This window comes from Populus nigra, chromosome 16 (genome assembly GCF_951802175.1).
Source record: "Populus nigra chromosome 16, ddPopNigr1.1, whole genome shotgun sequence".
Taxonomy (NCBI): domain Eukaryota; kingdom Viridiplantae; phylum Streptophyta; class Magnoliopsida; order Malpighiales; family Salicaceae; genus Populus; species Populus nigra.
In genome coordinates, this window is record NC_084867.1 from 5,097,186 (window position 1) to 5,241,364 (window position 144,179).

At 32.2% G+C, this 144,179-nt stretch overlaps 7 protein-coding genes across 27 annotated transcripts; 5 read left to right on the forward strand and 2 right to left on the reverse strand.

The window, feature by feature from the left end:
* Positions 1-8,612: 8,612 nt before the first annotated feature.
* On the forward strand, positions 8,613-26,417 carry LOC133675208 (DENN domain and WD repeat-containing protein SCD1-like). Of its 3 annotated transcripts, none has more exons than XM_062096510.1 (31): positions 8,613-9,034; positions 9,109-9,202; positions 9,730-9,931; positions 10,182-10,323; positions 10,450-10,550; positions 11,576-11,639; positions 11,857-11,970; positions 13,428-13,648; positions 14,496-14,550; positions 14,660-14,743; positions 14,912-15,107; positions 15,212-15,338; positions 15,451-15,502; positions 15,590-15,634; positions 16,331-16,406; positions 16,546-16,619; positions 16,699-16,749; positions 17,019-17,176; positions 17,450-17,497; positions 18,036-18,093; positions 18,192-18,275; positions 20,076-20,331; positions 20,450-20,646; positions 21,011-21,075; positions 21,189-21,312; positions 21,778-21,959; positions 22,058-22,129; positions 22,213-22,373; positions 22,555-22,596; positions 23,407-23,612; positions 26,048-26,417. In XM_062096510.1, the coding sequence occupies exons 1-31, from the start codon at positions 8,861-8,863 to the stop codon at positions 26,141-26,143; spliced, it is 3,621 nt and encodes a 1,206-aa protein (XP_061952494.1). In that variant the 5' UTR covers positions 8,613-8,860; the 3' UTR covers positions 26,144-26,417. The 3 variants fall into 3 exon arrangements, with proteins under 3 accessions (XP_061952494.1, XP_061952493.1, XP_061952495.1); XM_062096509.1 differs by having other exon boundaries at positions 8,615-9,034; positions 23,404-23,612; XM_062096511.1 differs by lacking the exons at positions 8,613-9,034; positions 9,109-9,202 and having other exon boundaries at positions 9,791-9,931; positions 10,165-10,323; positions 23,404-23,612.
* Positions 26,418-36,805: 10,388 nt separating this feature from the next.
* Positions 36,806-39,275, forward strand: LOC133675240 (uncharacterized). The gene is made up of 2 exons (XM_062096555.1): positions 36,806-36,887; positions 37,618-39,275. Exon 2 carries the CDS (start codon positions 37,651-37,653, stop codon positions 39,064-39,066), a length of 1,416 nt encoding a protein of 471 aa, XP_061952539.1. The 5' UTR covers positions 36,806-36,887; positions 37,618-37,650; the 3' UTR covers positions 39,067-39,275.
* Positions 39,276-50,493: 11,218 nt separating this feature from the next.
* Positions 50,494-52,294, forward strand: LOC133675648 (remorin 1.4-like). 9 transcript variants are annotated; one of them, XM_062097097.1, is made up of 6 exons: positions 50,494-50,645; positions 50,767-50,835; positions 51,062-51,243; positions 51,414-51,594; positions 51,711-51,792; positions 51,881-52,294. In XM_062097097.1, exons 3-6 carry the CDS (start codon positions 51,120-51,122, stop codon positions 52,070-52,072), a joined length of 579 nt encoding a protein of 192 aa, XP_061953081.1. In that variant the 5' UTR covers positions 50,494-50,645; positions 50,767-50,835; positions 51,062-51,119; the 3' UTR covers positions 52,073-52,294. The 9 variants fall into 9 exon arrangements, with proteins under 9 accessions (XP_061953081.1, XP_061953076.1, XP_061953077.1 ...); XM_062097092.1 differs by having other exon boundaries at positions 51,073-51,342; XM_062097093.1 differs by having other exon boundaries at positions 51,076-51,342.
* Positions 52,295-65,104: 12,810 nt separating this feature from the next.
* Positions 65,105-72,340, forward strand: LOC133675632 (uncharacterized). 5 transcript variants are annotated; one of them, XR_009835449.1, is made up of 7 exons: positions 65,105-65,223; positions 65,348-65,510; positions 65,593-65,686; positions 67,205-67,401; positions 70,376-70,494; positions 71,635-71,698; positions 72,083-72,340. XR_009835449.1 is itself a non-coding variant. In XM_062097064.1 (7 exons), coding segments are annotated over exons 1-6 (621 nt in total). In that variant the 5' UTR covers positions 65,105-65,163; the 3' UTR covers positions 71,653-71,698; positions 72,083-72,340. The 5 variants fall into 5 exon arrangements, 3 of the variants coding, with proteins under 3 accessions (XP_061953048.1, XP_061953047.1, XP_061953046.1); XR_009835448.1 differs by having other exon boundaries at positions 71,651-71,698; XM_062097064.1 differs by having other exon boundaries at positions 70,376-70,480; positions 71,651-71,698.
* A 5,325-nt stretch (positions 72,341-77,665) lies between these two features.
* LOC133675834 (uncharacterized) lies at positions 77,666-82,520 on the reverse strand. 6 transcript variants are annotated; one of them, XR_009835520.1, is made up of 5 exons: positions 82,129-82,519; positions 80,100-81,856; positions 79,846-79,957; positions 77,951-78,325; positions 77,666-77,862 (listed from the first exon to the last, which is right to left on the reverse strand). XR_009835520.1 is itself a non-coding variant. In XM_062097343.1 (4 exons), the coding sequence occupies exons 2-4, from the start codon at positions 81,707-81,709 to the stop codon at positions 78,104-78,106; spliced, it is 2,025 nt and encodes a 674-aa protein (XP_061953327.1). In that variant the 5' UTR covers positions 81,710-81,856; positions 82,129-82,518; the 3' UTR covers positions 77,906-78,103. The 6 variants fall into 6 exon arrangements, 3 of the variants coding, with proteins under 3 accessions (XP_061953327.1, XP_061953329.1, XP_061953328.1); XR_009835519.1 differs by having other exon boundaries at positions 79,765-79,957; positions 82,129-82,518; XR_009835521.1 differs by lacking the exon at positions 77,666-77,862 and adding an exon at positions 78,552-78,736 and having other exon boundaries at positions 78,191-78,325; positions 79,765-79,957; positions 82,129-82,520.
* Positions 82,521-115,715: 33,195 nt separating this feature from the next.
* On the forward strand, positions 115,716-118,016 carry LOC133675876 (leucoanthocyanidin reductase-like). The gene is made up of 5 exons (XM_062097407.1): positions 115,716-116,078; positions 116,222-116,362; positions 116,893-117,130; positions 117,218-117,421; positions 117,563-118,016. Exons 1-5 carry the CDS (start codon positions 115,878-115,880, stop codon positions 117,826-117,828), a joined length of 1,050 nt encoding a protein of 349 aa, XP_061953391.1. The 5' UTR covers positions 115,716-115,877; the 3' UTR covers positions 117,829-118,016.
* A 604-nt stretch (positions 118,017-118,620) lies between these two features.
* LOC133675874 (uncharacterized) lies at positions 118,621-126,615 on the reverse strand. 2 transcript variants are annotated; one of them, XM_062097405.1, is made up of 14 exons: positions 126,321-126,615; positions 125,309-125,399; positions 125,133-125,217; positions 124,900-124,984; positions 124,266-124,335; positions 123,658-123,727; positions 122,528-122,573; positions 122,146-122,392; positions 121,863-122,068; positions 121,656-121,730; positions 120,571-120,640; positions 120,292-120,411; positions 119,169-119,248; positions 118,621-119,075 (listed from the first exon to the last, which is right to left on the reverse strand). In XM_062097405.1, exons 1-14 carry the CDS (start codon positions 126,434-126,436, stop codon positions 118,997-118,999), a joined length of 1,440 nt encoding a protein of 479 aa, XP_061953389.1. In that variant the 5' UTR covers positions 126,437-126,615; the 3' UTR covers positions 118,621-118,996. The 2 variants fall into 2 exon arrangements, with proteins under 2 accessions (XP_061953389.1, XP_061953390.1); XM_062097406.1 differs by having other exon boundaries at positions 120,292-120,372; positions 126,321-126,612.
* Between the last annotated feature and the right edge of the window lie 17,564 nt (positions 126,616-144,179).

A 144,179-nucleotide genomic window follows, 5' to 3' on the forward strand; every position in this document is an offset into this window, starting at 1 on the left:
CAGAGAGAGAGAGAGAGAATCCAGCTGGCCTATATATAGGTGGTATGATTGTATTTTTCACTTTCTCTTCTATAAAATCTTCTCTTCCTTCCCTTCATTTCTACTTAACCCACACATTCAATAGTTATCGAAGTGTGTAGAAATGACAGGTTCCTCAAGTCATCAAATAAGAAATATTTGTGTTTTCGGTGGATCCAGTCCTAAGAAAGAAAATGAGTTTTTAGAATTAGCAAATCATCTTGGTCAGGTATTAGCTGAGAGAAAGATTCATTTAGTGTATGGTGGAGGCAGCTTTGGGTTAATCGGGGGGTGTGTCAATAGCTGTATTTTTAGGAGGCGGTCAAGTTTTGGGGGTCGTCCCCAAAGCGTTAGCAAAAGAGGACCTCCTTGGAAAAACAATTGGAGAGGAACTACAGGTCTCCACAATGTCTGATCGACTGAATACAATGTTTAAACACGCTGATGCTTTCATTGCCTTACTAAGTGGTCTGGGCACATTGGAAGATATCTTTCATATTTCCTCTTGGGCCCAACTTCACATTCACACCTATAGGTTTGTTAAATGTTAATGGTTTTTATGATAAATTGTTGTCTTTTCTTGATCAAGCTGTGGAACAGGAATTTCAAACATCTTCGGCACAACAAATCATAATCTCTGCTGCTACTGCTGAACAATTAATTGACCAACTACAATCTTTCATCCCTATCATTGATCCCTCCATAAGTCGCATATATTGGTCAACTAAGGAAAGCCGTAAAAAGCTTAGATTGGATTTGAGCCTTCGTTTGTGAAACCTTGTATATTTTGGTTTTATTAATAGCATATTATTTTGTTTTGTTATTTCTTATATTTTTTTAAGTGTGTTTCAAGTTTGTCAGTGTTCGTTGTTTCAGGTGATGTCTTCTATACTCTATCTTTCTACCTTAAGACATTGAGGACAATGTCTCGTTTTGGTTGGGGGGAAAGGGTAGTCAATACCTAAAAAAAAATTTAACCAACTGTGTTTTCTATCTGCAAAACCGTTGTTACTAAGATGGCAGAGTTAAGGAGTTCTTTTGTTAAAGTGACTCTTGAGATGTATCTTAGTAAACATTCTTAACAAGGTCTATCATAATACTTCTTGAAATATTCAGGTTTACAAACTCTCGCATTATTATCAATTGATTCTGCTTATATACTAATTTAACAAGTATTTTTAAACCTTCATTTTCACACACATACTTTAACATATGATTGTAGGTCGCACATTGAATTATTACATTATTTATGTTCTTTTGGTAAAGGTAACAATTAAGGGAACGGGATAGTATATAATTTGCAAAAAAAAAACAAAAACAAAAACAAAAATAATAATAATAAATACGTAGATAAGTTTGGTTTCATTGCCTCCCTAATCTAAGCAATTAAGCCCGAAGGGGTGTTTTAACACCTAATACCCTAAAGTCAACTGACTTGGGAGTTATTGGCCCAACGCTTATTACATGGGTTGAGGAGAAAAGCTTAAGGGAATCAAATATTGCACTATCTATGTATCAGTATCTGCAACCCGAGTTATTAAGCCCGAAGAGGTGTCCCAACACTTAATGCCCTAAGACCAACTAGTCTGGAAGTCATTAGCCGAAAGCTCGTTACATGGGTTAAAGATGAATTGTGTTTTAAGTTTTATGTATATAATAAAAAAAATAATAAATAATAATAAAAAAAGATAATAACCTCAACTCAAGAAAGTTAACCTTAAACATTAGAACAGAATATTGTTTTCTTCCGATAAAAGCCCCATCATCTATGTTTTCACACATTGAGCACATAAAAAAGAAAGTTTATTAATATTTTGTTTAAAAGGTATTGAGCATATATATATAAATTTAATGAGAGTTTGTTTACTTGGATAGATTAATGGAAGTTAAATGATGAATAACTTGCTTTGTGGAACTTGAAAATTGTTTTTCTATTTTAACATTTTAATCACTAAGGAGTAGTAATAAGCTGGTTGGGGGGGGTGATTAGTACTTAAAAGTGCATTTTTATCAAGGTTTTATATCATCATTTTGCACTTGAAGTATCAATAACTCCTTAACTAGAGCATGTTTTATAATAACAAGTCTAATAATATAAGATAGCTTTAATTTATGGTAAATGCTCATTTTAAATGCAGGCATATCTCACAATTTAAAGGATTGATTGATGTGATTAACTATTGAAAGTGAAAGGATAAAGAAAAGGCTAAGCTTAGAAAGGAGATACCGATTCAATTCAAATTGGAATACTGTTCAGTTATTGGGTCATATTTGGAGTTGTAGATATTGGATTTCAAATTGATTTATATGGATAGAAAGATAAGAAATAGGCCTACAATGTTCATGAATAGTGGAAGACCCAAATCTGCTGTTTTCAAATTCAAAGTTTGGCCACAATAGAGAAGTTAGAATCTGTCATGCAATCTAGCCCAAACATTGTTCAGAATTTTACCCATATCTAGAGTTCTAGAAGGCAAAATGACATGAAATTTGGTTAGTAGAAGAAAAAGACAATTTCCAACAACTTTCATGAAGAAGACCTGCTCAAATTCTAATGGTAACAATGACATTTCATCTAGACAAGAGCTTGAGGGCTATCCACTACGTCCACCAGCAGCACTACTCAGTATTTTAGCCATATCCCGAGCTCTAGTGATCCAAATGCTCTGACAATGTATGAGTGGAAAGATAAGATGATTGCCAACAACTTTCATGAGGGACACTTTGTCAAATTCTGATTGCAGCAATGTCATTTCATCCAGCCAAAATGCTTGAGTGTTGTTATCCACCAAGTCCACTAAATCAATAGTTGGCCACTACATCAATAATCAATTATCAAATGAATAGTTCTGAATTTTAGCTTATAAAAAGAGACATTTTCCATTCATTTAGGAAGCTTGGTTCTTCATATCAAGATCATGTTCTTGCTCTCTCTCTCTTTATATTTTTGTAATGCTTAAGTTTTGCTTTTATTAATCTCTTGTTTATGCTTTTCATTTCCTTTTCTATACTTGAACTTATATCATGTTTATGTTCTTATGTTGTTTATTTATGTTTTTCTTCTTCATAATGTCTAGCTAAGTTATTTATGTCAAGATGAAAATGTTTTACTAATGGTGTTAGAATATGTATAATATAAACTCAACATGGACTTTAATGTTTATATCCAAGAAAGTTTGCTATTAACATATCTTATCATTTTTATCTTATTAATTCTTAATACCTTTCTTGCTAAATGATTAATCTAGATTTGTGTTGTATAACACTTGGTACATCAAATACTTGCTCTTTCATAGTTTTCGCCCAACATCGTTGTTATGAGAGGAATTTGATTTGTTGTCAACATAAGTTAGCATCATGAATACCTGATAAAATTTATAAGTATGGTGTTACGTAAATAAGATGATTAATATGATCATGTTGATAATTTATAAAGAGTTTATACTTTACTTATCTCTAATACTGTTAGTGGATCCTCTAACCTTAACATTTGTTTTTATCATTGTTTAATCTTCACATTTATCTTACATCTCAAAGTCCTCTTTAACTCATCATCATCATCATCATCATTGTTGTTGTAGTAGTAGTAGTTGTTGTTGTTGTTGTTATTATTATTATTATTATTATTATTATTATTATTATTATTATAGTTCACCTCCCTGTAATTCGACCCCGGTCTTGCCGGGTTATTTATTACTTTGACACTTCTGCACTTGGGATAAGACATCTACTCTTTGATCGTGTCAGTTATTGTGTTATATATGCTTACTGTGATTATTTGTATTACTTGATCGAATTAGTGGAACACATAATTCACCTCTCTTAGATGTTGTTATTACCTTAATCTTAGAACAACAAATTCTATATGAAGAGATCATTTATGATTTTGGAAAGATTCACGTGATAGTTTTGTAAGGGATCCTTAAACTTGAGATCAATAAGTTATCTTATATAAGGAATGTTATGCTTTGATCCTACTATATGTTCTCCTAATCAAGGGTAACAAATAAACATATATTGGGTATAATATGAACCATATAAAGGTATTTGAATAATTAAGATAAAATTCATCACCTTAGATAAATTAGAAAAAAAATATTCCATTTGTTTTCAAATACTACGCAAGGTGAAATGAAATTTGAAAAGAATTTTAAATCTTATTCAAATAATCAATGACTATAGTGTTAAGAACAAACATGACTTGACAGAATAGATACATTTCATGCTATAATATCTAAATCAAAACATTGTTGATGAAGAAATAATAATTATATTAAGAAACTGGTTATTGAAAGGTTATGTTAAATCACTTATGAATTTTATAATATTTAGTGGATCATGACAGGTTGCTAGACACTCCTAAAAGGGTTTAGAAGATTTCTTACTAGTGATTCGTGTGGATTACCATTAAAGGTTAGATATTTGAACGGCTTGTGGTTTATAAGAACCTAACATTAAAGCAATTATTCAAAGCCAAAAAGAACATATGGTCTTTAGGTAATCTTTGTATAAACTTTAAACAACCTTAGATTTATGAGACTTCATTTGTTTTTTAATTTATCATTTTCGCTGCATGTATGTATTTTAGAAAACCCTACAAGAATTTATACTAAATTATTTGTTCATCCACTGTATAAAACATAAATTAAAGAAATAGAATTAATGTCACTAAATATCAAACATACAAATCAAGTCCATATACATAAATAAATTAATCAAGAAAAAAAATACTTATATTGAACAAATATTAAGAATATTTATTTATTTATTTTGATTGATAAAAATATTTTTCATCACAGCACGTATTGAAATTCATTATCCCTTGTCTTATTTTTGCAAAACCAAAATAAGATTTATCAAATAAAAAAATTAATTTTTAGGAATCATAAAACTTTTGCATTTTTTTCCATTAACAACAAAGAAATCCATGTCATAGTTATCAACTAGCTATTTTATCTGCGCTCCATCGCGGATTGGATAATTTTTCTAAAAAAATTGAACATATAAGTTTTTCCAACATGTTTTTCTTTTACATAAATTTAAGCATATATCAAAAGGCTTATACGTACATTTAATTAAATAAATCAAGAATCATCTGTGTCAATAAATGAAAAAAAAATTAATGATAACTAAAAATAAAAATCAAAAATCAAAAAATAGAAGTAGATCAAGATATTTAATCTTGAAACAAGAGTTATTTAACCAGTATGTTTAATGACTTTATTTATTATTTTTTTAATTTAATAAAATGATAATAGAAATAGAAACACATATGAAATCGATTAAATAAAATTAAAAGGAAAAAATATGAAGCAAGGTTGTATATATTAGAAAATATTATTCAAAAATAAATATTTATTATTATTAAAAAAACAAAGTTTATATATATAAATTTATAAATGAATTAGAATGATCTCTTTGAAAAATCAAAGCTAACGGTTATTTGATCTAGAAACTCATTTTCAATTCATTTTTGACCCACAACACCTATAAAAATAACCTAAACACCCTAATTAACTCGTATATGACTTCTAACAACCTAAAAATCTAAAATTAAGAAATTTTGGAGCTCAAGTCTATCATTTTAGGCAAAGTAAAGGGTAAAAAAATCTATGATAAACTCTTTTCATTAAATGGAACCTATTGACACCAAAATTAACCTATTTTGTGGTTAAAATCAATGTCAATTAAGACTTTCTTTCTCAATTAACGAAATCCAACAACTTTCTTTGTCATCTATCAAACTAAAGACTAAAAAATAAAGAAAATGAAGTTTTGGATAAAAATTAAATTTTTGAAAAATATTAGAACCAAAAGCCCATAATTTTAAAAGTAAAAGGACCAAAGTGAGCTTTTTGACCCATTCTCAAAACTGCCATCTATTTCTCCTATCTTTTTCACTTTGGTCCTCTTTCTTTTAATCTTGCTATTTCTTAATAAATTTGAAGTAGTTATCCTTCAATTTTATCACAAAAGGTTGAAAATCAACTAAAAAAGGTTTAAGGATTAAAATAAAAAAATAAAATAAATTTGAATAGTGAGTTTGAAGTGAGATGTTAGAGCATGAATAATGTTTTTGCTATAATGATTCTCCCCCCAACATTTAGAGTTTCTTATAATATGATTCCATCAAGATTAAGTGAGTGATTAGACTTAGTTTTACTTGGGTTTAGTTTGTTTTTGAAAAAGTAGGGAGACGGGATGAGCCAACAAATCAACTCAGATGTAGTCAAACTTTCTATATTTTTTTAGCTTTTTGTCCACGTATTGTTTCATTTAAAAAATAAAACTCAAAATGTCTTTGTTTTAGAATAGACTAATATATTGGCCCCGCGCTTTTGTAGTGGATCAATATCATTTTTTTAAATAAAAAACAAATATTAAGAGTATAAAAAATGTTTTAAGTCCCTCGAGTCTGACAATCATGCTAGACCCAAGTAAATTGAATCTGATGACAAAGCTAGATCTAAGAACCTGCCAGACCCAAACGATCCAAGATGATGATGATGATGATGATAATATTAATAATATAATTATTATTATTTTTAATTTTACGCTTCAAATCAAATCTATGATTTTTTTAATAGTAATAATTTTTTTTTCAAATTTATTAATAATTATATTAATAAGATTAATAATAATTAAAATAATAATATTTATAATAATATTAAACATGCCTGACCAAAGTTATTATAATTTTTAATTTTACCATTCAAATCAAATTTATAGGTCTAGTGGTCATGCTAGACCAAAGAGAATTGGGTCGCCAGACCCAACAAACTTGGGTTAGGTGGTCATGTTAAACTTGATAGCATTGGGTCTGACGGCTATACCTAATTAATTTTTTTATATATAAAAAAATTTAAATCATCCTTAAGGTATTCTAAAAAAAAATGCTAATTAATGTTTTTGATAATTGTTTTGATTTTTATAAAAACAATATTTAAATTATCCTTGAAGTATACTAAATAGAAATCCTAATTAATTTTTTTATTTGTTATAAAAAAATTATTTAAATTATCCTTGAAGTATCCTAATAAAAAATGCTAATTAAATTTTTTTTTGTTATAAAAAAATAATTTAAACTACGATTAAAGTATCCTAAATAGAAATGCTAATTATTTTTTTATATTTGTTTTTTATAAAAAAAACTTTTAAACTACCCTTGAAGTATTCTAAACATAAATGCTAATTAATTTTTTTTTATAAAACCTTTGAATAATCCTAAATAATGTTTTTTATGAATGTTTTCTGTTTTTTATATATAAAAAATTAAAATTATCCTTAAAGTATACTAAACAGAAATCTTAATTAAGTTTTTTCAAAAATTGTTTTTGTTTTTTATTAAAAAAACATTTCAACTATTCTTGAAGTATTTTAAGCAGAAATTTTAATTATTTTTTATAAAAAAAGTTTAAACTACCTTTAAAGTATCCCAAATAGAAATACTAAATTTTTTTATAATTATTTTTTATTTTTTCTAAAAAAACATTAAAACTATTATTGAAGTATCCTAAATATTTTGTTTATAATTTTTTATAGGCTCATGGGTCTAGCAAATATTGTTTTTAATTTTTTATAGGCTCTTGGATCTGACGGTCAAGTCAGGCCCGTGAGCCTTGGATCTAGCAGCCAGGCTAGAACCCAAGAGTGTTGGGTCTGGTGTGTTTGTTAAATACATGATACTTGAGTCTAACAATTCTTGCATGACCCAAGCAAACATCAGACAAATAAAGGATAATTGTGTATCATGAGAGAGAAAAGAAAAAAAATACAAACAATCAAAAAAACGTCTCGTGAAAAGATAAAATGAGAAGTTGAAAGTGAAACTAATATTACAATCCATATTGAAATATCTTTTGATCTATATTAATTTCCTCATACCAATTAGTTTCTTATAAAAAAACATTAAAACTATTATTAAAGTATCCTAAATAATTTTTTTATAATTTGTTTTTTATTTTTTATGAAAAAATATTTAAACTATCCTTAAAGTATTATCATAAACAAAAATGCTAATTAATTAATTTTTTATTGAAAAAACATTTAAACTACCTTTGAAGTATCTTAAATAATTTTTTTTATAAATTTTTTCTATTTTATATAAAAAAAACATTTAAACTACCATTAAAGTATCATAAATAATTTTTTTTATTTTTTATAAATTTTTTTTAAATTATCCTTAACTATTATAAACATAAATGCTAATTAATTTTTTTTTAAAATTGTTTAAGACTCTTAGATCTGGCGGCTAAGTGAGATCTAAAAGTCATGGGTTTAACGGCTATATCATTCTCAATTGACTTGGTTCTAACGTGTTTGTCAGATTTATGGTGCTTGAGTCTGACAACTCTTGTCTGTACTAAGCAAATAATAATTAAACATAGAATAATTATACATTTTAGATATTATGAAAGGAAAAAAAAAGAAATATGCAAACAACTAAAGTATTGTGGAAAGATAAAATGAGAAATTAAAAATAAAACTTTTATTATAATTCAAAATGAAATTTCTCTTAATTTATAATGGTTTTTGCATGAGCTATTTAGCTTTTGTTATAATAGATCCGGTTTGATCCACCAATTCAAGAGTTGACTCGACCCCCACTTGACCCGGGCACGGTGTGATAGCTATGAAAGATCCCGACCATGGAAAGAAAAACCGTCCTCAACTGGAGAAGGAAGATTTTCTAAAGAGAGAGAGATAGGGGTTATCTTATTCCAATACCAAAGATGATGTTAGAGTTTACAATCTGGTGAAGATTTTGGATTCCATGGTGGCGGTGGGGTTGGTGTTGTCTAAGGTTTAAGTTTGGTTGAAATAGAATAGAGAAGAAAAGAAAATGGGGGGGATCTTCGAGTATTTTGTAGTGTGTGGGTTGGGTCCGGAGATGAGAACTATGGATGGAAACAAAGGATATCATGGAATGCGAGTGTTGTATTTGCCTTCTCTACTCGATCAATATCCTCCAGATAATCACTCTCTTTATCCTCCGCCTCCTCCTCAACTCCCAACTGTATGTTTTTTTTTGTTTTGTTTTTTTTGTTATGTGGATCTGATTTTGATTTTTTAATTATTGGTGTTTGGCAGTGTGTGCTTCCTGCTGGTGTGGAGTTTTACCCGTCAGGACTTGATGCAAATGATTCCTCCACATTTCCTAAAAGTTACCCCATTGTTTTGACTGGTAACATTTTTTTTTCCTTTTATTCTGTCAGCTATTTGTTTATTTCACAATTAAAGTTTTCTGGAAATCAGATTTATTGTGAATGGGTGGAATTTTGCCAAGTTGTTCTTTTCCTTGAAACTTTGAAGCATGAAGAGCATGCAACATGATCCAACCTTATGTTTATGAATTTTGTCTTTCTTGATAAATCTCACTGGGTTTGTTTTGAAGATTTATAGTGTTTAAATTTTTTATGATTTCTATAGATGTAAGCACTAGGGTGGAATGCGCATCTACAGTGCCAGAAAGAAAACAATAAAACTCAACTCTAGTATATGAAATTATGTTTGACGAACAGCAGAAATCATTACTGCCATTCACTTTTAGTGTCTGTTCACTTCTCAATGGCTTCAGTTTTATTTCATGTATATGAATTTCTTACAGCTTGATTTATTTCCGTGTTGTCGTTTTTGTTTGTGTAATTCTATTTATTTTTTGTGAGACTTTTACAAAAATATTTTCCTTTTTAATGTAAAATCTTTATGCAGAGGGTGATGGATCCAAAATTTATGTTAGTTGCATTGCCTTTCGAGATCCAGTTAGTGAGGATATTGCTGAAGCTTACCGTATACCTCCAAATTCATTTGCTGACAAATGTATCTGCCTTGTTTCCCGCTCTCCTAGTTTTGGTGTTCTTAGAACTGCACTGGAGGAGTTATTTGCACTTTGCTTTTCCCCTGCTGGAAGTAGGTAAGTATCTTTTAGTTATGGAAGGTTCTCTGATATGGCTAGCAATAGGTGAGAATTGGGACTCGGTTACCAACTTTTTGGCTTTTCCTGGTATACATGCACACATGACTCAACCTTTACAATATCAAAATATGAATTAATAGTTATAAGATTTTATAGGATGGCTAAGCTTATCAGTTCATTAAAAAAATGGAATTCCATTGTATCCTTTTCATTTCATTTAATGTTCTCAGCTCTATAAAAATTTCAGCAAGCCATTATGGGATGTTATATCATACATGGTCTCCAATGTACCTTTGCCTACTCCTGGAAAGGATCGGGTCTTGTTTGCCATTGAGAATTGCCTGCTTTCTGTGGAGGCTCCACCCAAAGATGGACTCCCCCATGTTGAGGTATGACTTCCTATCCCTTCGGTTTTGGTAGCTGGATTCTGCCTTTGCTGATTGTGTGGTGTAGTGGAGGGTTAACAAAATTCACATTATTATACAGTAAATGACTTTTGAATTTGCTGAATGCAGATATCATTTCAGCCATTGGTACAGTGTTTGGATGTGGACAACTTGCTCAAACTTTTTACTGCCGTGTTACTTGAAAGGAGGATTTTACTTCGTTCCAACAAGTATCTCTCTGACCCTTATAGAAATAATAATTGTTTAAGAGAAGTAATGAAATTTAATAACCATTGATTTGATTCTCTTTACTATTCTCACTACACTGAAAATTTTCAGAAGTCATCTGGGGTATGTTTGCATGCTTAGTAAAACATGTGCATTGGTTTTATTGGTCAAGTTTCTGCATCATCATTTGTTTAACTTTAGGTTCCCATTATGTATTAATAACCTTTAAATCTGCTTCAACTTTGGTATGTTATGCATACAAGAATGATACAGTGAATTTCAGCTAGTGATGTTGGGTGCTTAATATCTGTTTAAATCCATATTAAATGGCAGAGATGCCTTGAGTTTGTGAAATAACCAACAAGCCTCCATGGGTGTGTATTATTAGAGGCCATGGTAAATAACCAATCCATATTGTTGGCTTGATAATTATTTCAAGGTGAGTGATATTGTTGGTTTGATTATTATTTCAGTTGAACCTATCTTGTATTCTTTGGCTTACCACTATCAGGACATGGTTTGAATTAGATTTTTTGGGAATGTTAGGGGAGTCAACATCCAATTATGCTATTAATAATTGATGTGGTCTCCATTTAGATGTGTTTATGCATTGCTCTAACCACTAGCTCCCATTATTTGATTGCCTTCTTTTCCAATTGTAAATCCCTGGGTTTGTATACAATCAAGGAAAAGTACATTAGCAATTTAATGGATCTGTTTTTGTAGTGTGCAAGTGGATTTAAATTATCATGATATGAGATTTCTAGTCAGCAGTCTTTCTGAAGATAGAAATTCTATAAAAATATTAAGAAGACTGGTTTTGAAATTAAATGGCTGCAAATCCTTTTCATATTTACCATGCTCTCTTACTCAAGGCCACAGACTGTTCTAAAATGTTGTCTGCATTCTTTACCAAAGCAGCTGTTTGTCTGCAAATTCTTGATTTATCTACTATTGAAGCATTAGTTCAAATAATACTTGCTAATATCTTTTGCGTTTTTAATTTTACTATATTCTTCTGAGGCAGGTATTCACTTTTAACCCTAGCATCAGAGGCCATATGCCATTTGATTTATCCCCTTAGGTGGCAGGTGAGTTTTAATTATTTGGAAGTTCACTCTTCTTTTACCAGACTAGAATATCACTTCTAGGTTTTCCTTCTAATGCTGGAACCTTTTTCATCTTCATAGATGAAAATTGCAGCTAAAATGTTTTTCATTCTCTGGATAGGCTGATGGTATATTCATGTCTTCATGTGATTCTCTTATCAGCTCACTTCTAATTATTTTTATGTTTGTTGTGCTGAAGCATGTCTACATTCCATTACTATTTTTCAGTGGAGTTGACTATATTGATGCTCCTACACCTTATATGATGGGTCTCCATTCTGCTGTTGATACATCTTACCTTGCAATGGATGGTGTAAGTTTTTTGCTTAAACTTATGGTTGTTTGGCTTAATAAATGATGTCTTTCTTGGTAGTATTTTATCATGCCTTTTTCTTTAATATTTGTGTTTATATATTATTTTTCTTTAGCATGGAATTTGGCAGCATTTTCTCTATCAGCTCTTTTGTGTCAGGGACAGCTCAACTGAGTAGAATAATTTGAAAATGCTATGATATGGTTTCTGGTTTTGCTTTATAGAATGCATAGCATGAACTGGTCCATGTGTTTTAAACTTCTTGGAAAGAACGATTAATATACACATTCTACTCAATAGAGAGCGCCGAGTTTTTGTTTGCTAGGTTACTCCCTTGACAGATGAACTGTTACGTGTTCTATAACCATTTATGTTTTTTTAGCCTCTATCCCATACCTTTACTTCTGCATGGCCAGCCTTGAGTTGGTCTATGTAGAGGGTTTGATATTTCTGTTTGCTGTTAGTAGATAGGAAAGAGGAGTGAGTGTCTAGTGAAGGAGCAAGGTGCGCACAATTCAAAACAATACTGGATCCATTCATCATATGATGTAACTTGAAATTGATTCCTGAAATGAATAGAACTGTGATTGCCATGTTGTGCAAACTGTGGAGGGATTCTCCTAGAAAATGGTGCAAATAGTGTAGGGTTATTTACAGCATACCTTGCATAAGTAGAAGCTCAAATGCAGAATGCGGGTATGATCCTACCTGCTAAAATACTTCATAAGTGAGTTTCATATTACTCTTGAATTTTTTGTTTGGTTGGCAACCTAAGATATAATGACATGTCTGGGCTGGGATCACTTTTACAGTTTAAGATTAAAGTTCATCACATTTTGGGTTAGTGATATAATTGTGAGAATTCTGTCATGTAATCTTATCTGATTCAGATGTATGCTGGGAACTTACACAACATGAGTCATTAAATTAAACGACTATAGGATCATGTAAAGCCCATAATTAGGTGTTTCCCTTGCATCTTCATCTTAGGGTATCTAGTACTTAGGATCTAGGCTCCCCCATTCTCCTATTTTTCTTTTTGATTTGTGTGCAGTTTCTCTCTTCAATTAAGGAGCTGTGCAAATATTGCCCAGTATAATTATCATTTTCATGTGTGGCACTGAGAGGCAGCTATGCACATTAATATACTTCTCATTACTATTAGATTGTAGCAGATTTCTGCATGGTCTTTTAGCCCTTAACAGAACTGAGTGGAGGTAGATCCCTTTGTTGACCCTAACTAGTTTTGGATTGAGGTTTATTTTAGCTTTGAGTATTGCTATGTGGTCTTCTATTGCTTATACAGAGTGATATTCAATCAAATTTGCATCTTCTTTCCTTTCCTGTTTTATTTCAGAATTTCATATTTATTGTCTGAAATACTTTCAGCTTTATTGTTAGGTCACTTTCTTGAGCTATGGTTTATGTTATTCTATCCCTTTTTCATTGTATTGCAGGTAGTGGTTGTGGACCTTGAGTATAACCGAATTTGTACCTCAGAGGAAATACCCCCTATTCCAGAGCCAGAATTAAGTACCTTGCGGGGTGAGATACTGAAGCTATTGTACCCCAATGTCATGGGAATAGATCAAATGAAAGCTGGTCTGGTTAGCTCATCTGAGCAATATTTTAAAGGCTGCAACAAGCCTTGGGGAGAAGATCATGACCTTCAACTTAGGTGATACTTGGATGCACCATGAAATCTTTATGAAGTACTCATTGCTTTCCTTGTTAAATTTACTGCATGTTTCCATAAACTGTTCATCAAAGCTCTTTTAACAATATTCTCTATATATAATTGATAGGTTTTGTAATTGCTCTGCATTTCTGTTATATTGGTATAGTCTTTATTATATTTAAGAGATGGATGCTCATTTATTTGCTTAACTGAGAATTGGAGAAGCATAAAGACATGCAATTATTTTGAACATGCAATAATGATGGCTATGCTTGTTGCCAGCAATTAAGTTCTTAGCTTGAATGCTTGTTTAGTTATTGCACTGCTAAGCATGCAATTACATATAATGTACAGCACTCCACCTGTCTCCTCTTTTTTTGTTATTTCCCCTTCTTGGTGGTAAAAGAGAATCCAACAGTGTATTGGTTATTCCTGGAATCCTGGAGCTTCTAATTTTCTGGTGTTGTTTGTTTAGGACAAAAACTCTCCAAAAGATGCTCTATAATTACTTGTAGTCATACATTTATCCCATATAATATTCCCATTTGATTATGATGTTATCAGATATAATGTGTTTCCTAGGTTTTCCGGTGTTACTAGTGAATCAGTTTATATGTTTTCTATAACAATGTAGTATGACTCTGTATTTGTCCAGCTATTTCTAATGGTTAATCTGGCGATTGCTGTTTGCTCTTTACAGGAACTTGATTTTAAATACCTGTTTTTTTATCATGTTGGTGCTTCCATTATACAAAAATTCAGGATGGATAGTCTTACTTGGAGAGCTTAATTATTTTCTGTTCGTATTTTTATTCTAATACTTGTTAGATTTGTGCATTCTATGCAGGTTAATATTCCTAAAGTTCTTTGCATCCATTTTAGGTGGATACCGGAATTTCATTGTACGACTCTCCTGTCTTTTTCCTTTTTCTTATTATTGCATTGAGTTAATTTGAAAAATTCTTACCATGACCTTCTTCAAATTAATTTTACGAAGATAACTATTTGCAGGAAAACACTGCAACTCATGCCTTCAACACTCAAGCATTTTTGAGGAAGCGCTCACGGTCAACCAACCAACCACCAGATGCCATGGTGAAGTTTTTTTCCCATCATCAATACCAACTTAGAAAAATCTGCATTGTTAAATTGTGAAAATTATTGAACTTGATATTTTGTGTTTAAATCTATTTTGATTTTTGCATTGATTTTTTTTATTGGTTGATTTGGTTCTCCTTGTATTTACTTTGTTGTTGCTTGCAGATAACACAGTTCTTAGACTCCCATGGTTTCTTGGATTATTTGGAGAGAGTTATTGATTCTGATGAAAACAATTATAATCTTCTTGACAAGTTACAAGACGCAATTGGAAGGGGTCAGAATCCCATTTCAGTTCTCCCCTCTTCATGGGTAGAGCCTGAAATTATAACCATATCAGATCCAGATGTTGGAATATTGGGTAAATTTGAGGTCTTAATGTATATTAATCTGTGAAATTGATACAAATACATCTCAAGTGATTTTATAACATTATAGTAACATTGATGTCCTCATTTCTTTCAGGATCAGGCGCTAAATTTACTTATGATAGGTTTCCCGCAAACATCAGGTCAGAAGAACATGAGGAGAAGAGGAAGCAAATTCTTGCAGCAGCAAGTGGGGCTTTTGATTACATAAAGCATGCTCCTAGGTGTGTATTTTCCTAAGTTTGTATGGGTGTTCCACATAACTTTATTCTAATTTTCATTATGTTCGTTAGATTTGTAATAGTGAATTCCTAATATCTCTAATTTCTGGACCAGTTCACCATCTGTGCAAGTGGGCAAGGACTCTCTTAGTCCCATGGAGAGGGCTGTAAGTTCTTTATATCATAAATGGTGCAGCAGTGGCTCTGTTTTTGAAGTTAGGTTATCCTGATCAGTGAATATTTATGTTTCACAGGCAGAAAGGGAGCGCATGGTTTTGGACATTAAAGTTAAGCTGCAGGTATAATTTTTTTTTCTTTTTTGAGTGCTAATGAACTTTCTGGGTAGTTCCAGTATTTAACACATAGGAATGTGTGTAGATTTTTTATATTTCAATTCATCATGTTATAATCTTAAAACGTAGTAACTCGTATTAACTGGATTTAACCTTTAAGCATTCTTTTCGTAGATTATTGGGAGTTGAAGGATTTTTTTCCCATTTAGAGTTTCACCGCAATCAATCAGAATACCAGACATAGCTCTAGGATGCAGCCTATCATCCTAGCTACTAGAATATGTGTTTATATTGTGGTCCAACTTCATCTGAGAAGGTTTCTTTTTTGTTGTCTTTATTTTCTCCCATATTCATGGGTTTGGAATGGGTATTGTTATTGCTGTTTTCTCTTGATGGAAAAAGAAAAGTCTTGCTTGTAACGGAACCTGTTATGCAATTAATTTAAATTTGTAGAGGTTAGGAGACATCATTTCACTTTTCAAAGATGCAACTTACATGCAATATAATATTATGAATAAACTATGCAAGAATAGGTAAAATTTAGGTGTTCAATCTTATTTCTATTTCTGTGCTTCTGTGATGTAGAAACAAAATGAAATTTGGTAGAATTTCAAGCTGATAACAATGCTGAAATTACTATGTCTGTCTTCTTTCCATAATCGTGTGCTTCTGGTTTGAAGTATTATTTTTACTTCTATACAGGGTTTGTGGCTGCGTCTTCTTAAACTAAGAGCCACTGATGATCCACTTTCATCTTTTGAATATGGCACTATCCTTGGTATGCTTCTACAAGAGGTTAAACCTTTCATTGACATTTTTTAGACAACATTTTATGCCTTTCAATTCTCAATTTTATTTACTTTATAGTTCAAAAGAGTTCTGCATATTGATTGGTGTTTTGTTTACTGGCTTTGCAGCACTGATTGAGTCTGATGCGGAGGGGATTGGTGGTAGTGGATTTGTTGAATGTATAAGGGAGCATATACACTCAGTACGTTGGAGAGAATAAATTTATTTTCTTTTCTGTGCTTATGATTAAGCTAACTTTTTTCTGGATTTTATTCTTGTAGGGTTGGCACTGTCAATTGACCGATGAGCAGTTTATTGCTGTGAAAGAACTGGTATGTAGAAGATGCATCAAGGCTTTCTTTTAGCATGAGAGAATTGCTATTGGTTGAAATTTCTAAAATGTATCTCTGAATTACATTACAAAATTAAATCATAGTGGATTTGATGATTAAGTTCTTTTTTGAATATCCATGATGATTTCCCACTTACATGTAAATTGTTGCTTCAGAATCTAAGCTTCTTTTACCCTCCCTGACTCTGCCTCTCCCTGTGCGACCTTTCATGCTACCTAATTCCCTATATTTTATCTGTGTAAATTCAGCTTAAAACAGCAATTAGTCGCGCAACCTCCAGGAATGATGTGTCAACCATTAGAGATGCCCTTGAAGTATCTGCTGAGATGTATAAAAGAGATGCTAATAATGTTTCTGACTATGTCCAGCGTCATCTTATTTCTCTGTCTATATGGGAGGAGCTACGGTATGCATTTAGTCATTTTCTGCTGGATGTCATTTATTGTCATTACTTCATTTTACAGTCTCTTGTAAAATGACTCCCTATTGCTTTAAACCAGGACTTGTTTTCATTCTATCTTTCCCATCATATTTTGATCTTATCTTATCTCAACTCCCTTTTCTTTTGTCTTTAGAGCAGCTCACGTAATCCTGTTGTGGTGTTGCTTTAATGAATTGTTAATTGTCAAAAAGAATATAGAAATGGAAATTTTAGATGGTCTGTTTGATTTTCTTGCAGGTTCTGGGAGGGGTACTTTGAGTATCTAATGGAGCATCCTTCAAGCAAGTATGGCTGCACATTCTCAACAAATTGTGATAATCTTAATTAATTTTCATTGTTTAACTATTTGCTAATATTTGTTACAATGATTAAAAAACAATTAAAAAAACGGCTCATCAATCCATTAAATTTGGTCTTTGTCAATAATCCAGCTTCAGCTAATGGTATAGTTAGTATTCTGTCTTTTATTAGTTATTGGTGACAATAATATGGAGAAGTTAGCTAACATAATGCTTAGAGTCATGTGGTGGTTCTTGTGATGAAAGAGCCATAATAAATTGCAAAGAGCATCCATAGATAAAGCCCTTTTGTGTTTAATTTCTGCCCTCTGCCCCTCCTGCACACTCATACATAGAGAAAAGGGGGAAAAACAAAGAGCATACAGATACTGAGTACTGGGAGGCACTTTCTTCAGTTCTTCTAGGATGCATGAAATTTAACCCTGTTTCTGTTCTTTCCTTGATGAAAGATTATAATAATCACTTTCTTTTAGAATGGACATGCCAAGCTTCTGAGGTGTTATGCTTTTTTATTTTTATTGCAGGTCAGCCAATTATTCAGCTTTAGTAACAACACAACTAATTCTTGTGGCATTACACATGGTGGTCTTCTTTGTCTGTATTTCTTTTGTTTCACGACTTTTATTCCCTCCTTCAGGCTTCACTTACTTGCTGTGATCATGTTTCATGTCATTGTGAAGGCTGGATTGGGACTTCTTGATACTGATGCTTGGCACATGATTGAAACAATAGCAGAGAAGAATAATATTGGATACAAGCAGTTTGTAAGTTAACTCCTGGTTGTATGCTGCTTGACTATGGTTTAATTAAGATCCATAGTTCACAATAGCACCCTGGCCCCTTTTTTGGCCAGTATATGCAGGTGTTTTTATCAGGACTTTCATTGTGATTGGACCTCTTCATACCTCAGTGTTCAGTGTTGTCTGTGATTTTAGCTTTCTTGACTTATAAATATCTAATCACAATGTACTATTTGATACAATAATGCCTTTGGTTCTGATTTACTTGAATGTTTTTGTAACTGAACAACAAATGGATGTGTGACATACCATGTCCTAAAGCAAATAGAATGGCTTCCAGAATGGAGTGGGTGTTGAATAAAACTATTTGGAACACAGGGATTCTGGAACAAAATGAATTTAGGTTTACTGCGAAGACAAAATATGTATCAAGCATATGTCATCCTGATACTTCTACTTATAGTTCTGAAAAAAGAGAAGTGGCGTAGGTGAACTATAGTGTCTGAAGTAGATGGAAATTATTGCCAATGCTTCCCAAATCTTTATATAGGATAAAATAGCCAAGTAAGGGATTTTCAATTTGCTATTCTTTTCCTATTCGTGTGTAGTAGAGTCGGATATCCAGCTATATTAGTAGCTGTACTTTTTCAAAATCTCTATTTGAGCTATCTTTATTTTTTCTATTTGAGCTCTTGTATATTTAAAAAACAATCAATTGAGTATACTACTTCACAAATACCCATCTAAAGAGTGTTTCAACTATTTCCACACCAGTTATCAGAAGTGTATTTTCTGGAAGTCATAAACTTGTTAGTAGGCCTTTCCTCTTCTTTTTGGAAAGTACCATCCCAAATAGTCATCAGAAACAAGCTAGCATTTACAGCTTCGGAGAGGAATTCTGTTAACTGTTTTGAAGTGGCTGCTTCCATGGCGTGCTTTCCCCAATATGTAATTGATAGAGGTTTGCGATAAAAGAGCCCCTGATGTTGGTTTTCTTGTATATGGAATGGTTCTTTGCTTTCCATATGGAAAAGAAACTTTTGTCTTTGTTCATTGCTTTAGTGCATTCATTAAACAATTTGATTTTTTTTTGTTCTTATTTTTATTAACAGATTATGTGGAAGTTTAGAAAAACTCACTTTTGACATAAAAAACAAAATTAAGCAACTTTACACATAAAGCAGTGTGAAGGTAGGAATCAGTAAAAGCATTTCACTAGATTTGGAGGACACTTCAATCATGGTTGTTTGGTATGTTCAACTTTTAATAGCATGATTATCCTGTCCACTTATGTCCTGGAAATACAAGAGCTCATATTCATTTATATCAGAAATGAGTAAAAGCTAAGCATTTCATGCATTTTGTTATAGAAATTTTACATAATTACCTATTTTGAACACTCAATCGTGGTCAGGTTTTATATTCTTGGCATCATAGATGTCACGGAGACCTATGTCTTCATATCTTGATATTCGGAGAATGTCATCTGACACTGTGCTGTGCTAAATGATAATTCTTATGTTCAATTGTCCATGTCCCATAATCACTATCCACTGGAGTTGCTCAATCCATCGGGCATAGGGACTTGCACTAAATGAGACAATCAACTTTATCTGCATTTAAGAAATCCTTTCTTTTCTTTCATTTCAATATTCATTGAGTCGTCAACATATTTCTCATGAAACCCGGAGTTTTGGTGATGATTTAAATTGGTTTGGTACATAGTTATTTTGTCAATATCTTGTTCCATTTTTTTATTGTCACTATTTCCTTGCATCTTTTATGATTTCATGCTACTGAAATTTGCTTTGTTTTTTGGTTCAGATAAAACTCAGAGGATTCTTGTCACACATCCAGCAAGTTCGTATCAGTTACTGGGGAATCTCTTCTGTAAAAGCCCAATCCATGCGATCTCCTGGATTATCTTCCCCACGCCCAAAAGATTCTATGGATGAGAATGAGCAGCCTGCAGAAGCTTCTGTTATTGGCAGGAGCTGGGTCCAAAGCATGTTTAGCAGAGATCCATCCAGAGCTAACTCTTTTGGTCGTGTTCGTAAAGGGGCTTCCGATGGCACTTCAGGTTTGTTTTTTCATAGCAATGGTCACCTGTATTACAATAATTTTGTCTACCATTATATCACCTTTTTTTCATTTTCTTCTGTGATTACAACACTGCTGTTTATTTCTGATTTGAGCAGTAAATGAAAATGGAACCCCTAGAAAACAAGATTCATCTGCTGCTGGGCAGAAGAAACTTCAAACCAATGTTCGCATACTTAGAGGCCATAGTGGTGCCGTTACTGCCTTACATTGTGTTACCAGAAGAGAGGTCTGGGATCTAGTTGGTGACCGTGAAGATGCTGGTTTCTTTATCAGTGGAAGCACAGACTGCATGGTAATTTAGCATAACAGATTAATTTCCTTTCCTGTATAATTCCTTTACACAATTCATGTCTGGAAGTTTAACTGCAGAGCCATGCTTTCTGAGCACTCTTTACTGCATGTGTTAAAGCTTCTGTTTCTTGGCTCTAAATTGAAGGAATCAAGACAGGAGCATTCAAACTTCTACCACTCTGAAACAACCATGCATTGTAACTGATTAGTTAAATTGCCAATCCTGTAATCCAGCTTGCTTGTTTTCCCTGTAGATCATAGCCTTTGTGACATCACATGCTAGGATTAATTGATGGATGCAACTGTGAAGTCTTAGCAGCATTATTGTATTATGTGACATTTATTTCTTTTGAATGATCATGCAGGTTAAAATCTGGGATCCTAGCATTCGTGGTTCCGAACTTCGTGCAACTCTGAAAGGGCATACCAGGTGTCTTGTTTTTATGTATTTGTGATGATTTATTCAAGTCAGTAGGTGCTGATGACCCTGCTTCTTCAGTGGTCATTCCTCCTATGATTGACCTTGACATTTGTGGGCTGCAGAACTGTTCGAGCTATAAGTTCTGATCGAGGAAAAGTGGTATCAGGATCTGATGATCAGTCTGTTATTGTATGGGATAAGCAAACATCCCAGCTTCTTGAAGAGCTGAAGGGCCATGATGCACAGGTTTGCCTATTAAGACCATCTATGCAAGTTTTTTATATTAGGAATAGGACTAGAAAGGTTTTGCAGAGTTGCATGCATTGTTAATCCAATATTTTTATGTCAGAAAGTTGCATCAGTCTAGCACTGAATTCCCTGTAAAAGGTTTTTTCAATTGTGTGTGTCATGCTTGGATTGAGATATCTGTGTTAGAAAAGATATATATATATATATATATATATATATATACATACATACACACATACTTGTGCTATGTTCTTTCTTAATTTAACAAAGATTTTCTGGAGATTTTGTCTAACACGATGCTTGCTCTTTCATGTTGCAAGTTTGCAACACAAACAAAAGTGCTTGTTTAAATTTTTCTTTTTTGCTAACGATATAACTAATTTAGATGTTACTGAGATTACAAACGAAACATATGTAAAAGATATTTGAATCGGAAAATAATTCGTTTATTTATTCTTGTAGGTAAGCTGTGTCCGTATGCTGTCTGGTGAACGTGTCCTGACTGCTGCACATGATGGAACTGTTAAGATGTGGGATGTCCGAACTGATACTTGTGTGGCAACGGTTGGCCGTTGCTCGAGTGCAGTCCTATGCATGGAGTATGATGATTCCACTGGAATTCTTGCTGCTGCTGGTAGAGATGCGTATGTACTCTGAAACTTCAAATGCTACAGTATATTTTTGAGTCTTTATTCTATAATTGACTACTAAAAAAAACCTGTTTTAACTTTTGCATTGCTAGGGTTGCGAATATATGGGACATCCGTGCTGGTAGGCAGATGCACAAGCTTTTAGGGCACACAAAATGGATTCGGTGAGCAGAGTGGAGTATTTTTCCTATCCATGATAACTATTAGTTATAGTTGTGAAGGAGCCACGTGTCTATCCATTATGCAGGTCAATCAGAATGGTTGGAGACACACTGGTTACTGGTAGTGATGATTGGACTGCAAGAGTGTGGTCTGTTTCACGAGGAACATGTGATGCTGTTCTAGCCTGCCATGCTGGTCCAATACTGTGTGTTGAGTATTCCATGTCAGACAGAGGAATAATAACAGGTAAATATCTGCTACTTTGTCTTTGTTGTGATTTGATTGCATAAGATCTTTTATCATTTATAGGAAGGTTTATATGATATCTTAAGTATCAGCATGAATGCTAATGATTCATACTAAAATATGTTTCAAGTGCCAACATGAACTGCTAAAATGTGTACTAAAATGCAATTTCTTTTTTCAGGTTCAACTGATGGTCTTCTCCGATTTTGGGAAAATGAGGAAGGTAAGAGCAGTATTTTTCTTGCCAAGTTGAACTTTTTATCTTTTTTTTTTTGGAGCTCTTCTATGTCTGGCTCTGGCAAGATGCAATTTTTCCAAACCTGAGCAGTCTCATCCAACTTGCATAGGTGGATAGTATATCACCTGTGCTGATATTATCTTGCTTCTGCGTTTTTATTTAGGAAGTAACACAGTGCTTATCCATGAAATCTTAGTATCTTCTCTCAGTTCATTAACTCTCTGAACACATGTATCCTAATGAATGTAATTGTGGTTACGAGTACTTTATTTACCAAGCCCTACTAGCTGATAAGTTAACTCTTCATTCATGTTTGTTGGTTCAATCAAGTTTTTCTTTTTTCAATTCTCTCTCTCTCATCCTCTCTTTTTTAATTTTTCAATCCCCTTCTATTTGTCATTGACAGGATTGTGAATGCAAGGATGACATCTATTTAACCCTTAATTTAAGAGGACTTCTCTCCATTGATATTTTTTCCCCATATACTACATGTATGTGAAAGCTTTTATTTACGAGTGGTCAACCAAAATAATTTGGTGCCAGTACAGTCTACCAATGGAAAAACCATAATGTATGCTAACCTTAGGTGTGTGATTTTTTATACGGGATTGCAACATAGTTTGTCTTTAGTCTTACCTTGGTAAATGGTGGAAGTCACACAACTGCAAAATGCATTTTGACCATCTTTCTTCCTGTAAAATTTAACAGTTATCATTTCAGCGTGGTGTAATGGCCTGCTTTCAGTGTCTTTTGTGATATGTCCTGATAGCATTTTTTACATAATGTATGCAGAAGGCATAAGATGCGTGAAGAATGTTACTATTCATACTGCTCCTATATTATCGATCAATGCTGGGGAACACTGGCTGGGAATTGGAGCAGCTGACAATTCTATGTCTCTCTTTCACCAGCCTCAAGAGAGACTTGGTGGCTTCTCTAGCACGGGATCAAAAATGTCTGGGTGGCAACTTTACAGAACACCTCAAAGGACAGTTGCTATGGTATGAATTGTATTAGTTCTATCAAACTGTCCCTTTGTTCCTAGTTACTACTGTTAATTCTGCTTGCATGCATATCATGTTCATTGAAACACACACTGGGCCTTGTGTTCTATAACAAGAATTTCTCTCTCATCCCATAAACCCTCTCAACCCCATTCAAATGGTAGCATTCCCAATTTCAAAACTAATATGTCCTCCTGAGGGCCTCCCCTCCTCTTTTAGGTAGTGTTTGGTTTTAGGTTGAAGGGGGTTAACATATAACCACCCCCTTAACCATGTTTGGGAGTGTTTGTTTCTTGGGTGGGGAGGAAAACTTTAAAGGGTTAACAATCCCCAAATAGGGGGGGGGGGGGGGTGTGGTGGTTGGTGCATAGTATTGAAAAATTCTATATTTATTTACCCTCTCATTCACACCCTATGATTGGGTCCCCCATTACACATTATTTTTCATTTATTTATTACATTCTAGTTTAATATTGATTAAAATACTATTGGTTTCCACCATTACAAATAATTTTTACACACCTAGCAGGCATTCTTGACACATTGTCCTTCAATCTCTTTCTTACACCCCCTTAACACTTGACTCAATAACATTTAATCTAACTTTGTACCCCAAACCAAACACAACCTTAGCCTTATGAACTCACCTAGAGCCACTAAAAACATGTTTAGATGTTGGGCAAGTTTAAATAGTTTGCATCTTGTCCGAGTTAAAAAGAAAATGTCAAATGCTAAATAAGTAACTGTTTAATGTAGAGTATTAAATGTTTAGTTCAAGGTGATTCAGTGCATTGAATGCATTTTGACTCCAAACTCCCAGTAATTTGGATTGGGGATTAGTGTTTTTGCATGGGTTGATTAAGTGTTAAAGTTGAAGTCAAGGGTGTACAAATAATGATTGAATGGTAAATGTATGGTGTGTAGAAATTATGTGTAATTGTGGGGCTCAAGAATTTTTAAAATTAATATTGAAACTAATTATAATAAAAAATCATAATAAATGTATAATGGTGGAACCTAATTGTTGGGTATGAGGAAAATAGAGGGAAGTAAAGTATGATTATGAAAAAAAGAACAAAAATATTTTTTTTGCACAAGCTCCAAAATCTTCTGCACTAGCTTAACACTTGACCCCCTTTTTAGGGTGAACTGTTATCTTCCTCTTTTACCTTCACCTTAAAAAGTATACTGAACATGGTTAAAGGGGGTCAAATGTTAACTCCATAACACATAACTGCACTTAACTGCAATCCACCCATAACCTTAGAGATTAATTGTTTTCCTTCGAAGGTTGAAAAATGGGAGGATGGTGTGCATGAATTTATCTCAGAATGATAAATTCAGTTATCGAAGTTTTCCATGTCTAAACTGACATGTTAACGTTTGCTTATTCATTGCCCTTTTTGTACGAGATCTCTCTCTGTCTGAACCGTTGTTTGTTTAGGTAAACTTGTGTACTGTTAATGCCCAGGTGGAATGGAACCCTTGATAATGTGGAGCCTACTTCTTATTCAGCCGTTGTTTCGTCCTTATCTAATAGTTCTAGATATTATCTTGCAAGGGAATTAAATGTTCTCTTCATTCTAAAGATTTTCATTCAACTTGCTCTATTGTCGAAGTTTCTATCAACTGATTGGCCATAATAAGATATTTTATACCTCCAAGCTATTCTTAGGCCGGCTTCTTAATCCAACAATTCCTTTGCCCGGTAGGTGTAATCTAGCAATCCTTTGGCTTTCCCTTGTGCCTGTTGATCTCATTTGGCCTTGTCTTATCTCATGTTGCCCGCCCTATTAATAAATGATCTCCCACAAACCCAGAAAGCAGATGTGCTGTTCTGGTAGTTTGTTGATTGATTCCAGCATTGTTTATGTGGTTAATTTTTCTCCAAAACCTTGACTTCTTAGCCAGCAGTGCTAGCAGTTGATTTTGCAGCTGGAGCTGGTGTGTAGCATCTTTTTTTGTGTATTAATAGGAATATTTGATGCAAGCTCAAATCCAGTTAAATTGCTCCTCCATCAGGGATTTACTTCCAGCCGGTTCTTAAACTAAATAAGCAAAAGGCAGCCTTCATTCAATGGAATCACCTACACAATAGCAATTGGTTGTGGCCTGCAGTCTGAGCATTTTAAGGCTACTCTACATCTTTGATATTTGCTTTATATGAACTTGTTTGCTTTTAGATTCTGCCTTCTCTGTGTTGGCTCTAATGCAAATCAATGAAGATGAAACGGACTTCCGAGTCAGATAAATCATAATGATAGACACGTTTCTTAAAAACTGATCCATGAAAAAACCGAATATTTGTTAGGATATATTTATAGGCATTTGTTTCTATTGTCCTTGGAAATAATAATTTTTTAGAGGAACATATGTACCATCATCTAACGTGTTTCACCTGATCTGTTTCTGGCGTTGTTTGTGACATACAGGTTAGATGTGTGGCTTCTGACCTTGAAAGGAAAAGGATATGCAGCGGTGGTCGTAATGGAGTTCTTAGGTTATGGGAAGCGACCATCAATATTTGATTTTGTATTATATCATTTGCTGAAGCTTGAACCTGTGAAGGTTGTGGCGAGAAGTACTTGCATGTTGAATTTTGCCTGGGACAAGTTGTTGCTGCCTTAATCTGTTGTATCAAAATGAACAATCACATAGGGTGCTTGTATCACATTATTCTTTCTACAGACATCAGCTTTTTACAAAATTATCAGTAGGGAAGTGGATTTATTTGTTGGTAAGAGGAAATTGATCAAGAGATGTTATGAAACCATAATATTACCGGGGATGATAAAGATAAAAGAGTACTATCATATCATATCATATCATATCATAGAAGGATGATAAGTTGTGCCATCATCAATTGCGTTGATACATTTGCTTATGTTTCAGCAGCTAAGAACGCATCGGTTCAATGTTTCAGATAGCTCATGGCAGTATATCTAGGTTAGAATCGCGTCACATGAACAGAAGAGTTGGTGGAAACTCTTATCATCCGTCATGGAACTTCGATTTTAGGTGTGGGGGTTCCAATATAAAATATTTCGGGATACATTAACATGTAATATAAACTTATGAAATAATAGGGTTTTCTTTTTAATTTGGGGGAAGATGCATATTTTCTATAAAACCAGCCTTAAATTCAAGGATATGTTTAAAATAAAACTTCAATTTAGGACCAAACTGAAAACTTTGTTAAACTTTACTAGTGCCATGGCTCCTTCGACTTGGTCCGCCCTTGTATAGAGAGGTATACCGTGCTTTAGTTATGAAGCTAGTCTATAGACCACGCTCTCCAACGAGTATATATTAAAAATACAATTTAGCTATATATAAAAAAAGTAACTATTAGCAATGTATTTTTTATAGCAGCAAGGAAATTTTTTTATTGTGAGCCAATTTTCTTTATAATGAGTCAACCATTGTGGAGGGCTATATATATATAAAAAAGCCACTAATGTTATAAAAAACAATGCTAAAGATTTCATTAAAAACAAAAAAGATTTTAGACAGAAAAAAAATATAGCTATCAAATAAAATAAAAAAATCTTGAACGATTGTACAAAAAGAGCTATTGCTAATATCATTAAAAAAAACTTTGATTTCATAAAAAGAAAAAAGAAATTTCAATGATGTCCAATAAAAAATATTTCAAGTTATTTTTTAGATAATCTATTTGAATGGACTGAAGTGTAAAATGTAGAGAGAGAAAAAAAACAAGTCGGGCTCGTGCGTGAGCTTGCACGTCTAGTCCATTCAGAAAAGGTTTGGCCTGCGAGTCTAGCATTTTATTTTTTTATATGAAAGGGTGGAAAATAATTTAAAAAAATACAAAAAATGTTTGTCTATATCAGCAGATGACATGTCGTTTGCTGGCCACAATCCAGTGTTCGAAGGGTCGTTGAGAAGTTGGGTCATGGGTATCTTATGTCTAAAAATTCAAATTTTAACTTATTTTTAATCTAAAACACCTAAAAAACACTATCATAAACCAAATAATAACCTCGAATAACCCAAAAACTAGTCAAGAAACTCAAAATCAACTCAATTTTAAAAATATTCTAGAGACTAGATCTACCATTCCAAGTAAGGAGAAGGACAAAGAACACCAAGCTAAAACTCTACTCCTCGAATGGAACCATTAACACTAAAATTGATATTTTTCATGGTTGTAATTGGTATTAACGAAGATTTTTTCTTTCTTCAACTGAAATTCAGAGACTCTCATTTTTTAAATCAGGGATTAAAAAAAAATTTAAAGCAAAATTAAATTAAAAAATAAAAAAATTAAATTTTAGAAATTAGAAAATAGAAGGATCAGACTAAACTTTTCATGCAAGTTTTTAAATTGCAAAATATTTTTCTTGATTTTTTTATTTTGATTCTTTATCTTTCAATCTTATCGTTTCTTAATAAATTAGAAGTAATTAATCATCCATTTAGCTGAAATATTCAGTTGAGAAGAAAAAAAATTAATAACTCGTTTCTTAATAAATTAGAAGCAATTAATCATCCATTTAGCTGAAATATTCAGTTGAGAAGAAAAAAAATTAATAACTAAAATGAAAAAAAAAACTACAATAATCTAGTCGAAGATTTAGAATAGCCTGTTTTTCTCCTATTTTTAGTATAACACTAGTACAGTGAAGCGAGGAACTTTTCAAAATTTATTTTTATTTAATTATGTAAAAATTAAAATGAATATTTGTAAGAAATACCAAGACTTAAATATTAAAGGAAAAAAATATTTTTTAGTCAAAATTTTCTTCTCTCATTCATGTAATTGTTTTTGACAATAATATATCTTTTTTATTAGCAACATGGTTTATATGGTTTATTGAATAAAAACTAATAAAAGTTAAAAAGTATTCATAAAAATTCCAATTACTCGAATTAAAAAGAAAAGGAATATATCTTTTTAATAAAACATTTTCATGTATTTCTTTTTTGTTTTGAAGAAAATGTGTATTTTCAATTAAAAACTTATTATGACTATGAAAGAAAATTTTAATAAAAAAATAGAACAAATCATGAATTGATCATTTTAACATGCATGTTTGAATAAATTTAAGAATAATAAATCTGAAGAAATTATAATAACAAAATAACAAAATAGATATTATATTCTTATTAAAAATTAATGAGATTTTTAAATTTTTTTTGCATATTAGTTAATATATGATTATTCGTAAAGTAATAGTTAATATTACCATAAAAAAATATATTGTTCTTAAAAATAATGATATAAATGGATAATTGTTTACATATTATTTTAATAAATTTATTTGAAGTTGATTTTACTCTAAAATTAAAAAAAAAAGTTAAAGGTTGTTTAACAAATAGGTGAGATGTGCTCGGGTCTAGATGGATAAACCTACGCCTATAGTTTTATTTCTTTTTAAATAGATAAGAATACATTGTCTATAGGTAAACCACAAATTATTTTCTACTTCAAATTATAGTCATTTTTAAAGGATGAAGAGTTGAGGCATGAGTTAGACCCAACAATCCAATTTTTAAACTTGTTTTCACTTGTAAACATTGATAAATATCGTAGAGATCTTATTAATAATACCCCATGTAGAGATCTTATTAATAATACCCCCCGGCCCAAAAAAAAAATCCACCAATAAAAAAAATTCAAACAACATCTATGAAACTCCTCTATGCAAGATGAATCTATTGATTTCAAGATTGTTTTTTTTTTTTTCATATTAGAAAATATATATGATAGATCTCTGTCTTTTTCTTTAAAATTTTCAATAACGTTCTTTCTTTTCTCTCAACACTTGGTGACTCAAACATTAGAAAATAAAGTTTAGAATCAAAATATAAAACCTTAAAACTTCAAGGACTAAATAATGCATAAATTGAGACTTTAGGGATCAAATTGAAGCTTTATGTGTCTTTGGAACAATCATCTTTTTATGTCATTGTTCTTTTAATTTTTTTTTAACTATAATCTAAAAATTTATTTTGAAAAAATAATCTTTGAATTAACTTTGGAATTGTTTTCGACATTTTTGCATATATATATAAGAGCATGCAAAGGAACAAGGTATTAACAAATAAAATCATGTTGATATAACTTGGGAGGTTAAAAAAGCAAAGAAATTAAGTTTGATGATAAAAATGAAGAACATAAACAGCATAGAACCCATGGTGTTTCAAGTCTGTTCAAGAACCTCAACTCTCTTAGGTCCTGTTTGTTTGCTGGAAAGTAGTTTTCTTTTGAAAAGTGAATTCCAGAAAAGTGAATTATTTTTTGATGTTTGGTATTGTAATGAAAAATAAGTTGAAAAATATTTTCCAGTGTTTGGTTATGTCAAGAAAAATGAGCTGAAAAATAACTTATTAATATTTTATTTTTCTCAAGTTTATTAAAACAATGAGGAACAAATCTTACAAATTAAAAAGTTGAATAAGAATGAAATTGAAAAAAATATAATTTCATAAATTATCTCAAATAAAATAAATAATAATCAAAATAATAAAGATCAAATCTAAAAAATAAAAAAATGAAAGATGAAGAAATTAAAATAATAATAATTAACATTTCATAAATTATTTCAAATAAAATAAGTAACAATCAAAAGAATGAGGACAAAATTTGATAGATAAAAAATTTCAATAAAAAAATAATACGGGAAAAGCAAATAACAATTATAAAAAATAAGGATCAAAGTTAATATAAAAGAGATAAAATTGAAAAATAAATATTCAAAACAAATATATATAGCAATCAAAAGTTTGAGGATCAAATTTGATATAATCAGCAAATAATATGACATTTCTAAATTTTTCATAACTTTGGAAAAGTATTTTCCGTCCAAATTTTTCAGGAAAACACTTTCATGAAAACCAAATTAAATTTTTCTTTAACTGAAAAATATTTTTCGTTGATCAATTTTTCTAATGACAAATAAATATAAAAAAATTTAAAAAATAATTTTTAAAAATCACTTTTCAATAAATAAACACAGGTATCTTTTATAACTATAGTAATTACTCACGTATCATATGGGTTATTCTAGTTTCAGTAAAACTAGAATATAAATAGAATTAAAAAATTACTGATGAAAGGATAAAGGAAAAATTACTCTGAAGTCTGAACCATTTAATATTAGAGGTTTTAACAGACAACACAAGCTTTATCCTCTCAGTCCAACACCGGTTCCAACGTCTTCAATTCTTCCTTGAAAAAGGATCTGTGAGGGTTGGGATGCTTGATCTCCATGTCCATCGTGCTGGGTGCTGTTGTGCTTGCTGCTGCTGAGATGCTGGTGGTTGTTGTGGCTACTGTCTCTTGCTTCGGTTCTACTTTTGGATTATTTCAATGTGGACGTGTCCAGATACTGGTGCTGCTGTTGGTCATTTTGGCCTGATTCATCGTAGTTAGTTTCATGGGTTTGATCATTCGATAAATCGTCTGAGTTTGTTTGAGGTTAGAGGTCACAAGATCCTTAATTTTCAGCTCGTTAACGTTGTGCGTTTTTATTTGAATATCCTTTTCTGGTTAATTAATTAATTTAATAAGTTGTTTTTAATGCTTTTTTATTAAAAAATATATTAAAAAATATATTTTTATTTTTTTATTTTTAATATTAACATATTAAAATATTAAAAAAATTTAAATTCTTTTATAGAAGTTTGGGCTGCAATTTTTTCCAGGGGCCTAACATGTCCTGTTCTGTATTTTTTTTAACCATGATTATTTATTAATAAATGATTAAACTATAACTAAAAAGAATCAGTGTTTTACTGTGAACTGTATTGTGCAGTCCATAGTAAAACACTGACTCCTTCCTTATGTTTTTTTTTAGGTTATCTAAGTTTTTTTAGCTGTTTTTTTATGCTTTTTGGGATTTTTTTTGCTTTTTTTTTTTATTTTTTTAATTAATTTTTTTTGTTTAGTTTAGTTTGTTAATGTTAAATTTTTTTCTATTTAGTTATTAGACTTTTATGACACATATCTCGAGTTTCACGGGTTAACCTGGTTTCACTGGTTAACCCAGTTAATTCCGGGTTGACCCGTCAATTTTTTTTTATTATTATTTTCATAAATAATTTTTTTTAATTTAGTTTGTTAATGTTAAATTTTTTTTTATTTAGTTATCAGACTTTCATGACACAAATACTGGGTTTAACAGATTAACATGGTTTGACGAGTTAACCTAGATTTTTTTCTTTTTAATTAATTTTTTTTGTTTTGTTCAGTTTGTTAATATTCATTTTTTTTTATTTAGTTACCAGACATTCATGACACAGATCCCGGGTTTAACGGGTTAACTTGGTTTGACGAGTTAACATGAATTTTATTTTATTTTTTGGTTTTTTTTCTTTTTAATTATTTTTTTTTCGTTTCGTTTAGTTTAGTTTGTTAATGTTAAATTTCTTTCTATTTAGTTTTTTTTCTTCTTAGAGGTTACACTGATTCCTTCCTTAGGCATGTTTTTTTTTTTTTTAGGTTATCTAAGTTTTTTTAGCTGTTTTTTTATGTTTTTTGGGATTTTTTTTGCCTTTTTTTTTATTTTTTTAATTAATTTTTTTTCATTTAGTTTAGTTTGTTAATGTTAAATTTCTTTCTATTTAGTTATTAGACTTTCATGACACATATCCCGAGTTTCACGGGTTAACCCAGTTAATTCCGGGTTGACCCGTCAATTTTTTTTTTATTATTATTTTCATAAATATTTTTGTTTAATTTAGTTTGTTAATGTTAAATTTTTTTTTATTTAGTTATCAGACTTTCATGACACAAATACTGGGTTTAACAGATTAACATGGTTTGATGAGTTAACCCGGATTTTTTTCTTTTTAATTTTTTTTGTTTAGTTCAGTTTGTTAATATTCACTTTTTTTTTATTTAGTTACCAGACATTCATGGCACAGATCCCGGGTTTAACGAGTTAACTTGGTTTGACGAGTTAACATGAATTTTATTTTATTTTTTGCTTTTTTTTCTTTTTAATTATTTTTTTTTTGTTTCGTTTAGTTTAGTTTGTTAATGTTAAATTTCTTTCTATTTAGTTTTTTTTCTTCTTAGAGGTTACACTGATTCCTTCCTTAGGCGTGTTTTGTTTTTATAGGTTATCTAATTTTTTTTAGCTGTTTTTTTTATGCTTTTTGGGATTTTTTTTTGCTTTTTTCTTTATTTTTTTAATTAATTTTTTTCATTTAGTTTAGTTTGTTAATGTTAAATTTCTTTCTATTTAGTTATTAGACTTTCATGACACATATCCCGAGTTTCACGGGTTAACCTGGTTTCACGGGTGAACCCAGTTAATTCCGGGTTGACCCGTCAATTTTTTATTATTATTATTTTCATAAATATTTTTGTTTAATTTAGTTTGTTAATGTTAAATTTTTTTTTATTTAGTTATCAGACTTTCATGACACAAATACTGGGTTTAACAGATTAACATGGTTTGATGAGTTAACCCGAATTTTTTTCTTTTTAATTAATTTTTTTTGTTTAGTTCAGTTTGTTAATATTCACTTTTTTTTTTTATTTAGTTACCAGACATTCATGACACAGATCCCGGGTTTAACGAGTTAACTTGGTTTGACAAGTTAACATGAATTTTATTTTATTTTTTGCTTTTTTTTTCTTTTTAATTATTTTTTTTCGTTTCGTTTCGTTTAGTTTGTTAATATTAAATTTCTTTCTATTTAGTTTTTTTTCTTCTTAGAGGTTACACTGATTCCTTCCTTAGGCATGTTTTTTTTTTTTTTAGGTTATCTAAGTTTTTTTATGCTTTTTGGGATTTTTTTATGCTTTTTTTTTATTTTTTTAATTAATTTTTTTCATTTAGTTTAGTTTGTTAATGTTAAATTTCTTTCTATTTAGTTATTAGACTTTCATGACACATATCCCGAGTTTCACGGGTTAACCTGGTTTCACGGGTGAACCCAGTTAATTCCGGGTTGACCCGTCAATTTTTTATTATTATTATTTTCATAAATATTTTTGTTTAATTTAGTTTGTTAATGTTAAATTTTTTTTTTATTTAGTTATCAGACTTTCATGACACAAATACTGGGTTTAACAGATTAACATGGTTTGATGAGTTAACCCGGATTTTTTTCTTTTTAATTAATTTTTTTTGTTTAGTTCAGTTTGTTAATATTCACTTTTTTTTTATTTAGTTACCAGACATTCATGACACAGATCTCGGGTTTAACGAGTTAACTTGGTTTGACAAGTTAACATGAATTTTATTTTATTTTTTGCTTTTTTTTTCTTTTTAATTATTTTTTTTCGTTTCGTTTCGTTTAGTTTGTTAATGTTAAATTTCTTTCTATTTAGTTTTTTTTCTTCTTAGAGGTTACACTGATTCCTTCCTTAGGCATGTTTTTTTTTTTAGGTTATCTAAGTTTTTTTATGCTTTTTGGGATTTTTTTATGCTTTTTTTTTATTTTTTTAATTAATTTTTTTCATTTAGTTTAGTTTGTTAATGTTAAATTTCTTTCTATTTAGTTATTAGACTTTCATGACACATATCCCGAGTTTCACGGGTTAACCTGGTTTCACGGGTGAACCCAGTTAATTTCGGGTTGACCCGTCAATTTTTTTTTATTATTATTTTCATAAATATTTTTGTTTAATTTAGTTTGTTAATGTTAAATTTTTTTTTATTTAGTTATCAGACTTTCATGACATAAATACTGGGTTTAACAGATTAACATGGTTTGACGAGTTAACCCAGATTTTTTTCTTTTTAATTAATTTTTTTTGTTTAGTTCAGTTTGTTAATATTCATTTTTTTTTTATTTAGTTACCAGACATTCATGACACAGATCCCGGGTTTAACGAGTTAACTTGGTTTGACGAGTTAACATGAATTTTATTTTATTTTTTGCTTTTTTTTTGCTTTTAATTATTTTTTTTCGTTTCGTTTAGTTTAGTTTGTTAATGTTAAATTTCTTTCTATTTAGTTTTTTTTCTTCTTAGAGGTTACACTGATTCCTTCCTTAGGCGTGTTTTTTTTTATAGGTTATCTAAGTTTTTTTATGCTTTTTGGGATTTTTTTTTGCTTTTTTCTTTATTTCTTAATTAATTTTTTTCGTTTAGTTTAGTTTTTTAATGTTAAATTTCTTTCTATTTAGTTATTAGACTTTCATGACACATATCCCGAGTTTCACGGGTTAACCTGGTTTCACGGGTGAACCCAGTTAATTCCGGGTTGACCCGTCAATTTTTTTTATTATTATTTTCATATATATTTTTGTTTAATTTAGTTTGTTAATGTTAATTTTTTTTATTTAGTTATCAGACTTTCATGACACAAATACTGGGTTTAACAGATTAACATGGTTTGACGAGTTAACCCGGAATTTTTTTCTTTTAAATTAATTTTTTTTGTTTAGTTCAGTTTGTTAATATTCACTTTTTTTTTTATTTAGTTACCAGACATTCATGACACAGATCCCGGGTTTAACGGGTTAACTTGGTTTGACGAGTTAACATGAATTTTATTTTATTTTTTGCTTTTTTTTTCTTTTTAATTATTTTTTTCTTTTCGTTTAGTTTAGTTTGTTAATGTTAAATTTCTTTCTATTTAGTTTTTTTTCTTCTTAGAGGTTTTTTTTCTTTTATTTTTTCTTTTTAATTAATTTTATTTAATTAATTTAGTTTATTAATATTAAATTTTTTTCTAAGTAGTTTTTGACTGATGCCTTTAGTTTTTTTTTTTTATGCCTTTGACTTTGAACTGCACAGTGCAGTCCACTGTGAAAAGGCTGATGCTTTTTTTTAATTAATTTTTTTTGTTTAATTTAAATTGTTAATGTTAAATTTTTTTATATTTAGTTATCAAACTTTCATTACACGGATTCTGGATTTGACAGGTTAACCTGGTTTGACGAGTTAGCCTAGTTAATTCTGGGTTAACCCATTAATTTGTTTTTTTCTTTTTAACTATCAAGCTTTCACGATGCAAATTCAAGGTATGACGGGTTAACCTCGTTTGAAGGGTTAACCCAATTAATTCATATTTTTTTTCTTTTTTTTCATTAGTTTTTTTCTTCCTGTTGGTTTTTTTTAACTAATTTATTAAATTATCACACTTTTATGACACAACCTTGCAGCTAGACCCATGTCCAATGTTATTGGGTCTGGTATTGCAATCCAGACACTTTTATACTAAGGGTTAACCCAAGTTTAATGTTATTATTAATATTATAAACATTACTCTTGGATCAGGCGTTGCAACCAAACCTGAGATTCTTGGGTATAACTTTGTAAAAAAACCTAATATTTTTAGATCTTAACTATTTTTAAAATGCAAAAAATAATTGACCCGCGGCATCTCGCGGGGCATGTAACTAGTAATAAACTATTAGGAATGGTTAGATTCTAATATAAATGGACCCAGAAGTAAACAACATCAAATTATGATGAAAAAGAAAGAAAAAAAGGTTGAGAAATCCCAGTCGCACACAATTTTAGAAAAATACTCTGAATTCTCAAAATCACAGTTGTGCTTAAATAATGCAAAAAGAAACCTGGATATAACAGGAAAAAATGATTACTAAATCAATTAGTTTTACATTAAATTTTGGGTCTAATTTACTGAAGTTAAATGGTTGCGAGACTTAATTTCAAGGAAAAGAGGACGTGCGGAATATTGTAATTGATTGGATCGAGAATTAATGCAAAACTGTGAGTTTGAACAAAATCTTCTTACATAAGATAGCTTCCCTTTGATGGTAAAACCAAACCAAGCAACCAGAGGCTGTCGGCGTGATGGACTGAGATTTCCCTATAGTTTTAGCTAAATTTGGAGAAGGACATGATAATGATTGGAGCTGGACAGGCTTCTTATCAGTCTTTTGTTTCTACCTCAACAATGTCATTCCTGGAACCATCTTCTGTTCAGTTCACACGTGTTTCCCTCAAAAAGACTCCAATATGTCTTCATAATTAATTTTAGTAAATTTCTCTTTTATGAAGCGGGAAAAAACAAGAAAGATTTACTATTTTGGTGTCCGGATGGCAGCATTGTCCAATGTTGTTGGTGCGAGATTCAATTGATAATGTAAGGATAAGTTGGGGATTTCCAGGTTTCTATCTTCTTATGTAATTAGACGACGACGACGACAGCTCCTCTTTCCGTTTTACGAGGAGGTTGTTAAACCCTCTCTCTCGTCTCCAATCGTAATGCAACCCCCAAAATCCAGCACTGAATTATCGTTAACCTCTTCTTTCCTATTTACCAATATTCTTTTTGCCAAGGCAAATACAGAGCAGAGAAACTTCGAGTACAAAAGGTGCTTGCCTTGTTTTCATTTCATCTTCTCTGTGCTGATGGAAATCACTGATGCTTTTAATTTTAATTAATTAGAGCCAAGAATGCATGCAATATCCCTGGTTTCAATAATTTGAAGGCCTGTATGTTCCTATGAAACATTAATAATTACGTGGAAGCCATCTTCATAATTAACAATAAGAAAATATGAGTTTTTGTTACTGTCTCAATTTGTTTATGGAGAAAATAATGAAATTCACAACATCAATTGCTTAAATATCTTCCTCTCCTTCTCCGTCTCCAGTCTAGGTGCCTTGAATTCATTTTTCAGATCTCTGCATCTATTGCATTTCTTTTATGCACCTAATGTTACAATCATGCATGTTCATGTCTTAAATCTTTAGCAGGTGCCGAGACAAGTTTGAGTCAGTATGCGAGAGGCTCTTCTATGTTTGTGAGCATGAAGTTTTTGCTGTTTTTTGAAGGTCTAGTTCTCTAAGCTATTATTTTGACTCGCTTCCTTCAAAAAATCACCAGTGCCCTCAAGAAGATCTTTGTTTTCATCATCCCCATGAAGTTAACTTTAAGAACTCGAGATCTTCATTGCTCATGATTTGTGATTCTTGTTATGCTTAGTGATTCATATTATCTTCAATATGCCATACTTTTATTGTGTATCTTTTGTTTTGATTATTTTGTCCTCTCTCTTGCTGTTTCGATTGAAAAAGTCCCTCTCCTCTCTTCTGCTGCAGGGCTGGGGAATTTCCCTTTTCGTTTCAGCAGCAATGATTGAAAAAACTAATGATGTGATCAGAGAGAGGAGTTGTATGTCAACGATCCCAGATAATGGTTCTATCTTTATGATTCATGAAAATGATTCTCTGATCCCAGAGAATACCGAGCCTGAAGGTGGCCGTATAAGAAGGTACTCCACTGGGGATATAACTATCCCCTACACTAGAGTAAATATTCTTTCACGATATCTCGCATCGTCAACTGGTTCCTGCCATGATTATTGCAAATATGGAACAAAGCATGATTCAGAAATGAAGACAAGGAATCCCATATTAAAGAGCATCAAAGAAAAGCAAGGCATGAATATGAAGAAGACTGTAATTTTAGCAGAAAGACAGGGAGGATTTCCATCTCCTGGCTCACAAAGACACAACTCCAGCGTTCCTCTTGTCACTGGGCGAAAAGTTTCATCATCAACCAAGAAAGAAATTGTACTTTCAAAACGGCTTTTATTACCTCTCAAGGTAAGATCAGGTGCTGGTGAGAAGAAGTTGGTGGCACCACCAGCTCTTTCTTCATCAGTCAAGAAAGTCTTGATGCGACCAATTGTTTCTGTGTTTTCCGAACATTATGTTAAAGGAGTTTCTCAACTGAAGGGTCAAAATGAAGTTGTAAAGGCTGAATACAAGCAACCTGGCTGTCAGGATGTTTCAAAGAAGAGTTTGCCTATCAGTGAATTAGATACTGATGAGAACAAAGCTATGAAACTTTCTCATATTGGAACTCTCACAGCTGGATTGTCTGCACCTCCTGCTAAGAAGATCATGAGGCGCACTAAGAAAGGAATTCATTCCACTCATCTGCCTCCATCCTCTGAGAAGAAGTGCGTTAGACATATTAAAGATGGAACAGCTCGCACTAGTCGAACGCCCATATCTTCTTTGGCATCATCCAAGTCTTCCCATAGCAGTGCCTGCAATGAATGCTATGTAACTGATCTTAAGAACACTGCTGCGAACAAACTACCATCTAAGACTAGGCCTAGGAAGGATGCAGTAGTTTACACTACAGGTAAAGATTCCGCAGCCAGAAAGGTAAATTTTAGGCCAGGAATGGTGGTTGAACTTCAGCCTGAAAATAGAACTTCAAGGAGACTCATATTTAGGCGAAGATCCCTTGGCGAAGGCCAAATTGGTGAAACTGGTACCAGCAAGGACAACCTCAAGAGCAAAGTAGTTTGTGAAAATGAAGCTAATAGCGCAAAAATGGAATCGGAGAAAGTTGTTTTAGAACACAAAGATATGCAAGAAAAGAAAAATGTGCAGAGTTTGTTAAATAACATGATCGAGGAGACTGCAGTTAAGCTTGTCGAGAGCAGGAAGAGTAAGGTGAAAGCTCTGATTGGTGCTTTCGAAACTGTGATCTCTCTTCAGGATTCCAAAACTTCGTCAACAGTTGGTGCTTAAGTTTCCAATATCTGTTTATATATTTGAACATATAACTGTGTTTGTATATAATAATCTTATTCATGAAGAACACGATAGAGATAAAAATAATGGAGGTGACATGAGAGTGAGTGAACTCACAAACTTGTGTGAAGCAGAGAAAGGCAAAATTATCCATTGAGTTGAGCGAACGCTGATGCAATGCATTAATTCTCTTGTTAATGTTTTCATTGCTTTGTGAATGGGGCAGTTTTTATTTTTATTAATATTTATTGTTAAACAGAGTTGGCATAAGAGCATTAAAATTGTGGGGTACTGTTTTTTCTTCAGAAAAAAAGAGTTCTATCTAATATGCTTCTGAATCCATGACTTGCTTGGAATGAAGAACCCAATACATAGCTGACTGTTAGCATAACTACGTTACTTAGAAAATAGAAAATGTTTCCAGAAATTCCATGGTCCGGCAGCCATTAAAATAGAAAAACCTAAAACATGCACATACTTCTTCCATTACCTTGATTGTAATAGTAGAATTACCATTTTACTTCTTTTTTTTTTTTAAAAAAATATAAGTTATGTATTAGGGGTAATTGCATCTTTTTATACTATTTGTTTGTCATTTTTTATTTGAATGGAACATCTTAGTCATTAATTTTTTAATTTTTTCATAGTTTAACTACTTAGTTACTCTTAAAAGTAAAAAATTATTAATCTTGAGTGTAAGAGCTTTTTATATTTATTTTAAGAACAATTAAATAACTTGAATGCCCATGAAAGAGAGTGTTTTTTTTTGTGCTTATACTTAGGGGAATTTTTGTATTTCTCACAAGGTTTTTTTTTTGTTGTTTTGTTATTATCATGTTGGTTTAGGGGTAATTTTGTAACTTAATAAATATAAATATTATTTAAAAAAATAGCACATGTCAGCACTTGGGCGATCCCCTCGCCCTTTAGGTAGCACATACAGTGCCATCCGAGACCAAACCTCTCCTCTCATGTTGGCGTTAAAATTGTTTCAGTGTCCTCTGTGGCCAATGGTTATCAGGTTTGGCATAAATAACCTTTTCCCTTTTATTTTTTCTCTCCTCCTTGATTTATACTCTTGCCCTTTCAAAAATTTAAAGCTGCCATTTAACTTGTTATTATTTTAGATTTGGTCTCTATTTTTTTTTTATTATTTATTTTATTTGGAATAATTTATAAAATTAGAATTCTTATTCAATCTCATCCCCCTATAATTTTTTCATCTCTTAAATTTCATTCTTATTCTTTTTTGATTGCTATTTGTTTTATTCAAGATAGTTTTTTAAATTGATTTTTTTACAATTGCATCCTCCTGAAGTTTTTTTTCCTATTAAATTTGATCCATATTATTTTGATTGCTATTTTTTCCTTTGGCAATTTATTTTAATTTTTTTATTTCATCCTTGAACATTAAATTGGTTGAAAATTGAGTTTCTTCATTTAGTTTGTTTTTAAAGTTTCCGATTTTAGCATTTACTCAATTGAAGATTAGACTTCATTATTTTTATTTAATTACATTCTATGGAATTTCTTACTAATTTTAAAAATGACTTGGGTTATCTTGGTTCTATTTATTTGTTGTTATTTGTTGAATTTACTTTGAAGTTTTTTTTTAATATATATATATATATATATATATATATATATATATTAATTTTATCATTCAACTTTATATTGAATGATATTTTTTTTTCCAGTTCCATCATTAAAGATTGGAGCCTTTTGATATTAAGCTTCTTGATTTTCTTCAGTTTATTTTCTATTTATTTATCCCGGTTTCATTGCTTAGACTATAAGTTTAACAAGTTAAATTGAGTAAGTTCCAACCCAGGATGTAGCGCAGACCCACAAATTTAGTTAACTATAAACTAAAAGAGGAGGGGGTTTCACTGTACCCCTCTTCACACAATACTATTAATTGTAATAGTGCTTAACTTTTTTTTTCTTTGATTTTTGTTCAATCAAGTTTTTTTTTAATTTTATCTTTTAATATTATATTTATTTATTTATTGAGTTATCACACTCTCCTGGTACAGATTGTGGGTTGATAGGTTAACCTAGTTTGACAAGTTAACCTGTTTGATTCAATTTTTTTTTCTGAATTAACTTTTTTTTGCTAATTTCATCCTTTAATACTGGATTGATTGAGAATTAGACTTCATGATTTGTTCTATTTACTTTTTATCATGTTATTTCGGCTTCATGATCTGAGAATAATGTTTAACGGGTTAACCTAAGTTGACCCGGGTTGTTTTTTGTGTCCTTTTTCTAATTGATTTTTTTTCCAATCTTATCATTCAATACTTAGTTAGTTGAGAATTGAGCTTCATAATTTGTCTTTATTTTCTTTCTATAGGGATATCTTGATCTCATGATCAAAGTCACGAGTTTTGGTATTTTAACCTTGGTTAAATTGGGTTATTTTTTTTTTCATTTTCTTTCTAAAAAGTTATCTCGGTCTCATGACCAGGTTCATGGGTCCTTCAACATTGGATTTGTTTTTATTGGGTTGTTCTCATCTTATGACCTGGGTCGCAGGTTTGGCGAGTTAATCCAATTGACTCAGTTTTTTTCTTCTCCAATTTCATCATTTAATATTGTGTTTTATTAGGAATTATGCTTCATAATTTGTTTTGGTTTTTTTATTAGGTTATCCCAGTTTTATTACTCGGAAATAGTGCTTAACAGGTTAACTTGGGTTGATTTATCTTATTTTTTTATGTCATTTTTTTAATTAAAGTTTTTTAAAAATTTATCGTTAACATTGGGTCTAAAAAGGGCAGTTGAGAATTGACTTTTATAATTTATTTGATTTACTCTTTATGGTGGTTATATTAGTCTTATAACGAAAGTCGAATATTTGGCAGGTTAATCCGGGTTTATTCATGTCATTTTTTTTTAAAATGACTCAGGTTGTTTTCTATGTTCTTTTTTTTTAATTCATCTATTTTTTAATCTCATTCTTTAACATTGAGTTGACTGAAATTGGAATTTGTAATTGTTTTCTATTTGTTTTCCAGGAGGCTATCTTAGTCTTATGACTCAGGTCGCGAGTTTGAAAGATTAACTCGGGTCACCTTTTTAGGTCATTTTTAATTGATTTTTTTTTCAATTTTATCCTTCAACATTGGATTAATTAAGAATTAGACTTCATAATTTATTTTAATTTTCTTTATATAGGGTTATTATAGTCTCATAACCTAAGTCGTAGATTTGACATATTAACCTAAGTTGACCGAAGTCAATCCAATATGTTGTTATTATAATATATATATAAAAATGTCATCTTGAATTTATTTTTAGTCAAACTATGTTTTTGTAGGTTGTATGGGTTGATTTTGGACTTACAAAGTCAACCGGGTTATAATGAGTCAACCCTCACACAATTTAAAAAACCTTTTCCACTAGAAACAAAATATTAGCAATATCTGAATATTTTTTTTATATTCAAGAAAAATTTAACCTGACTCGTAACATAACATGTATGAATTATCTAGTTCTTTGTTCTAAAACTTGAAGGGAGAGCATTGTTACAAAAGAAATAAATTGTGTAATGATTAAAAGACATTCACCGAGAAGAACATTCTAGCCCTAATTACAACTTTGTACATAGATGTTACACAATGTTTGTTTTTCTTTGCTTTGAAAGTAAATATTTTAAGTTGATTTGGAATCCCTCGAGCCATGATAAGTGATGGTGGAACACATTTCTGCAACAAGCCATTTGAGTCTTTAATGAAGAAATATAGAATCACACATAAAGTTGCTACCCCTTATCATCCTCAGACAAGTGGACAAGTAGACCTTGCTAATAGGGAGATCAAACAGATCTTCGAGAAAACAGTGAACCCTAATAGGAAAGACTGGTCTTTAAGACTTAATGATGCACTTTTGGCTTATCGAACTGCCTATAAAACATCATTAGGTATGTCACCTTATAGACTAGTCTATGGAAAACCTTGTCACTTGCCTGTGGAACTTGAACATAAAGCTTATTGGGCTATTAAAGCTTTCAATTCAAACCTTGATGATGCTAGTCAGCTGCGTAAGTTACAAATAAATGAGCTTGAGAAAATAAGAAATGATGCATATGAGAATTCAAGAATTCATAAAGCAAGAATCAAAGAGTTTTATGACAAGACAATACTGAGAAAAACATTCAATGTTGGTCAAAAAGTCTTGCTTTATAATTCTCGACTCCATTTATTTCCTAGAAACCTAAGATCAAGATAGAACGGTCCTTTTATTGTGAAACATGTGTATCCATATGAGGCCTGTGATATCGAGAATCCAAAGAATAATAATGTTTTTAAGGTAAAGGGACATCGTTTGAAACTTTACTTTGACAATTTTTCAGTTGAAAATGACTCTATTGAATTGTGTGCTTCTGTATATAAAGATTGATTCTTTTTCTCACATTGTTTTTGTGTTTCTTTTGATGTGACCTTTCTTTTGCTAGTTTCTCTCACCCCCGATCAAATGGCAGATAACAGTACTCCGTGACTCTTAAGTCGGTTCTTTCAGTTTCCCATGATAACTGATATCTGTGTATATATTTGTGCAATTCTTTGCTCTTTCTCCCTTCTTTGCATCTCTTTTCCACTTCTCATCTAAACAAAATGGATAACACTCTTGAAAAATTAAAAAAGTATTTTCCCGCTTTGCCTCAAAATGCAATTATAAAAATTTACCGTGCTAGGTATCAAAGATTGAAATTGTTAATGAACCATGGAATTCCTGAAGATATTCGTTAGCTAATTGAAGCAAAGGTCTGATTATCAGGTGAGTACTCCAATTCTTTCATTTCATACATGCCTGGAACAGGTAAAAGCACTTTTGCAAAGAAACGTCGTGCAAAACGACTGAAAGTCTGTCACAGATGTCCTAGATGGACTTGTGATGCAAAATGTCGTTCTTTAGGAATGATATCTGTAAACCGTGAAGATAAAATACAATTCATTAAGGATGACCTGAGTAAAGGGTCTTTAAATAATCTTCTATTGACTCTTGAGACGCACCCTAGTGGAGATGTGCATTGTGCAATTCATGATTTATGGCCACAATTCCATAAAGAACATGCTCGACATAGTCTTGGAAATCTGACTAAAAAAGACCATGTTTGCCAGTTTTTAAGAAAACTGGATGGGAAGCCTATCCCCGACCTATAAAGGGCGTTTAAGCCGTTCTTGGACGTAAAACCAAGGGAAGATGTGAGCCACAATCACAACTACTTGTACATACACATGTTTTTTTAAAATAAAAAATAAAGAGAGAGAGAGAGAGAGAGAGAAAAAGAGAGAGAGAAAAAGAGAGAGAGAGACTTCAGCTGGCCTACATATAGATGGTATGATTGCATTTTTAATTTCTCATCTATAAAATCTTCTTTTCCTTCCCTTCATTTCTACTCAACCCACATATTCAACGGATATCGAAGTGTGTAGAAATGCCAGGTTCCTCAAGTCATCAAATAAGAAATATTTATGTTTTCGGTGGATCCAGTCCTGGGAAAGAAAATGAGTTTTTAGAATCAGCAAATCATCTTGGTCAGATATTAGCTGAGAGAAAGATTCATTTAGTGTATGGAGGAGGCACCCTTGGGTTTAATAGGGAGTGTGTTAATAGCTGTATTTTTAGGAGGCAGTCAAGTTTTGGGGGTCTTCCCCAAAGCTTTAGCAAAATAGGACCTCATTGGAAAAACAATTGGAGAGGAACTACAGCAATGTCTGATCGACTAAATACAATGTTTAAACACGTTGATGCCTTTATTGCCTTACCAGGTGGTCTGGGCACATTGAAAGAGATCTTTCATATTTCCTCTTGGGCCTAACTGCACATTCACTAAAAACATATATGTTTGTTAAATGTTAATGGTTTTTATGATAAATTGTTATCTTTTCTTGATCAAGCTGTGGAAACATAAATTTCTAACATCTTCAGCACGACAAATCATAATCTCTATTGCTACTGCTGAACAATTGATTGACCAATTACAATCTTTCATCCCTATAATTGATCCCTTCATAAGTCGCATAAATTGGTCAACTAAGGAAAGCCATAAAACACTTAGATTAAATTTGAGCCTTCGTTTGTAAAACTTTGTGTCTTTTAGTTTTATTAATAGCTTATTATTTTGTTTTGTTATTTCTTATATTTGTTTAAATGTGTTTCAGGTTTGTCAATGTTCGTTGTTTCAGGTGATGTCTTCTATACTCTATCTTTCTACCTTAGAACATTGAGGATAATGTCTCATTTTGGTTGGGGGGGAAAGGGTAGTAGTTGATACTTAAAAAAAATTTAACTAACTGGGTTTTCTATTTGCAAAACTGTTGTTACTAAGATGGCAGAGTCAAGGAGTTCTTTTGATAAAGTGACTCTTGAGACACATCTTAGTAAACATTCATAACAAGGTCTATCAGAATACTTCTTGAAATATTCAGGTTTACAAAATCTCGCATTATTATCAATTTATTTTGCTTATATACTAATTTAACAAGTATTCTTAAACCTTTATTTTCACACACACATTTTAACATATGATTGTGGATCGCACATTGGATTATTATATTATTTATGTTTTTTTGTTAAAGGCAACAACTAAAGGAATGGGATAGTATCTAATTTGCAAAAAAAAAAAAACAAACAAAAAAACAAAAAATAAAATAAAAATGTAGATAAGTTTGGTTTCGTAGCCTTTCTAATTTAAACAATTAAGCCTGAAATGGGTGTTTTAACACCTAATACCCTAAAGTCAACTGACTTGGGAGCTATTGGCCCAACGTTTGTTACATGGGTTAAGGAGACAAGATTAAAGGAATTAAACATTGCACTATCTACATATCAGTATCTGCAACCCGAGTTAATAAGCTCGAAGGGGTGTCTCAACACATAATGCCCTAAGACCAACTGGTCTGGGAGTCATTAGCCTAAAGCTGGTTACATGAGTTAAAGATGTATTGTGTTTTAAGTATGTATATATATATATATATATATATATATATATATATATATATATATATATATATAAAGAAAAGAAAAGAAAAAGATAATAATCCCAACCCGAGAAAGTTAACCTTAAACATTAAAACATAATATTGTTTTCTTCCAATAAAAGCCCTATTATCTATGTTTTCATACATTTGAGCACATAAAAAAAGATTTATTAATATTTTGTTTAAGAGGTATTGAGCAGATATAAATAAATTTAATGAGAGTTTGTTTACTTGGATAGATTAATGAAAGTTGAATGATGAATGCCTTGCTTTGTAGAACTTGCAAATTGTTTTTTTATTTTAACGCCTTGATTACTAGGGACTAGTAATAAGCTGGTTGGGGGGTGTGATTAGTACTTAAAAGTGCATTTTTATCAAGGTTTTATATCATCATTTTGCACTTGAAGTATCAATAACTCCTTAACTAGAGCATGTTTTATAATAACAAGTCTGATACTATAAGATAGCTTTAATTTATGGTAAATGCTCATTTTAAATGCAGGCATATCTTACAATTCAAAGAATTGATTGATGTGATTAACTATTGAAAGTGAAAGGACAAAGAAAAGGCTAAGCTTTGAAAGGAGATACCGAGTCAATTCAAATTGGAACACTGTTCAGTTATTAGGTCATATCTAGAGCTGTACATCTTGGATTTTAGTTTGATTTATATAGATAGAAAGCTAAGAAATAATCCTACAATGTTCATGAATAGTGGAAGATCCAAATCTGTTGTTTTCAAATTCAAAGTTTGGCCACAAAAGAGAAGTCAGAATTTGTCCTGCAATCCAGCCCAAACATTGCTCAGAATTTTACCCATAACTGGAGTTCTAGAAGGCCAAATGACATGCAATTTGGTGGGTGGAAGGAAAAGACAATTTCTAACAACTTTCATGAAGAAGACCTGCTCAAATTCGGATGGTAGCAATGACATTTCATCCAGACAAGAGCTTGAGGGCTATCCACCACGTCCACCAGAAGCACTACTTAGTAGTTTAGCCATATCTCAAGCTCCAGTGATCCAAATGCTCTAAAATTTGATGGGTGGAAAGATAAGATGATTTCCAACAATGTTCATGGGGAACACTTTGCCAAATTCAGATTGCATCAATGTCATTTCATCCAGCCAAAATGCTTGAGTGCTGCTGTCCACCAAGTCCACTAAATCAATAGTTGGCCACTACATCAATAATCAATTACCAAATGAATAGTTTCGAATTTTAGCCTATAAAAGGAGGCATTTGCCATTCATTTAGGAATCTTGGTTCTTCATACCAAGATCTTGCTCTTGCTCTTGCTCTTGCTCTCTTTCTTTGTAATGTTCAAGTTTTATTCCATGTTATATTTTCCTTAATATCTTGTTTATGCTTTTCATTTCCTTTACTATACTTAGTTAACTTATATAATATTTATGTTCTTATATTGTTTATTTATGTTTTTCTTCTTCATAATGTCTAGCTAAGATAATTATGTCAAGGTGAAAAGGTTTCACTAATGGTGTTAGAATATGTATAATATAAACTTAACATGGACTTTAATGTTTATATCCAAGAAAGTTTGCTATTAACATGTCTTATCATTTTTATCTTATTAATTCTTACTACCTTGCTTGTTAAATGGTTAATTTAGATTTGTGTTGTATAACATTTGGTACATCAAATATTGATCCTTCATAGTCTTCGGTCAACATTGTTGTTATGAGAGGAATTTGATTTGTTGTCAACATAAGTTAGCATCATGAATACTTGATAAAATTTATAAGTGTGGTATTACGTAAATAAGATGATTAATATGATCATGTTGATAATTTATAAAGAGTTTATACTTTACTTATCTTTAATACTATTAGTGGCTCTAACCTTGACATTTGTTTTTATCATTGTTTAATCTTCACATTAATCTTACATCTCAAAGTCCTTTTTAACTCATCATCATCATTGTTGTTGTTGTTATTATTATTATTATTATTTATAATTTATATAATTCACCTCCCTGTGGTTCGACCCCGGTCTTGTCGGGTTATTTATTACTTTAACACTCCTGCACTTGGGATAAGACATTAACTCTTAGATCGTGTGATCAAGCTTCAATTATGAACCAAAATTTCTTAAACTAAATTTTTACCTATGATTCTCAATTATTGGTCCAATTTCAACCCTACATATGTATTTTTTTGTACTTTTGTTTTTTTTTTTTGCATATTTGTATTTGTTTTTGTATTTTTCATGATTATTTCTAACCACGTAAAAATTATCAAAACAAAAAATTATTAAAATCTACTAAATTTACCAAAAAGACAATGTTTTTGGCTTTTATATTTTTATTTGAAATATATAAAAAAGGAAGGTCAAAATTTGGTTTTGAGACGTATAACACATGATGCATTTTAAAGGTTGTCTTCCACTCATCTCTCGACTTGATTTTGATTTTATAATAGTTACTTTTAAGGTCAATCTTGGAAAACAAAAACTTGCTAGCTGATCCAACATGTCATCTAGTCGTGGTATCAGATACATGTATTTCATGGTGATCTGGTTAATGGCTCAGCTTATCAGATACATGTATTTCATGGTGATCTGGTTAATGGCTCAGCTTTCAACACACATCCACCATGAACCATTACTTTTCAAGACCAAAAGGATAGAGAGAACACACAGACTCATGTTATTTTGAATATATTTTTCCAATAACTCCATCACCTTTCTTTGCATCTCTTTAGCTTTCTTAGGGCTAGGCTTATATCTTAACTTGTTTGGTAGACTAAATATTGAAACCAAATCAACCTGGTGTTGTATATCTTTTATGGAACGCAAGCCTTGGAGCAACTCTTTCGACATCAAATCTGCAAATTCTATCAACACACCTTTACTTCTTTAAAAGTGTCATCAACATCATTTTCTTTTCCAACTGCACTGCTACACGACATTAGGGCATGCACTACTCACTCACCTTGTATTTCTTCTATATATTGTGATAAAGACAATAAACTATTTTCCTTTTTAAATTTTGGCTCAATCTTTTACAAATACTTATAGATAAATCCCTAATTTTAATCTCAATCTCAATTTCAGAAATTTTGATTTTGATTTTTTTTTTCAAAATTCTTTTTCAACATTTTATAATAAAGTTTGATATAGAATTTGATAAAAACATGCAGATATGATATATATATTAGTGAGAGAGGGTAGGAGAGGTAATAATTGACGTAGTTGATGTTATATTTTTTCATATTTGTTTTTAGCTTAGTTGTTTTTCACCATATTTATTTTATTGAGAAAATATCTTTCTTTAATGATTTTTAATTTTAATTTTAAATGTTCATTCTTACCTTTTGATTAATTATATTAAGATATTCTATTAACTTCAAGGATGAAATTGAAATTGACATTTTTTCCTTACTATTTCCCAGCAGACATGGACTAAAATGAAACGTAGAATAAATATGAAAAATTCGGGTTTCATTGAAATAAATCATAGATTTTAAGTGAAATTAAAAGAGCACATAAACTTGACAGGGTGAATTAAAATTACTGTAAAATAAAATAGATGTTATATCTTCAAGAATGTTACGGTTTGTTCAGTAATAGAAAACCGTTTTTCTTTTCCTTTTTTAGATTTTTTTTCCAATAAAAAATTAAAAATCATGTTCATTTCTTGAGAACAAAAATAAATCTTTTCACCGAAAGAATAAGAAATACATCACAATTGTAATTAGTGTTCATAAAAAAATCATAATAATAATTTTTTATTTGTAATAATGTAATTATAAAATATTTATTTTATTTTATTCAAATTAAGAATTATCATGAAAAAGTTATACTTATCAACTAAAAAAGGGGAAACTTTATATAATATTTATAATTAAAAATAAATTTATGACACTAACTAAATTTGAAAATTGTTAGAAAAAATAATTTTAATATTTTACATTGATAAAAATTTAATTTCTGCATATAAAATAAAAATATTATATTATTTATGTGTTTTTTTATTTTAGAAAACAATAAAAAAATTATAAAGAAACTCAGGTGAAAAAGTTTTAAAATGAGTCTTTCAAATTATATATATATATATATATATATATATATATATATATATATATATATATATATATATATATATATATTTGAAAATTTTAAAAAATAGTTTGAAGAATTTTAACGAGGATTTTTTATTTTTCTTTCTATAACATCAATTTTACAGAAAAAATGAAGTATTAAACGAGCCATTTCCTTTTTTGCTTCTTGCAAAGATGTATATTTAACAACTAGTTTAGAAAGTAAGATAGAAAGTAGCTAATTAGAAATAAACACAAGTGGCGGGATGAAAAGCGGAAACAGATCCTTAGCTTCCCGTAGAAGCAAAAATATGCTACAGCGGTAGCCTGCATGCAAAGCATAGTTCATATATCTTGCTTGCACCAATCTTCTGTTCATGATCTAAAAGTTAAATCTTTACAAATCTTGCAAGACTTCCTTTCCAGGCTGTTGCTTATATATCACATAATCATATCATCAAACACTACTGCCTCCTAGAAAAGGCAAACAATGCAAGTATTTTGGCGTGGTGGATGAATATTTTAACAAGGTAAAGGAGGTACCTTCAAACTTTCTCATATGAGTATGAGAAATAAAGTTAATTTGTATGATGGTTTCATAATTTTTCTTGGTTGAGATAATATTGACAATGATGACATTTTCCGGTCCAGAGCAGCAAGAATCTAGCAGTGTCACGGAGAGAGCAATACCGCCTTGGCGAACGGAATCCTTCAGAACAGGTACTCATGGTGTTCCTACAACTGTATGTTTACAAAAGTTCTAATTCTACTACATATGCTGTAGTCCTGTTTTCCTGTGCTATATTAACATTCTATGCTCTTCTAGCTACATGGATTATTTATATGATTCCGGAATTAAAAGACTGAATTTGATGTTAAGAATTCATTCATGAGAGAAAGGTAAATTTAAATGACTCATATTCTAACAAACAAGTGTAATTACTAGCTATTTTGTAGTAGATAACAAGGGGCAGAACTGGTTCCGGAGGCACTTCTCTAGGCCAATGAGTCAGGATTACGATTTCCAAGATGGTGAGTTTGCGACTGCTGTTGCTGCTGCTGCATTTGTCATTCACTCACATGAAGAAGCTGAAGCAGACTACAGAAGAAAGCTGAGAGGGGATTTTGGTAAGTCAAAGGAAAAAATCAAGACTACGAAACAAGATTCTTCAGCTGGTTCTGTTAGAGTAAAAAGACATTTCTCTAGTAGGGAAGTGATAGTTGCAGGTAATTAACGGTCAAAAGAAAATTCCAAACAAGAGTTTACTGCCAGACTGTAACAAAGGAATAATTTCCAGGTGAAACTTCAGCTAGAAAACCAACAGAAGAGGACAGAAGGCAACAAGAAAATGCTTTCCCTGCCAGAAAACCAAGTCGTTCCTCCTCTGTGAGACCAATGAACCGACAACCTTTAAGCCAAGTTGTGGAAACCAAAGCAGATTCTTGGGAGAAAGATCAGCTAAGAAAGATTAATAGAAGGTGACCCTTAGTTTATTTGAGCAGTTCCAAATCTACTTGAAAAAGTAGTTCAAACTCAACCATTTACTATTATTACTTCCTAGTCTGGGTTATAATAAGTTAAAACTAAATTTCAGGTATGAGAAAATGAAATCCAAGATTCTTGATTGGGAGAAGGCAAAAAAGATGCGAGCCAAACTCCATGGGGAAAAGAAGAAGGTTTCACTTTGATATTTGATATTTATCTAATCAACTTTGTGAATGCTAATGATTAAGCTAGCCATTATCCTGACATCTGGACCTGTAGAGCGAACTGGAGCTAAGAAGGGCAAGAAACATGCAACATTACCAAAACAAGATAGCGAGAATTGATTTGATTTCTGGAGGAGCAAGAGGACAGTTGGAGGAGAAAAGAAGAAATGAAGAGCTTGAGGTTAAAGAGAAGGCAAAGCACATGCGTTCCAAGGGAAGGAGTCCTTCGAGGTGTTTCTGCTGCTGAATGTTGCAAAGAACTTCAAAGTTATTCTATGCATGTACAGTATTTTATAAACTTGACACGTGTGTAACCATTTATTACAGCTACCAATGAATTATTTGTGTAAATGACTCTAATAACTGGTATGAGCGCTGTTGGGTTTCGCACTGGGAAGTCTTTCTGGCCTGCCAGCACAAAAACCTAAACTATTGATTCATATAATATATAAGCACCTCACTTTTCTTATTTCTATGGATGCGAGATTCATCACACCTCAGCGATCATCAAACACGTAATTTAATCAGCATCAGCCAGCGGGCTTTGGAATTTCCTTCACACCCACATATCCGGATGTCAGACTCTTAATGGTGTGAGAGATATTGAATAAAACTGTTCATGGTAGAAATTTTCCTCTTTTATGTATTATAGCTGCAGAGGATTCAGATTAATGAAAGAGATTGCAGGAAAGTATATTAAGAAGACAAGTTTTGGTGTGGGTTATGAAGAACATTTTCGTTAAGCTCAAGAGATCCGAAGAAAAAACAAGGCTGTAGTTCCGATTTTAGTCAAAACAATACAGAAAAAATAGTCTCCGCTATATAACCAACTTAAAGGAATTCAAGTTTTGCTTCTACTCGTCCGTTGCGGGGGGAGACTCAGCTTCTCAGAGGCTTACAAAAACAAACTGTACATAGTTGGGGTATCAAAAGCCGGGTTGTAGACAGGATGGTGCTTCAGGGAGGGCCCTTGGCCCCTATGAAGCTCCAGGAAATCTAAATCCTTGATCACTCCAAGCTGCAAATAGACCAGTTTATCTTTGTTTGGTCTAAAATTATATTCCATTTATTTTCCACGTGTGTTTGTAATGAACATTTAAAATTTTCTGTTACAAGAGGAATTGAGAGAACAAGGAAAAGCTGCTGCATAACAGAATAGGAATAAGAACAAATCTTTTATTATGTAACTTGTATGGATTTATCTTAAAGGTGAAAAACAAATTTGTTGCAATGGTAAAGTTTTTGGCCAGAGAAAAAAAGAAGAGAATTTTCCACTAATAAAAAGGGGTTAGGTATTTTAAGAAATGGCTAGACCGTTTCTAGAAACGGCTAGACTTTTTAGCTATTTTTTTGTTGTAGCTTTATTTTGTGTTTTAGTCTTTTCTTGGTTTTCTTTGATTTTTTTTTGTTATTCAAGGAAAATGGATGATTATTATATGAAAAAGAAGAATATAATATGTGTAAGCATGAAATAAATTTACATTATAATATTGTTTATATTAGAATGTTAAAAGTTGAAAATCTTAAATTTAATATTTGATAATGAAAGAGTAACTGTATTAATGAGTAAAACATACTTAAATTATTAAAAGAATATTGAGAAGTTTATTCTTGATCTTTAAAAAAGTGAATTTAATGTAAGATTTTGAGTGATGCAAGAGAGATCTGAATTTTTTTTCTTATCACATGTTATGTCCGAATAATATGCTTATGTGCAATATTAAGGTCAAATATTTTTATTTTTTTTGTTGTAGATTCTACCAAAATTTTGACATAATTTCTCTTATATTTAAACCCTACCAAGTTATCAACATCTTCAAACCTACCATAAATATCATTATAACACATGGTCCAACCATCCTAGACCTTAAATCACATCAACACCATCGAAGGATTCAAACATCCAATTAATTTCCACAAGTCACAAACAGTAAAGTAAAACTCCTAAACATATAAGTAATATAAAAGAAAGGAAATATATAACAGATAATAGAAAAGATACATATATGTTTCTAACAGTTATATGTTTACAAAAGATTAATTACAAACTAGTTGTTTACATAATTATGGTAAAGAAATTCTACTAGTAGATTTCACTCTATTTCACCTTATTGGTTCCATTTATAATAGAACAGCAAATCATTGACTTTCATTTCACAAATAAGCAACATAATCATTTGCTACTTTATAATATTAGTGACCAGTAAACAATGACCTTTTTTTTTATGCCCAGAAACCAACAAACATCAGCTTTCTCTTACCAAAAAAAAAAACATTAGCTTCTTCTTACCTGGAAAACAACAAACATTAGCTTTTTTTTTTCCAAGAAAACAACACATGTTAGCTTACATTCAATAATAAAAACACCATAATCATTGGCTTTCCTTCATTAATAGAAGCAACAAACATTAACTTTCATTCAATAATAAAAGCAACAAAATCATTGTCTTTCAATAAATGCTTTTTTAATATACTTTTACACCTTTACTTAGGTTTATCAAGTATAATAAATTGCAAGACTAAGATACAAAATAAAAATAAAAAAACTAAGGTGTAAAAAGACCTACCTAGTATCTGACCTCTACATGTGACACCTTATTGCTGTCCCACTAGTACAACCTCTCTTATTCCAATAAAGACAGACATCACCAACAAGTTGAATAACAAAAATATCATATCAATTCTCATCAAAATTTAGAATTTTTATCTCACCACGCAAGACAAATCTATAAAGTTTCACATATGTACACAATGTTTTATTTATCATAATTTCCATAATGTCGAATTCCAAGAAAAGGTTGGCAATTAATTACTTTCATCATTCAGTCTAAGCCCTTCAGAACATTGTTTAATGTTTCAATCATAAACGGATTTTTAGAACTCGATTTTAAGCGCGGTTTGTTTCATTAGAAAGAAAAGACATAAAGACACAACCTTTATAAGGGGGATGAACCCAAATCTACCATTTATGTATCAAAAAATGCTCATGACAGTAACATGTGGGACTGTTTAGTAGGTTTCAGGTTAGACCTTTCATTAATGTTTAACCGCTATTTAGAGTTTTATAGCTCCAAATTACGCAACACCAGTTGCATTTAAAAGCTAAAACCCATACCCATAACTCTCATGAAGATATGTATATCAAATTGTATTATTTGCAGAGTCAAATTATAGTTGGAAGTTTTGTGATAAATCTGTCATGTTTTTAACTTGTCACTTTACCAAACAACAAAATGTTTTAATATATCTCTTTATCATTCAAGACACCCATATCCTTCCAATATTCTTTCTAATACCACTAACATGAATCTTACATAAATAAAACTAATAAAATCTACCCTCTATAGAGAAAACTCTCTCAATTAAACCATTATTCAATGACTACACATAGTAAACAACATCATTCCACCATAACAACATCAAAACACACAACTAAGGTTCATAATCTCAATTTAATATACATTAACAATCTCAACATACCTCATATCACATCTTTATTCAATCTAAGCAACTTGGATGAAGTTCTTACCCTTGATGGATGATGAATCAAGAGACAAATACAAGGATAAACTAAATTGTCTTCATTTTCTCTTTTCTCCCTTTACTTCCTCTAAAACCCTCACTTACAACCTATACTCTCTCCAATCCTATCGTGGGGCGCGCTGTGACATCGTTGGCAACGACAAAGGCTTTTATCGTGCCTATTGATGAAGTGTTGTGTTGGAAAGGTTTTTAGATTTAATCATAAAATTATGATTAATGTTCAAGAGTCGCCACCTAATATTATGGTCATTAGGAGTCTATGGTCTGCGAGAGTCTAGGTAAGGGACAAGTTGTGCAAGGGGAAAACGCATCACCCCCAGTACACCCTACCTAAGGTAAGTTGTATTGTTGTTTGATTATTTTTCTAGGTCTGGTTTCTATTCATTGGTCTTTTCTAAGGTTCAAGACAGATCTCTCTTCATGAGAGAGTCACTACCTTATCGGATTAAATCCTAACCATTCTAAAATCAAAATTTTAGAATCACATTTATTTTATGTATTGTATCTTTACTACCTTAGGGTTTACTTTATCGTGTAATTTTATTCCCCATGGATATTAAAGTCTACATCTGGATCCTAAAAAAATATTGTAAAAGGATTTTTGATATTTTGACCAAACCCTAATGGATAATCATAAACTAGCTACAATATTCATTTTGTATTTTAAAACACGAGAAAGATGCAATTTTGTTTTTATGAAGATATGCTTAGAAAAATTTAAGGATTTGACCGTATGCATGAAAATAAAATATTTTTTTATTTTTAAAAAGAGAAATTAATTTAAAAGTTTTGAATTTTTTTTGAAATATTTCAAAGAAAACCAGATATTTTAATATCGGATTTATATTTTACAGTGTAAATATACAACCCGATATTATGCAAAAATTGGTAGAAAAACATATGACAAAATAACAAATTTTTCCAAAGGATTTTTGAATATATATATATATATATATATATATATAAATTGAATGTATATTAAATATTTACGTGGACTGGGCCATCCTAAATGATTGGGCCAGTCTTAACCCAAAAAAGGGTTAAGTTGGGCCTATTTATAGGGGTTGGAAGAGGGTGATCTTGTCTACATAGGGGAAAAATTTCAGCCTTGATTTAGTTGGAAAGGATCCCAACCGTTAGTTCAAAGTAGGCATGGTGAACTGTCAAATCTGACAGTTGAAGGCTGCCTGAGTTGGCCTTTTTAGATCGGCTCTGGGGCCACTATGTTGTCAATCAGTCTTAAAGAGCCATACCCAAAGAAAGAGGGATGTCAAGTGATCATTTTCGTACAAGTTTTGTCAAATTTGGTAAAGTTTAGAGGTATTAAATGTAGTTGCAAAGTAGGTAACCAGGACAGCTTTTCGGTGAAAAAACTTGAAGAAGATGAACAATAACATTAAAACGGCGTCGTTTTGATGTTTTTCTTTGTGGTCATACGATGTCTGTTTTATCTCATCTACACCCCTGATTGACATCAATCTTTACACTCTGTGCAATTTTGCCCCTGGACGAACTTCAACAGAACTTCCGTATTTGCACACCTTTTTCAATTTGGTCATTGGTCTCAGATTTATGTGATTTGACCTCTAATTGATCATTAAAATTTTAATTTCATCCCCGGTTTCAATCAATTGAGCCCCCATAGTTTGGCGCCTCTTACAAAATGGTCATTGGCTGTGAAAATATTCAATTTGACCCCTAATTGACCCCATTACTTTATTTTTCTTGTAATTTTACCCTTGATTTCCATCAATTAACTTGAGAAAAATCAAAATTGATCTCTTAAAATTTCAATCTTCTCAATTAAGCTCAAATTGGGCTCCTAAAGTTAATTTTTAACCAATTAAGCTCCTAATAAAATTTGATCCATTTAAAGTATAATTAAGTCTTTGCACTTAATTAAATCTTTGAATTGGACCCAAAATAATTCTTAAAAATAATGAAAATTCAATTTGGCACATGATTAAATCAAATGGACCTATTAAAAATTGAATTATGTCATTTGATTTAATTTTTATGTAAATTTGTCCAATAATCATTTAATCTGACATTGAATTTGCATTGTTTCTCTATTTTTGGGCATAATAGGGTACAATTAGGTCTTGAATTTCCTCTAAAATTGCAATTGTATTCCCTAACCTGCTTTCTCCACGTTGCCAACTTTTATTTTATTTTTTTATTTTGATTTTGAAAAAAATAAATTTTAGAGAATAACCTAGAATTGGGTTATGAAAAATCTCTTGAATTTGTTTGGTGTTTTTGATCTCCCAAATCCCTTAAATCTATATTTCTCTTAATGTTTACAAGAAATTTTCAAGGATTGCTCCTCTCATCAATGGTAAGCTGGATGTGGCTTCCAAAGGAAGCCAAGTCTCCTATTTATACCTCATAAATTTTTTATTTGCATATTTGGCCCTTATAGTTTATTTATTTGCACATTAGCCCCATATCTTTTTGTTATTTACACATTAACCCCAAATTTTCCCCTCTTTTTCACATTGACCCCAATATTTTCTTTATTTTTATGTTGGCCCACTAACTCTTCCTTTCTAGTAATTTAATGGTACACCATCTCTTTCCTCATTTTTTTTATCATTTTCTTTTAATTAAAGTCTTCTTTGAATTTAATCATTTATTTTCAGGTTAAATTATCTCCAGATCTACCATTGATTTACTTTCAATTTAAGCTGAGCTATTGTGAATTTTCATTGAATATATTCCAGTATCTTTTTCTCATAAAAACATTTTATTCCAATTTCCTAAAGATATCATCTTCCCCACATAATAAATTTTCTTCTATTCATTTAACTTTATTACAATTTCCTAAAGATATCATATTCCCCACACAATAAGTTTTCTTCTATTCATTTAACATATTAGGTTTCTTGCTATTTATGTATTTTCTATCCAAAAGTATACATTATACCCTCCTTATAAAAATTTCATCCTCGAAATTTACATTCATACCTATTTGTGAAAATAATTCTAGATACTTGTAACTTATTTCAGACTCTTTTTGTTAAGTTTCTTCTTCATTTAAGGAACTTCTACATGATATTTTCACTAAAGAAACCTTCTTATTTCTTAATTCCTTTACATTGATTATTTTTCACATTCTTACAACATGTATTTGGCCTAGGCAAGCCCATCAAAACATTAACAACAGTATAAGAATAACAGGAACAAAACAACAACCAAACTTAAAAAAAACTACCATAAGGACTCCAATGACTATTTTGAAAATCGAAACATGCTAACAAATATCTTAAACTAGTATTTATCAACTCAGAAACAAAATTAAACATCCAAACTAAACCTTGAACAAGATTTAAACACATATATGCATATTAAAACATGGTATGGTTAAACATAAAAAGCAAACACCTATTGCATTTAAACTAACAAAAGGCTTTAAAAGAATGCATAATGGACACTCAATACAGAAGATAACATTGAAAACAAAATGGAAAGGGAGGGGGTGTGCTCATTAAGCTACACCCCTTTGTCAAAGTTGAAAGCTTACCTTATCTAAAGATGTTGCCTCCTTGGTATCTTTCCTTGAGTTGTGATGGTGTGTGTGGCAATATAGTTGTGTCTGGGAATAGGTAGAGAGCTTGGTAACGAAGGGTAATCTTTATTTTTACCATTTTGTTTCTTTTCTCATCCTTTCTTCCCCCCTCTATGGTTTTTTACATGAGATTTTTAAAAGGCTATTGGGATCTTTTTAGAACCATGAACTGGACCATTCTCTTCTATTCATGTAGAAGAATTAATCCAAGCCATTCATTGAGGCTAAAGGTCAGACTTTTAAGTGTTTTAGAGCCGACAAAAGGGGGTACATTAGCATCCATATTTGGTTGAGGCATGTGTTTTAGCTTCTTATAGCAACGCCTTCAAGGCTACAAAAAAGCTTTTATTTTGTCTAGGTTGGAGTATAACAAGCAAGGTTTAAGAGGTACATTCATTTTCCTATTTGAGGAAGAGATGACGGTGATTTTGGGCTTGGCAGGTGGCAATGGAACCAACCTTCTCAAAGTTTTTAAGGAAAAAGAAGATCTGCAGTGGTCAGACAATAAGTCATCTAGCCCTCTTTTATTTATTTATTTATTTATTTATTATTATTATTATTATTATTATTATTATTTTAGATTGATCAAAACAATGTTGTTTTGAACCAAAACCACACATTTTGGTCAAAATGCACTATTTCATTTAAATAAAAACGACATTAGTTTGATAACCTTTGGCTAATTAGGGTTCTAGAATTGGGGTTTGACCAAAAGTCAAATCAGTCTCTGATGTCTTAACTTGTTTTAATTGCAACTATAATTACCTTATAATTATCAATTTTATGCAATTTCATCCTTGTCAAACTTAAATATCAACCCTGAAGCTCAATGTCTTTTCCATTTTGATCATTGGTTTTTTATTTATGCAAATTGATTCCCAATTGACCATTTAACTTTCAATGTTTTTTAATTTGGCCCCTGATATCATCAATTTCAATCATTGAAGCCTCGTGTGTTTTCCAAATTGGTCCTTCATTTTGAATCTCTTTAATTTGGTCATTAATTGACCCCTAAACTTTGATTTTTTATGATTTTATCCTTGATTTCACCCAATTGAGTTTGTAAAAATTAAATCTGATCCTCTAAAATTCATGTCATCTAAATTATGCCAAAGTTAAGGTTCCAAACTTATTTGTTTTACCAATTAAGTCTCTAATAAAATTAATTTGACTTATTAAAAGTCTAATTAAGTCCTTGCACTTAATTAAATATTTTAATTTAACCCCATTTAATTCTTGAACTTAATAAAATCTTTAACCAGGCTTATGATTAAATCAAATTGCGCTATTAAAGGTTTAATTAAGTCTTCATACTTAATTTTTATGTAGATTCATCTAATAATCATTTAATTTGACCTTTAATCTACATTGTCATTTAGTCTTAGGTATAGTAGGATACAACTGAGATTCTAATTTTTTCCAAAACTCCAGCTTGGTTCTTACATGCATTTGAAACCATTCTCAGTCTGCTCTTGCAATGTTACTATTCTTTTTTGTTTATTTTAATTTTTTTTCTTTTCATTTTAGAAGAAAATGGTAATTTTAAGGGAAAACTCAAAATTGGGTTATGATAATTACCCTCTCTTTACAATGCTTACAACAAAAAGTCTTGTTAGAGACTTTAATATTAAGCTTGTAAAGTAGAAAAGATGAGAGATTGTTGATTCACCAGATCAAGAAATGGTTGATCGTTCCAAAATTGTTAGAATTGATAGCTTGAAAGTGCACTCAGGAAGAAAATAGATAGGCCTATAAAGCGCACTATCTGATGGATGAGGGGCCTGAAAATGCACTCATAAGAAAATGGATAGAGCTAGAAAGTGTACTCAAAAGGAAAATAATAGGGTTAGAAAGCATATTATTTGATATGTGAGGGCTAGAAAGCGCATTCAAAAGGAAAGAGATAGGACCTGAAAAAGAATTATTTGAATGATGAGGGCTAGAAAGAAAACTCAAAAGGAAAAAGATCTCTTTCCTTTCGAGTGCCCTTTCTAGCCCTCATCATTCAAATAGCGTGCTTTCAGGCCCTATCTAATGGATGAAGGCTAGAAAGCACACTCGAAAAGAAAGAGATAAGGCCTCAAAATGCACTGTATTATGGATGAGGGTTAGAAAATGAACTCGAAAAGAAAAAGATAGGGTCTGAAAGCGTACTATCTGATGGATGAGGGCTTAAAAGCTCACTCAAAAGGAAAAATATAAGGCCTGAAAGCGCACTATCTAAATGATGAGGGCTTGAAAGCATACTTGAAAGGAAAGAGATAGGGCATGAAAGCGCGCGATCTGAATGATGAGGGATATAAAGCGCACTCAGAAGGAAGGAAATAGGGCATGAAAAAGCCCTATCTGATGGATAAGGGCTAAAAAACACACTTAAAAGGAAAGAGATAGGGTCTAAAAATGCATTATTTAATGGACGAGAGCTTGAAAGCGCACTCAAAAGGAAAAATATAAAGCCTGAAAGCATATTATCTAAATGATGAGGGCTAGAAAATGAAAGAGATAGAGTCTGAAAGTGCACTATCTAATAAATAAGAACTAAAAAACGCACTCAAAATGAAAGAGAGGGCATGAAATAACATTATTAGATGGATGAGGGCTAGAAAGTGCACTCAAAAGGAAAGAGATAGGACCTGAAAGCGCACTATCTGATGGATGAGGGCCTAAAAGTAGGGGTGAGCAAAAAAACCAAAAAATCGAGAAAACCAGAAAAAAAATAACGGAGAAAAAAAAATAACGGAGAAAATCGAACCGTAAAAAAACCCGATTAAACCGATTAAAATTTTGAAAAAACCGGCCAGTTCGGTTTCGGTTTTATAAGTAAAAAACCAAGAAAACCGAACCGAACCCAAACCGAAAAAAACCAAAAAACAAATCAAGCCAAACCGGAAAAAAACCGAGCCAAACTGGAAAAACCGAGCCAAAACTGAGAAAACCGAGCCAAACCGGTTTGAACCGGTTTTTTTCCTAAAAAACCAAACCGAATCGAAATCGGTCGGTATGAACTGGTTTCGGTTTGGTTACTTTTTTTGATAAAAACTGAACCGAACCGAAAATAATCACCCCTACCTAAAAGCTCACTCGAAAGGAAAAATATAGGGTCTGAAAGAGTTTTATCTATTGGATAGGAGCTATAAATCACACTCGAAAGGAAAATGATAGGGCTAGAAAGCACACATTAACTAGTAGGTGAGGGCTAGAAAGCACACTTAGAAAAAAAAAAAGAATAGGGTTAGAAAATGCATTATCTAGTACATGAGGGTTTGAAAGCGTACTTAGAAAAGAATAGTTCTAAAAGCACTATGTAAAAGAGATAAAAAAAAAAAAGTTTCCTGATGACAGTAATCTTTGACAATGCTTATAGATAAAATATATTGAATAATGATCTCTCTATATATTCGGAGGTGTAACATGAATCGTATCTTTGACCAGGCGAAGACATACTAAATGGGGAATAGGTAGGTGATTCCCTCCTTCATCTAATTCTGTTAAATTCTTGAGGTACTTTTATAAAGTATTGTTATCTGAATTTTGTTATTTGATTAATCATGAATTATAAAGAATATTAAGATTAGCTTTGTTTAATAGCATCCATGTTGGATAGTTGAGAATAAGTGATAAGATTGGCTTAGGCTAATGGCATCTATATTGGATAGCTACGAATAGATGTTAATAATTAGCTTTGGCTTATGATATCCATGTTGGATAGTCAGGAACAAATAATATTAGCTTTGACTAATGACATTCATGCTAGATAGTCATGAATAGATGTTAAAGAATAGTTTTGGCTAATGACATCCATGTCGGATGGTTGAGAAAAATATTCAAGATTAGTCTCGATTAATGGTATCTATGTTGGATAGTTGATAATAAATGACAAGATTAACTGCTTAATGGTGTTCATGTTGGATAGCCGGGGGTAAAGGATGTGATTAACTCTGGCTAATAGGATCCATACTTGGACAACTAAAAATGAGTGTTATGAATAGTCTCGGTTGAAAGCATTTATCTATATGATGACATAAAAATTATAATATGTTATTTTCGATCGGAAATTATGTTTAAGGAACTATATAAATTGATAATAGTTAGGGATGAATCATTTATGCACTGAAGAATTCTATATGTATAAGAATTTTTAGACTATAATATATGTCATCAGTTGTTTGTTGAATATAGCTTAAATAAAATAATATGAAATATTGTTGTATAAAGATGTGAAATAACATATTAAAGAGAGACTTAATAGAAAGTTATAAGAATAGACCTTGTGAAATCATGTGATTTTGTAATAATCTACGTAATAATAAGAATAGATCTATTTATAAAACTGTATAATGTCAATATTTAAATTTAAGATATGTAAATTATGGTGTCTTGTTGAATTTTATATTTTGCACATGGTGTTTAAGTACTTTTCTTTGCTATAATACTATTGTATCTTATCTGAATATAGTCTACATGAATGTTTAAAGATGATTATATATAATAAATATTAATTTTGTGGGCTGTTACAGAATGTAGTTTGAAGAATTAAAGATGGAATTGTTAAATTCAGCTTTGCTTTGCGAGCTGAAATGGGAAAAGCTAGCTAGATTCAGAAGGAAAGTTACAACTAATATTTATGTAATTCTCATAAACTTATTTATGCAATTGTAAAAAAAATTATTTTGTAGTTGATATTTCTTATTGCATAATTTATCTGATGATATCTTTTGAATTATTAAAATTAAAAATTGTTTTATTTTTATGAATTATTAACATTGTCAAAATTATATTAGTTATTGACTTGTCTATTTGATAATGTTATTTGCGTTGGTTTGATATTTATTTTATTTAAGTTTGATTTGAGTAAAATGTTAGAATTTTTATTGGAATGTTTTATAATTTGTTTCTCTCAACATTCCAATGAAAATATTAAATTTGATCGATTTCTTTTATCAAATATATATTTTTAAATTTCTTCAATAAATATTTAATAAAAACTTAATAAGAGATAAATCTACTTATATCTTCTTTATGATGTTTATGTTTCATGTCATTTCAAATAAATATAAGCAATATTGTAACAAAAAAATTAAAGATTTCTAAATAAAAAATAAAATAATTAAAATTATCTGTTCAATTAATTTCCATGAGCATTCTAAACAATATAATTAAATGAAATTATGTGGTTTAATATTTTATTCTAAATATATAAATTATTATAGATTATTAATTAAATTCAAATTTGATTAGGAATTGAATTGAATTTTACATGTGCCTTAGTTCCAGGCATGAAATAAATTATGACCAATATAAAATGTGTGACTTTAAAATGAGGTAAATTTATTTTATTTTGAGGCACAAACTTACTAACTTTAGATATCTTTTGATTTCAAACCAAAAATTAAAAAAAATAACAAAATTATAACTATTTTCATTGGTTTTTAAATTGTAAAATACACTTAAAATTTACTAATTTCAGGAAACTTTAACGGTAATAAAAATAAAACGAGTTGTTTTCTATTAGTTGTACATTTTTAAGAGAAGAGATCGCCACAAAAACAATAAAGAAAATAAAATTCATAATCTATTAAACATAATAGAAATATCTACATTTATATTTTTTTTCTTTTATTTATATTTATCTTTTTTAAAAAGCAACTTCGAGATCTAATTACTTTTATAACAATATTTCCAGGTGCCAAAGAAAAATGGTTTAAAAGTATCTTTTTCTATTTAGTGTTTGTTTAAGGTTGTGATTGTATTGATTTTTTTATGAAATTTTGATTTTTTTATTATAAATTAATTTTTTTATATTTTTAAATAGTTATAATATATTAATATTAAAAATAAATTTGAAAAGATAAAAATTAATATTTTAATATATTTTCAAATTAACAATACATTAAAATCACATTTCATAATATTATGATACCTGATTCCGGGCAATTACTAAGGATCTGTTTTGAAGTGTAGTTGCGGTTGTTTTTTAAAGTGTTTTTCACTTAAAAATATATCAAATTAATATTTTTAAAAAATTATTTTTAATATCAGCATATTAAAATAATCTAAAATTACTAAAAAAAAATATTAATTTAAAATAAAAATAAAATAAAAAGTTTTAAATGTTTTTAAAATTATTTTTAAAACACAAAATCTGATTTGCTTGACAGCACAAAACAATGCAGTAGAAAAAGCGGGAAATTAGAAGAGCAAGACCCTGAGCCCCCAACCGAAACGCAATGGACGATTCAGGAGCGATTCTATGTCAAATCTCTTCTCTAAAAGACATGCTCGATCAAGTATTTGTCTTCTCTTCTCTTCTCCGCAATTGTTTTATTACCCTAGCTAGGCCGACGGGTTCTTAATTCTTATGACTACAACAAGAATTTGGTGTTTTTTCTTAATAAAAAATTCAATGCTTAGGTAAATGAGGAAATCGAAGCTAACATTCAGATAACTCGAGAGATCGAGTCAGAGATCGTCAAATGCACTGGATTCGAGGCCGATTTGGCTGCCAGAGAATCGGACCTCACCAAGACGCTTTATTTCTCGCAATTTGAAATCAATGGATTACTCTCTGTTGCCTGTAATTCATTTTATTATTATTTTTCATTTGTTTTGCTTCAATTTTATTTTATCTTTTTTTATAATTTTCAAAAAATGCGCAGATGAGTCGAAGAAGTCTGTTAAATTCTTAGAGGAGGAGATTTGTGGTCTAAGAAAAAAGAAGATGGAGATGCTTGAAAGCATGGACGACAAGCGGTACTCACTCAAATCTTTATTTATTTATTTATTATATTTGGATTCAATCTAATTTTTTTTTGGTAGACCATCAGGTCTTCAATGTACACATCAATTAATTATGCCTTATTGTTGTTGTTTTATTTGAGAATTTATGAAATGGTAATTTGTTTTATCTTCTTCATGAACTTGGAGTTTCGTATTTTCGGATGTAGTTCCACTAAGGTTTTTTTTTTTAATGAGAATTGAGAAAGGTGTTTTTTATTAATCAGTGGCTAAGCGGAAACAACATCAAGGGGATGGTCTTAACCAAATCGAACCGAATGAGTGATAAAAATGTAGCAGTAAATATAAAAAATAACAAGGCATGGACAACAGAACCTGATAGATTAAACTTTCTTGCAAATGAATCACAACCAAGTGCTCAGCGTAATCAAGCCAAAAATATCATCCCAATCTAGAACCGAGTTATTGAAGATAGATTGTTTTCTGCTGACCAGATGGACTGAAGTATCCGAAAACATCACAGAAAACAAAACCTTTCGCTGCATTTATCCTTTAAAGGCCAATGTTCATATAGAGTAAATATTGAGCTAGGGGCTCCGAATTTCCCAAACTTTACTGCCGTGTAAAAGAAGATGTACTGTTGTTTCTTCAAAGCTGTTGCAAAGAGGGGAAAGCAGTTCCTTATGATGCTCCTGCGAAACAGCTGCTCTATGGTGCTTAGCTTGTTTATAGATGCCAGCCATTTAGGTGGGGCAATAGACATCCGAACACTAGTGAATGATGGAGCATTGTTAGAAAATAGAACATCATTTATTATTCTGCAGCATGAGTTCACCTTGCATCCTCCATGTATCGTGTATCTTTATATTATTCTGTCAGGTTCATGAGGACATAAAGAAATATTAGATAGTGAGGACAGTAGCTGATTTCTAAGATCTACATCCCTTGCACAAACTGTCCCCATCTTATATTCCAGAGCCAAGTTGTTCCGTAACAATATCTCATGTTTGAAACAGTTTCATTTCTATCCTCATATTTGTTAAAAAATTATGTGAATGAGTAACACAAAGGTTTATCATCTAACTAGCTATCTAGCTAGAATTTCATTGAAGACCCATCACCATCTGATACCACCCAAAACACCTGAGAAAACTCTTGATTGCAGGATTGGATCAGAATAGGATGGAATGATTGCTCTGGAAAGATTGAATTTCTCTAGGCCATAACAATTCACTTGCAGTAGTTCAGAATTTATTTTATCCTATATTTTTATGTCATGGAGTTTATATCTTGTTTAAAGTGCTTTCACTTTCTCCAAAAAGAATTTACCATATTAGTATGAAAAAATTCATGTTTTGGTTATTTGGATATATTGCCACCTTTTGTTTTTCAAATTTGTAGAATCATAACTTGGAATAAAGTTTCTCATGACTTTTGCCTACTTTTGCAAGATATGATTGCTGCTCTTTTGGTAGTTATTATTTATCCTCATTTAATATTTAACATTACTAAATGTTAATTGATTCTGCACAGAGAACAGTTTGTCATGCAATGCCTAGAATTTCAAAGGGACATCGACAAAGGTGAAAACGAAGTGGTGAATTTGTTGTCAGAAAAGGAGTTTCTTGAAAATGAAATCCATCTCTTGGATGAGAAAAATAATGCTTTAAAGAATTTGATGTTGGCTTTCATAGATGAAATTGTTCAAGATCTTCTTGATTGCAACTCCGGTACATTTTCAACTTGCCCGTGCCTTTTGCTTCTTCTAGTTGAAATCATTGTTTCATTAAAATCTTGTTTTTGTTGTGCTTAAGCTGCTTATCTTCTTTCCTTGCATCAATGGTTACTCAACATCTGTTTCGATTTATAGTTTACGCTACTTTATCAATAGATTACTTATTTGATATGGCATGCCAACATATACACTTGCATAATTTGCAGTTGCATGTTTTTAAGCTGATCTGTTAGACCATTTTTTGTTTTGTTATTTAATGAGTTCTTTATTAAGAGATTTATTGCATAGATGATTTACGCTAAGATCATTCTTGGAGTACATGTACGGGTAGTTTTTAGATAAATAGTTAAATAATATAAATAAAGCAAACTTAAATTCTAGTATCAAGCTCCAGTGTGAGAATATCTTTCAGATGAATAAAGGAGTTGATCTAATAGTTCTTCAACTTCCATTACTGCACTTGGACCAAAACCTGTGATGAGAAACTCATTGGTTATTTTCTTCCCTTATTTATTGAAGACTTTAACATGATGAGAACTCAACTTTGGATATTTTGACTTTAGTTTTAATTTTTTTTTCATCATTGTTGTAATATCTGTAACGTCCTCTAGCCTTGAGTTTTATTGTTGATGTTCTATTTATTTGTCGACTAAACATACGTTTTCCATTCGCACAAGTGTCTAGTAATCTTTGGTTGGATTAGATAGGGACCTATAAATTGATCTTTGCGTGTGAGCAGCTTGCTCTCCATTTTGACAGGCCTTTAATGTGAACCTTTTGACCAAGTTACTTGGCTCTTTCTGAAAATATACCCCATGCCCTATGCCAACTACCAACAAAATGATGCCTTTCTGGTACTGCTATGAAACTCATTAGAAAGGCCCATACAATGTTGTCACAAGGCGCCCAGGTGCTCGCTTAAGCGCTGGAGGCGAGATGCCTTTCTTAGCCTAAGGTGATGGAGTTTGAAGAGGCATTGCCTAGGCAAGCACCCGTGCATGGGAGGCAGGTGATAAAGGCGTCGCTTGATGAAAATTATCTGACACTGACACGGACACTGACACTGAAGATTAGTTTGAAGAGGTGTCTCTTCGATTTCTGTTTTTTTATAAAAAAAAACTTATGTTTTGTCCTGTTTATCTTTTTATCTAGTCTTATACAAGAAAGAAATTAAGGGTAGTTTTGTTAAAAACACAAGAGTCAAGAGTGAAGACTAAGAACAACAAAGGTATTTCTTCAACTTTTTTTCTTCTGTCATCTCATCTTTTTGTTTCTTAATTTCTCTTATAAAAACTCTACTAAGTTATATCATATAAAAATTCTTTAAATTATTTTATGTTGTTTTAAAGGTTAAAAATGTAACTTTATATGACTATATTATGGTATTTCATATTTTCTTTTGATTTTCTAATGATCTAATCATAATTGGTATATATTTTAGATTTATGTATCATAATATAATATTATACATGTAATTTTTTATATCATATAGGTTGTGCGCCTTAGTTCATTTAGACGAAGCGTCTAGGGCATTTTCCAGGCTTGGTGCTTTTTAGTGCCTTTCATCTTTGACAACACTGGCCCATATCATTGCAATCTTCTTATAACAGGTTGAATAACAAGGAGTTTCACAACTCTTGTTTGGGTTGATTATCTTGTAGTTTGATGGTAGAAACTCATAAATCATAATGCCTCTCTTAGAAACTTCTTGCAGTTCTAAAGTTGCCTTACAATGCCAAAATCTACATATGACTCAAAATTTAGAAAAAAAAATGCCAAATCTGAATTTCAAAAATGAGTTTACCCCAACCTAAGGATTGAAGCCCTGAAACAATATAAGTCTTGCCTTCATTGAACATATCATTTGAGATCCACTAAAAAAAAATCCCTAAGTTGCCAAGATAAAACCAAATGGTGAATTACAACTAGATTCCCTTTTTTCTCTCAAGTTTTATGAGACTACGATTCCTTTTCCCATGTATTTGATATCTCTTTCAGGGGTAGACTGTGGACCTTGTTTCTTCATATTGGGACCTTTTAGGGAAGTGCCTGTATTTGTGGCTGCTTTTGTGCTTATTGCATATTTAATCATATAAATGGAAAAAAGACTCAACCAGTATTTAGCTCACCATAATGATGGCTAAATATATTTAGCTTCTGTCATTGACTGTTGTGGAAGAGTTTGGATTAGATCCATCTTGCTGCCACCATGCTGGGGAGAGGAAGTGGAACATAAGAGTGCTAGTATTGACCATTCTTTCTTTCTTTCTTTCTTTTTTGGAGTTTGTGCTTCTCGCACAGGCTTTCCTTCCTAGTGTTTTTGAATTTCGATCAAATATCTCCCAATGGTTTTAGAAAAAGGAGATCATATGCTTAGGATATTTTGGGAGCTCCATTAGTCTTATATTTGAATTAAGTTTGTATGGACTTGGAATTACCTTTTAACATTTTCTCAGTGAAAATTGACAAGTGTTATTCAACATCTGTCCAAAAATGGTTCTTGAATAGTGAGAGAGAAGATATCGCAATGTTGTAAAGCATCATCATTTAATGAGGCTTAGCTTCATAACATATGCATGCGTAATGGTGTACTTATCATGTCCTTGTAACATGCCAACCTCCAGCTCTGCATTTAAAAATATGCAGAATACAAACAATGTTGCTGCTTGTGAACGTCATGTATCCCTTTGGGTGCGCTGTGAGATTGTCTTTAGATTAATCTTTTTGTCATTTTCTTAATCATTCAGTAAAATTTTAAGCAGTTCCCCGTTTTCTGGTTTTGCTGCTTGATATGTGTTCTTGAAGTTGTGATGGTGGACTTCTTTTTCCTTCTTTTTTTTTGTCTTCGTATATTTCTTAAGCCATTTATTGAGGGGTAGTTATAGGAATTGAAAATAATTAGCTTAACTTCAAATCCAGTGGATCATTCTTGAGTTATTTTAGTGATTTGCTGCGAGTTGTTATTGCAGCTTTAGATGTTGAGACACAGAGTAGGAATCATGAGAATGAGAAACTGCTCAAGGATATTGATGTTATGAAGAGCATGTTGCATTCAAGTATCAATCATTATAATTGTTAGTCTTCGACAGTAAGTTTACTCTGAATTTTAACTACTTTATAGTTTTTGTCTTTTCTATTATATGGCTGTGTTTGATCTTAGAGAAAATATAATCTGAAAATTTTAGTAATTTTTATTTGCCTTTCTGCTAATGATGGAGAAGTAAATTTAAAAGTTAAGGGAAATGCAACATGGTATGTCAAGGTAAAACTGCAATGATATTTTTTGATGAACTGAAATCATATTTGCATATCCATATGATTTTGCGCATTTGCAAGAAGACATCTTGTACTTGTATTGTGTAATAAATTTTTTCATAAATTCTCTGAATTGATCATCTAGCTTTTGTACTTTACAGTCAAACCTTGTATTGCTATTCATTTCAGGCAATTTTCTCCGACAAAGTATTCAAATTCATTTTAGCCATATTAATAACATGAAGACATGATTATAGCAATTTAATCTACACTGCTTTGCAATCTAGGGTAAGATAACAATTGAAAATGAAAAAAAATAAGAGAATGTTCAAGATCAACCTCTTTTGGTTTCAATCAATTTTCTGTATTTTATCACAAAAACCATATGAAAGCTTATAACATCCTTACTGCTTTTACAAAATTAAAAAGATTTTCGCAATGTTCTTGTGTCTAGTTGTCCCAATAAACTACAGTTAGAAAGATCATGGTGTGATGCTGTTATTCTACCATTTTTCTCCAAAAACAATATCAAGTAATTTTCTTTAGATCTTAGCAGCGTACTACCAGAAAGCAAAATCCATAATATATATCTAAGCAAAAAAGAAAAGAAAAGAAAAGAAAAGTGAATATATAAAGTAGTCTTAGGAAGAACTCTGGTAGCAAAAGGCATGTTGACCTAATTTATGAGATTAGTTCCAACTACATAGCTTTTAAAAAAGTTCAGAGGCCTGAGAGCTAGTATCAGGTGAGTTATTGTACGTATGCTGTTCTGTGTATTTAATACATCATGGCGGGTGCATCCTACAAAGATTGATAGTTGTTATCTTTCAATCCCTTAATAACATCCATTTTTGTGAATTATGTTGAGATTTTGAAATAATGCACCATGATCGTCACCTTGAATGCTGATTTTCGGAACTTTTGTGAGCACAAAAATGGTTGTCTGATAACCAGAGGCATGGTTATTATCCAGTGTGTTTTTTACTCAGAATGGACTGTCTTGCAAGATGTACCAGGGCTGCTCCGTGATATATCAGGTAATGCTACACACACATTTTCTGAGCTAATTGATAAAAGTAGCCTTATAAACTGTGACCAAAGGCTTGACAATGCTGTACTGTGCTTCATTAAAGTTGGACTGTTTCTGCTCAAACTTTGTTTGCTGGTTAGAACCTCCGGGGAGAGGAGCTATCAAATTAACAAGCTTTTGCAGTGATACAGAATTTGTAGACAGTTGGCATTTAGTCACATGTGAAGAGAAGCCTAGTCAAATTTTTAATTTACAAGGGTTGTTGCAGATATAGTTTTTGTACTATGAACTTTATTTTTTAATTGTCAGTTCTGGATAGGGGTCCGTTTCGGTCCTCACTGGAAGTTTTCGTACATTCTCACCAACAGCATCTTTGTGTGGTCACTTTCAGGTAGGGGGTCCGACTTGGTTAAAGTTTGGGTGCTTACTTTACCGATAGAGAACAAATTCAGGTACACACAGAAGTTGATTTGCGCAGTTCTGGATTTGTAATATAAAGTTGATATTCAAGAAAAGGACTTAGCCTAGGCCTCTTCTACTGTTACTGGCATCATTACTTGAGCCAACTAGAAGATATAAATAAGTATGCTGAACCTGCTGATCGTTATAATATAAAAAGGCTGGAAACAATTAGACCTGTTTTCCCTTAGATGCTGATCTCTCGGGAACAAATATGAAGCTTATTTGGTAGCAAGGCTTCTCAAGCTCTTCTATGCAAACTACCAATTAATGAAGAAGAATTATTTGGAACAGTGGACGTTTAGTGCAATAGATTGGTAATTTGATCATTTTAGCCTCAATTAAACTGTTAGATTCTGTAGCGTATAGACCAGTATCTTTCTTTACTCCTAGCAACACAGTTCGATCAGATAGAGTGTAAAGAGCTGAAGAGGTCTGTTCTAACATAAAAGGGAAAGCGACCGGAAGGTCCAGTGATTGTAAAGAAACCCAGACATAAGCAGAGGCTACGGTATAAGAAATAAGAAATAAAAGAACGTGGTTCCAAAAGATATCATAAACTAGGTTGTCCATGTCACGGACAGAGACCATGTCTGTCTCGTGAACATCACGTGCACCCGTGATCTTGTCGGTACCGTGCAGCTAGCTCTTTTCTATCACGCGTGAAGTGTAGAATCTTTGCTCAACTTCGGGACGCCAAATGAAAACCACTCACTTTGGACACCCATGCTTTCTGATGTTCTCTCATGTAAAACCCTACAATTGGCTCGGAGTTGGTAATGAACAATGAGAAAATTTACTAAAAATAAGAGGAAAAAGCTGAAAGTGCCTAGTTGGCCCTGGTTTGTGATGAACACGTAACTTCTGAGTGGAAGTTATACAATGTTGCACACCAATTTAATATCTCATACATGTTGATCCTTTACCTTTTATAGACGTGGTAAGAATTGATTTTGGTTTCCTTAAGAAACTAAGGTCCCGTTTGGGAACGCGGCTGCGGCTGCGTTCCCAAAAAATTTGAATATTTTTTTTTTGTTAAAATTTAATATAGTTTGTACGTTTTGGATCGTTTTGATGTGCTGATGTCAAAAATGATTTTTAAAAAATAAAAAAATATCGTTGGCATGTATTTTGACACGAAAAATTATTTGAAAAGCACTCGCAACCACACTGTCAAACACGCTCTAATTTGGGTGGGGGGAGGGGGTTGAATACTTTTACATGACACGAGTTATGTTGTCACCTAACAAAGGCATAGTATACGGATAGATTGGCACTTCTACTTTACGTCCTTTGGGACATGTGAACATTTACAAGTCCTGCTTAAATAATTTTAAGGTAGGTTAATTATTTATTAGCTTTACCACTAGTTAGGCAGTCTAAATTTTTGTTTTCGACCACAATCGTGAACGCTTGAAGTCTAATAACACCCCCCTTCACTATTTATCTATTCACAATTTTTTTTTAATTTAGTTTTCTTTTTAATTTTATTTTCAATATTAGATTTACTTAAAATTAAGCTTTATAATTTTTTTAATTTCTTTTTATATTAAAAAAAATTAATTCAACTTGTAGTAATGTAACAAGAATGAATGCGTTTATTAAAAAAAATGAATTTTTTAATGAAATTATTGTGTACCTATCTCCATAACACTATTCATTGTAATAGTGAAATGAAGAATTTGTTTTTTAATCATAAAATCTTTGAACTAGGCATTGATGACAATATAGTATTTTCACCATGATTCAATTGTTATTTTCAAATTATATAGGGATAGAATAGTCTTTTAGCTTCTTTTTTTTTTGCAAAATAAAATTACTTGGCCACCCCTAAAATAAAAAAATAAAATTGTTATCCACGAACTTTTTAGTCTTTTTAGTTTTTTAGCACAATAAAATTAATTAATTACCTTTAAAGGAAAAACAAACACTAAACTATCTTCTATGGGCTTCTTTTATTCATCATGGTTTTTTTTTTGGTTAATATCAAGTTGACCCATGTGTATTTTTTGAAATATTAAATATTAATAAAAAACTTGTTGACGAGTGTAGCGCACACGTCAACAAATGATTGGTGTGTGCGGGGCTGTTTGGTGACCAAATTTTTCTTTTAACAACGGTGTTTGTCCTTCATGATGAGGCGATGTGTGTGGCCAACGTCTCTCCAGTTTGGCATTGGTGACCTTTCTTCTTCTTCTTCTTCTCTCTTCTTGATTTCCATACCTGGCTCTTCAAAACTTCAAAGCAACTTTTTAATTTCTTATTCCTTCATATTTGATTTCTATTTTTTTTATTAATATTTAATTTATTTAGAATAATTTATAAAATTGTTTCTTTTCAATTTCATCCCCTTCATGTTTTTCATTTTTAAAATTTGATCCCTATTTTTTTTATTGCTATTTATTTTATTTGAGATAGTTTTTAAAGTTGATTTCTTTTACAATTTTATCCTCTTTAAGTATTTTTTTTCCTATCAAATTTAATTTTCATTCTTCTTATTGCTATTTATTTTCACTCTGATAATTTTTTAAAATTAATTTTTTTTATCTCATCTTTTAATATTAAATTGGTTTGGAATTGATCTTTTTTATTGAGTTTGGGTATAAGATTTTGCATGTTGCGAGTTTTAGAAAGTAACCCAAGTTTAAGAGCTTTGTTCATGTTTACTTGCTTGTTTTTTTTAAAAAAAAAAAATTCATATTTTTTTAGTTTCATTATTCAACATTTATTCAATTGAAAATTGGGCTATGTTATTTTTATTTATTTGCTTTGTATAGATTTTTTGCACAAAATCTGAAAATGACTCGGATTATCTCGGTTTTTTTTTGTTGTTCTTTGTTGAATTTATTTTGGCAAATTTTTTATTTATTTCATCCTATAACATTAGATTGGTTAGAAATTAATTTTCTTTTTCAGTTTCATCTTTCAAGGTTGGAGTTTTTTGCTATTGGGTTTCGTGATTTTCTTCTATTTCCTTCTTTTTGATTTGTTTATTCCGCTCCCATCAAATCATGTTTGACGAGTAAGCCTTGGTTAATTCATGATTTTTTATTGTTTTTTTGTTAATTTTATATTTGTTACGTTATGTCCTCTAACATTAGGTTGTTCTGGAATTGAGTTTTATAATTTTTGCCGGTTTGTTTTCTATTGAATTGTCTCATTCGCATGATCTGGGTTATAGAGTTTGGTTGACTTTCCAGTCTTGCTAGTTTTTTTTTTTTTCTAATTTCATCAATCTTAGTTTGATTTGTTTGGAATTAGAGTTTAATTTTTTTTTTTTGCTTTTTGTTTGACATATTCACTTAGGTTGGTTCAAGTTTTTTTTTTTTATTTAATTGAAAAAAATCTTAGCTTCATCTTTTTTTTTTTTATTGTGATATTTTTTTTTCAGGTTTCGATGATATTCCTTTGTTTATAATGGATGCACATCCACTGTGTCACTGCCAAAGATTAGCTGGTGACTTGGTGCGGTCATGAGCGGCACCCAATCGGTCATTTCATATATGCATGATCCACATGTATCGTTAGATATTTGTCCGGTTACAGGCAAATGTGCCTTTTTGTACTTTGCTTTTACTCTCAAATGCTAAACTTGCTCCAATATTGCATGCACATTTTTTGTTGGGAGCGGAATAAACAACTGATCAATGTGGAGATTCTGATCTTCTGGTATCAACTGAGGGACCAAAACTAGGGTTCTTTTGTTTGCATTTATTTGTTTCTCGTTTTAAATTACATATAATTTTTGTATGTAAAATAACGTGCAAATCTACGAATATATGATCAATGTGGAGACCTTGAATTGTTTTAGATGTTGTGAATACGACACATTAAATGCTTCCCGGATAAAATTTCATAAGCGAAGGATTTCATAAGTCTTGTTCGAGATATAAAAATTTAATTTGGTACATGTAAGCTGAATTAAAATATTTTTTATAACAAAACACAAATTCTGGACTAAGATTCCTATTGTTGATTAAAACACTCCAATATCATCATTGTTCCTTGTGTGTGTATCTTTTATTTTATTTCAGTATTTGTAGTATTTTTTAAACATTTATCACTACAACATTTAACAGTTTTACCGATAGCATTATCTGTCGGTATAAGCTTGCCATTCCATCTGTAAAAATTTTACAGACTAAATTATCGAAGGAATAAGTCCGTCGAAATACTGTTTATCGGTGATTTCATGTTTTGTCGCTAACTCTATTAGTAACAAAAAAAAACCAAAGGTTTTACAAACGGAAAATGTGCGCAAAAAAAAATTCTTGCTGGAAATATACCGACGGATTTATTCTGTCTATAGTTCCATTGGTAAAACCACTGACAGAATAACGATGTCGGTGATTGTGGCATATGCAGTAAATATTTTACAACTCTCTGTGAAATACAGACGAACTTATTCTGTCTGTAGAGATGTCAGTGATTGTGGCATATGCATTAAATATTTTGCAACTCTCTGTAAAATACCGACGACATAATTCTGTCTTTAAATCCATCGGTGATATTTTAAAAATATTTTTAAAAAATAAAATTGTGTAGAATAAATAATATAAAATTGTATAGAATAATAGTAAAAAAAACTAATTAAGCAAATAAAATTGTATAAAATATCCATCCAAATATTCATTACAATTTTATAGTGTTTCCAAAAAAAATTGAAATAGAACAATCGCGGAACCGGAGGAGGAGGAGGCTAATCGTTTCTGAGACCATACAACAAAAAAGGAGGCACACACATACCATCCATATGTGATCTTATGTCTATAATGATTTGACGAAGTTGTTCATAATTTGCCAATAGTTGCTTATATTGCTGGGTGAGATCAGACGTGTGTTATTTCAAGGCCACAATCTTCTCAGACTGGTTGCTCGATACTGATTGGAAACTCCTAACGATTGAGACACTACGGGCCGCCCGTAAATTATCGGTCATAGTGTTGGAGAGTCCGTTCTTTGTTTTTATTTTCCTGTTTTATTTATTTATTTAATGTTGAATAATGATTTTTAATTTGAGTTTGTTTTGGGTCATTAGATATTATTTAGAAGTTTATTTGATTATTAGATTTATATTAGTTGATTACTAGTTTAACCTCATTAGCTTGCAACCTAAAAGAAATCCGTTAGAGTTAGTTAGATAAGACTATATTATGTTTTTTCTTAGCTGTAAGTTTGGGCAACAAGTTGAAGAATAAAATGATATTTTCTTTTATTTGTTTGTAGCAAAACAACATTTCTTTGCATATACAAATATCATATATTAATTTATCAAAGATTAATTGGTTTTATAACGTCATTCATATACTTAAAGTTATTAGATACAAAGATATCTTTAGATCAAAGTTTTTTTCAATACCTTTAGTTTTTAAATACATAGTTATCTCTAAACTACCAGGATTCTATCAAACTTGATTTTCAGTTTTTTGAGTTATTATTTATTTTATTAGAAATTGTGTGACCACGTGATCAAGAAATTTACATTAAAATTTATTAATAAAATATTTAATGAATATTAAAAATAAATAAATCTTTATTAATAAATTAAATATATTTATATTAACAAAATCATTATCTCGTATAACCACCGCATAGCTTCAAGATATATACACTTCAAAGACTGATCTCCCCCGTAGGTTTGAACAATCAAATATGTAGGATTGCAAAAGAATTGAGTTAAAATGGGGAGGAAACGACAGCTGTGACACACATCTGGAACAAAATTCAAAACAAGGGAAATGATAAGTAAATCAGATTACTGTAATAACTCAGGAATATATTGAGGATGTAGTATTCTCACCAAGAAGAAGAAATATGTCCTAAGTGGGAGAAAATACCCCCAATCCAGTGACTCAAGGACACTACAACATATTTACATGCTGTGCTGGTCTTCAGCAGCGTGAGAAGACAACATATATAACAAAGCCCCAAATCCTGATCCATGCTTTGCAATTTATCTGGATGATGTGGAAGATACAACTCCAATTTGTAAGGATGGGCGGCCAGGAAGTTTTGTTGGCTCCGAACTTAATTGTAAAAGAGCTGCTCTTTCAGGGTTCATAAGCAAAAGCTGCTGCATGTCTTTGGGAAGGACATTGAACACTGCCTGCAGATCTTTCTTCAATTTCTGGCAAGTTTCTGTAAAGTCAACAGCAGCCCTTCCTAACTTCTCCATCTGATGATTGCATAATGAAAAATCAAAAATATTTCTCTGCTATAACCTAACACATGAACAAAGATAGAGGATTTTTTATTTTTATTTTGAACGTGACAGAAACATGGCAAATTAGACCATGGAATGTGTATATACATATAAATATGAGACCAGAGTTCAATAAAGAGCAGCAGTGTGAATAAATATTTGTTTTTCCTGAAAATAGAAATTCCAATCATTGGTTTACCCTGCTCAAAGAGGCCTGCAAAACAAGCTGTGAAAAATTTGCTGGAAAGAAGCTTTGCCAGGAAAAAGAGCCTCTGAGAGCATCACTAATTATACCGCATAGCAGCCTTTAAAGCAAGACATAATTTCTTCTTTCTCTGACAATCTAACTCACACTATTTATGCACGTGTTACAGAGACATTTACCTACAGTAAAATGGAAACTAGGTTTTCAAACTGCCATGTTAAGTTGTATCATCAAAGTGGTAATTACTTCCAAATGCTAGTATCTAATTTTCATGATGGCAAACATCTTGGCATGCCTCGTAACATAGTTAAAAGAACAAAAACATTTAAGTAAACACCACGTTTCATTCAGCAGCTACAAAATTGCAATGGTCACCTCTTTCAAATCATTCTTGCCCTAATTCCCATTTCTTTCTGTTATTTCTTCTTCTGGAGAGACTTGTGACATAATGTGTAGATCTTAGAATATTTTTAGAACAAAACCAATTCTGAAACTCACCACATTATAGTTCAGAATAAAGAGGTATACAGATCTAAACTACCTAGGCAATGAAATCCCTCCACAAAGGATTCCATACCCCTCTACAATGGAAAACCAGCAAAGCCTGGGGGGAGGGGTTAAACTATCCTGAGAATCACCTCAAAACCAAGACTTCTGCTGGTTGTTTGTACATTTGTAGCATTTTCCCCTAAAATGTCATGCTAAGTTCAGCAGCTGCATGCATATATGTAACATGTGTGCTCAATGCAAGTGTGTGCTGTTTCTGCAGCTGCATGGGATATGTAACATGTGTGCTTGAATGCATGCATGTTCTGTTTCTGCAGCTGCAGTTGCATGCATGTATTAGTAACTAATTGATCCAGGGCAATGGCAAGGCAGTCCTATGTCCTTTTTGTACATCTATGTGCGTGTATTACAGTTCTTTTACTTTTTTCCATAGATGAGTGCAGATTTAGCTCCAATTACAAAAAAAAAAAAAGTCATGTTTTTTTCCCAATAAATGCTGACCAAAGGTTAAACCACGTAACTCACTTCTATTTTTGTATTGTTGTTCTTATTTATAAACTACGAAACCAAAGCTTAGATGTTTGCAGGCATAGAATGTGTTATTACAAAATTGTGACAGATTCAAAAGGACAAAGGCATACAGTCTGGACATATTGCCCTAGGAAATAAAGATAACAGGAGAAGAAACAGAATAATTTACCTGAATTTCTCCATGGAGATGTCTTTCAATAGCATTGAAATAATCAACAATTTCCAATTCTGGCATTTTGGATATGAGTACCTTTATGTCAGCTTTCATTCTTGCCTGCCTCCAGAGTCTATGTTGTTCCTGTTCAGCAATTATGAGCCTTCTTTGAAACCATGGCATGAAGTTTGGCCCTTTCAGGAACCTCCTGAACAGCAATGTAAACCATCCTTGTGTCAGCAACAAGCATTGAAAACTTGACCAAATTTGAATGAAGGACTCAGAAGCAACAAAACAAACTGAAAAAAGAAAGTCATAAATAATATTAATAGCAGTTTAACAATTATTACTTGTATAAATCCAGCCAATTAGACTTCATCCGCTTTGACAAAAACTTCCCCACACCTCTTGCTGATAAGTTTGCCAGAAATTCATCAGCGTCAAATGGAGGAAGAGGGGGAGGGTCAATGAATGGAAGAGATCCTTCAGAAGGAGTGGTGGCCCTAGAATATGGGCCAAAAGGAGCCAAAAAGTTGGTGGTGAGCTCTAAGAAATGACGGCGCAATATTTCATTGTTAACAACTGACATTGACTCCTCAACCCTTGGTAACATCCCAGCATCAATAAGCCTATTCAAGATAGAAGTGTCAGGCTTAGTTGTTGCGACATAGGTGCTCCAAACAGCTTCCTTGTGTTCTGTCATGAGGCAAAGAGGACCATCTCTCCTTAACTTAACAGCACTCAACAAACTTGAAGGAGAAAACTTCTTCAAGGAAAGCTGCTGAAGACCAAATCCTTCTGGTCTTCCATGAATTCTGCCAGCAGACCTACTTGCAAAGGGAACCTGATTTGAATTAAGAGCAGGGCTGCCGACTGAAACAATGTGGGGAATATTGCGAAGAGCTTTAAGGAAAAATAGATTCGTCACACCCAAAATCATAGGAGGGAAAGTGTCTCCTTCTCGAAGTGAATTCAAATGCTTAAAATCAGGGTCATGGATGGTGAAGTATGGCCTAAAATCAATACTGCATGGCAATGGAGCAACCAAACTGACTAGACTAGCAACTGCCTCACAACACTGGGGAGGTGTTGGTCCTATGATTAGAATGGGTTCACCAATAAGTAACAGTTCCCATAACAACCAGAGCTGCAACAAAATGCTCCGGAATGTACCAAATATATCTGAATCATGAAACAGACCCTGTGGAATTGACTGATTATTTGGAAGAAAAGGTGCCATGGCAGAAGCAGATTCTTCAAACATCCCAATTTCAAAAGACAGACTATGAGCAGGTGGCAAGCTAACTTTAAGCAAGGCATTCCCAATAGGAAGCTCCATGTGTTTACCAGGTACAGGAGCAGGCCACATTGAAACATAAGCAGCAATATGCTCAAGAGCTTTCTTTCCTATATCAAAATATAAAGGACCCATGATTTGTAACAAAGGCCTAAACACACTGGAGTAAGGATTGTGTGATAATATCACCACAGATTTTTGTTCTCCACCTCTTCTTAGCCTCTCATCATGCCGTTGCCTGTTAAATACATAGCCATACAAGTATTTCAATTGTTTGGTATCATTTCTAATTTTTCTTCTATTAATCAACTTCTCTTTCATGGAATTTGAAGATACTTCTTTATCATCAATTTCTACTGTCTCCGACGAATTCACATTTTTTTGTTCAGAACTCTTCCGCCTTTGGATGCGGAAAAAGAATATGCAATCATGAATGCTTGAACGGTTCTGGTTCTGGGAAACAGAATCCGGAAATGAACTAAAAGCAACATCAAGTTCCTCTTCATTTGAAAGAGAACCAGGTGGATAACACTCTTCAATAAGCTGGCCTTGTTCAAGATCAAATCTAATAATGCAAAAGGCAACAACCCATTGCTGCAAAGATTCCAAATCAGTCTTTAGACTAAGCTCCTGTTTAACAGCAAATGAAGGTGATCGACTCATTTCCTAGAAAATCAGCAGCTTTTTTCATCCATAAAAAAAGAAGAAGCCAATTCTACTCATCTACGAGAATCAAACTTGAGCTACTTTTCCAGCCAAAACCTTCGGGGATTTTCGGCTGTTAAACAATCGTGGTAACAAAATCAAAGCCTACATAGAAAACCAAGAAGCATGCTTTAATTTACAGATCAAAAGAAGTCACTTTAAAACAAACTTTAATGGCAACGATTTGTTTGGCAACCAAGAGAATCCATTAGAAAGATAAGTAATTAAAATTGTATACGCTTGAAATTTAACAGAAATCAATGAACTGAATCCAAACAACCATAGACTGGCAAGCAATAAAAACAAAACGCAATTTCAAACGTCTAACTTTAAAAGAAGATCCAAGAAAATGGGTATAAAAGAAACACTTGGCTTACCTGAACTGGAAAACCAAGATTCAGTTCTTGCAAGAATCAATCCAGAACAACCAAAAGAAGGACACCCAACTGGCCAAAAACAAATGGGTCTCTTTTAAGAACCAGAAAAGTTTGAGATCTTCTTGGACTTGCCTGTGTAGCTGTATGAGTTGCAGAGAGTTTGTGAGTGCAACTTTGGAAGTAACTACGATCAAACGTTGTTGGTAAGGCTGTAGATTTGTCAGAGAAATATAAATAGCAAAGCAATTATTTGTTAAGAAGATCTCCTTCAATTCAAGTACTTGGAGCATATATTTTTGCTTGAATCGGGAAAGCATCTATATCTGGTAATTATTATTTTCTTTTGTCCTCTCCGGTTCTGTCCATCTAGTTTTCACATCACATGATTCTGATTAGCATTTTTTTCCCTTTCTTGGGTGTATTTCGTTAAAAAAAATAAAATGTAAAGCCATGTAAGTAAATGAAACAGTACTCAATTAAAATTTTCTTCATTATTTTTTAAAGTATTTTTTATTTTAAAATATATTAAAATAATATATATTTTTATTTTTTAAAATTTATTTTTAATATCAGTATATCAAAATAATATGAAAATATTAAAATAATATTAATTTAAAATAAAAAAATAATAAATTTTTAAATTTTTTTAAAAATATTTCTTAAACACAATATTAAACACTACTTCGTAATCCCTTATATATTAGTTAAATTAATAATTTAAATAATATAAATAAAAAATATAGTAATAATAAATAAATTAGAAAAAATAAAAATTGACAACAAAGTTTTTGAGAAAGGCTTGCAAGGAAAAATTAGATTTTATTAAAAAAAATAAAAGAAAATGAATCGTTGTTAAGAACACCGTTCCCATCTTACAGTATGGTCCTTATAGAGATTGGCGAAGTCATGTGTCTTGAAGAGTGGTATTGCGATAGCTGTTGTGGTTGTGGTTGTGGTTTGAAAAAAATTATTTTATAAAAAGTATTTTTAGTTAAGATTGATTTGAAAAAATAGATATTTGGTTAAAACTGTGGTTGAAATTGAGTTTATAAAATAATTTAAATATATATATATTAATATTGATGGTTTTTAATTTAATTATTATGGATTTAACTATTGCTATTACATCATAAAATAAATCATACTTTATATTAAAAAAATATTATTGTTCCATTAAACTATCTACAATTTCATTACGTACAAAATTAATTCGATAAGAACTACAAAATTAGATAAAATATTATCAGGAATAAAATTGAGATTACAGTACGAGTAAATTTAATTAAACTAATTTTTAAAAAAAATTATTGTTCACGTTCACGTGAACAGTGCGAGTGAAATCAATTAACTGTACTGGTTTTTTTTTTTTAAAAAAAAATTATTCACATAAACAGTGGATGCATACTTCTACTGTTAAGTGAACAGTGAAACACGGTTCAACATTTTGCTGCGTAGGAAGCAGTTACTAGATGCTTTCTTTTTCCTTACGTTTCAAACATAGTAGACCGTGGGATCCATGAACAATAATAAATGTTTGTTTAATTAACCAAACAGCTTGCAAAATAAAACCACAAAAAATATAAACACTATCACGTTACCAAACAGTTTCTAGTGGAAAGTACAATGCTGTGGTTCTTCCTAACTGGCATGGAGATGCAACTTTGTAATCAATTATGATATAGCTCTAATCTATACAATGTCGCGCTTTTGGCTAAGGGATATTCCCTAGGGAGCAGTGAAATATTTTTATGTTTGTTTGCTTTCTATCATTGAACTCTATTGATTTATTATTATTATTATTATTATTATTATTATTATTTTATAATGGCAGGTGGCCTTGGTTATCTCAATTGAATTAGGAGACTTCATCACCCTTCCACGAATACCCACCAAAGAAGAGGAGAAGGAAGGGGGAAAGATAGTAAAGATAGAGGCGGAGGTTATAGATGATGAGGATCCTTCGGAAGAGATGGGAAGAAATATGGGTGCTTTTAGTGTTAGGTTGGCCAGCTACATGGAAAAGGAGACTGGCACCTAAAGCTTCATGTTCTAAACGATAGTCTCTTCCTTAGTTAAGACTACTATATATGGTTGACACTCTATAAGCTTTTCATAGAGAAAAGGTTGGTTGGTTTTAGTTCTCCATACCAACACTAGAAAATGTTGGTTCCAACACCATCAATTATTAGGATAAGCGACTCCCTCTGACATTATATAGACTAGAAAAGAGAGAGATGCTATGATGATATGGTTAAGGGATAACACTTTGAAACTTTGAGAAACTAGAGTAGAGATCTTTGGTGTTATAATTTATTTTTTAGCTATTTTTTAAATTTTTTTCTTTCCATAAAAAAATAAAACATAATAGCAAGAAAACTGGTATTTTAGAAAATTCTGGTTCATAAAGGATTTCATAGGTAGAAAAATCAAACTGCAATTTTAAATGGAATCGGAAGCTTAATTATACTATTATACTCAAAACTAGAGAGATAATGCAACTTAAAGGTCAAATTAAATGATCATTGGACAACTCTATATAAAAATTAAGTTAAATGACATAATTAGATTCTTAATAAGCCAATTTAATTTAATCATAAATCAAATTTAAGGTTTAATTATGTTTTAAAATTAATTTGGGTCCAGTTAAAGGATTTAATTAGGTGCAGTAACTTAATTATACTTTAAATGGATCAAATTAATTTTATTAGGGGCTTAGGTGGTGAAAAATTAAGTTTGGAAGCCTAATTTGGGCTTAATTGAGAATATTGAAATTTTAGAAGATTAAATTTAATTTTTATCAAGTTAATTGATTGAAATCAAAGGTAAAATTGCAATAAAATCAAAAATTTAGGGTCAATTAGGGGTCAAATTGAAGAAATTCGCAACCAATGACTATTTTGAAAAAGACGCTGAATTCTAGGAACCCAATTGATTGAAATCATGGGTGAAATTGAAGAGAATTGAAAGTTTAATGGTCAATTTGCATAAATCCAAGACCAATGACCAAAATAAAAAAGGCACTGAAATTCATGGCTGACATTGAGGTTCGACAAGGGCAAAATTGCATAAAATTGGTTTGACATTGTTCTACACCCTAAAGTAGGTCTCACTGACCAACTGCCCCTACAGTTGCCACGACATCGTTCCAAAGTGGTCAACCTGACCAGCTTTAGCTCCCAACTTTTTCAAGTCATGATAGCACCTTTAAGTTAACAGTTGAGATCCTTTTCAAATGAATCAAGGGCCAAGATTTGTTCCCAAAAGAGACAAAGTGTCCCTCTTCCACCCCCTTATAAATAAGGGTGAATTCCATGACTTAAGGGAAAAGAAATCAAGGTTCAAAGTTGGCAATAAACCATCCCCTCCCCAGTTCTTACATCATTTTTTCTCTCTCTCCATTTTTGCTCCCATCTAGCGGCATTGCCATCTCTGGCCACCATGCACGACCTTCTCCACGGTAATAACCACCTTACCTCCGCCGGGTAGCCTCTTTCTATTCCCCTTCTCCTTTTTCTTCTTCCCTTCCTTTGCATGCATTTTGCATCTTAAATAATTAACATGGTCGCTAGGCCAGGCCAGTGACCAAATGGGCTTGGGTTGGACTTGTTTTAACTCAGCTTATATGGATGGACCGAGTCCAGTCTAGACCAAAACAAATGAGGGAAGGATGTTAGGACAATAGTCAACCCAACCCGACTTAGTCGGGCTGGACAAATCTCGGTCCAACCCGATTTATATTTAGCAATAATAATAATTATAATATTATATTATATTATAATAAAAAATCTAAAATTTTTAAAAAGTCCTTTCAGAAAATTTGTGATTTTCTCGCATGTTTTTTTTTTTTATCACTTTTGCATAATATCAGACCATATATTTATACTATAAAATATAGATTCAGTATTATAATACCTAGTTTTCTCCAAAACTTTTTTTTAAAAAAATTGAAAATTCAAAAAAAATTCAAAAAATTTAAAATCACTTTACTCTTTAAAAAAATAAAATAAAAAATAGAAATTATTTTGTTTTTGTGCATATGGCAAGATCCTAAAAGTTTTCTAATCATACTTTTATATATAAAAAAACAAATAAAAAGGCATCTTTCTCATGTTTGAAAAATGCAAAAATAGATATCGTAACTAATTTTTTATTATCGTTAGGGTTTGGCCAAAATATCAAAAACCCTTCACCAATCATTTTGTTCACTTTATATTTAAAGTGTTAGGGTTTAACTATAAAATTTAATATTTGGAGGTGTAAAACTATACAGTAGAGTATATTCCTCAAGTATTAAAGATACAAAGAAACAAATGCGATGATAAAATTTAGACCTTAAAATGATTAGGATTTAACCTAATAAGATAGAGATTTCCTTACGAAGGGAGATCTACCTTGAACTTTAGATAAAACCAACAGATAAGAACACGACTTAGAATAACAATCAAACAACAATGCAGATTACCTTAGGTAGGGTGTATTGGGGGTGATGCGTCTTCCCTTTGCACAACCAGTCACTTACTTGAACTCTCATAGACCATAGGTTTTCTAATAATCATAATACTAGTTGGCGACTCTTGAATCTTATAATCATAATTTTATGATTATACCCCAAAACCCATTTCTAACACACCACTTACAAGAGGCAGACTCGTCGTCACTTAACGCCCTATAATTTCCTGAAAACCTCAACATGGAATGCAAGATAAACCTTTCTGAGCATTTAAACATTACTCAATGAATGACTTTCCATGTGAGTATCATTAGTTATATTTTATTTGTACTCATTCTTATATCATATGTCTTTCTCTCTAGAGGGTTTTCAATTGCAAGTATTATTTGCTAGATGATGGGAGGTAAAAAATCATATATGACCCAAGTTATGGATGCATTCAAATTATAAAGCCTTTTAGATTTGGTTCCTGAGGACTACACAAGTTGGATGGATGGTGTGATTTCCAAGAAGCTTAATTTACACCTCACACATCAATTATCCAGTGATAGGTTTGCCCGTGTTTTTCCTTTGGATATAAATTTGTTGGCTTCTAGAATTGATACTAAATTTGTCCAACTAGGCGTGTTAATCTCTAATAATCTCTTAATAAATAGGTTATCAATTAATCAATTATACATTCCAAAAAAGAGAAACCACTCCATAAGAATTTAATCTAGAGAGAAAGTAGGTAGTAACCTTACAAAATCAAGCAAGGTGTGGGGATCTAAGACCTCAAACCCCAAGAAAAAGTGATAAGTTTTAGTTTAACACCATACAAGGAAAATGACAAGTTTATTGTAGAAGGAGAAAGAAAGGAATTGTAGGGATTATAAAGTGTAGAAAAAATAAAGAAAATAAGTAAATAAAATGCAAAACAATAAACAATACTGAAATTGGTAAAAAATAATAATTAAAATTGCATATATAGGGCTGGCCATCATTCATAGTGACAATATAACCCTTTATATATTGGTAGAAAGTTTTAATCCTAACTAAACATGTAATACTATATAGATGTTGGTATTAGGTAAGAAGACTTTATTGAATCCTAAAACAAATTAAATTCCTTCTCTTAGATATCACATGAATCCTTAGCTAATCTTATGACTTCTAATTAGTTAATTTGTTGAGAACTTCTACTCTAAATATAACTAAACTTTTTGGTTCTTCGCTTGCATTCAAACTTTTGTGGTTGATCATGACTCCTAGTCACTTGATGGATTACTTCTTCAAATCTCTTAGTCGATTAGGACTCTTCCAATACGATTGATTCCATTATACTTATCGTACGTGTATAGTGTCACGACGATTGCCTACACTCTCATATGTGGGTAATCAGGAAAATAGAGAAGACAAGGAATTCTTGTCTTTTATCCGTGAAAAGTGGGAATGAGAGTTGCTACCTAATATTTTGGTCATTAGGAACCCTAACTGGTCTTAGAGATCGGGCACAGGGATTGTTTGCATAAATAGAAGGTATTAGCACCCTAAATACGCTCCACCTAAGGTAAGTTGCATTGTATGATTGTCTGATAAAAGTTAAGGTATGGTCGTGTTTTCTAGTTGTTGGTATGTCTAAGGTTTAAGAAAAGTCTTTCTTAATAAGGAGATCCTTATCTTATCGGGTAAAACCTAACCGTTCTAATGTCAATAAAAAAAGAACTACCTCTTTAATATCCGGAATATGTTTTACATACAAATTTGTAATCCTAGATACTAAAAGAAAACAAACTATTTTTTTGGGTATTTTTTGAAATGTTGGCCTAGTTCTCATGACTTTAATAAATTGGTTATTAAAGCCAAAACGCATGCTAAAACATATAGTATTTGAATTTTTATTGTATGAAAATACGATATAATTTTTTTATTATTATTGAGAGACTTGGTTGTATCCATTAAAACAAGATATTTGTTTTATAATTTTTTGCAATGTTTCGAAGAAAAACGAGTATTTTAATAACAGATTTGTATCTTTATGGTATAGAAATACAAACCAATATTAAGCAAAATTGATAGAAAAATACGCGGGAAAATCATAAATTTTTTTGAAATGATTTTTTTGGATTATTTTTGGACAAGGTCAGACCCAACCCAATTAACACCGGAGAACTCTCCACTATTTACATGAAAAGTGGAGAGTGAATTATCTCTTCTCCTTCCTTCTTTTTTTCTGTTCTTTCTTTTTTTCTGTTCCTTTTCTTTTGTTTCTCTCTTTTTTCTGTTTTTCTTCGTTCTCTTCTCTATAATCTCACCCTTTTTTTTCTTCCTCCCTCGCTTCTCTCCCCCCCCTAATATTTATAAAGGGGAAAAGGGGGAGAGAGAGCTACTACCCATGTCTAGTCATAGCGCAGGGGTAGGGTGGCTGGGGCAGCCTCCTATTTTTTTTCATCATATAGGGAGAGAGACAAACAGACGCTGCAAAGGAGGGGAAGAAAAACCTTCTTCCTCTACCTTTGCGCATTAGAGAAGAAGAAGATGCATAGTGTTGTTCAAAACAACACCGTTTCGGGCTTTTTTTTAAAATGAACAGTGCATGAAACAATGTTGTTTTCAACAAAACATGTTGTTTAATTTCAAAGAAAATGACACCAAAATGTGTTAATTTCCAAATCAGTTTTTAATTTTTTATTTGTTCAATCAAATCCTCAATTGCAATTTTGATTTTAAGAATAAGTTCAATTGCATTCTTGCCAAAATTGGATGTCGGCCCTAAAGTTGGTCGCCTATTTCACTTCGGTCCTTAGTCTCGAATTTATGCAATTTGACCCTCAATTGATCAACAAACTTTCAATTTCTTCAATTTGACCCCTGATTCGGACAATTTCAACCTCTCTATTTACGCGTTTTTTCCAATTTAGTCCGTGGTTTCGTAATTGGCCATCAAACTTCAATATTTATGCAATTAAGCCTCTGATTTGACCAAATCAACTCTTAAAAATTATAAATTGACCCCTGCACTTTAATTTCTTCAATTAAAGCCTAAATTAACTTAAAAATCAATTTTTCTTGCAATTAAACCTTTTATAATTCAATTAAACCTTTTATAAATTCAATTAAACCTTCAATAAAATTTAATCAAGTCCATAAACATCTGATTTCAGACTTCTCTTTCTCAAATTAAATTTTCTTTATCAACAGGGCTCTCATCGATCAAAAATATATTGTTAAATTTCATTTTGGCCATTTTTTGGACTCTACGACATCCTCTTTTCACTACTATTATTTTTTGGTTTTCTTATGAATATATATATATATTTTATTTTTTTGTATTTTCTCATTTTTCGCTTGGGGACCCAAAAATACGTAACAATAGATACCCCCTCTTTACAATACCTACGGAGGAAAGATTAGTTGAGTGCCTTGTATAGTAAGTTTTGTAAAGATAAACAAAACTGAAATTTTGAAACTGATATTCTCAAAGCTTGTGTTGCGATGTCGCGGTCGCACAAATTAATTACCTTAGCTTCAAACATAAGACACAAGATAGTATAAAGCAAGCAAGGGGTCGATCCCACGAGGAAGATTCAAGTCAGATTTTTATGCTAGATGATATGCAATTTGAGAGGGTTTGGACGTTATCTAGGTTAAAGCAAAAGAAAACAAAAAACTATCAAACAAAATTTAATAAAATCAGAAAATTCTCAAGAGAACAAACCTTGATCGCAAGCACACATCCACCTACAGAAATCAGAACTGATCATGGAAACGAAACATCAATTTATATTCTGAATATTTATCTCTTCTTAACATTGGTTAGTTAACGGATCCGCCGTATAACTAACCCTAACTATCAAACAACCATAATGTTTGCATTAGTAATTTAATTCAATGGCAGCCTTAAGAACTAGATAAGTTGATTAATCAAGAAAACATAATTGTCCGCAGTCTATGTTTGATTTTATTGAATGTTCTCCCTAATATTAATAACGTAGATCCGCCACAATTATTAAACTCAATTGCTTCACAAATTCATATACCACAACTCCGGTTTTGATATCAAACTTAGCAATAGATTGTCTACAATAATAACTTAAAGTCCGCTCTAGCAATTAAAATAAACAATCATAGGAAAAATAAGCATAGGAGAACAAACATATTCATTATATAAATTGAAAAAAGTAAAATAAATCTCACAGTTCTTAAAATCCGAAGGTTTCCGTGTCCTTGCAACAAAAAAAATGAGTTTAGCATTGCATGTTTGTTGAACAACTAATCAAAAAGAAGGACGAATGCATTATTTAGGGTTTCTTAGAGGAAGGGGGTGTTTTTCTCCTCTTGGCTGGCTGCCCCCCTTCTCTTCTCTCATTCTTTTTATATTCTAGGAAACCCTAGTCTCTATTTTACAAAATAGTCCTCCCTTGAGTAGACAGTTTACATTTAAGTACTTCAATAACTATTTTCCTAAAAAGGAGAAATAGCCTTGCATGAAATCTTCAAGCTTTGACTTAGAGGAGCTAAATTGCTGAAATAAAAACTTGAATATCAGTTTAGATGCTTCGGAATGTAATTTGGACTCGTTTCTTCACGAAACCTATTTGTTGATAGATTTCAGTTGTCATCTTTGAAAAATTATATCTCCCTCATATGACATCATTTTGGGCTGAAAGTTGGAGATTTTATAGACCTTTGAGTCAGGAATCTAACAAAATTAAGTTTGCATCAATGGGACTTCTGTAGCTCCAGATATTCAAGTTGGAATGGTCGAAGGTCAACACTAGCAAATTGTGAGATTTGATTTTGAAAGCTGCGATTTCCATGCTCTTCTTCATTTTATTTTCTTGCCTTAGATGTCCAAAAGAGTATGGATGTTAGCTTTTTAATGCCACTAGAATCACTTCATTTAGACCTCTAAAGCTCACGCTCTGCATAAAACATCGACTGAAGGTCAAATCTACCAATTATCTCCAATTTACTCCTTTTTGCATCTTTCATCCAAAAGTGTCTTCAAAATATAAAACAAAGAACATCAAGGAATTTTATATAAAAAACATAGGCAAAACACTAGTTAAATGTGGGTGAAACTATCAAATAATATGGTTGCATCAGCTTGGTTGATCTGAAACTTTGTCTTTACAACAATCATCTTCAACCAGAAATTAGCAATCAAAACTATGTGTATCTTGGTTATGCTAAGATCTCGATTTGACGATCCTATAAATTCTATCTTTGGTTAGGTTAACCTGAAATCTCATCTGGCGATTCCTTTTAACGAGAACAAAAAAATGTTCTTCCTGATGGTAGGGTTTGGACTTTATTTTTCTTTTGAGAATTTTCTAATGGTAGGGTTCTTCTCACTTTTCTTCCAATGCTAAGATAATATTGGTGGCTCGGTTAACCTGAGATCGCATTTGGTAATTTTCTTTAACCAGAACCAAAAAATTTGTGTAGCTCGGTCAACTTGAAATCCCATATGGCGACTCCCTTTAACCAAAACTAAATTCTATGTGTGATTGGGCTAACCCGACATCCTTTTTGGTGATCCCTTTTAACAAAAACCAAATTCTGTCTGTGTGTAGCTCGGTCAACCTGAAATCTCATTTGACGACTCCCTTTAACCTAAGCTGAATTATATGTATAGTTGGGTTAATCTAAGATCCTATATGGTGACCCCTTTTGATCAGAACCAAAGTCTGTGTGTGGTTGAGTTAACCAGAGATCTCATCGAGTGACCTTTTTTAAACAGAACCAATAGTAAATGTGTGGTTGGGCTAATTTGAGATTCCTTCTAGCGACCTCCTTTAACCAAAACCAAAATCATGTGTATGGTTGGGCTTACCTAAGATCCTTTATATCGATCCCTTTTAACCAGAACCAAAGTCTATTTGTGTGTAGCTTAGTTAACTTGAAATCCCATTTGGTGATTCCCTTTAACTAAAGCTAAATTCTATGTGTGGTTGGGTTAACCTAAGATCCCATCTGGCGAACTTCTTTAACCAAAACCAAAGTCTATGTGTGGTTGGGCTGACCTGAAATCCCATTTGACGACCTCCTTCAACCAGAACTAATAGTAAATGTGTAGTTGGGCTAACCTAAGTTCCCTTCTAGCGACCTCCTTTAACTAGAAGCAAAATCCGTCTATGTATAGCTTGATCAACCTGAAATCCCATCTAGCGACTCCTTTTAATGAAAGCTAAATTCTTTGTATGTTCTTCCTCATGGTAGGGTTTGAACTTTTTTTTTGAGAATTTTCTACTGGTAGGGTTCTTCTCTCTTTTCTTCTTGATGATAGGGTTTGATCAAGTTTTTCACTTAATGATGATTTTTTTCTTCTTTTTTGACTTTCATGATTTTGCAGGATTGACCTCGGTCCTTCCTGATTGTAGGGTTAACATCTATCCTTCCTGATGACTGAAATTAATTGGATTTTCCTGATGATAGGGCTGGAAAACTTTATGCTTCCTGATTGCAGGGTTGACTTGATAATTCCCGATCATGAAGTTTTGAAAATTCAATGCTTCCTAATTGTAGGGTTGACTTGAAGACTCTTTTTGCTGACAATGTTGATCTTGATCTTTTCATTTCTTTGTGATTTTTCTAATGGTAGGGTTTATCTCATCTTCTTTGATGGTAGGCTTTTCTTGTTCTTCCTGATGACAGGGTTTAAACTTTCTTTTTCTTTGAGAATTTCCTAATAATTGGGTTCTTCTCATCTTCTTCTCGTTTCAAGGTTAAAACCATGATTCTTTATTTATCATCAACTTAATGATTCTTTATTTGTCCATAATCTTGTTGGATTTCATTAAGGATTTTTCTTGTAACAATTAAAAAATATTTGCAATACTTTGAGGTTAAATGACATGCATGCATCCTTACCTAGTTTGAAATACAAGTCCCCTCTCTTTGATGTCCTATCGTCATAGGGTGTCTTTGTTTGCTATTTAAAGCATTCCATGTTCTATTGTGTGCTAGCTCATTCGTGTGCTAGCCTTCCACTTAAATGTAAGTGTAATACCCATTACAGGCTATCCATGATGATTGTCTTGTATTTTGAAAAACAGAAATTGACTCTTGTAAGGTTAAAATAGCTTTTTTATGGTTCTTTATGTTAATTTTAATCTCTGATGTTGGGTATAACATTTGATGGTACGTGATGAGGTGACTTTCTGTGAATTTTAAGGGAAACAAGATTACTTGCTTGATTAAAACTCGAGTCTTTATCAAGAAAGGTTGTTTCTCTCGAGCTTCTATTTTATCAGCATGCATAATGACTAGTAACTTAATTCATGAAGTCACGATCCTTATGGAAAAACTCTTCAAATTTTGAGAGTGTTACTTATCGGTTTAGATTACTTGCTTGATTAAAAAGGGCTTTTTAAAAAATGTAATGCAGGCTATGGTTTATGGCTATGAAAGAAAGGAAAATTCATAGGATCAAAAAGGTGTTTAAGGGTTTCAAAGACCTAGGATCAACACCAACTATTCATTAATTCTTTTTCTCTTATTGTATTTGTAGAGGAAATGACATATAACCATATTAACTTTGAAGAATTCTCTTAACACGAGTCATAATACAAATCCAACTTTTTCTTTGATGAATAATCAGTCTAAATCATTTAATGATATTGGAGGCTATATCATAGATACCAAAAGTTATGTTTGTAGCTCCGTATTTTTTTTTGGTGTTGATTTTTAACATTTATTGTGTGTTTCCTTGATTGAAACTTCTTTTGCCTTTCCTAGACTTAATAGGCATTATCCTTCCTTTATCTTTGACTTGCCTTTAAGTGTAGGCGATTTCCATTTTTTTGGGCTTTAACATAGCCTTCCTCAAATTTTTCTTACTTGCCCCCTAGTCTATAGCCCTTTCTCAATTATTGGTCTTCCTTTCTTAGCATTCTGCGTTGATTTTAACATTGTCTCCTTATTTTTAACCAAAAATCCTCATTTGCCCCTAATGTGGGATGTGATCCAGGTTAAAGTTCTTTTTTTAAAAGAAATATTCTATCAGGCTCAAAATGGGATTGCAAGGATATATTTTAAGTATTGTGAAAAGAGTGAACAAAAATGACCTTTTATCATTTCAAGCAAGGTTAATTAGAACTGGTAAATTTTGACCTCGTCTAGTGTAATGATTTGGATTGGTAAAGAGTCACGATTCGTGAGTCCATAACTACTGAATCCCCTACCTGTCATTATGCATGCTGTTAAAACTTAGCTATATAGTGTGTGGTTCAATTTTATGTGTGAGCTCCAAATTTGTTTGGTCACCTCATTCCATTTTAACGAACATCAAATCATTTTTTTCAATCAAAATACTTTTAAAGCTTTTAGGATTGATAAGCCTTAATTTTACATGTTGGGGTTTGATCAAAATATTTTATCAAAATAAACTTTGAAAGAAACATCTCTTTATTTCAAGACAATAATAAGACAAGGGACAAAAGCATAATCCATTAAAAGGTGAGATATGGTCCCAAAATAAAAATGGTGAACAATAAAATTGACAAAACAACATTTCTAATCAACTTCTTCAACAATCATCCATATCTTGTTATCCCTCATTGATGATGACCTATTGATAATATGATTGTTGATATAATTCTTCACAAAAATCCACCTGCCTCTTACTCACCAACTTTTAGACTTGACCCTCGAAGTTCTTACAATTCTTCACATCTCATATGGATTATTCCATTTAGAGAATGGTGCTTTGGGGTAATGAAAATTTCAATGTTGGGTCCAACTATGCTTTTTCCTTAGTGCCAAAGGTAAGTTGGAATGGAAAGCATCCATATAGCAAACCCTTCCCTAATCGTAGCGTATCAATGTTTCCATTCTTAAAGTTGAAGAATGTCATATCAGAAAAAATATTCTTTTTCAGCACAACATCAGCACTGTAAATGCCAAAGGACTTACGTTGGGTTCTTTCCTTGTTAAAACCCCTATGTTTATCGAATGCCTCTTGCTCCATTGTTTTCTGTTATGATCCTTCATGATCTATAGTTCCATGAAATTGCTCTCCCTGTTTATACAGGTCATGACGAGCTTCTTTTCCATATCTTTGTTATCACTATCCTTAGAGGCTAACAAGGGAAATGGAAACAAACATTGACTCTCCCTTTTCACATTAAATGCAAAGAAACTTTCTTCCAAGTGAACCCATGAAGTGAGCCATTCACGGATACTTTTGTCATGCGATGAAGGGACTCTTCATGAGGTAACTTCACGTCATCTAACAGCTTCCATTTCCAAGTTGCTAAGTCAAATAACTCGACTCTAATGCAGTGGTACATATAGAATTCTTTATGTGAGAGAAACTTGGGCTTCATGAATCTCACAATCTTGTATCGTAAAGGCTTTGACCTTTCAATCATTAAGCTAGATTCTATAGTGTCATATCGTGTCTTTGGATTCGAGATCTTTTGTCATTGCTAGATAGAAAGGTTACACACATAATAAATAGTTCATTATATGCGCGACAAAGTAGAACTCCTTGATTTGTTGATGACACAATCTCCACGTGTCCGGGAAGAAAATTAAAGGGTATTTTAGTATGAGGCTTCAAAGCGTCAATTGAAACAAAGGAAACCTCATATTTGTTCCTGATCATGCTTTGGATAAGGAAACTAGAGACAATATTAGTTCTCTGGCTGTGTAGCTTTATGAGAAGGGACTCATAGGTTAATTTGTTGTACTCCTTAGAAAGAAGCCTATATTTCCCCATAGTTTCCATTGATAAGCGCGTAAAAACTTCATAGATACCATCTTGGCATAGGTCGCCAGCTAAGTCCATGGTACAGTAGAGAATCATATTACCACAAGCAATGTTTCTAGATTAGAGGCTTGAGCAAATCCTTCCTGACATTGTCAGATGTCAGGAACTCTTCACTCTGGAAAGAAAAACAGAATTGGAGGACCTTTATTTCAAACTGCGAGCATGCATATTTAATGTATCAACATGTTTTTATACAATGAACTTGCCCTTCAAATGGTGATATATGGTCGTAACTCCTGTATGATGAAACAAGAATTTTGATTCTTGCTTAAACTCTATAACAAAAATTTCCTGAGTGACGACCATTGTGTCACCCACAAGTCTTGAGTTTAAGATACTTCAAGAAAGGCTTGCCTTAATGCAAAATGAAGGTAGCACATACAACCTAAGGACATGTTCTATTGATTAAGTGAACATGGGTAGGTTTTCTACCTGGTCTCAAAAGGGTCTCATATCTTCCTATTGATGATCTTCGTAAAGACAGTATAAGAGCGTTGCGAGAAATGGTTAAGGCACGTAGGCCTACCATTACCAAGTAGGCACTCAAATATGAGATGGGTGTTTCATGTATCTGAACCCTAACCAATAGTCATAAGGTAGATCGTTAATCCCCAACATAACTTAGAAGCTTTTATGTGCTTGAAAAATAATACATGTGATGCGTGAGACAATTCTATACAATGCATGAACAAATATGTATAGAATTCAAAACATATAAGCAAATAACAAAAGGAAATGCATATTAACAATAAACACACAAAACTAAACAATAAAACATAAAAATCAGACAAAAACAATGTTTAGTCCACAAGGTCCCTAGTGGAGTAAGCATTCTGTCACACGTTTGTGGTGTCGCAGCGATTGTGTCCACTCTCGTATGTGGGTAATCAAGAAAATAGGGAAGACAAGGAATTCTTGTCTTTCATTCGTGAAAAGTACGAATGAGAGTCACCACCTAGTATTTTAGCCACCAGAAACCCTAACCGGTCTTAGAGATCGGGCACGAGGACTGGTTGCATAAAGGAAAGGTATTAGCACCCCAAATACACCCTACCTAAGGTAAGTTGCATTGTTTGATTGTATGATAAAAGCTAAGGTATGGTCATGTTTTCTAGTTGTTGGTTTGTTTAAGGTTTAAGAAAAGTCTTTCTTAGTAAGGAGATCCTTACCTTATCGGGTAAAACCTAAGCGTTCTAACGTCAATAAAAAAAAGAACTACCTTTTTAATATCAAGAATATGTTTTATGTATAAATTCATAATCCTAGATACTAAAAGGAAACAAAAAAAAATTGGGTATTTTTTGAAATATTGACCTAATTCTCATGGTTTTAATAAATTAGTTATTAAAGCAAAAATGCATGCTAAAACATATATTTTTTGAATTTTTGTTGTATGAAAATACGATACGATTTTTTTTTATCTTTGAAAGACTTGGTTGTATGTATGAAAACAAGACATTTTTTTGTTTATAATTTTTTGCAATGTTTCGACGAAAACTGAGTATTTTAATACCGGAATTATATTTTTACGGTATAAAAATACAAACCAATATTAAACAAAATTGATAGAAAATACACGAGAAAATCACAAATTTTTTCAAAAGTATTTTTTTGGATTTTGTTTTGCTTTAGGCCAGACCTGGTCCAATCATTTTGGCCCGAGCCGGCGCTGCCCAGCCCAGTGAACAGTGGAGAGTAAATTAATTCACTTTTTACTATTCACTTTGCTAAATAGTGGAGATAACAGAGCAGAAGAAGAAAAAGGAAGAGGAGAGGGGCGGGGAAAATAGACCGAACGGTGCCTCATGGCGGTGCTACTGGTGGTGGTAGTGGTAGAACGTGGCTAGAGATGATGGCGTTGTGGTGGAGAGAGAGAGAGAGACTTAGAGATGTTACTGTTCTTATCTTCTTCTCTATCTTTCTCCTATTCTCTTCTCATTTGTGCTTCCTTTCCTTTCCTTTCTTATTCCTCTCTAGTTTCTCTTTCTATTTCTTTGTTATCTTTCTCCTATTCTCTTCTCATTTTTTTCTCTCTTTCTCTCTTTCTTTCTGTTTTTATTCATTCTCTTCTCTATAATCTCACCCTTCCTTTTTTTTCTTCCTCCCTCGCTCCTCTCTTTTCTCTAGTGTTTATAAGGGGGAAAAAGGGGGAGAGAGAGCACTACCCCTATCTAGTCATGGCGTAGGGGTTGGGTGGCTGGGGCGGCCTCTATACAACCGTCCTAGAGCCACCTGCAGGGCATGACTATTCTGGTTTTTTTCATCATGGTGGTAGGCCATGAAGGGGTGTGGCTAATCTCTTTCTTCTTTTCCCTCTCCCCTTTTAAAAAAACATTTTTAAGCCTCAAGTTAGGCCACTAACACCTCTTTTCTATTATTTTTCTTTGTTTTTTTTTAAAGATGAGTTTTTCTCTTCTTCTTTTTTGTTTATTTTCAATGGTCAGAATCTTTTCAAACTTGATTTCTAAGTTCGGATGTCTATCTATGTAAAAGTTTTATATCTCCAAATCTAGAAAATTTTATCATTTGAATAAAAAAAAAATTGATTGTATCTTGTTGTATAGAATTGATTGATATTCATACATAGTTTGGGACATTTGAATTTTGTTATCAATGATACTTGATAGTATGGCTCATTCCTCTGATGATCATGATAAAAAGATATGTGGTTAAAAAAATTCAGGGATCTTTGAGTTTTGTCTATGAAAAAATAAGATATTTAATGGATCATGATTTATCAATGTCGGAAAATGTTTTGTTAATTCTCTTGTAAGTTTCCATTTTAATGTTTTTCATTTAAGTAATATGAAAATAGTACTTTATTTTGAAGTAGTTTAATATCGATGAAATTATTACTCTTCTAAAAACGCAAACCATTCTTAACGTAGCAAAATAAAAAGTGTTTATTTTTGTACTATAATCAGTTTTTTAAAATGTATTTTGTTTGGAGAAGTATTAAAATTAATGATTTTTAAGATGTTTTTAGAAGATTTTGATTAGTTAATATGTATATTAAAAAAAATCTAAAAAGAAAACATTATGCATTATTTGTGTGGTTTGAAATCTGTTTGAGATTGTGATAACGATGGCATTTTAAAATGTTTTTCGCTTAGAAATGCATCAAAATAAAAAAATTTATTTTTAAAAATTTATTTTTAATATTAGTATATCAAAATAATCTAACAACATAAAAAAATTATTTTAAATAAAATAAAATTTTAAATTTTTAAAAATATAATATACATTGCATTTTCAAACATTGCCGACAGCGGAGTAACTCGAATCCCTGGTGGCTGTTGCCTGTTGGTTCTTGTATTCGCATTCTAGTGTTTTGACCCTTCACTGGCAAGCTAGGCAGAACTATAACATTTGGAATCACGTGATTTGGGTTAGGTAGCGTGACGGGGACTGATTGCTAAGACCAACCAAACACTCTTAACACGTGGAAGTGAAATTTTGTCAGTTTCTTTCTTCTTTTTCCTTTCGTTTCCCTCCAACTTTTCTCTTTAATGGATACATCCCAATCACAGCAAAATGCATGCAGCAAAATGAAGTCTCTCATTTCATCTCTGTAGCAAATTAAAAGCAATGGTTGCCACCTGTTCATCAAGTTCTTTTTCTCTCTTTTTCTTTCTTTATTCACAAGCACAATTAGTCAATGGTTTCCACCTGTTCATCAAGTTCTTTCTCTCTCTTTCTCTTTCTTTATTCACAAGCACAATTAGTCCACCTTCACCGCCAAAATTAAAATGATAATATTTGGATGTAGTGGTAAAGAGAATTAATAAATAAACTAGCTTTGATACCCGCGCGATGCCGCGGGCCATTTTTTTTGCATAAAAAATATTTTAAAAAATAAAAATTTAAAAATCTTGGGTTTTTCTGAAAAGTTATACCCAAGAATCTTGGGTTTGGCTACAACACCTGACCTAAGAGTAATATTTATAATATTAATAATAAAATTAAACTTGCATGATCCAAGTTTAAGTGAGTCTGACTGTAACACCGGACCCAAGAATACTGGATGTGGGTCTGGCTATAAGGTCGTGTCATAAAAGTGTGATAATTAAATAGATTAATTAAAAAAAACAAAGAAAAAAAATCAACAGGAAGGAAAAAACTAATGAAAAAAAAGAAAAAAAACATTGAATTAATTGAGTCAACCTTTTAAACCAGGTTATCCCGTAAAACCTGGGATTTGCGTCATGAAAGTTTGATAACTAAATAGAAAAAAAAATGACTGGTTTACCTAGAATTAACCGGGTTAACCCATCAAACCAAGTTAACCCGTCAAGCCCAGGATACATGTCATGAAAGTATGAAAGTCTGATAATTAAATAGAAAGAAAATTAACTTTAACAAACTAAACTAAATGAAAAAAATAACTCGTCAAATCAGGTTAACCCATTAAACCCGAGATTCGTATCATGAAAATCTGTTAACTAAATAAAAAAAAATTTAACATTAACAAACTAAATCAAACAAAAAAAATTAATTAAAAAAAATAAAAAGAAAAAACAAAAGAAAAAAACAGTTATATAATATAATACAATATAATAATAATTATAATTATAATTATAATGAAAAAACATAGGGAAATTTTTTTAAAAAAAAAAGTGGGGAAAGCTAAAGCTAAAGCTAAATTCTCAACCAACTCAATATTGAAAAAATAAATTTAACAAAGATAATTTAAAAAAAAAAACATGTGGGGGAAATACTGTAGCCAAACAAAAACCATGTAAGGGAAACACTGTAGTAATCCATAGTAAAAAACCGACAAAGACTATCTTAAAAAAAAAAGAAGTCAATTTTAGGTAAAAGAAATGAAAAAAAAAATACACAAAAAAGGAAACAAAAGCGAAAAAAAAAACACGTGGGGAAAGCTACAGTGTTTTAAAGAAAAAGACAAAAAAACTAAATTTTCAACCGGCTCAATAGTAAAAAAATAAAATCAACAAAAATAATTCTGAAAAAAACAAAACAAAACAAAACAAAATATGTAAAAAATGAAAATTTTGGAAAAAAAGAAAAAAAAACATATGGGGAAAGCTAAAGCTAGATTATCAGCCAGCTTAATATTGAAAAAATAAATTCGATAAATATAATTTTTTAAAAAAATATATGGGGAAACACTGCAGCAAAACAAAAACTATGTAGGGGGAACATTGTAGCAATCCATATTGTTTTTTTTTTAAAAAAAAACTACAAAGCTAAATTCTCAACCAACTTAATATAAAAAAAAATAAAATCTACAAAGACCATTTAAAAAAAAAATCATAAAAAAAAATATATGAGAATATTATAGCAATCCACAATGTTTTAAAGAAAAAAACTACATAGTTAAATTTTCAACCAGCTCAATATTAAAAAAAATTAGCAAAGATGATTTTGAAACAAAAAAATTTTAAAAAAAAAGAAACAAAAAAAAGAAGAAGAAATCAATTTTGGGTAAAAAAAAGCAAAAAAAAAAAAACAAAAGTAAAAAAAAAAAAACCTGCTACAGTGAATATCCCACGCGTTTTAGAGTTCTTTAATAAATAATTGAAGAATATAAGGACAAATTATTGGTAAAACCCATTGTACCTATTTTGAAAGGTTTGCCAACAATGAAGGGCTCGTCAACAAGACTATATTTAATTGTATTTATTATCAAATGACAATTATAACAAATATAAGTATTAATAAAATAGAGATTAATTACAAGCCATCATATTAGTTAGTAAAATAGTGTTAATAGAAGGCTTCAATATATGTGTGTGTGTGTGTGAAATTATCATCCTATATCCAATTTCTAATAAAATTATAAAAAAAAATATGTGCTCCAATATTGTTGACTTGCTTAAAAATTGATTATGGATTTTAATCTTAATGTGTAAAAATTACTAAATTTTATTTTATTTTCTTAAAAAAGATGAGAAGTTTAAATTCAAGACAAAAGACGGATAAATACTAATATCATTTAAGCTATAACTCATTGATTAAAACTAATTAGCTTAAGAATACCTTAATGTTAGAAAAACAAAATAAACAAATACCTATTAATCTTTTTTTTTTGTTACGCGTAATTGAAAAATATTCCGATTAAAAAATGACTTTAGTATAAGATTTAGGTTCTTTTCATATCTTTTTCTTTTTTGATAAATTCAACTAAGACAAAAAAAACTCTTATCTTAATTCAAATTTATGGCAAAATCAGATAATTCCCCAAATATAACCTTAATGATTTTATTTAAAGAGTATTTTACTATGATAAATAAATAATTCAAAAGGCAAGTGCTTGTGGGCTTAGAATGTCAAGCCCACGCGTCTAGCCTATTGAAAAAAGTATTGGCATGTCTAGGTCTGGAAGATGGCTTGCATGTCTGGGCTTCTTCTTCTTCTTCTTCTTAAATCCAAACAGATGACATATTGTTTTCTAAACTAAATATTGTGTCGTCCTTTATAAATAATTAAGGTCACCTTCGTTGTATAGTTTCAAAACTCGAAACTGACCTGGCCGAACCTGGTCCTGGACCAGTTTAGGTTGAAGAATAAATGGGTGATGGAATAGACTCAGTTTGACCCAGTCAAAAATCCAGGTTAACTTACAACCTGGTTAACCTAATGAAACTTTGTCCAAATCTGATCCAAACAATTGATAAATTTCTTTGAAAAAACTAGGTTTTTGACCTATAACAACTTCATTAATGTCAACATAATTCAATAAGCTTTTAAAGAAGGAACAAGGGCTAGTCTTCCTTTTATTTTTAGGTTGATAAAGGAAAGAATAAGACAGATAAAGGAGAAACGAAAAAGTGGCTGGCCATGAGAGAAGGGAGCTTTTTAAGCAACTCAACCAAGATAAGCCAAGTACCAAAGGTTTATTAGGAAGACATATTGAAATATTTAGAGATGAAGGAAGATCAAAAACAAAGAAGAAGAAGAAGAAGAAGAAGAAGATTGAGTAAAAAGAGATTTGTAGAAAGTGAAAATCTTGATAAAAAATATATTAGGGTTTTATTTGGGCTTATCAAGCCCAACAAGATATAAATGGGTTTACAAGCCCATGTTCTTATGGTTTTGTTTGGGTTTTTACAAAATCTCTCAATTGCTAAAAATATTTTTGGATTTTAAAAACTATTTTTGTTTGCTGAAAAATTAAGACAGGGGTATTTTGGATTCTAAAATCCAAACTTGAACTCTTTATTTTAGCAAAACACCTTGAATACACCATATGAACTTCAATAACCTTATTTAGAACCCCAAAACACCCTATAATCATTCTAAAAACTCAACATAAAACCAAATTTAAACAAACTTTACAATTTTTAATCTTTTTTTTTCAAAATAATTAAAGGATCAAACCACCTCCATCAAACTCCTTTCTTTAAAATGAACTCATTACTATCAAGATGTTAGTTTTACAACCAAAAAGTGGTTCACCGAAACATTCTCTCTCCTCAACTTTTATGAAAAATTTCTCTCTTTTCTCTTAACTATCAAGGATTTAAACATAAGGAAAATGAAGTTTAGGATTGAAACATAAATAAGAAAAACTATACGGACCAAACATGAAGAATTCTAAAAATCCAAGGACTAAAATATAATTTTTTATGCAAAAAAACCTCAATTTGGTATTTTTTATTTTACTATTCAAATAAATAGAAAAAGATCTATACCGTTTAGTTTATGGTGTATTATGATGACTTTAAATACACTCATATGATATGTGCAACTTGTTAAGCCTAGTTAACAATTTAATTATATGCTAATTGCATGCTCTATTTTATGTTTAACTATATATCTATATATACCTTCATTTAGTATGAAATATTTTTATTACAATATTAATATTATACTGACCTATTAATTATCAATTAAGAAAAGGATTGATAATTAAATCAAGATTTTATATCTCCTATATTACATGAAAAATTAAATCAAACATCATCTTTGAACATAAAAAGATGATTGCTAGTTGAAGAGATATTTGTGATGTGATTATATCTATGATTTTTGGTTAAGGAGATATCCTTAACATGCCCTTGTAAGATGGTGCTTCCATCAAAAACACTGATCTTAATCTATAGAAAGCCTAGAAGTTATCGAGAGGGAGGCTTTTTAATGCATCAGTAAGTTCATTTTTGGTTGAAATATGATTGATTTGAAATCAACCTTGATTAACCTTCTCACGAACAAAATGGTAATCAAGCACTAAGTGTTTCATTCTTGAGTGAAATATAGGATATGTATAAAAATACATTGCACCAAGATTATCACAATAAATTATAGATGACTTAGTACTTGAGAAACCAAGTTCACTTAGTAAAAATTGAAGCTAAACAAGCTTAGTAGTGGTGGCAGTAATTACTCTATGTGTTGTTTTAGTAAAAGACTAAGCAACAATGTTTTAGTAAAAGACTATGTGTTGCTTTCAAGTACTCCAAGATATTAAATTGGAATCAAGATTGATCAAATGAGCCAACGATAAGGTAAAATTATCCTTATCTCCATTATAGTCTACATCAGTATAGTTAGTGAGAAGGAAGTTGAGATTTTATAAGTTATAAACCATGAAAGATAGTTGCTTTGAAATAGCAAAATAGGCATTTAACAGAAGCCATAGTAATTGCAATGAAAAAAAGATCATCGATGTAGATAAAAAGGTAGGATAAGACACCACCATTCTTATAAATAATATAAGGAAGCATCTGCTTGAGAGTTGATAAAGCCATAAAAAAGAAAAAATTATGAACTTTGATAACAAGCTTAAGGAGCTTGCTTCAATTTATAAAGTGCTTTTATTAAATGAAAAACATGATTAGACTGTTCTAGATCAATAAAACCTTGAGGTTGTTTGACACAAATCTCTTAATAAAGACTGCCTTGAAGAAATGCATCATTCACATCAAGTTAATAAATAGGCCACTTATGTGATAAAAAAATGGCAAGTTTAATTCGAATGAAAGTAAACTTAATGATAGGACTGAATGTTTTTGTATAATCCAATCCAAGTCATTAGTGGAATCCATTAGCAATATATCAAGCCTTAAGATGCTCAATTGAACTATTTGAGTGGTGTTTGATTTGAAATACCCATTTAAAGCCAATTACATTATATTATGGTTAAAAAGGAATAAAATCCTAGGTGTTATTACAAAGCAATACATTGAACTCATTGGCCATGCATGGTGGCCTACCATTATAGATATTCGAGGGCAATGGTGTCAAATGTTGGTTTTCTAGATGGTGTTTGGTGACATTAACGATGCGCTTTTTAAAGATGTTATTTTATGACCTTATAGTCATTAAATGGATGTGAGATGATTTTTCTTGAACAAGTGTTGTGTTAGTTGGAGAGAGATGATTATCAAATAAATTGAATGATAGCTAGAAAATGATAAGAAAGTGTGCAATTGTGTTTGGGTTGATATATAGTTGTGAGAGGAAGAGACAATATGACATGATCAAATCATAAAAGTGAAAGTTTTCATTATTGAAGTAGATGCTGGTAGAGCAAAAATGACTAGAAAAGGTTCTAGAAATTAGAGGATATGATAAGTACCTAGTTTAGAATTAATATCAACCAACCAATAAGGCATAGACAAACTATGTTGTGGGTTAGTGTTAGAGAAGGAAAATGAGAGTTAGATAACAAATTTATTTATTGTTTTATCAAAACAAATATAAGCACTTTGAATTAGGATAACTAATAAAAACCCAAAGGCAAGATCTAGCTTAAAGTTTGTTTTAAGTGTACGGTTGAAACCAAAGGTAACATATACAACCAAAAGTGCATGACTTTTTAGTGCTAGAGAAGGAAAATGAGAGTTAGAATAGCCAATAAAAACACAAGGACGAGATCTAGTGTGAAGTTTGTTTTGAGTGTAAGGTTGAAGCCAAGAGTAACATACACAACAAAAAATGTGTGACTTTTTATTGTTAGGCAATTGATTATATAGTTATTTAAAAGTAGATTTTATATCTAAAAATGGTGTTAAAAACATTTATTTACATGCACTGCTGTTTTAAAAGTAAAAGACTAGAATATTGAAGGCTTGGTGAAGTAAAAGGAGCCTAATGTCAATAATATAACGATGTTTACGTTCAACAACATCATTGTATTGATATTTATTAGGTAGTGTGATAATATAAGTAATATAAAATATAAAAAATAAAGTTTAGTTATTAATGCTCACCACCACCATCAAAGTAAACTATAAAATTTCTTAATGAGAAGTAAATTTCAACAATTTCCTTGAATTAAGAAAGATAATATAGATATCATACTTGTTTTACATTGGATAAAGCTATTTTTTATTAAAATAATTGATAAAAATAACATAGTAGCAAAAATCATCGATTAAAGTTGATAAGGTCATCACTATATGCTAGATCAAGTGGATAAGAGCCTGTTTGAGATTGTGATAGCAGTGACAGTTTAAAGTGCTTTTCACTTAGAAATATATCAAAATGATGTTTTTTTTTATTTTTTAAAAAATTATTTTTGATATCAGTACATCAAAACGATCTGAAAACATAAAAAAAAATTATTTTATGCAAAAAAAAATGAATTTTAAGGGAACGTGGTTTGCACTGCGTTCCCAAACATGCTAAAAAACTTACAAGTGTTAGAAGTACAAAACGGAAATTGATATCTTTTATTGTATAAACAAGACTCGCATGAAAAAGACTTAATTGGTGTTTGGCGTTACGGCTGCAGCTGCGGCTGGAAGCAAATACAGGATTGAAGTGTTTGGTTAACTTTAACCACACTTTTATTTCACATGGGTCCCACTCAAAAACTGAGGACCAATATCGGTTTGTGAAAAGCAATTTACAATTGCTTTTTTATATCCGTGTTCTTCTCTCTCTCACCGACACTACTAATTAACATTGCAAAACTTTCCCAACCCGAGGTCATCTCCTTTGTTCCCTTCCCCTTTGTTCCCTTGATCTGGACGAAGATTGATGAAGATTGACGCAAGAGATAATGTTCATCCTTGTTCCCCTTTGTCCTTCTTCTTTCAAATGAAGATCTATCACCTTCACCAAAATGATTTATGCCGAGAGGTCTTCATTGTTTCGATTTGCAGAAAAACAAAGCACATTCATGCTAGGAAAAGTCACACGAGAGAGAGACCCGTAAGTGAGCCTGATCTCCATCTTCAATTGTTTTTTTTTATTTAGCTCTAAATTTTTAATTTTTGTACTGCTTCATGAAATCTGTTTACTGTGCGTAAGTATATGTTGTTCTGCGTTGAATATGTTTTTATAACAATAAGTCATCTTCTTTACTTTCTTTATTTAATTCTTCGTGTTTCTTTTTTTCTGTTTTGGTTTTGTTTTGACTGGTTCATGAGCTTAAAAAATGGTAACTTGTTTTTTGAAATCTTGTTTTTTTAATGGAAATTATCTTTTGAGGATATTATTTAGTTGCCATTTTGGGTTTTGAGTATTGATTTGGAGATTTTATCTGATTTATGGATCAATTTTTGACTTTTTAACTCCTATAGGGCTCTTTTTTATTTTAATCTACCATTCAAACTTCCTGTGTTTGCTTTAGACTTTGTTGATCAAATTTCTTGGTAATGTTGGTAGATTTCAAGATTTCTTGTAATTTCTTCTGTCTTTTTATGTTTAGTTTCTCTTGGTGGTGATCTCGATTTCTTGAAAGAACTGTGCTTTAGTGTGTGTATGTGTGATGTTTGAATCTTTATCTTCTCATTTCAATTTTGTACTCATTTCTGATTAAGTTTCTGTTTTTGAAGTTACAGTATAATCATCCGTATTTTGTTAACGACGTGCACTTCAGTTTCTAGGGAACTTCATTTGAATCTTGGTCTTATCATATTGTTGGTGCAGAACTTTAGATTTAAAAACAATAATATATTTTTAAATGTTTCGTCTACAATCTCTAGCAACTGTAGATAAAATAGTATGGTTGTTTGATTTCAAGTATATTTCTGCCTTTTTTCGTTTGATATAGAATTCGGGTTCACCCTAAGAATGTGTGGTTGAATCCACTGTTATATTTGTCCCTTCAAGTAATTGATATTATTGATTGTTTTCTTTTGTTAAATGTTTTAAAAGATACCATGGAAGGTCTTGATTCTTTGGATAAGGCTGCTTAGACAAAGAAAATGTTGTATATATTTTGTGATCTATACATTAAGGCCAATAGTATGGGAATGAGACCTAATACTCATTTCGATAAAGCAAGGAGAAAATTTCTTATAACATCATTCAAAGAATAAACTGGCAATACATTCACGAAAACACAATTGAAAAACAAATGGGATGACTGCAAAAAAAATTGAAGGATATGGACAAAGCTGGTTTCTAAAACTGGTGTCGGCTGGAGTAGTGAATTAGAAACAATTTCAGCTAGCGATGAGTGGTGGAAAGCAAAAATTCAGGTTAATTCCTCATTATCCTAACAATTTCATTTCTTGTTGTCAAATTTTAAAAAAATGTTCAATGCATGATCCTACATTACTTACTTGTACTTATTATATGTAGGAAATTAGAGGAGTCAAAAAATTCAGACATAACGGTATTGAACTGTCTTTAAAGATTAAATTTGACAGAATGTATTCTAACATTATCACAACTGGAGAGTTTGCATGGGCTCCTTCGTCAGGAGTACTTGGTGGGAATGATATCAATCCTGGCACAAGCAAAGTCAACATTGATGGTGCTGATTTCGAAGAAGGAAGCGGTGATTCAGAGGAAGATGGGATTTCAAATTTGGACACTGACATGTCTCAAATGGTTGGTAAGGTGAATATGTCAAGCAACAGTAACACAAAGAGTAGTGGCAAAAGAAAAGAACGAGATCCTTTTGATGTTCGAGGTAGAAAGAAAAAAACGTTTGGAATTGGTGTTCAGCTGCTGTCAAGGTGGGATTAACTACTTGAAAGTATGTCGACTAAGAGTGATTCAACTTCTTTGAATATGGATCGACAAGGTTGTAATATTCCTGATGTAATGGATGAGCTCCACTCAATTCCTAGAGTTTCAATTGATGTGATTTTCACGACTTTGCTATGGAGTATCTTAGTTGAAGAAGGAAAAGAGAAATGTGGTCCAGTATGGGTGATCTTGAACAGAAGTTGAAATGGTTGCAACGAATGTATGCACGAAGTAAACGTGGTTAGCTGACATGGTATGATTTCATTTTCTTAAATGTTAATCAATTAACTAAAGTCGAGTGCTAGCTCAATGTACTGTGTGAAGTGATTTGACATGATTGATAATTTATTTCTACATGTTTATTTTATTTTTGTAGAATAATGTGATGATAGTTTTGAAAATAGTAGTTTGCAGTTACAGAAGTTCGTTCGAGTAATTATATTACTCCATATTTGGTGTTGAGAGATATGGGCATATCCATTGCGGTTAGTTTTTTTACTGTTGTTGTATTTATGGACAACTTTTACGTGAGATAGCGGACTGTTGTGTTATGGGTATGTTTTTTTAATTAATATTTCAGAGATTGGTCAGTATATTTATCAACTTTTTATGTTGGTTATCAGACTGTTGAGGTGTGTGTATTTTTTTTCGAATTAATATTTCAAAGACCAGTCGGTGTATTTATGGACTTTTTACGCTGGTTATCGGACTATTGAGATGCATGTATTTTTTTTTGAATTAATTTTTCAGAGATTAGTTGGTGTGTTTATGGATTTTTTTACGTTGGTTATCAGACTGTTGATTTGCACGTATTTTTTTTCGAATTAATATTCCATAGATTAGTTGCTGAATTTAAGTTAATGTAAACGAGTAATATTAATTGTCAGTATAACTATTTACGATAGCAGAAAATAAATGATATAGCAGTTAAAGATAAAAGCTGCAAATGAAAATGATGCATGTGATGGTTTCAGAGTGCAAAAATTAAAAACATATAAGGACAAAAAATGTAGAATAATGGAAACCAAACAATGGGGCCAAAGCATCTTGAATAATTGGGAGAGGATAATAGCTTTGTTGGAATCACGTGAAAGTTTGAAAATGTTGCCCACAAAAGAACATGTATATGTACTTATTACAATTCATACATGTCATAACACAATTATTTTGAAAGCACTATATTTCAAAAGAGACGTAGACATCATTTCAATTTTTCTATATAAGGAGGGATGTGTGTTTAATGTTTTGCAAATGACATAACTTCCTTTAGAACAAAGCTCTCAATTGCATTTCATATAAACAAATGGAACACCTTTTTTTTTGGCTTTACAGGTATGTAATATATGATTTCTCACCAACTCTTTAATTTCAATTTTTTTTAACTTAATGATATGTAATTATTTGTAGTATTTTTTAACAACATACCAATTTTTTTTTATTTACATGTAATTGAAGATATGAATGATCCACGATTTAATGTCATATTTAACGAAGATTTTGATGATGCTTATGATAATGTAATGAACCACATTGTAGACCAAATTAATTATCCTAGTTGTGAAGGTAGTGGTGCCTCAATTGCTGATGCAGGAGATGACGGTGATGGAAACGACGATGACAACAACAATAGTAATGATGATGAAGATGATAGTGACGGTGACGATGAAAGTGATGATGATGATGAATTTATTTTAAGGAAGCAGTTTGATATGAATAAATTAATTATATGTACGGTTGGAGCTATAAATATGTATTATATTAATTATATGTACAAAGAACCATATATGGTTTCATACAACACAAGGGCATGCGTTGGTTGAATGAGGTTTTAAGAGGTCATTGGAAACGATGTGTTAACATGTTTAGGATGGAAACAACCACTTTGTTGAGTTTGTGCAATGATTTAGAAACACATCATGGCTTAAAACCTTCAAGAAGAATGAGCGTTATTGAAAATGTGGCAATGTTTCTATATACAATAATAGTAGGGGTGTCGAATAGGGAAATGCAGGAGAGATTTCAGGTTCCAAAAAAATCCTGAAATCATTATGTTTGTTAGTTGTAGAAGTCATAAAACCAGTAGATCCATAATTTATGAGCACACCAAGAGAAATTGCAATGAATCCAAGATATATGCCACATTTTAAGATAAGACGAATTTCTTTTTAATATGAAATATTTTATTAAAGTTTATGATTACTTAATTTTATTTTATTTTGCTTATAGAATTGTGTCGATACAATTGATGGTACACATGTTCGAGTCTACATATCAACTAATAATCAAATTATATTTATTGGGAGAAAAGGTGTACTAACACAAAATGTCATGGCCGCTTGTAGTTTCGATATGCAATTCATATTTGTGTGGGCAGGAAAGGAAGTCAATGCACACGATACGCGTATTTTTCTTTAGGCTATTGACAATAGTAGTATAAAATTTCCAAAACCACCATAAGGTTGTGATTTGAAATAAATTGCAGACTTGGTAGATGAAGGTATATAATTTTTCTTTTTTAGTTTTGTAATAAATTAGCATGTTGTGATTATTTGCAGAGAAATACTATTTCGTTGATGCTGGATATCCTAATGAGTATGGGTATTTGGGTCCTTATAAAAGTGAGAGGTATCACTTACAAGAATTTAGACGTCGTGGACAATCAAGTGGTTGTGAAGAAGTGTTTAATCGTGCACCCTTATCACTATGTAACGTGATCGAACATTCTTTTAAAGTATGGAAACAAAGGTGTAGAATTTTGCAAAACATGTCTGCTTATTCATATAAAATGCAAGTTGAGATTATAGTTGCATCAATAGCACTACATAACTATATTAGAAGGAGATCACAAGATGATGAGGTTTTTTTCAAGTATGATCGTAATCTCAATTTCATTCCACATGACTTTTTACTTGATATTGTACCTCACTCAGATATTCGATGATCACATAGGTCTTTACGTATGGATTTTGTACGAGATAAAATTGCAAATAGTTTGATGGGACATGATTATTCATTTTGTTATGTAATCATAATTATAAAACAACAATGTTTTGCCATTACACACACACACGTGAGTGTGTGTGTGTGTGTGTGTGTGTGTGTGTGTGTGTGTTGGCAAAACATTATGTGTAGAGGTATGTATATATAGATGTTTGTATATAATTATAGTATCCTTTTAAGTAATTTTACAATCAAACCTCATACAAGAAACATATTAACCAAACACAACAAACTGCTTTTTTTCAATTATAGTTTTAACCAAACATATTAAAATTAAAAACAAATCTCACATAAAACATTTTTTATTAAACTGTTTTTTTTTAATCATAACTACAAAAACAACTACAATATCAAACACACTTTTAATATTAGTTGAGAAAATAGAAATGGAGAGAATGATTGCAAGATAATATGGGAAGAGTGACCTAAAAAATTGTACCCCAGTAGATAAAGGAATACTCATGCTAGTTAATGTCCCTGGAGAGTATGAGGGAAGCACTTTGAAACTTTTAGCCACTCATAGATGTCATCTTTATTCCGACCACAAGATAATATTTCCCTTGTTTTGAGGTCCTTCACGTGAAAATGAGAAGGAAAAAAAATTCAACAGGTGTATATCTGTTTAGTCTTGCAAAAGATTGCCACATAAATGAGATTTTGTTGCGTGGTATAAATACACAAAGAACATTAGAAAGAAAGAAAGAGGAAGATGGAGAATTGAGTTTTATTAAACTTGAATGTGCATGTGAAGAGAGAGAGATTGCTAAGATCGTGTGTAATATGATAAGATGCAGCAGAGCCAACCTTTAGAAGAACAAGGACCAGAATAAGTGTGGTTTGCAACAATATTTTGGGTGCAGAGAGACATGCATTTGGGGACACCTCTTATAGCAATATGACGCAACTGATCATCACAATATTAATTGACACCTATGAAACATGCGTCTATTATTGGAGAATGATCGTGAAGATGTAGATCATCTTAGATGATGGAGTAAGCATTCTGTTCTACATTATTACATGCATGCCTGTTATAAGAAAGATTGTTGCGATTAAAAGTGCTACAAAAACTGCTTTGTTGGCTATTGGATGTATTACAGTAATGGTAGATAAATTATTCTAATTTTTCTCCTTCTTAAGAAATTCATCACAGTCAATAAATTTGACATAGAGCTCCCCAAAACTGGTATGAGCTCTAATAGCAGTAACAAACTCCTTGAATTCACTCCCAACATCATTAATGATGTGAATTACAACATCAGTTTCAGTCACCAGGGTGTCAGTAATAGCAAGTTCATCCATGATGGACTTGATAGATTGAAGATATTCTGCAACAAAGTGAGAACTACGTACGAGAAAGTTATTTACCCTTCAAGTGCATAACATTAGATCCTGATCAGTTAGAAAGAAAAAAAAAAGTTATTTAGGTTTTGTCAACGTTCTTGAAATGCTTTGGATGAGGCTGAGAGAGAGAGAGAGACAACACACTAAAAAAGTAGAAGCCATTTTAGCATAAACAAGTTGATCTTGTCTAAACAATAAAACGTAGGCAGGATTGTCCACTAATTAATGGACTTGGATTGGAACCATCAACATAGATGAGAGAGTCAAATTCAATAAAAATGAAGTGACTGAAACTGTGCATGCTAGGCAAAAACAATCTGTGTCGTCGAGTTTAATAGGAAGTTGTGAAGCAACATTTATAGTAACTAGATTACTATAAATGTTAGCAGGGTGTTGGGTGGAGATTTGATTGGATTCAAACAAGGCCATGGATTTTGATTGCTCGTTGGAGCTTTGTGGCTCTAATACCATGCAGTAGAATAAAGATGACTATATATATATATATATATATATATATATCACAAGAGGATTGCACGTGTATAAGGTTATCATCACAAGAGGAGATGTTTTCAACATTTATCTTTTATAACATGAAGTTTGAGAATGAATACGAAATCCCTTTTTAAATTTGAAATCTTTTCTTTCGGGATTTTGGAATATATATATATATATATATATATAGATATATATGGGGTACTAAACGACACATTTTGTCTGATAAAGTCGTTTTTTGTGGACTTAGCTAATTAATAAAGTTAACTAATGCAATTCTAAGAGGGAGTTTACCATATTTAAATGAATGAAGCAAAATTGTATAATAATATTGTCAAGCAAGAGGCAAGAAAAGCGGCCGAGCCATTTTAATTTATCTTGATTTACGATACCAAAACAAATAGCTTTTCAACCAAGAATACCCTTTGTTCTTGCTTTTGAAGGTTCATAGATTGCAAAACTCAATTATCAAGCTGTTCTGTACGCGCAGTAACTTTTCGTTCTCTGGGACCCTTTATTTCCAATTTGCAGCGGACTGCCAAAACTTAATTATTTCGTCCTCAGAAGTACTATTTTAGTTCAACTCATCAAGTATTTATTTATTAGGCTGGGAGGGACGTTATTTCCAGAGCCATGAATGATTAATTTTATCGGATACAGCGAATGGTCGATCTAATAAATCACTGAGACAAATTATAATTTCTTGTTGCTGATCGAAAAATGCTTTCTTCGTCGTTGCCTTCTAACTGAGATTTGTTTTAGCTTCACTATCCTTATTCTTATTCATATGAATTTCCTCCTCCACTTCTTCTTCTCAATCCAGTTTATTTTTTTTTTAGTTTTCTTTCTTTTTTATTTTAATTTCATTCTTATTATTTTTTAATTCCATCCTTTTATTTTTTTAACAGTAATTGTATTTGTTTTTAAACTGAACAAATCTATTGGATCACATTAGGGTAATTCTCATTCGATTAAATTTTAAACTTGAGCAAAACAAAAAATCAGGTTGATATTTTTTTTCTCCAATCAATTTCAATTTATTTTTAATTTTTTTTTATATTTTTTTACCAGTTAGCCGAATTATTTTTTACTGACTAAATTGATTGACTCATGTCAAACCAACTCTCATACAATATATATAATTTTAAACTTAAACAAGATTAAAAGCCGAGTTGAGAGTTTTTTTTTATTATTAATTCTTTTTTTTTTTTAATTTATCTTTATATTTTTTTACTCATCAGTTGGTTTACTAAGTCGACTGGACATGTTAAAGCAACTTAGACAGTATTTAATTTTAAACCTTGACTGTTAACTAGGTAATAGTAAAGCAACTTTACATTGTTTAATTTTAAATTCAAATGAGGTAAGGAATCAAAATATAAAATTTCAAGATTGACACGTATAGCTAACCTTACTAATAATGTAAAATAGTTCTTCATGACTTTTATATTTTTTATTATATTTGAAATTTTTCTGATTCAACCGGTAATATAGCGCTGGCTAGGCTGTGAAATAGTTTCTTGTAAAGCTTCACGTTCTCATCTGCCAGTCGAGGCACAAACATGCATCAAAGCCCAGCTACTACACCTACCAATCTTTACAGGTACATACATAATTTGAACCAGCCTTTCTTTTGGCGAATATCCCATTAGACAGTCTTTTGGTATTTTAGCCACCCCTCTCTCTCTCTCTATATATATATATATATTCTCTATTCCGGATAAGAGAGTGTTTAATATTATTATTTTTATTATACAAGTGAATTGCATTAAAAAGAAAGGAAGAAATAGAAACATCTTTAGCAAGAAAAACATGAATGGTCATTCTCCAAATGCATGGGAAGGCAGTCGGGTCATGATTATCGGTTCCATGGGGTTCATTGGCGGGTTCATAGCCGAAGCTAGCCTCGAATGTGGCCACCCCACTTACCTTCTGATCCGGCCTGAACTGGCTTCCCTTTCTAAGGCGTCCACCATCAAGTCTCTCCAAGACAGGGGAGCTACCACCATATACGTAACCAACGCATATCTTGTGGCTTTTTTATTTTTATTTTTACTTGGTCTTTATTTTAATGCACACACAGCCGCAGGTGTAGATGTTCGTGTGTGTGTGTGTGTGTGTGTGTGTGTGTGTGACTCGGGTGATTGTGATATCAGGGCTCTATCAAAGATCAAGATTTAATGGAGAAAGTGATTAGAGAACACAAGATTGAAATTGTGATATCAGCTGTTGGTGGTGCAAGCATAGCAGACCAAGTCAAGCTTGTTAATGCCGTCAAGGCAGCTGGTACTGTAAAGGTAATGTCTAAACTCTCGAGTATGTTACTTGACTAGTTACAATGGGCAGATTTTGTCAAAGTTACACGTGCCAACAAACGAACACTATTGCCCGTCGTCTATATATCTTGTGTGTGTCCTTTTATATGCTTCCCAGACATCTGAAATTAATGGAAACTCGCAAGCCTCGTTATCAAACCGTGATCCCAACGTATTTGGGAAGCCATAGATTTGAGCCTCTCTTCTTCTTTTTTCTGGCATAAACACCCTCTATTATAATTGCAAGCGTAGCACCAACCAGTATTAATAGTTTTTTTATTATAAGAGGTGTAGCTCAACTAGTCAGGTCCTGAATTTACTTTCTAAAAATCATCAGTTCGAGTCTCTCAATCTTTAAGGCTATGGAAGACTTACATTGTCGTTAATTTCAGGACTCGTGAGATTAGTTAAGATGCACGCAAGTTGGTCCGGATATTCACGTTAATTTTAAATGATTATAAGAGAACCAAGGATAGACATGCTCTCTTTTGATGAGGAAATACAATGTGCAGAGATTTTTGCCATCTGAATTTGGCCATGACATAGACAGAGCTGATCCAGTGGAGCCAGGGCTTGCCATGTACAAAGAAAAGAGACAAGTTAGACGTTACATTGAAGAAGCTGGGATTCCCTACACTTACATTTGCTGCAACTCCATAGCTGCCTGGCCTTACCATGATAACACTCACCCTGCTGATGTTCCTCCACCATTGGATCGTTTCCAAATCTACGGTGATGGAACAGTTAAAGGTGCATCCTAACGGCTATATATTCTGTTGATTTTATTTTTGTCAAGGAATATGATTCGAATGATTAATATGGACTTATAATTCACAGCATATTTTGTTGCCGGTTCTGATATCGGAAAATTCACAATAAAATCAATTGATGATAATCGAACACTCAACAAAACTGTTCATTTTAGACCTCCAAGCAATCTGCTAAGCACTAATGAGCTTGCCTCTTTATGGGAAGAGAAGCTTGGATACAAGCTGCCCAGAGTCACCATCACAGAAGATGATCTACTTGCTGCTGCTAGAGGTTGGTTTTAAATATAACTGCCAGTATTGTCTTCTGGGATAAACTTGTTTTTAAAGATCATTTTAAGAGCAAAACCAGAGTCAAATATCCATTTATCAAGCATGTCCCAGTTGTTTTCACAGCCAGTTTTCATGAATGCAGAGATGCGGATTCCACAGAGCATAGTTGCTGCCATTACTCACGACATTTTCATAAACAGCTGCCAAATAAACTACAGCATGGATCAGCCAAATGATGTTGAGGTGTGCTCGCTCTATCCAGAGTTGCCATTTAGAACCGTTGATGAATGCTTCAATGATTTTGCCGTGAAGATGAACAGCAATCCGAAACTCGTTAACAAGCCAGCGAACAAGAATGGCACCATGATGCCAAATCCTAAACCAGAAGCTTTATTTATTACAGCATGATATTCGGGAGAACATATCCCTTTCATTCTCGTGTTTTTATGTTTGCGACGGAAAATCTATTGATATATTCTTCCTACCTAGGATAGGGAGATGCTATCAAATCTAGCAAAACCTGTTTCTAGCAGAATTTTGTTTGTATGTTATGAGGGTGCGGTGCTGCGTTAGCAATATACTGCATTTTTCTATTACTATTTGGCTTTCTAAACAGTTCAGTCTACGAAAAAGTTGTGAACCTTCACATGGGCAAACATAAAAACACGAGAATGAAAGGGATATGTTCTCCCGAATATCATGCTGTAATAAATAAAGCTTCTACATCAAATTGTTTATAAAGAAAAGTCATGTCCCTGTCGTCTGCAAATAACGTGACAGGCAACCCCAGCACTTGCTGATGAGAAAAACATTTCTAATGGACTTCTGGCATTAATATGAAGGACACTGGGTAACAAATTGGTTTAATGCAAACACTAAAGATGTCAAGCAGCAGCTGATAGTACAGATTAAGCAAACAAAACACACTCTTGTGCTTAATGCTCCAAAATTGACTTCTAAATTTGACAGTAGAGTAAATTAAAGACTAGACTTCAGGTCGAATGCCTGATGGCTAGTCTTCGGCTGTTTTGTATAATAAACTTGCATAGTTGGGTGATCTCATTTTCTGACATCCCTAAAGAGGAAGGCAGATTTTCTTTTTTTTTTACTTGCTTCTCGCAGTATAGGTCAAAGGTGGCCATCAATATGATGCGGATTCTCAAACTATCACTAGTAAAGGTAAAATGCAAATCATGCCCATGAAATCAAAGTACCAAACATACTCTTACATTACAACTTAGAAGAGTATTTCAAGCATCCACTGCCAAAAGAAAATATACACAGAAATAAGTTCTTAAATGTTTAGTGGGTATATGTGGCACGGCAAATACTTTTCAGCATCTTGCACCAATAAAAACAAACTATTTACATTTTTTTTCATGGAAAAAAAAAAGGAAAGGAAAGGTGCTGGCAACCGTGTTCTCTACATGTCCTAATGCACAATTATGTTAATTTGAACAAGCAGAACGCACAGAACTAAAAGTTCTGGTCAGCTGTAAAAAGAACTTCCCTGCTAAAGCTGTTATACCTTATCTGCACACTCCAATTCATCATCCATATTACAAAACGCTGGAAGCTAAACATCATATACAGATAAGCGCTCCTCAACAGAGACACGACAAATTGGACATTTTTTACACCTCTCACAGCAGGTGCTGCAATGCATTTAATAATCAATCAGCATTACAGTAAGGGAGGGGAGAAGAAAAATGTTCATATTTTAGCAGACATCAAGATAGAAACCATACCTGCAAAGGATACGATGTCTACAGGGGAGCAGAACAACACTGATCTCTCCCTCAAAGCACACCCTGCATAAAACTTTTTCCTGACCAGTACAACAAAATAACATTTAGATATCTCACGTAACAGACAACATACTAATGCAAATTCAAGTAACAGACTATCTCAAGCAAACTCCCATAATTTACAGACAGCAGACACCAGGATCTTTGGCAATGCATGAAGCTTTTTCATGCTTTATTTCAGATAATTATAGTGTTTGATACACAGATGCTCCTTTGAAGATCTACGCTTGAGAAATATTCATTGGAGACCTAAATTCCAAAATATTATGTGCACTAGGATGTATTTCAGTTTAATAACTAATTGGAGCTTGGCACTAATATTTCGCATGATGCAGGTGTATTTTTCATGTATGCATAATGTTTTGACAGTATTATTGCAATTATTGTAATCCAACAAGTATAATGCAATTGACAAACTGGAGACAGAATTTCATGTTCCAGATTAAAATAGCTTTCATTTAGATAATCAATTTCAGTTAAACCAAAAGGAATTCTGTTTAGGAAAACAAAAGTTTACAAAACAGGGTGCTTAAATTGATGCATTTAATATTGCCATCATCTTCAGCATAACATCCATGTTCTGAATAACTATATGAAATGCTTCGGTGAGATTAATTTATAAACATAAACCACATATTCTTCTCTATATTTGTCTCAAATTACAAGGATACACATACCTGCATGCACTAAGGAACAGTACATGTTTCTTTCAGGCTCCTCTTCAACTTTTATTTGAGGACTAACTAATGTTCACTAGGATATTATGCCAAAATTCAGAATTACTGCTTTACCCATTTTGAAATCATTTTAGTTCATCAATAAACCTAAAAAATTGACATGGATTTACATATTACAATTTTCAACCCTTGGGTAAAACATGAATTGAACTGATCCACAAGGCAGAACTAAGTAATGGAACTAAGAATGTTCAAAATCATAGAATAAGGGTCCTGCCCTAAAAATGAAATGAGTGATGCTTCCCAAAGAATAGAAATTATAGTATTCCTGTGTTCAGGCCATGTCCCTTGATTATGAAACTATAAGTAAAGCATTGGGGTATTACATTTTGAAGTCTTTCAAACTCCTGCTGGCTGTATTTGGTGATTTCTGTCTGCTCACCAAGAGCTGCTTGAAGCCTCCATACCTGAAATGTAAGAGAATCGTGCAAGAATGCAAAGGTGGTCTATAAAGGGTCAAAATCAATGTTTGCATTGGCCAATCAAAATCCATGGTTGGATCCAAGAGTAAACAAAGAGAGAGGGAGAGTATGCTTATATATATAAGTGAAACCTTGTCTTTGCAACAAATAGAATACAAAGAAAAACAATGAGGACTTTATTACCTCCTCAGCAAGATCCTTTTTAGGCATTTTCTTCACTATCTCAGGAGGATAACCACAGAAAGTATTATAACTACACATCAATGAACCAAATGTACAAAGATCAGAAACGAGCACCAATTTGTAACTTTTTATGAATTTTATAAAAACTTAAAAGATTTAATTCAACAGCTAAAGCACCAAAGCAGCCCACTGAAATGGAGAGGGAGGGGGGAAGAATATAACAATTGTGGAGAAAATTCAAAAAAGAAAAATTGAGGATGCTTGATCAATTGGGATTTGAGGATATCTGGTGTCAACAAAGACAAGTAAAGCAGTGGTGACGCTACCTGTAAAATTAATTGCATACATACTATTGAATCTAGGTTTACTGAGCTCTTGACTACGATTTAGGGAATGGGTAGGTCAAGGCAATCCACCCAACCCAGAATACCTACAACCATAACTCACTCCGCACCTGACCTGATCGGGTCAAGTCAAGCGGAGGGCTTTGTCTACTCATAAGGTACCCACCAGGTATCCAACCCGATTCCTAAAAAAAAAACTCATTATTTGAAATCACATTAAATCATATCCTAAACAAATAAAGCAATGGGTACAAGTTGGGTGATGAGTCAGGTGGAATCCACATCCACTCCAGCACCCAGCCCTGGTAAAACTAGTTGGGTTTCACCTGCACCTGGTTTGACCCTGGTCAAACTGTGTAAAAACCTGACCCAACAGCTTTGAGTGACACTGGATACCCGAGGGAAGTTGCCATTCCTACTTCTATTGCTTTTTCCCCCCCACCATATGCAACTTTCATTTCATGATTCTCCATACTTCTAAACATTAAAAAAATCTAGCAGTTCTCCTAAACAATTTTCATATTGCAGTCCACCATTCAAATTTAAACAGGTTTACAGTTTCCAAGATTGAAATAAGCAAAATACAGTTTCAATGATCTCAATCCTATTCTTATGTCCCTATCTTTCTTTGACCTCACCAAAGGATCTGTCATCCAACATGACACATGCTCAAAAAAGAAAGAAATATTTTAGCAGTTTATGAACCATTATAAAATGTACAGAAATAGATAATATACTAACCTGGCATCACCCATGTGGTACAATCGGGCCTGTTCCTCTTGACTTCCCTCATCAATTGACCACCATCCCAATAGCCTGTATCAAACAAATTGGGAGATACAGAAGGTTATTCTGTTAGTAATCATACCACATCAAATACTTCCGCTGGCTCAGTGGAATCATGACCTTTCCTAACAGATTAGGCTTCTGATGGAAATTGGTAATCACCTGGAACCATGGTGCAAGAACCCCAAGCAGTCATGAGCTCTTGAGGAAAATGTAAAATATCTTCCAGTGCCAGCTTCACTCCGTAATAAAAGAACAAGCTTCTCTGCCAACTTAGAAGCAGCAAATAATACACCAGCACCTTGAAGCAGGAAAAGCGGAGAGAAAAGAACCAGAAGTGGTATATTTCTAGCACCAGCAGGTGTTCCCTGAATTAAAAAGCCATTATCTATTAATAAGCGAATCCCATCCAGCAGGCATGAATAAAAGTCAATTATGTAAGTACCTCTAAATGCATACAAAGGAGAACTTGGAAACCAATCAAGGGAATTTTCATGATATGGCCACCAATATCTTGTAGACCACACATTCTGTCCTGGTGTTGATTCTCCTCTGGAGAAACCATTAAGCCACCATTCCAATCAAGATATCTAATCGTCATTGAAGATGAAGCTTCTCTTGTCCGAGAATTTCTATGGATCACTGGATTAGACCATTTAGTACAGACAAGAAAGGCAAAGCACTCAGCAATGCTGCAGAAAAATGTTTAGATTTATCATTTCGTTGTGGCACTAAAACCTTGAACATACCTCCAGCTTTATTATGTCTGAACTATGAAGCAGTACAGAAAAACAGCAATCAGAAAGAAAGAATCAATGCAACCTTACCTAAAGTTTATGAACAAGTCCCACCAGCCAAGTGCACCCACATCACCTGCAATATTTTAAGAGAGAACCAGAAACCAGTCATTATTTTGATATAAGCCATTACCATGAAATTCATATCATTGAAAGGAACCTTCCACCCTGTCAAGCCACTTAATTCAATTGCAAATTTATTACGAAAAGCGATCCCAATATAGCAAGAATGGGAACAAATAAGGGATGCCAGTAAGGAAGTGTTGGGATCCAATGAAGGGAGGAATACATGTCTTATCCGCAGCAGAACACAATTTTAATGAAATGTAAAAGCATGTATTTCACGAGCAGTGTAAAATGTTGATTTTAAGATAAGTTTCAAAGGACAACAGCTTGTCTATATGCTCAGCATTCTATACAACCATAAAATTCCAATCATTGTAATGAACCTTCAACCCTATCTAGCAACTTAATTTGGGATGCTAATTTATAATGAATGATGATCCAATGACATTTTCACCTGATAAATTATCTTTTTTCATGAGAGAGTGAAGGAGGGAGAAGGAAAAAAAAACTCCATGATGGATACACATAACTTTCAGAGCACATAAAAAGGATCCAAGCTAATGGATCATGTATCTTGTTATCACTATAGCATTTTAAGAATAGAGTTTTAGAATCTGAAAATTTATCTAATACAGGCCCACTGCTCCATATCTCTTCCCCAAAAACCTTCATGCACTAACCATTCAATTCCTCTACAAAGCATAAATTACCCTAGTGACCCCAACAGCTCCAAATGCCAACTCCAATTCATCAAGCAGTCTTTGCCTGTTCCAGAGGAAGTTAGATTGTGTTTTCTCAGGCAACAGCTTTTAAATAACTAATCACAATTACTTATGAAACAAAAAAAAAGATTTTTTTATGTCTAATTACTCCATTCTCATTCCACATAAGCATAATAACAATAATAACCATGTAAGAGAACTTCCAAAAAAAAATAATAGAAATTTGAGAAGTGAATAAGACTATCTGAAAAGATGAAATTATAAATGCAGATTCTGAAATTGAAACTAGATAGCTGGGAAAAAAATCCCCAATTACTTTGAATGCACCAATGCAATTGTATTTAAAAATCTTGTGAAGTTAAGAAAGATTACCGCCCAGCTTTAGAAGGGTAAAGACTGTAGCAGCCACAAAGAAAACCATAGAAATTGCAACCCAGAAGTGCTACAAAAGTAGAATGGAAGTTCATTAATCCTTGAACAAATTCATATACAACCTAAACCATCATATGAATTAAAAACCAACAAGCTTGAAAATGCCAAATTTGTAATAATGGCACCTGGATCTTAGGTAACATAAAAAAAATGCATGATCTTGCAAATGTCGTATGTGACATTTCTGCATGAAAATAGTGTCTATAGCAAGATACTCATTTTGGAATCATCCAAAACCACGAAATACAAAGACATCTCTCTCTCAGAAACAGCAAATCATAATTTTCAAGATACAGCAAAAATTACAGCCATGAAACTTCAACAAATTAATTGAGTCCTTGAGGTATAAACTGTACTGTATAAACGTTTTTGTTAACAATTTCAAATAACTACTCTCTGTTAAGGAAGTTATTATGTTTGTTAACAATTTCAAGCAAGGGATACATAAATTCATTGTATGTTGCTAAATTAGTTCCAAGCCACAGACAAAATACTAGACTATGGCATGCTTTGAACAGCTCTCCAAGTTAGTACAATGACAAACTTACAGGCAATGTTTCCCATATCGCTTCATCACTAATGCTTTCTTCTTCTCCTGGCATAAGAGCCTTACACATTCTGTAGAAGAAATGAAACTCCATTAACAATAGTACAGAATACAATAGTAATTACCAATTGGGAAGGAAACTTCGATATGGGAGGAGGAAGGGAGGCTAACTGAAGTGTCATGTGTAATTTGGAAAAACAGAAATGATGCTACAGTAATTGCCAGTATAAAATTGATGGCAAACATATTGTGAACAGAACTTCAATTTAGTTGAAAATTTTGGACGTGATCCTTTATATAACATTTGGTATAATTATCTTTTCATATTCTAAAGAGGTTGAACCCTTCGGAAGAAGATGCATTTAGTGTAAAAAGAACAATTAAGGCAAGCTTAGGGCAAGTTGTGCTCATTCTCTCCAATAAGAATTAAGGAAAAGTTATAAGGTGGCCACTACAGTAAAGTATTTTTTTCTAACAATGGAAATGACTTAGAACTAGCATGTTAAGGAAGAACAAGCATGTCCTGTTACAAAGGTTCTCTGTGCCAATATGCAGTATGCAAAAATAGTATGTGATGTTAACTGCGTATCTGTAAGGTAAATTACTGAGACTGATTAATATGCCAAAGGAAATACCTGAAATTGTCAATTAGAATAATTACTTCAAATGCCAACAATGGAATAAAGACAATCTTCAAGTTTACAGCAGCAATATGATAAACTGCAAGAGAAGCATTAAGAAAGTTTGAAGGTCCAAGCATTTAAATGATTATAAAACGACAAACAGAATAACTAGGAGACTTGAAAAGGATGTTATCACTTGTTAATCCTCAACAGCATAAGAATAGTAGAAGGGGTTTAGTGTATACCATAAACACTTTCGAGATAAATACAAAGAAGCAGTTCAAATGCAATAAGCAATGGTGTTGCCACAACTGCATGGCATGGCGCCCACTGTCCAAGAAAGAAAATCTCAACACTTTATATCCACAAATAAAGATTGCTTTAAATCTCATGGACACAAAATAAAAGAAGGAAATATTACATGACGATTACGTGGAACTGATGGAGCAGGTAATGAAAATCTTCCTCGAGCAACAACTACATGGAATGTCCAGAGTGGGAAGAAAATTAACCTGAAAATAGAAGACAATACATATACATTATCCATTTTTCAGGCTTCAATAAGCACAGCATTAAATACTAGGCATCTAAATCACAACATAGTAGGAAGGACTTGAGATACAAGCATGTTTAAGGGGGGAAAAAGGAACCCATAGATAGCCTTATCAAGGGCAGCCTGCTAAGAAAAGAAAATTTTCCCATTCCCCAACCCACGGCATTCCATTTCATTACCTTATATCATAGCACGCATCTTCTCCAACTAAATTTACTACAACTTAACTGAATAAAAGCACAAAATCTGGACATCCAACCATTAAACCTTCTTTAGATTAGCATAGATTTTCTAACGCCTCTTTGTTTCATTGCTTCAACAACTGTTAGCAATTTCAAGTTTTGCACCCATTCCAACAAAACCGAGAAATCCCCCTGCCATGATAGAGACTTACGAGAACAATAGACAATAAAATTAAAAAAAAAAAACATCGTATTTTCAAAATCACGAGACAGTAAAGAGAAAGAAGGGCCCCTTGTAAATAATACAAAATAAAACCACAGAAGATGATATATCCTCATCAGTTGGAGATTTTCTATGTTAATAACCATGATGGATGCCACAGTCGGACTCGGAGTCATAAAATACATCAATTCGAAAAATAGCAATTTACCCCAAATGGTTGGATACACCACTGGTAAGAACAAAGCTGAATGCTTCTGTTGTTGTTCTTTTTATTTTTTATGGAGAAAAAAAAAAGACTTGGGGAATTCAACTTCCCACAAAACTATACCATGTAAGCAATTCAAGTATGCATTCTCCAAAGAAACTTGTGAAATTCGTAGAATCTACAGTACCAATTACAGAAAAATCTTCAATTCGAAAATCCATACATCAATTCATGCACAAAACTGATAAGAAGAAGAAGAAGAAAACAGACCACCAAGAGTAGGAGACGACGTGATCAAGCTTGAGGACGAGAAAGAGAGTGAAAGAGAAGAGAAGACAGTGTGCCGCTAGTGCCTGTACTGATTTCAATACTCTTCTCCAGTTCATCTTCTTCGCTCTGGTTTTTCTTTTTTGTGTTTGGAGGCTGCGGAATTGAATTCCTTTTTTTAGTTATATTATTATTATAAAGTGAGAAGGTTTCCTTCGGGTTTCAATGGGGCGATATTGAAGAACACCAATACCGATCCCTTTTTCTTTTTATTTTATTATTCCCTCTCCTTTTCTGTTCTCTTTGTTTTCACGGCGAAGTAACGCTAGCATCAAGATTTTTAAAATCATGATTTTGATACGAAATGAAAAATATAAAATAAATTTAGATAGTAAAAATAAATCGTAAAATTATAAAATCATAAAATCATAAGGAATTTTAAAATACATTAAAAAAATTACACTTCAAATAAAAATTCATATATAATTCAAGAACCTTAAAATATAATTCATACATAGTTCAAGTATCTTAAAATACATGTTTCAAATAAAAATTCATACATAATTTAAATAATTTTTCATTAACTAATAATTAACAAACTTAAAACAAACAATCTGCCGGTATATCATGTAAATTAAAACCAGCTTCATTACCTTCATCTTCCTCGTTATTACTCAGACATTCATCAATATCATTAACATCAAGAGGATTATTAGTGTCACTACTAGTACCAATACCAATATTATGAACATTAGTGCTACTACTAGTACCAACACCAATATCATCAATTTGAATCTTCAAATCGCGATTGCCAAATGCTGTTTGAAACAAAAAGTAACTCCACTAATAATTTTTTGACAATACTTGCATTGAACTTTTCTAGAATTCTTATCAATATCTATACCATGTTGTCATCCCACATCAAGCTTATTACCATAAATTTTTTTTCAAGATGTCATTAGTAAATTTTTTAACTTTTGCGGGTTAAAACTTGAAATCGATCAAACTCGGTCATAATCGGTCAAACTAGTAAAATCGGTCCGATTTTACCGATTTTAACCGAGTTTGACCAATTTCGAGTTTTAACCCGATTTGACAAGTTATATACATGTTAACTCGTAAAATCGTAAGATTTTAAGAGTCAACTCGTGATTTTGACAAAAATAGCTAGCATAATAGTTATCGGACTGACCGGGTTGATCCGGTTAAGAAATCGTATAACAGACCAAATCAATAAGAAAAAATTAAAATAAATATTAAAAATTTTAATATTTTATATAAAAAAATTAAAAAAACAATCTATATAAATATAAGCTACACGTGCTATAAATAATGAAGTTTAAAAGATTTTTTATTCTACGTTGAAAAAACATAATTTTTTTCTTGTAAACATAGAATATATATACTAAAAAGTTTCAAATCTCACATTGAAAAATAAATAATTTTTTTCTTATGAACATAGAGTATATATATTAAAGGGATTCAAATCCCACATTGAAAAAATAAAATATTTTTCTAGTATTTATATATTGAACTTTGAAAATGGTTAATAACCAACTAAAAAATATATAAAAAAGTATCAGGTTAGGAGAAAAAACACATTTTAAAAAAAAAGATCTCCATCGAGTTTTGCCGAGTTTTTGCTCATCCCAGTCTTTTACCTTACCCGGATTGGTTTAGCTACAGGGTCAACCGGGTCCTTGTCGACCCATCAGACTGGTCCGAGTTTAATAATTATAGCTAGCATTGTCCCCCTTTGTTTTAGAATATTTTTTAATTTTTTTTTAAGTTTGATTTAAAATTTTGAAATTTGTTGGTAAAGAAAACTAGATAATTTATTCCCCCTTACGTGGAATTTTTGTTTTGGAATAAGTAGTTATGTTAGCATGGAAAGAATGTTAAAGCAAAAGAAATTTTGTTGAAATATACTAAATGGATATGTACAAGAACATGTACTCTTTACTAGATATATTTTAGATGTTACTGTGATCGTTCATTTTGAGCCTTACAATCATGTAATTTAGAATTGGTTTCTTTATAAACAGTGTACGTATGGATATTACCTTTTACATGAAACTAGCCTTGATTAATTTGGAGCTATATAACTCTAGATATGACCAAAACACTAAGTAAAAGTCTAAACCAATATAAATCTAGACTGATTTTGGATGCTTCTATGATTGTTGATTTTGAGTTTTAAAATGATGTAATTTAGAATTGGTTTCTTTAAAAACATCGCAGGTATGGATGTTACTTTTGAAATGAAATTGGTCTTGCTTATTTTTTATTTTTAAAACTCCAGATATTAGCTAGAAACCAAGAAAAGGTCTAGATTGAACTAACCATTGGCAGATTTTGGGTGCTACTGTTATGGTTGACTTTGGAGTTGAAAAAAACAAGATTAGGTGTTTCTTTCTTTATCAATGTTGTGTCCTTGTGTCTTAGCTTTCCATCAAGATATCTCACACCTAAAATCGAGTTCTAAAACCCTAATTATGACTAAAATATCAAACAGTGTTCTAACCAACTAGAATTTGTAAAATTCTAATGTTTGCTTGGAATTGTTGTTAATTGAGGGCCTTAACATTTGAAACTATAAGAATGAGTTGTATTATTTATTATTAGAAAATATATTGAGGAAGTTGTTGAAATATTTATGTGTGTAGAGAAAAGGGGAAATTTGAGGTGCATAGTATAGCATGCTAGTGATTCAATTTAATTTTGTGAGTAATAATAGTTGTTTAGTTGAGAGATATAGGAGAAGCATTCAGAAAAAATCTCGACTTCTCAGTAGCTTGGATAACAAGAGTTAAGGGTTACAGGGATAGGACAACAACAAAAAGCAATAAAACATGCACATGCTCGAGGAATGAGCTTGACTCCTCTTCTTTATTTATGTTTAATATAAATTGTTTGTGAAATTTAAATTTTGCTATGTTATAATGAAACTGTGAAATAGATTGGATATGATGGGGTTGTGTACTATTGAAATTGCAAAGTTGAATTGGATATGATGGAATTGTGTGTTAATAAAATTGTGAAATTGGATTGGACAAGAAGGGATAGTGTATGTTGATTGAATAGGCATGGTAAATGTTCATAATGGAATGAGATGGTGCACGAAAAATGTTATGAAATGGTTAAATTAAGCATGGGAAAGGTATATAATGATATTTAGAGGCCAAAATGTCAGTAATTAAGATATAACATTGAAACGATACTTAGTGATCGTAATGTCGGTAACTAAGGATATAATGTGAATTAATACTTAGTGATCTTAAAGTCAGTAACTAAGGATATAAAATGAATTGATACTTTGAAACCATAACGTCGGTAACTAAGGATATTGAATTGATACTTAGTGACTGTAATGTAGGTAACTAAGGATATAATATTAATTGATACTTAGTGATTGTAATGTTAGTAACTAAGAATATAATGTGAAGGATATTGAATTGATACTTAAAGACTGTAACGTCGGTAACTAAGGATATGATATGAATAGATACTTAGTGATTGTAACATCGGTAACTAAGGATGTAATGTGAATTGATACTTGGTGATCATAACGTCGATGAGTAAGGATATAATGTGAATTGATACTTGGTGATCATAACGTCGATGACTAAGGATAATGTATGGATTAATACTTAGTGACCGAGGTGTCGATAACTAAGGACATGGCATGAAATGACACTTAATGAAGTAAGATCGATAGCTATAAATATGACATGAATTAATACTTGGTAACTAAAGAGATGGTGACTAAGAAAAAAGAATGACTCGACACTAGTAATCGGGAGGATAATGATGAAGGAAATAAATTATACTACTTAATGATTAAAAAGGGTAGATAACCAAGAAATTGAAGTATTTCTTTATTAGTTTAAGATATTGATGTGAGTGATAAATAGAACTTAGGCATCCTAAAAATGATGGATTTTATGAATAGTAGTAATGTAATAAAATTGACCATGAAACATGAGAATTAGAGAAGTACAAGTATGACATGAGTTGATTATGTATGATGATGAGACCATATTGATGTTAGATCAATTGAGTATGATAGCTTGAAAAGTCTTAATACTTAATAGCCAAAATATAGGAACTAATGAACAATTTTAATTGTTATATATATATATATATAGTAGTCGAAGGATTAATAACTAAGGAACGGAAGGTGTTATTTTGTTAGTTATAAATTAATGGTATAAACACCAAATCGGGAATTAGATGTCCTAAGGATTAAAACTCCTACGAGGAATGACCATGTAATAAAGACGATGATGACGTATGGAAATTAGAAAGGCATATTTAGTATGTCTTGGTTGTGATAAGTGATGATGCCATATTCATGTTAAACCATTTGAATAACACCTTTGGAAATATTAAAGATAGATGCAAATTTATGTGTAAAGAATTGATAAATATTGTCCAATACATTTTACACAGATAATATTATGAGGAGAATTGTTTACATGGGGTGATTAATCTTGGTCGATCTTTCATGATCGATTAGGTTAATTGATCATGGTCAATTATGGTTGGAGGAGGATTATGGTCAATTGATTAAGATAAAAAATTTTACATAAATTTCTTAGACTTTGTTTTTGTCTATCTACTTATAAGTGAATTGATTAAACATTCCATGTCAGTTCACACCTATGTAAACACTATATAAGTGTGCTTGAGAATTATTTAATGAAACCATCAATTGTAGTTTGAACAATAAGTCATTCCCTGAAGTAATATATATTCTACTTGAACTAGAGGAAGAATTCTCAACTTTGATTTGGTTAATAGGCTAATAGTAAAAAAGAAATGAATTGTGATTGTTGGATAGAGTGATGAATTCAGCATATGTTGAAGCATGAGATATGTGTGTTTAACGAATTAATGAACCTTAGAAATTAAGAATGAATCATGGATTAAAGAAACCATGATTTAAATTACCACTCGAGAGACAATTGTTGTGTTAAAATATAGTGGCTCAATGATCTTATTGTCGTGGCAATCTAAGTCTAGTCATGGAAATGATGAGGTAATTCTCTCAAAGAATAAATGAATTGAAAGAATAGTATGTGTCGCACGTCTGAATCCGCGCGGCATCGTCTTGGCAATTTTTCTCGTTATGCGTTTTGCTTTGATTGGTTCGTTGGAGTCGCCACCTAGTAATTGATTGCAGGCTACTAGGAAACCGGATGTACTGGTCTTGTCAGAGATTCACGGGTAAGGGACTGGTTGTGGTTAGGGAATGTATTAGCACCCCTAACGCACCCTACCTGAGGTAAGCTGCTTCATGGCTTTGATTAAAGAAGTTTTAAGAATTTTGTCTTGTCATCAGATATCAGAAAATACAACTTACGTATAAGTTAATAAATTTAGACCGTGAGCAAATCAAAATATTAAATTCTTCTTTAATCTTTGCAATTTTATCATAAAAAATATATTCATAAAAAATACAAACAACACATTCACTTTCACTATATTTTCTTTTCTTTTTCTTTTCTCTTTTTTTTTTTCGTTAACTTGAGATCCCATCTAGCGATCTCCTTTTCCAAAACCAAAGAATGTGTGTAGCTCGGTCAACCTGAAACCCCATCTAGCGATTCCCTTTAACCAAAGCCACCTGAGATCCCATCTGGCGACCTCATTCAACTGGAACTAAAAAAATACATGGAGCTTGGTCAACCTGAAATCCCATCTGGCGATTCCTTTTAACCAAAGCCACCTGAGATCCCATCTAGCGACCTTATTCAACTGGAACTAAAAAATATGTGCAGCTCGGTCAACCTGAAATCCCATCTGGCGATTCCCTTTTAACCAAAGCCACCTGAGATCCCATCTGGCGACCTTATTAAACTGGAACTAAAAAATATGTGTAGCTCGGTCAACCTGAAATCTCATCTGGCGATTCCCTTTAACCAAAGCTACCTGAGATCTCATCTGGCGACCTCATTCAACTCGAATTAAAAAATGTGTGCAACTCGGTCAACCTAAAATCTCATCTAGCGATTCTCTTTAACCAAAGCCACCTGAGATCCCATCTGACAACCTCATTAAACTGGAACTAAAAAATATATGTAGCTCGGTCAACCTGAAATCCCATCTGGCGATTCCCTTTAACCAAAGCTATATGAGATCCCATTTGGTGACCTCATTAAACCAAAACCAAAAAATGTGTGTAACTTGGTCAACCTGAAATCCCATCTGGCGATTTCCTTTAACCAAAGCTACATGAGATCCCATCTGGCGACCTCATTAAACCAAAACCAAAAAGTGTGTAAAAAGTGGTCTATTGTAATGGGTGACCTACCCAAGTGGAAAGAATATGAAAAGCGGTCTCATTGTAATGGGTGACCTACCCAGATGGAAAAAATGTGAAGTGCGGTCTCATTGTAATGGGTGACCTGACCAAAAAAAAAGGAAAGACTATCTTATTGTAATGGGTGACCTACCCAAGTGGAAGAATGACCTCATTGTAATGGGTGACCTACCCAGGTAAAAAATCATGGAGAATTGGTCGTGTTGTAATGGGTGACCTACCCAAGGAAAAAGGAAAGAGTGGTCTCATTGTAATGGGTGACCTACCCAAGTGGAAGAATGGTCTCATTGTAATGGGTGACCTACCCAGATAAACAAAACATGAAGAATTGGTCATGTTGTAATGGGTGACCTACCTAGAAAAATGTTGGCGAGAGCTCAAAAGCGCACTCAAAATGTGGTAGGGTTAGAAAATGCACTACTTGAGAAACAAATGGCACAAAGGCGCACTTTAAAGGAGGTAGGGTTGGCCAACACACTACCTAAGAGATGGTGGCTCAAAGGGGCACTCGAAATGAGGTAGGGTTAGAAAACGCACTACCCCAAAAGGTGATGATGAAACACCGATATGACAATGTTGAAACCAATGCATTATGATCAATATGCATGTATACTTACCTAAGAAATATAGGTCCCCATTTCTTCATGGTGTCTTTCTTTTCTCAAAAGTTAGAGTGTTGGTAGTAAACATCGATGGCTTCCTCACTCTTGCTTACTCGAGTCATCTCTTGTGATCTTGATCTCTAGGAAGGACTTGATATCATCATACTTCTTCACCCTCCACCCTTAATCTCAAGGGTAGCCAATTTTGCTCAATAGTTTTTTAGAAAGGGAATCATGGAGCCAATTCTACCAGATGTTTTTGATTGTCCCCTAGCTTGATCATGCCCCCAAGTATTCAAATCAGGTTTGGGGATAAGCCTATGTGAAGGAAGGTTTGGCCAGGAGTTGTTTTCATGTAGAAATTTTGGAATTTCAAAGCTATTTCAGACATAGAAATCATTTTGACATTGATTCAAAGCAAACTCATTCTGAAGAAATTCAAGTGATTCCTATGGAGAGGTTTTTAGATGTGATGAAAAAAATTTTATTTTGCTTTTGATGAAAATATGAAGAACACGAAGTGACATCTGGTTGGTCATGAAAGGTTTGAATTTCAATTTGAGGGTTATCAAGAACCGTTTTTCAAAGCATTTATTTTATTTGCATGAATAATGATTTGGTTCGCATGAGAAAGCACTGCTTACAGATCCAGATTGCTTGCCTTTGATCAGAAAGGGCTTCATTAGGCACGTAATGTAGGCTTGGGCTATTGGTTATGTAGAAAAAGGATATTTATAAGCTCAAAAGGTGTTTAAGGAATTTCAAGACTAAGGATCACTTGTGCTTGTTTGTTGACCTTTTATCATTAGATTGTCTTTCCAAAATTATCTATCGTGCCCCCCAGTGTTGGGCTTAGGCTCTTTCTCTTTGTTTTTGTTTTCTTCATTTGATTTTGAGCATCATTGCATTGGTTTTTTTTTTGCTCAACATTTTTGGATCCTTTGGATTTTTCTTCATACCCCCAAGCTTTCTTTGGGCACCTTTGATGATTGAGAATTTTCATTTATGCCCCCCAGTGTTGCTTGGGCACTTTCAATCATCGAGGTTTTTTCTATGTCTCTCGCACTTGCCCCCAACTTGGGGTGTGATCCTAGCCCAGGTTATTTCCAAAAAATGTTACTAGGCTCAAAAGGGGACTGCAAAGGATATATTTTAGCCTTGTGAAAAGATTATCAAAGATGGCCTTTCTTCATTCCAAACTTATGCATTTAGGATCGGTAAGCCTTACTTTCATGCGAGTATGCAACATGATTTCTCATTATTCATTCAAATAAAACTCAACTTTGGAGTCACTTCATGGTGTTTTTTTTGTTGTTTTTTTGTTTTTTTGTTTTTTTTTTTGGGTTTTCTATGTGTATGGTTACCTTTCTAAGGAATCACCCGAATTTCCAGAACTTGTTTGTTTGAACAAACACCAATATGATTTTTGTTTTGTACTTAACTTTGAATTCCCAAAAATCCTTGTGAACGTGTATGATTATGCATAGCTTTGGAAGAAAAGGGAAACACGCCCAAAGATTCTTGGCACAATGGTTTCATGCTTAAAGGTTATGTTCAATGTGTTATTTGCATGAAACAACAATAAAAATGAAGGCATGTCATGAACACCAGAAAACACCTAATCTTATTGACAAGAAAGGCTAATTTGACAGAGCAACTCTTATGGCATTATGAGCTTACCAACAAGACTGAAATGGGTTAAAACCAAAAATTAAGAAGTTTTGCAGGCATGATCAAACAGAGGTAGTTTTTTTTTTTTTAACAGAGTAAGAACAGGCTTCATTCTGCAACTGTTGTGCAATTCCCCTTTGGTCAGCTTTCCCACAAAAGCTTTTATGGAAATGTTGTATTGTGTTGGGGCTCTTGACCATGTTTGCCTCCAATTTCTTCGGGCTGAGTCATTGTTGGGGTTAGAACAAAGATGATAGATCAGTCGGAAGAAACTTCTCTAGAGTTATTTTTTAGTATTTGCTCGAGTAAGCTAGAGGCAAGTCACACTTGTCTTCAGAAACTCAAACTCTTAAAAATGGACATTATGGTGAGCACATTCTTCATCTTCCGTGTTTTTTCGTTCAAAATTGTTGTAGACTCATAGGGGACCCACTTTTCATCCCGGTACATGCATGACAAATATATGAACATGTAACTCTTGTATGATGGAACAAGAATCGTGATTTTTGCCCAAACTCTACAATGAAAATTTTCTGAGTGACGACTATTGTGTCACCCACAAGTCTTGAGTTCAAGATGCTTTAAGAAGGGTTTGCCCTTATGCAAATAACGATAGCACATACATCCTAAGGACAGGTTCTATTCATTATATGAACATGGGTAGGTTTTCTATCTGATCTCAAAAAGGTCTCATATCTGCCCAATGACGTTCTTCGTAAAGACAATATGGGGATGTTGCAAGGAATAGTTAAGACACGTATACCCACCATTACCAAGCAGGCACTCAGATATGAGTTGGGTGTTTCACGCATCTGAACCCTGACCAATAGTCTTAGGGCAGATAGCTAATTCCCCACATAACCTAGAAGCTTGTGTGTGCTTTCAAAATTAAAACAAGTAATGCATAAAACAATTCTATAAAATGCATGGAAACAAATATTGAAAAAAAGAGATAAAATTGCAAAAATTTAAACATATCAAATACACAAAGCTTAGTCCAATAATGTCAGAAACAGTACCTTCCCTAGTGGAGTCGCCATTCTGTCGCACGTCAGGATCTGCGCGGCGTCGGCTGGCGATTTTTTCGTTTACATTTGTGTTGCGATGTCGCGGTCGCACAAATTAATTACCCTAGCTTAAAACACACAAGATAGTATAGAGCATGCAAGGGGTCGATCCCACGAGGAAGTTTCAAGTCAGATTTTTATGTTGTATGTTATGTAATTGGGGGAATTTGGTTTGTGATTATCTAAACTATGGCAGCAATTAAACTAGCAAGCAAAATCAATTAAAACCGAAACTTATCAAGAAAACAAACCTTGGTCGCAAGCACACATCCACCAACGGAAATTAGAACCGATCTTTGAAACAAAAATTGCAGTTTATGTTCTGAAATTTTATCTTTTCTTAATGTTGATTAATTAACGGATCTGCCGTATAATTAATCCTAACCAACAAACAATCAAAGTGTCCGCACTAATGGTTCAATTTAATGGTAGCTTTAAGAACTAGATAATTTCATCAAGATTAACATACAAGCTGTCCGCAGCTTGTGTCACTTTGTTCTAATGTTCTCCCTAAGTTCAATAACGTAGTTCCGCCACAATTATCAAGCTTAGTTGCTTCACAAGTTCATATATCACAACTCCGGTTTTGATATTAAACTTAGCAATAGATTGTTCACAATAATAACTTAGAGTCCGCTCTAGCAATCATCAACAACAATCATAGGAAATATGCATAGGAAAACAATCATACTCATTCATAACATAAAATGAAAATAGAAGGAAGAATAAATCTCACGGTTCTTGAAATCCGAAGGTTTGTTGTGTCCTTACAACCAAGAAAAGAGCTTAGCCTTGCATAACTATTGAACAACTACTTCTAAAGAATGAAAAGAGCATGATTTTTGGGTTTGTAGAGGAGAGAATTTGTGTTTATTCTCTGCTGGCTGCTACCTCCTTCTGCTCTCCCTCTTTTCTGCTGGCTGCTGCCTCCTTCTCTCTTTCTTTTTATATGCTAAGAAACCCTAGTCTCTATTTTACAATATAGTCCTTCCTTGAGTTGGCAGTTTACATTTAAGTACTTCAATAACTATTTTTTCTAAAAGGAGAAATAACCTTGCATGAAATCTTCAAGCTCTGACTTAGAGGAGCTAAATTGCTGATATAAAAACTTGGATGTCGGTTTAGATGCTTCGGAATGTAATTTGGACTTGTTTCTTCACGAAACCTGTTTGCTGGCAGAATTCAGTTGTCATCTTTGGAAAATCATATATCCCTCATATGACATATTTTTTGGTTGAAATTTGGAGCGTGGATAGGTCTTTGCATTAGGAATCCAAGAAAATTAAGTTTGCATCAGTTGGGCTTCTGTAGCTCCAGATATTAAAATTTGAATGGCCAAAGGTCAACACTGGCAGAATGCGAGATTTGACTTTGCAGGATGTGATTTCCATGATCTTTCTCCTTTTATTTTTCTTGCATTACATTTCCAGAAAGGTATGGATGTTAGATTTTTAGTGCCACTGGAATCACTTCATTTCGATCTCTAGAACTCACGCTCTGCACAAAACATCGACTGAACGTCAAATCTGCCAATTACCTCCAATTTACTCCTTTTTGCATCTTTCATCCAAAAAATACCTTCAAAACATAAAACAAAGAATATCAAGGCATTTTATATATAAAACATGGACAAAACATTAGGTAGATGTGGGTGAAACTATCAAATAATATGGTTACATCAGTTTGATTTGATTGGTTCGTTGGAGTCGCCACCTAGTAATTTATTGACTTGAGGGCTACTAGGAAACCCGGGTGTACTGGTCTTGTCAAAGATTCACGGGTAAGGGACTGGTTGTGGTTAGGGAAGGTATTAGCACCCCTAACGCACCCTACCTGAGGTAAGCTGCTTCATGATTTTGATGTGTTAAAGAAGTTTTAAAATTTTATCTTTTCATCGGATATTAGAAATACAACTTACATATAAGTTAATAATTCTGGACCGTGAGCAAATCAAAATATTAAATTCTTCTTTAATCTTTTCAATTTTATCATACATAATAAAATAAAATAAAACACCCATAAAACCAATACAAACACACACATACACTTCCACTATATTTCTTTTCTTTTCTTTTCTTTGTTACATCCACATTTACAACATACAAATGAAAATTCAAACTAAACAAATATTACATTAAACAATTTGAAAATTACAAAATAACCCCTCAAAACTCCATAACAGTGCTGGGAAGCCTTTCTGGAACAGCATGAACAGTGGCGGCGCGTCTTCCCACGCACCCCCGTTACTGGCGGCGCGTGGGCTCACGCGCCACTGCATAAAACGCCGAAAAAGCAGGGGTTAGTCACAAACTTCATCTCCTCTTCCCTTCCCTGCTGGCGGTGAGGGTCTTCATCACCTGCAAAAGAATAAAACACCCAAGCCAGTTGATTTTAATTTTTTCTTTCTTTTTCAGATCTGTTTCGGTCTTCTCCTTTTCAGATCTGCTTCACCGCAGATCTTTCTTTTGTTTACATCTTTTTCTCCTTCGCTTTAGGTGGCTGGCAGTTGGGCGCCGCTGCAGTGTGCAGAGGGCAACAGTGAATCTGTGGCCAGGTGTGGACGGCGCTGCCGGCTGACGGTGGACGGTGCTGGTGGTTCTGTGCAAAGGAGAGTTGGTCGATGGAGACGAGGGGGACGGCTCTGTGGTGTGCTGCTGTTGGCCGCTGCTGGGTTCTTCGGTGGGAGGAGGCTGCGAAGGGGACTCCTGCTGGGAAGGTGAGGATGGCGTCTCCCAAGCTGGTGGTGGAGGGGATCGGTTGCTGTTGTGTGGCTTGGTGGACACCGGCGTTGATGAAGACCGAAGGAGAAGAAGACGTCGTTGAGGGGAAGGCTTCGGTGAAGGGGAGCTGCAATCGGGGAGATGGAGATGAGAGTGTGCGGCTGCTGTGGTTTTGGTGGGTGTTCAGGTGAGAGAGAGGTTGATGTTGATGTGGCGGCCGGTATAAAAAAATCAAAGGCAAAGGTGGGGGTGTGGCTTGTCTTGGCTTCAGGAGAAGAAGACTCGGGTAGAAAAATTCAAACCAGCCGGAGGGGGGCGGATGTTTGCAAAGAGATAGGGTTAGGTTTAGGGTTTTTTTTTTGTTTTTTGTATTTTTTTGATGTTTCAAAATTGCCCCCCCTTTTGAGTGTGTTAAGGGGACTAGTATTTATAGGCAAGAATGTTGCTAGGTTTCCAAACTTGGTCCCTCAACTTCTTTCTTTTAGTAAATTTGATTTTTCTTAATTTTTTTGTATTTTTTGAAAACGAGTAGTATCAACATCGATTCAATGAGGAAAATCAATGATTTTAAAAATAACGCGTTAAAAGTTGAACGCGTTCCAAACGTCTTTGAAAATTTAAATTCTTTTGAGACGATTCTAAAAATGCTAAAAACGATGCAAGTGTATTAGAAATGTATTTTTTTTGGATATTCAATGTTTTTCGCTATTTTTAGATTTTTTCTGAAAGTTTATCAAAACATGGGTCAAAAATTGGGTAGTAACAATACCAATAGATGTTTTATATGTAAACCTATACACCGATAAAACATCATCCAAATGCAAACTCCAATCTTTTCTACTTGGATTGATCATCTTATAGACTTGATCTCCCGATTCAACATGTTTACTTATCCACTAGCTTGTAGATGATAAGTAATTGAAATCTTGTGAGTTACAGGGTACTTTTTTAGCAAAGTCTACAATTCAATTGCAAAAGTGAATGCTTTGATCACTTGTTAGAGCTTTCAGGATTCCAAACTTAAAGAATATGTTAGACTTCATGAAATCTATAACAATTTAAAATCATTAGTTCTAGTGGCTTTAGCTTCCACCTATTTTGAGATATAATCAACAATAAGCAAAATAAAAACATAACCAAAAGATACAAAAAGTGGTCCCATGAAATTGATTCCCCAAACATAAAATTTTTTTGCAAAATAATATATGGGTTTACAACATCTCAATTCGTTGGGATATATTATATTTTATTATCTATCTTTTGATAAGGATAACATGACTTACAAAACAAATATGTATTGTGAAATAAAGACAAACAATAGAAACCATATTCTAGCACTTTTCTTGTTATCGTAACATGCACGACGTCTAATGGCGAAACTACCTCCTAGAATTGAAGAGGTTTTGGGCTTAATCATAAAGTTATGATCAGAGAGTTAAAGAGTCGTCACCTAATATTATGGTCACTAAGAAACCTATTGCTATGCTAGAGTCTAGATAAGGGGACTAATTGTGTAAGGGAAAGACGTATCACCTCCAATGCACCTTACCTATGGTAAACTGCATTATTGATTCATTGGTAATCTAAGACACATTTATGTTTGTTGGTCTCATCTACAATTCAAAGCAAATCTCCTTTCATGAGGAAATTTCTACCTTATCAGATTAAATACTAATCGTTTTAAGGCCTTAATTTTAGTATCACATTTATTTTCTATTTTGTATCTTTAATACTTGATGGTATATTTTATATTGTAATTTTATATTTTCAAATATTAAAGTTTACAACTAAATCCTAACACCCAGAATAACAAACTAATTGTTGTGAGATTTTTGGTATTTTGGTCAAACTCTAATGGATAATCATAAATTGGTTATGAGATCCATTTCACATTTTTAAAACATGATAAAAATGAGATTTTATCATTTTTAGAAAATATGCATGAAAAACCTTTAGGATTTGGTCATATCCACGAAAACAAAACATATTTTTTTTGTTTTTGAAATGAGGGATTTTTTTTTATTTTTGGATTTTTTTATTTTAGAGAAAAATCAGATATTTTTGATATCAAATTTGTATCTTACAATGTAATTATACAGCCCAATGTTAGGTAAAATTGTTGAAAAAAAGAGCAATAGACTCACAATTGATTTCAAAATGGCCCTTGAAATTTTTTAGAATTTTTTTTTGGCTTTTTATTAGGATTGTTTGGCTAAACATTAAAATAAAAATAAATTAAAAACTACGAGAAAAACATTAGTGTGTGTTAGACAAACACACCTTTAGTCTAAGGGGTATGGTTGATTAGCCTCAAAGCCCAAGCCCAAGCCCAATTTAGTTGGGTTGGGTTGAGTTAGGCCATTTAAAGGCCTAACAATTTTCTTTTTCTTATATTGAGAGAATTTAGAGGAAAACAAAGAAGAAAATCAAAATTTCCAAGCTTACACATACGCGGCGGGTTTAAACAAGAAAGGAGAAGGATTTTCCTTCAAAGTTACGACAATGCCACTCATTTAAATGCTCATTTGTTATTTCAGTTAAATCTCTATTCGTCGATATTTTTTTTTTATTTTCTTATTTCATCTGAAAATTTTACACCAATTTATTGGGGATGTTCACTTGAAAGCATAATTTGTTTTTCTTTAATTCATTATTTTTCGGTTAAAAATTACACTATTTATCACAAGGTTTATAATATTCCTTTGGATTTCAATTCCTTGTTTATTCTTCAACTATATGAGAAAACTCTACTTATTTTTATTTTTTTTATCTCTGAAATATTGATACAATTGCATTCATGAAAAGTTATAAATATAGTGTATTTAATGGATTTTAAAACTAAATATATTTATATTTTTAGGTCCTTCATATAAGACAAATGGATAATTGCTAAATTTGTTATTAGATTTTATTTCATAAAAATAATGTATTCCATTACATATTAAAAATAATGTTACTTTATGAAATCTTATATAAATTGTTCTTCATTTGATGTTTTTACGAGCTTACTTGCAAGCTTCTAAATGAGCTTGCTTATACAACGAACTTAACGAAGCTTAAGATTAGTTCGTTTATATAACAAGCTTAAGAAACAAGCTCATATAAGCATAAGTTTGAACTGAGCTCTTTAGTACATGAAAATTTTGAATGGCTCACTCGGCTCATTTACAAGCCCAATGAATAAAGGATTATTTAATGATTTCAGATACCATAAGGACTAATTTGTTAATTTTGAACTGAGCTCTTAATACGTGAAATTTTGAATGACTCGTGACTCGGCTACTTTACAACCCTATGAATAAAAGGTTATTTAATGATTTTTGATATCATAAGGACTAATTATTTAATTTTGATAAAGCACATGAACTAAGATATTATACAATATACTAAAAGGGTTTAATGTTTTTGTTACTGTTTACCTAGATACAAAACATTGTGAATTGAAGCAGTATAATGGTAGAGCTGCTTTTGCCACAGAGAGTTGCAAGGACAGTAGGAGAGGGGTGAGATTATCTTTTCATTGGGATGCATTTGACATTGAAAGGATGGTTGGGGACACCTGACGTTGGGCTGCCTTGCATGTTCGCTTAGTCAGACCCGCGCGCATGACTGTAGACCCTAGCGAGACCCAAGGCTCATGAGTCCTGCAATAGGACCTGGTGCTCTTGGGTCCGCGTCAGGACCCAAGGTTAATAACTAGTAATTAACTCTTTCTAGACATTCATAGATATTATTAACATGCTAGTCAAAGCAAAAAAAAAATTTTAAACTGAAAAAAAAAAGATATTGGTGGCATGTCTTCTAAAAAAACTAGATTTTAATAATGAATTAAATGTTTTTTTATTTAATATTGAGATGAAAAAACATTTAACCTACCTATGTTAACATAAGTTGACATGTGAAATTCATGGGAATAATCTTGAAAAAAATAATTTGGAGAGCTTAATCCTGAATTAACTCAATATTGAAAGACAAAATCAATAAACAATAACATTTACTTAAAAAAAAAACTAAGTGAACTCGAGACAACAAAATAAACTTGTGAAACAAGTCATGCACGTCATCGGATTCAATACCTTAGAAAAGACCAACGAATAGAAACTTGACCTAGAAAAATAATCAAACAACAATGCAGCTTACCTTAGGTAGGGTGCACTGGGGGTGATGCGTCTTCCCCTTGCACAACCAGTCCCTTACTCAGACTCTCGCAGACCATAGGTTCCTAGTGATCATAATACTAGGTGGCGACTCCAATGAACCAAGCAAAACACCAATAATAAATCGCAAGTCGACGTCGCGCGGATTTTTCGACGTGCGACAGAATGACGACTCCACTGGGGATAGCCATGTCTGGTCGGACTAAGCATTGATTGTTCGATTGCTTTTCTTCTGTTGGTCTTTAATTTTAGCTTGCATTTTTTTATTGCATGCATGCATTTTTAAGAAAACCCAATTCTAGGATAGGAGGGGAGTAGCAGTCTGCCCCATGACTTTCAGTCGGGGTTCAGATTCGTGAAACATCCAACTATGAGCTGAGAGTTTACTTGGTGATGGCGGTCACATAGTGCCCCAACCATTCCTTGTAAACCCCTATACTGCCTTCACGTGAGGTGGTCACTGGACAGTTCATAGACCCTTTCGAGACCAGTTAGAAAACATATCCCTCATATAATAACCTAGATTTTGTCTGAACTTTACAGGACTTTTGAGCTAAGACCATGACTTCCCTTACCTTTTCGGAATATGGGGAAAGATCTGAGATGATACAAGTAGTCGAAGGGGATTGCCCAAGAACCAAGGTTGAGGAATTACCACACATAACCAAAGTACACTATTCCGTAGACATCATAAAGAAGTTGGCCCCTCTTCTGGGATATATTGATGACAATTTGTTTGAGAAGAAGTATGGAAGAATTGCTCATCTAATAAGAATGCCTGTTCAGATTTCAGCAGTCAAAGCCTTGATGCATTTCTGGGATCCAAGTTACAGATGTTTCACCTTCGGGGATATTGATATGACTCCTACTCTTGAAGAGTATGCTCAGATTTTAAGTTTTCCGAATGACCCATACAAAGTGTACTTCAGACAAAGAATTGAGGATACAGCTACAACAGTTGCTAAACTTCTACATTTGGATCAAGTTGATCAGTACAGGATATCCAATAGAGGTTTCAAGTGGAAAATGATCGAGAATAAATTGAAGACAGATAAGGAAGAAGGGAATTTAGGTGAAGAAAAATATCAGATAATTGCTTTTGCTATCTTTGGGTTGGTTCTGTTTCCTTTAGAAGCCGCCAGAATTATTAGCATTGAAGCTGCTAACGCCTTCCTTGAATTTGAAGAGGTGAAGAATAACCCTACTTCAGCTAGCTTGGCTGAAACCTTCCTATCTCTAAACCATTGCAGATTACATGGGAAAGGGGCGATGCGATGCTGTATCCCTCTCTTATTCATGTGGATAGTAAGCCATTTGGAA

Bases quoted from the DNA above. Each gene is read 5' to 3' on its own strand.
- LOC133675208 (XM_062096509.1), top strand. From the start codon at position 8,861: ATGGGGGGGATCTTCGAGTATTTTGTAGTGTGTGGGTTGGGTCCGGAG. The intron at 9,932-10,181 runs GTAAGTATCTTT...TAAAAATTTCAG, and splicing joins TTTTCCCCTGCTGGAAGTAG to CAAGCCATTATGGGATGTTA. The intron at 18,094-18,191 runs GTGGTCTTCTTT...GTCATTGTGAAG, and splicing joins TTCTTGTGGCATTACACATG to GCTGGATTGGGACTTCTTGA.
- LOC133675240 (XM_062096555.1), top strand. From the start codon at position 37,651: ATGATTGAAAAAACTAATGATGTGATCAGAGAGAGGAGTTGTATGTCA.
- LOC133675648 (XM_062097092.1), top strand. From the start codon at position 51,120: ATGAGTCAGGATTACGATTTCCAAGATGGTGAGTTTGCGACTGCTGTT. The intron at 51,343-51,413 runs GTAATTAACGGT...AATAATTTCCAG, and splicing joins TAGGGAAGTGATAGTTGCAG to GTGAAACTTCAGCTAGAAAA. The intron at 51,793-51,880 runs GTTTCACTTTGA...CTGGACCTGTAG, and splicing joins TCCATGGGGAAAAGAAGAAG to AGCGAACTGGAGCTAAGAAG.
- LOC133675632 (XM_062097062.1), top strand. From the start codon at position 65,164: ATGGACGATTCAGGAGCGATTCTATGTCAAATCTCTTCTCTAAAAGAC. The intron at 65,224-65,347 runs GTATTTGTCTTC...TTCAATGCTTAG, and splicing joins TAAAAGACATGCTCGATCAA to GTAAATGAGGAAATCGAAGC. The intron at 65,511-65,592 runs GTAATTCATTTT...AAAAATGCGCAG, and splicing joins TGGATTACTCTCTGTTGCCT to ATGAGTCGAAGAAGTCTGTT.
- LOC133675834 (XM_062097343.1), bottom strand. From the start codon at position 81,709: ATGAGTCGATCACCTTCATTTGCTGTTAAACAGGAGCTTAGTCTAAAG. The intron at 79,958-80,099 runs GTAATAATTGTT...ATTGCTGTTCAG, and splicing joins AATTGGCTGGATTTATACAA to GAGGTTCCTGAAAGGGCCAA. The intron at 78,326-79,764 runs GTAAATTATTCT...TGCAATCATCAG, and splicing joins ATCTCCATGGAGAAATTCAG to ATGGAGAAGTTAGGAAGGGC.
- LOC133675876 (XM_062097407.1), top strand. From the start codon at position 115,878: ATGAATGGTCATTCTCCAAATGCATGGGAAGGCAGTCGGGTCATGATT. The intron at 116,363-116,892 runs GTAATGTCTAAA...TACAATGTGCAG, and splicing joins AGGCAGCTGGTACTGTAAAG to AGATTTTTGCCATCTGAATT. The intron at 117,131-117,217 runs GTGCATCCTAAC...TATAATTCACAG, and splicing joins CGGTGATGGAACAGTTAAAG to CATATTTTGTTGCCGGTTCT.
- LOC133675874 (XM_062097405.1), bottom strand. From the start codon at position 126,436: ATGAACTGGAGAAGAGTATTGAAATCAGTACAGGCACTAGCGGCACAC. The intron at 122,574-123,657 runs GTAATCTTTCTT...AAAATATTGCAG, and splicing joins TACCCTTCTAAAGCTGGGCG to GTGATGTGGGTGCACTTGGC. The intron at 121,731-121,862 runs GTGATTACCAAT...TGTTTGATACAG, and splicing joins TTCTTGCACCATGGTTCCAG to GCTATTGGGATGGTGGTCAA.